This window comes from Leucopleurus acutus, assembly GCF_964270905.1.
Source record: "Leucopleurus acutus genome assembly, chromosome: 7".
Classification (NCBI taxonomy): Eukaryota; Metazoa; Chordata; class Mammalia; order Artiodactyla; family Delphinidae; genus Leucopleurus; species Leucopleurus acutus.
Window position 1 is genome coordinate 40,952,030 of NC_139150.1, and position 144,179 is coordinate 41,096,208.

Sequence of the window (144,179 nt, forward strand, 5' to 3'; positions counted from 1 at the left end):
ATCCCTCTGGCTTCTCCAGGATACCCCTTACTTTCCAGTGATTATGGTTGCCCAGATCTCTATCCTCTGGTTTTTTAGGCAGAAAAAACTGCAAGTTTTATACTGGAGTTTTGGCTTCCCCACATGTTGATAACTGTACCCTTCTCCAAAGCTAAGAGCTGAAAAAATGGGAAACTCACCCTGTGCAGTTCCTTTCTTTCAAGTGTTGACTTTCTCTAGAAGCTGTATTCTTGTTCACTCTTCAGTGCATTTAGATAGTTGAATTTTATAGTTTGACCAGAGTTTATAGTTTTTATCTGGGAGAGGGGGCAGTTCGGTGTCAATCTGGGAAGAATTTAGTTGTGCTCAAAGCAGAACTTGCCACTCTTATTACTCACTGACATATTTACTATACTGAGGGCTTCATGGGTCAACATTCTGTGTACTGATTTTACCTGATATTGACCTAAATTGTCAAAATGTGTTTACATAGTCATTTTCTTTTGGTTGCTTTCAAATGGCTCCTTTTATTCTGGCTCCTCAGTGTTTTATTTGAACAACGTAAGAGAAATGACTGAAAATATAACTAATACTGTATAAACTGTTTCACAGAGGTCTTTCTCACAAACTGTAATTTTCCCCACATAAAATATAACTTTAGAGATTAGGTGAGAAAACAAGTTGAAAACATCTACCTTCTCTTGTAGCAAATTCTCTGTGGTTGTTGATTCAACAATCATTCTACAAATTGAAAAGAGTGTGTTTAGTGGTCCCTTAAAAGAACAGATTAAGGACATATTTTTCAATTTAAAAAGTTTTCTTAGCTTTATACAGAGTTTTAGAAGGCACAGCACCTTCAGGATTTGCTTTTTATTTGTACTTTTGCACAAATAAATGTTAGAAACATTTACGGTTATAATTAAGTTGGGGCAGACATTACTTTGTGAACCGCAAAGAATAATACTCATTTGTAAACCACTTTACTGAGTCAGCTAATGTTGCAGCTGGAGCAAGAGGCTCAGAATTTACAAAACAAATAAATAAATAAATAATGAGTCAAACACGATTGTGTTCTTTTATACCTGTCTTATCAGGCATCAGTGGAATCATCCTTCCTGGGCTGCTTGCCCGACATGGAGACTGAATTATTTTAACAAAAGTAGATTGCAAACATTGCATATAGAGTGGTCAAGAAGGTACATTCCCTAATCCTTAAAATGCCTACCTTCCGGCTGCTTTCCCAAATTAGGTAGAAAATACATATATCAGAATCGGCTTGATCTCTGTACCAGTGATCTGGTTGGGAAAAAGGTACGCATTCCTTTTGGCCTTGGGATGCCTTTAGTTTTCTTGTCCCTTCCCTTCAAACTTTCTAGTTATTCCTTAAAATGTCTATTCACTTCACTTCACTGCACACTTGCTCCTCAATCCACTGCAAGCTATCTTCTTCCCTTTACATGCTCTAAGAACTGATAAATTCACCATGGCTTCTTAAATTATTTCTAACTACCATTTTGATATTCATTACTGGCAGATCCCATACTTGCAAATTTGCCTACTTGCTAAAATTGATCTGTAACCCCAGATCATACTGGTGGCATTTTCACGGTCATAAGGAGAGTGGTGAAAAATTTGAGGCACTCAACATGTATGTTCCTAGCTGAGGTCTTACAAGACAATGCTCTGCTTTCTTGTTTCAGTTTTCATACTGTAAACAAGTATCCTTTCCACAGTCAATTTAGTGTCATATTTTTTGCATTTCTGTGCTTCTTGCTGGTGATTTCAAGGTTCAAAATGACCCCAAAGCATAGTGTTGAAGTGCTATCTAATGTTCGAAGAGCAAGAAGACTCTGATGTGCCTTTTGCAGAAAATGTGTTCTTTCAGGCATGCGATATAGTGCTGTTGATCATGAATTCAATGCTAATGCATCAACAATATACATATTAAATAAGGTATCTTCAAATAGAAACACACATAAAACAAAGTTATGTATTTATCGGCTGATGAAAATGTTGTGACCAGAGCAATGGTTCAGGATTCTCTAACTCAATGTTAGTGGTGACTTACTAGACTATAACTACAGTGAATAACCAGAACCAACTGTACTTCATTTTTTATCTCCTTTGCAGGTATCTCTTCCTTAATCTACCCTTCAAACTTTCATGCCTCTTGGTTGGTTTTACACTTATAGTTTTAAGAACAGCCCTCATCCCCAAATCGCTCAATTCTTCATTTTCAGCTTCCCAAACTTCAAGTGCCTACAGCCAAGGATCTACTAGATTCTTCTATTCAGGTGTCCCATAGACAACTCAAACTCAAGTTATCCCACAAATTCATCATTGTTCTCCATCACCAACTTTTTCTTCTTCTATGTTCTCTATTGTTATTTATGCCACTCAGGTGTCTAAACTAAAAATGGGAACTTTTTCACGTTTCCTGTCTCTCTTTCACCCTAACATTGAACCAAGTCTTAACACTACTACATTCTAAGTTTTTCTCAAATTTATCATATTTTTTTTCATTTCTACAACCACTGCTGACCATTATCATTACTTATTAGGTCAAAACTGGTAAAATATTTAAAATTATACTTTAAAAAGTCATTTTAATAGAACCATAAAATTCATATTAATTATAAATATGAAATTCATATTAATCAGTCTTTTAGCATTAGACTATAGGGTCCAGGCTTTTCTTATTGTTGTTATCATTTTTAATTTAAAGCTGAGGAATGGAATCCCTTGTCATCTTTCTTGTATAAACTATATCCATAATGCATTTCGATGATTTCAATTTTCTTCAAAAATAAGTCATTATTTAACTATATTTACAAAGCATGGCCCCTGCAGGCATTTTGTTTAGATCCTTGATTTAGTTTAGTTCTGAGGATATGTTAATATTCCCTTTCCTGATCTGGATGCTGGTTACACAAGGTGTGTTCTCCTTAAATTAACTTAGCTGCAAAACTTCAACGTGTACATTTTCGTGTATATATGTTTTACTTTAAGATTAAAGAAAAATACAGTTCAAAGTAATTACAGTAAGCTTAGAGGATAGAACACTGTGGGTCAAAGCAGAAATCTGATAATATTGGATTTGAGGTATGAACTGAAGAAGGGGAAGGATTTGGAAAGGCAGAGAAGGAGGAAGAGGAGGCACATGGTGTGAGAAAGGAGACAGAGGTGGGAGTGTATGCAAGGTACAAGGGGGAGAAAATAAGGAGGCCAGTGGGTGTGGCAAAAAGAATGCATGAGGAGGATCACTAGGAAATAAGCTTACAGAGGAAGGAAGAGCTCATATTAATGAATAACACTGAAGGATAGTTTAAACTAAGAAATAAAATCCCAAGAAAACAGAAAAAACTTGCTCTCCAGGGAATGTTTCTTATTTCCTGGACCTCACAAAACACATGTAATGGAAAAGCATTATAACGAATGAGACTATATCAAATTTGTTGCAAATTTTACTTTCCAAGTACAATTTTAATTGTCCAAGGAACTGGGCATTGATGAAATCTGATGTTTAAGCTTGTGCATTTATTATTTGCTCAAGTTTTAAACATTCTCTTGAAATAATTTTTATAACTGACATGTGTCAAGATAATTTTAAATCATACAACTGGGAAGCGAAAAATAAAAACGAAACAAAGGCAACAAACACCACTTATTAGCTGACAATTCATCTGGGAAGTTTTGAGTTTGTGAAAATGGGGGAGGGTTACACTGGAAGTGTTTTGGCCAGCTGACTACAGCAGCACTTACTTCCATAAATATCATATAATATAATCTGTACAGTCTCTAAAGAATTTCGAGCACTCAGAAATGGCTTGCACATTCCAAGCTTTTGTCACATGAGACAGGTGTTGTGCTATGAATGCAGCACCATTTTGGTATGAAAACTGTCACTTACTGGGAGTATATTTGTAATAAAAAGGGCTTTTCCCACATGAAAGCACATCTTTAAAGTTCCATTTCTCCCCAAATGTAGATGCACTGGGGTTCTCGTACGTGCTCTTTACAGTTGAATTACTCCATATTGTATTTACTCAAGAAAATCCCAGTTGCCCTCCTTCCCCTTCTTTATCCAATTCCTGATGTAATACTGCCCTTTGGCAATCGGTTCTGAAACTCTGAACTGCTGCCGTCTGACTTACATGCCATAATTATCAAAATAGATGTATCTGCAGAGGGAAAATTCAAGGACTGATCCTAAGACTAAGATTAATGGAGACTATTAAGGTGGCTAATTTTCCCTTGGTAAATACTTTTTTAAATTAAAAGATATTTTCGGAGTCTGAATTATCTGGATAATTTCATACTTCAAATGACTTCCAAATAGCCGTATTTGACTTCATAACTCCTTCCCCACTTCTAGGTCTGCGTCTCCAATTGCTTGCTGAACATCTCTACAAATGTTGGTTGAACACCTACCATCTGCAGAGTGCTATGCTAGAATTTCCAGAAAAGAACACATAATAAATTATGATTCATGTCTGAAAGCATCTTACAACCTATTTTGTAGCGCTAAAACAAATGCACAGCGGAATGTAAGTGCAATATTGGAGCAGCAACCGATTACTGTTGGAGTCCAGATGGTGAAACAATAAATAAATATATGATATTCCATGTGCTGAACATGCAATGGAGAAAAATGTAAGCAGAGTAGGTGAGGGAGGAAAAGTGGCGAGATTGGTGAGATTTCGATAAGGTAGTCAAGGAAGTTTCCTCTGATAAGATTGTATCTGAGCAAGATTTGTGAGAAGTGGGAGTACACAATGTGGGAAGAGCATTTCAGGCAGAGAGAGCAGCTAGGTCAGAAACCCTGGATGAGGAGTATATATTATATATATGCTGTATACACATATAATGTGTATATATATATTTTTTTAAATTAATTTTTATTGGAGTATAGTTGATTTACAATGTTGTGTTAGTTTCAGGTGTACAGCAAAGTGAATCAGTTATACAAGTATATATTTTAAAAATTAACTGATACTTATATAGTACTTACTATATATGTTGTCCTAAATGATTTACAAATATTGAATCATTTAATCATTACAAAATAACCCAAGTTTTCTCAACCACAGAACTATTGATATTTTGAGCAAGACAATTCTTTTTTTGTGGGGGCTATTCTATGCATTACAGGATGTTCAGTAGTGCCCCTGGACTCTACCCACCAGATGCTAGGAGCACCTCCCAAGTTGTGGCAATCAAAAATGTCTCTGGACATTGCCAGATGTCTTCTAGGGGCAAAATCGTCCCCCACTGAGAACGACTGATGTAACTCTATGGATAGGTTCTGTTACTTCTGATCATAGATAAAAAAACACATAGAGAAAGCAACCTGGCCAAGAGCATGCATCTAGGAAGTGGAGCTGGAATTCAAACCCAAGATGATAGTCCTGGCAATCATACCGTTAACTGCCATAGGTGGTTATTAGTTATTAGGTTATTTTCTGGGAACAAAAATAAATTTTGAAGTAGTTGGAGAAGGATTAGCAATGGGGGTGGGTGTGGTAGTGCGAAGATGAGGCCAGAGAGGAGCAAGGGGTGAGCTTATGTTTTAAGGACTTTGCTTTTGAAAGTTTGAGCACAGGACTGATAAGATCTGATTTATGTCTTAAAATGACCTCTTTGCAGTCTTATGGAGAGTAGGCTATGGGTGAGCAACAACAGGAGACTAGTGGGAGATTCCTGCACCAGCCCAGAGGAGAGATGGCAGTGGTATGGAGTATGTGGTAGAGATGGAGGTGGTTGGAAATATCATTCTAGTCTGATTCTAGAAATATTTTGAAGGTAGATCTGACAGGATTTGCTGATGGAGTTATGTTCTATGACTGAAAGAGAGGAGTGAAGAAAGCTACCAAGGATTTTAGCCTGAGCTACAGAAAGAATGGACTTGCCAATTATTGAGCAGGGAAGACAGGTGGAGGCTCAGTTTCAGGTCAAGGGGGCATTGGAATCATAAGTTCTTTTCAGTACATAGTAAGTTTAAGATGGTTATCAGACATTCAGATGGAAAGGCTGAGCAGATAGCTGTATATATGGGGCTGCTGTTAGAAGATAAAACCCTTAGAGTTATCAGCATATAGATGACCTTTAGATCCATAATACAGGATGATGTCATCAAGGGAATTAGCAAAGATTTATATGAGAAGTTCAAGGACTGAGCCCGGAGACATTTCAGTGTTCACAGATCAGGAAGATGAGGAAAGGAGGAGATAAAGAAGACTATAATGGATTTCCCAATGCACGAGGAGGAGAAACAGGGAAAAGTGAAACAAAACAAGCCAAGCGAAGAAAGCATTTCAAGGAAAAGAGGGTGATCAATTGCTTCAAATGCTGTTGCTACATCTTATTAAGATGAGGTCAAAAGAGTGTTCATTAGATCTGACAATGTAAAGATCAATGGTGAACTTGACAAAAGCTATCTGTACAGTGGTAGGGATGAAAGACTAATCAGTGGTGTTTCAAGAAAATGGGGAAAAAGAAAGTAGGAAAGCTATATAGCTGTATACACACACACACACACACACACACACACACACACACACACACACACACACACACACACCTCTTTCAAAGAGTTTGGCTATAAAGAGGAGCAGAGAAATGGAGTGGTAGTTGAAAGGAAATGTTGGAGCAAATTTTTTTCTTTTGGATGATTTATAGAATGTTTCATGCTGATGAGAATGAGTCAATAGAGAGAGAAACATGATGTACAGAAGAGAGAGGATAAAATTGCTGGAGGGGTGATTTGAATAGGAGAGAGGAAATGGGATCAGTGCAGAATGGGGGAAGTTATATATAAAAAGGAGCAGAGACAACTTATCTACAGGAATAGGACAGTAGATGGCAGAGAAAGTGGGGGCAGATGGAGGAGGATTGGTAGACATAATCGTGGGAATATGTAGAAGTTCTGTTTTTATATTTCAGAGAAATAGGAAGTAAAAAAATTAACTGATTGAAGAAGGAGAAGGGGGTGACAGAAGTTTGAAGAAAGAAGGGAAACTATAAACTAATGGTCTAAAAGCTTGGGAGAGAGGATAAAATAAAGAAACTAGTAGTGTTGCTGGGCAGCAATAAAGATCCTTTTAAGGTGTATGTCATGAATTTAAAGAGAAAGCCTTCAGCATAGATGTAGGTTTATCTCCAGCCCATATTCATCCATCTGGGCATAGGTCCACAGTAGACAAAGGGAGGGGAACAAACAAGATTTTAGTTTAGCTAGAAAAGTATTGAGCAAAGGAGAGATTTAATGACAGATTTATAACCTAAGTTGGGAGTCAGAGGACATGTAGGGACATGCAGTCAGAGCAGGGGTACAATCTGAATTGTAGGTCTCTTTGTGACTGAGGAATTGTTGGATTTGAGGTATAAGATGGAGCGAGCTGGGAAATTAGGAGGTAGAAGCCAGAGGTCATGGACAAGTGCAGGGTAGGGAGTAATCACTGAAGAGAACCCATGATTGGAATGATTGTCTATATGCATACTGAAGTAACAAGGAGCTATGACAAGAACACTGGAGATAGTGGTAGCCAGCCATGTCCTAGAATGTCCAGAGGCATAAATCAAGAGGATGAAAATGTGTTGGAAATCTGTAAGATTTGAACCTTACAGTGCTATTGGTGGGTGTATGTAGGTACAGATTAACTATTAAAACATACAGAAAGTGACAGAAAACAAGCAAAGCAGAAAATATCAAAATGATTTGCTTAAGAACAAAATCACGCGCAGTGACTGAGAGTCCGCCTGCCGATGCAGGGGACACGGGTTCGTGTCCCCGTCTGGGAGGATCCCACATGCCGCAGAGCGGCTGGGCCCGTGAGCCATGGCCGCTGAGCCTGCGCGTCCGGAGCCTGTGCTCCACAACGGGAGAGGCCACAACAGTGAGGGGCCCGCGTACCGCAAAAAAAAAAAAAAAAAGAAGGAAAGTGATCTTGGAAAAAAGGTCTGAGATTCAAGGAAGAAAGGACAGTAAAAGAACTGGTAAAAATATAGGTAATTATTAACTAAGTAAAACAATAATTATATTATCTAATTTGAGTATTATAAATCTGAAATGTAATTAAATATTGGACAACAGTAATAGCGAAGAAAGAATGTGGGAGACTGGCATTCAGGTATTCTAAAAGTCCTGTTTTACTCAGGAAGAGAGGTATTGATGAATAACTTTAGACATTAGGAGAATAGAAATAGGTTCAATAATATCCAGAACAACAGAGGGAAGACAGTGGAATAGAAATAATATTAATCCCAAAGAAAGAAGAAACAAAAGGAGCTTAGAAAAAAATAGGACAAATAGAAAGCAAAGATACAATAGTAGAGTAGATTTCAAATATTTTATTAATCACATTAAGTATCAATATAATAAATTACCACTTATAAATTCTTAGCTTGGATTGAAACTAGCAAAATCCAACTTTATGTTATTTATAAGAGGTACCTAAAATACAAGGACCATAAAAATTAAAAGTAGAAGGATGGAAAAAGATATACCAGACAAGTACCCCCCCCCCAAAAAAAACATTATTATAATTAAAGAGCGGTAAGTCAACTGAAATAAGGGTTGAGAGTGGAGGGCAGTTGTAACATATTCAGCCATAATTTCCCCCCAAATCCTATGAATCCATCTTTCTTTTTAAACCCCAACATGATTTATTATGTTTCTCCACTGCCGTCATTATTATTGTTATTAATGCTTATTTATATTTGCCAAAATACTTATCAATTCCTTTGCTTGTCAGGGCTTACGTATCCTGCTTTTTTCTTCTATGATTATTATCACTACTATATTACTAATATTTTTACTTTACAGAAGTACATTCTCTAATAATTTTTTGGTGAGGGTCTGCGTGTAGTAAACTGTAAATCTTTGTCTTTATCACCATTATCAAATGATGGTTTAGATGGTATAAAAGTTCAAGTTGAGTTTTATTTTTTCTCAGTATTTTGCAGACATTTCACTGCTTTCTTCTGACTTGACAACTCTAATCTCTATTAACTTAGATATAACTCAAGCTTGAGTTTTGTTTTTTTTTGAGTTTGTCCTAATCCACTGCCCTTAAAGGATGAAAGTTTCACTGCCATTTGCCTGGGACAATGGGCACACATTTTCTTGATTCCTTTTTATGGAAAGCTCGGCTCTTTGAGTTTCCAGGTTTTAAGCATAGTTATTAGTATCAGTTCCTTGCCTTGCAGGCTGGGAGCCATGATGTCTGCTTCCCATGAGTATTTATAATCCCAGCCCTCAGCCTCTTGGGCTTGTATCCAAGTCCATTTCCCATATGGGTCAGGCTGGCATCAATTTCTGCTTACTTTTTTGGCTTTGGTTTTCTATTTCTGATATCTAGAGATTTAATTTATTCCTTTTGAACATATAAATTTACAACAATAGTTTTTTATGTGTGCTCCATTTTATCTCTTTCCCTCACCCCCAGCCAGTGATTACATGAGGTAGTCACTGCTTTCCATGTTCCCTGATACTTGGTATTTTCTTCTTTGTGGGGTACAATTATTCGTAATAGAATTACGTTAATTATCTCCCCTGTATACTTTGAGTTGTGATACGGTGCCATGTTCATCCCTATTCTCTAGCACCTTGTTTAACCCACAGCAAGCACTCAACAGATGTCTGTTGATCGAATAAATGAAACTCTTGCCATTTTTTATTTAAACAGGAGGATGTATTTGGGCTACTGTGAGCATACACTCAGACTAAAGAAAATCTGGATCCATCCTGTCTTTATATTCTCAAAGAGCAACAATGGGTTCATTCATGGTACAGAATTTAGAGAAAGGCCTTTTCTCATATTGGTTTAATCTGCTTTCCTTTTATTCTTTACTATATAGTGAGTTGTGTCATTTCTATCAGTCTACAGGTTGTAGGTTCTCTCAAAAATCTTGGCTATTTTAATTCTGTGGAGCATAACACTGAAGAGTTAAAAAAATTCCACTTGCCAAATGTAGATATAATTTCATAAATTAATGAATTTCACTGGAAAATTTGGCTCATCTCTGATTTAGGTGCTATAAAACATACATGAATCTGAAAATACATGCCATTTTCAGAATAATAAAAACTGAGCATTAAAATCAAAGCATTTTTGTCACCTCTAAGTTCTCCCATTTAACAGACAGTGAAAGAGTTTTGGGTACCTCGTATCTATCACAGGTGAACACTAAAATCTAAGCCCGGATTTGAACCCTGTCACTTGGTTTACGTTTATCTATTGCATTGTAGTGCCAAGTTATCAGGCCTCAGAGGTGAATCACAGCACTGATGGTCAACTTGACAACCTTGAAGTTGAGTAGCATTATTTTACTCTTTTCTTCCCAGCAACATGTGTCAGAGTTTTTGAGCTGCTACATGTTTCAGAATTTCCCGTCCCTTGAGTAAGTGATAAAGTCCAGCATTTGGTATCTTGCAGATCCCCAAATGGCCCTTAAGATTCTCCATTAGCTTTACAGAGAGCTTGTGATTAGCCAAAATATGGATTTTGTTCCCATCACAACCACTGCTTCAAGCTATAAGAAAAAGAAATAAATATGTTGCATGATACTATATAATGATACACAGAATTTTTCTAGAAGATGTTTTATTGCATGTAGTAAAAGAAACAGCACTTGGACTAGGAAGTAGGACACCCAGTTCATAGCCCTTAGCTAGATGTGTGATTGAACTTGGACAAGTCATCCACACACTTTGGGCCTGAATGTTCTCATGTCTAAAATTTAAAATTTGGACTAAATAATTTTTATGATCCATTGATATCAAACATTCAGTTTTAAATCAATGCAATAAATTCAACACCTATTACAATAAATTAGATCATATAAAATACTACCTGAGAATCTCTCTGTTTTGAGATGGTTAAATTGTAGCATTTTTGTCTTCATATTACTCTAGACATGGTCTTACTATAACTCTTGGGGCCTTGGGTAAATCTGTGTCTTCCTATGTTTTTAGTCATCCTGTCCATAGTGACATGTGGCTCAAGGAATGTAAACATCCTATTAGTTCTCTATTTGTAACAGTGGTAGCTACCCAGAATTATAGTTTTAGTGATTAAGCTGATCTCTTGAGAAACTGTTGTGAAGAAAAAAGGGGGAAGGGAAATCTAACAAGGTCACACAGGAAGTATCTGGACCCTGGGCTATTTATGTTACACAGGAAGCATCCCTGAACTGTGCAATTTGGAATTCACCTTCCATTGGGACTTTACAGAGGAACTAAGCTTACTCACTATGGTGTTTAAAAACTACTTCCAAGTGAAACCCGTGAATTTATGTTAGATAATCTGAGGTATACTACTTATTCCCAGGTTTAACAAGAAGAGAACAAAAATTCTGAGATTAGTATCTTGACTGGTCCCAGAACTTCATTGTAAATCCATAGCCAAGCTCAAAAGGAAGAAAACCCCACGTATCAGAAATAGAGAGCCAAAAGGCAGAGGTGTAAGCAGAAAGTGGTATCAGTACCATCCATCTGAGACATAAACTTCACTATGCGTTCAAAAGCTTGGGGACTGAGATTTAAATACTCACAATAAACAATGTTTTAATTAAATGCAGTGAATACTGCAGAAAACAATGTCAGGGATTTAGAGCACAATCCGGATATTCTCCAAAGAATACAGAGGGAAAGAAAAATGAGATTTAAAAGATGAGGCAAAAGTGTCAATTAGAGCTAGGATACTCTGTTTAGTGGGAATCCCAGAATGAGAGGAAATATTGAAGAGAAGAAATATCTTCAGATAGAACAGAAGAAAACTTTCTTAAGCTAAAGAACACATGAGTTTAAAATAAAAGGCTACACTGAGTGATAGGCAAAATTAATAACTAAGACACAGAACAAGGTGAATCTTCATGAATTTTTTTGACTGCCAATATTAAAGAAAAAGTCCTATGAGTATCCAAGCAAAAGAAAGAGGTTATCAACAAGGAAAAAATATGAGATTGGCAATAGACTTCTGTGCAACCCATAATGTCAGAAAACAACATAGAAATATCTATGGAGTTTCACCATAAAAATATCTTTATAGGAGAATTCTATACCCAGTATATTTATCACTCATGTGTAAGGGCAACACAAAAGTTCTCAGATTCTGCAAAAACAAGAAAATAAGAATAAAACACAAGTAACATTCCTGAAAAAAGTTGAGAAGTTATAAGCAACTAAAAAATGAAAGACTTATGAAAACCTAAATAATGAAGAAAACATGGTCCCCTTGGGAGAGGACATCTGAGGCAGACATACAGCAGCCCTTTTGAACTAAGGGGGAAGACGTGATGTTCCTTTCCACCTCAAGGCTAATATCGTCTTATTCTGCTATGAAGGACTATAATAGTGAGCATTAATAAGCAAGTACTCAAATATCACACCCACTGAAAGTTAGTGAGTTCTAGCTCTTTGTGGTACCATAATCATGATTAATCTGAACTCATTAATCTGAATATTAATTGGATAAATTGGATAGTACAGTGTCACTGGAGTTTTGTTTTGCTAGTGATTTGGGGTTATTTGTGACCCTATGGCCCACATTATCTTTATTAATCTTGAGTTAGTTATATATCATTCATAAGGGCTCAAAATAAAGTGTTTTAGTTTCCCAGGTTTTTGTACTATAGCCATACAAGCTAGATGACTTAAACAACAGAAATTTTTTTTTTTTATTTTTTGTGGTACCCGGGCCTCTCACTGCTGTGGCCTCTCCCGTTGCGGAGCACAGGCTCCGGACGCGCAGGCTCAGCGGCCATGGCTCATGGGCCCAGCCACTCCACGGCAAGTGGGATCTTCCCAGACCGGGGCACGAACCTGTGTCCCCTGCATTGGCAGGCGGACTCTCAACCACTGCGCCACCAGGGAAGCCCAACAACAGAAATTTATTGTCTCACAGTTCTGGAGGCTAGAAGTTCAAAATCAAGGTGTGAGCATGGTTGGTTCCTTCTTAGGGTGTGAGAAAGAATGTTCCATGTCTCTTGCCTAGCTTCTGATGGTTTGCTGGAAATCTTTGATATTCCTTGGCTTGCAGCAACCTCACCTTAATCTCTGCCTTCATCTCCAGATGGCATTTTTCTGTGTGCCAGTCTAAGTTCAAATTCCCCTTTTCATAAGGATACTAGTCATAATCGATAAGGGAGCCATCCTGCTCCATTATCACCTCATCTTAACTGTCTACATCTGCAACAATCCTATTTCTAAATAAGGTCACATTCTGAGATACTGGAAAATATAACCTCAGATAGACAGGTAGTTAAAAATTAGAATACCATGTAATATTTATGCTAATTAAGTAGAAAATATTTTATAAGTAGATTACATCTTCAGGATACTAACACCAGATAGTATTAAGAAAAATATTTCCAGATTTTGCAAACAAATATATATAACAAAATAAAACAAAGTTCTTATTTGTTAAAAATACTCTGAACATAATTTATAAGTGAAAGATAAACTAGAAAACTGTTGGCAAGTCTTACATAAATTTCTCTCATTAAGAAGGAAAAGATTTATGAAATATGACAGGCTACCAACAAAAATATGAATAAACACGAAAAATCCAATTTTATTCTAAATAAAGAAATCAAACTGGACAAGAACTTTTTTTTAAGTTATAATACCCTATGTTGGAGACCACTAAAAATGTATATACACCTATTGTTGTGTTGGAAGAGTAAATTGGCAAAATTTTCTGGAGAACTATTTGGCTAATTTTAAATATGCTGTGAACGAAACATTTTTTTTCAAGTGACATATCCCAACAAAAATGTTTACGGACAGGTACAAATATAAAATCAAGAGACTTGCAATACAGTTTATAATACTAGAGAACTGGAGACAGACTAACTTTCCCCAGATTGGAAATTGGCTAAATAAATTGTAAGAGAATCACAGAAAGAAGGATCCACAGAAGACAGTAAAAATAACGAGTTCAAGAATCTGTCATTAATGCACAAAGCAGCTTCCAAAAGAACACATACATTATTATCCATGTATTTCTGGAAGAATACAATGTAAAATAGTAAAGTAGTATAGATGTGCACATATCTTTCAATTTTGTATGGGATAAATGTATTATTTTTAGAATAAAAATTAAAGAAGTCATGGGTTACACGAAAATAATAACCGAGAGAAAATTGTGTCAATCAGAGACATGTACTGGCCTAAAATGTTCGGGCACTGTTGAAGGAGTGTAGGATCTCACTTCAGAAGGCTCCATGTTCAAGTTTCAGCTCCATGCCTTTGGCAGTAGGTGACCTAGGGCAAATCATTTAAGATCTCTTTGCTTCATTTTCCTACTGTGAATTGGAGACTGACAGAATATTTACCTCGCACGGTGACTGAAAATTAAAGGGGATGAACACAAAGCACTGCTCGAATAATATTCTTAACATGAGATGATTTCAGAAGGCACCAGGTAAGGAGAAAAAAAGGGTCCAAGAAAAGAGAACTTTAGAAATATTGGAATGTGGGACATTTTTCTTACTTATTTTTAATTCCAGAAGAAAATGAAAAAAACATGAATGATGTCTAAAAGGCTATAGCTAAAAATGTAAATTGAAAATTTTAGAGGGAAAATCTGCCTGTGAGTAAGAAGATGTAGCACAGTTCTGGGAAAAGGAGATTCCTTTCCCATTAAGACTCACTGCTCAGGTGGATGGAGTGTTTACTCCCTGTGTAAGTTAATCTTTGGCAGAGATATGCAGTGAGATATGGGCAAAAATGGAAACAACAAAGTCCACGATACAGAGATCATTGCCTGTTGTTTAAAGAAGACAAGAGGAAGGTATCAGGGAATGAAAGGACCTGATGCTATGGAATCCAGATACTATATCAGGAATCTTATTTCTCAGTTGCATGGATAACATCAGAAAGATACAAATGAATGGGACAGAGGACTTAGGCACTCTTCCCTAGAACTTGGAAAATCATGCTAAAAAAGGCATGGGGCAGCTGCTTAGTGAAGTAGTCCATTAGTGAGGATTAACTTTGCATCCACTATACCATCTACAATTTTAGCAGAAATTGAAATCTAGGAGGCTTCATATCCAGCATTGGCATTGGGAAAAAAAAAATTCCAGGAAAAGAATTTACTTTAAAAAAGGTTTAGAGGCAAGAGGAAAAATGAATATCAAAGTTGAAAAAGCATATGTGTATGTACCTGTGTTTTTGGTGACATTTCTGTTATCTGTGCAGTCTAACAGAATCTGATTTTCTGATTTGGCACTGTCGTTGATTATTTTGAAAACTGGTTGGCAATACAAGATCCAAAGTCTGAAAATCTTCCAAGACACAAAAGGTACCACTATTCATTATGAAATATTGTACATTGTTGAGTAACAGCCACTTAAATGATCTCATATAGACATTTTCTTAAAGGCTTGACCAAATGTTATGGCCTTTTCATAACATATTATCTGTCAACTCATAGCCCATATCAGATATCAGACTAGTTATGTCAAAAGACAACAATAATCAACACTCAAAAGGTCATTTTACTGGTTAATCAGGCAATGCTTAGAATAAATCTGGTAACTTTTCCATCCGTTTGATTGATGGCCTGTTTCAGCAGCTGAAAGTTCTTGTTTGACTATACACTGGTCAACTTAATCTCATAGTTTTATCTTTTTAGCAGATTTTACACTAATGTGTCTGTCTAAATGCCTTCATTATTACTCTTGTCATCTTCTACACCACTGGGTCTAGAGTAGGCAGCCTCTCATTTTTAAGATAATTCCGTGTGTGTGTTCTTTTTTGCATACAGGGTTTGTACTAACAATTATTTACTTCCCCAGGTATCCACTTTTGATTACCAACACTAAGAGCCACACCTCAAATTTCTCATTCATTCAATAAATCTTTATAGAGTGCTTTCTCATTCACTCATTCAACAAATACTTATCGAGTACAACAAATATATTACTGAACAATAGTAGGTCCTGTCCTAGGCTCTGGACATTTAGCTGTGAATAGAATATCCAAGACAGTTACATTTTTTTTTTTTTTCCTTTTCCTTGAGTACACTTCCTTAACAGGGACATTGACCTTTTCTAGATCCTCCCCATCTTTCTCCCTCACTTAACTCAGTCTCTGTTCAAAAGTCACCACTTCAAATACACCTTCCCTATCTATACACTCCCTTCACACCCTCCATCTTTGTCTATCCTCTTACACTGCTTTAATTTTTATTCACCTTTCTTATTATTGAAATTTTACGACATATTTATTTTCTGTCCTCTTCTAGTATAACTTAAGCTCAAGAGTACATGTTTTGTCTGGTTCAACATTAGATCTAGAAAAATGCTTCAAGAATATAGGCAATTGAAACACTTGTGTAATGAATAAATGAATGAATAAGTTACTTTTACTTCTGGAACTCACGTTTTAGAGAACAGAGAAAGGCAAGTAAACAATTATTAATGGAGGATATGCTAGGGAGTAATCCAAAAGATTATTGGGGATAGTAGTTAAGGACAGATTCTCTGGAGGGACGGAGTTTGAGTTTATTATTGATGAGAAGTAGCTAGTGTGTGAGCCTTCCAGAGAGAGAGAGAACATTAAATGCAAAAATCCCTTAGGATGTGGAAGGAGACCACTAACTGATGGAGAGAACAAGAGAAGAGGATGGGTATGGGTTGCAACTGAAATGGTAGGAAGGGGCCAGATTGTGTGGAATCCTATGGGCAAAGTTTAGGAGTTTAAATTATATATATACACACACAAACACACACACGCACACTCTTTGGAGGTATGAATTACAAGAGTTAAGAACTCTGTTTAGATAATGAATTGTGGAGGAGGGGAGTCAGGAAGACCGGTAATTGCCATAGATGAGGTGAGAAATGATGGTGGCCTGCATTAGAGTGATTGCTATGGAAACGGAGAGAAGTAGACCAAGGAGGAATGTGATTTTGAAGTGGAGTCATCAAGAGCTGCTGGTAGACTGGTGATGAAGATTTGACAATTGAGGGCAATAGAGGCCACCAAAATGATGGGTTTGGGGCTTGAATCTCTTTTAGAAGACAATGTCATTTACTGATATGTAACTCATTTGGGGTCTACATTGGGTGGTAATTATATTGGCTTATAATGCTTTCCATTTCACTCCGGGATTATTTTGCCTTTTGACAATTTAGAACTCAGATCAGTGTCAATTGTCATAGCTAATCCTCAGAACTTGAGTCAGTTGTTGATTCAAGAATGCTGCTTTTTACATTTGGTAGTATATATACGTCCATGCCACTTTCTCACTTCGTCCCAGCTTACCCTTTCCCCTCCCCCTGTCCTCAAGTCCATTTTCTACGTCTGCGTCTTTATTCCTGTCCTGTCTCTGCGTTCTTCAGAACCTTATTTTTTTAATTAATTTATTTTTTAGATTCATATATATGTGTTAGCATATGGGGATATATGTATACATATAGCTGATTCACTTTGTTATGAAGCAGAAACTAACACACCATCGTAAAGCAATGATGCTCCAATAAAAATGTTTAAAAAAAAAAAGAATGCTGCTTTTCTTCCTCCTGAGGCTTAATTTTAGATCAAGGTACATGCAATGTATGGAAGTGAAAATGGAAAGTATATTTGTTAATTTTTCTTGTCTTTGGCATGTCATAACAATAGAGAATGTTGAAGCTACTGACCAAACCAATATTGGAGTGAAAGATTTGCTTTAATTTCTCACTTCCTCCCAGCCAAACATAACTATTAGTGATCTAGTTTTAGTTTACATTGTCTTCCAAAAATTGGCCAGTTATAGAGGGAATTGTATGATTATAATCAATAACAGAGATACACATTTTAATTAAAATAATTATTTAAACAGGGCCTTGAAATCCTATGGATACTAGTTTTGTAGTTGTTAAAATGAAGAAACAGTTTTTCACAAACGGTTGAGTTTTAAGGCTCTCTTTTGTTTTAGAATAAACAGGATTGTCTGGAACTGTTTGTGGCTTTTCAACAGTTTGTCTAGTAGCTGTTATAGTAGAAGAGTGTGCTTTTCGTTGCCCTCTTCATCTAAAAATAATATTATAATAAACTTCTCTTGAGACTGTGTCTTGAGATTTACAAAGGATAATTCTATTTCTCCATGTGATTGGCAATATTTATTTTCTTCATAAAAGCGTTGCTCAATAGCAAGAGGCTGTTCTAATGACAATTTAATGATAGACCCTCCAATGACAGTTTATATTGTCAGATTATTCATTTTAACACTACCCACATCCCTTAGCTCATTTGCCATGAGTACTTAGTTATTCTTTTGGGTGGTATGTGTAAATTTTTCATCCCTTCCCTAATCTCTCTGTAAGGAAATCTTGGAGGCTAATTAGTTCATCGATCATAATTTCATTTTGGGGAGCAGTAATTCAATTCTACTCTTTCTGGTAAAGGAAGTATTTAATCATTTCTTTCTTTTGAAGTGAATTCACATATGATGCCGCCATGGCTAGATCAAATGTCATGGTATTTCCTACTTAAAAGGGCATTGTTACTAAGGCTATTGTGTTGAAGCTAAAGATAAACTGATTGTTTCAGAAACCAACTTTGATAAGTTATCTTCCTGGTACATCACCTGAATGATTCTGTCATTTTTGAAAATGTGCATGACATTTACAAGCCAAGTATAAATAGGTGATCTTAGGCTATGTCTGTAAACCTGGTTATAGAACTGCTAGAACTAAAATGACTATACCTGAAACTTCTAGTTGAACCGGCCAGTGGTGGGTAGACATGAAGTGAGCAACTGACTCTGCTGCAACAGACTGCAGCTGAATTTTTAAAATCAGAAGTTAACAGTCAGAATCGGTCCTCCATTTTGAATATGTGTCTTCTGAATATTTTGATTAGGCTTATAAATTTCATAACTCATAGTTTTAAAGTATAAAAATAGCAACAAGTTTATATAGTATATCCATATTTTTATTGAAATTAATAAAAAGCCTAAGGAAAACTAAATTCAATCGGTGTCCTTGCATTTGCAGAAAGCATTGCCAGTATAGCTACCAGCTCAGATGACCATACTGACGACATAATGGGTAAGTTGTTTAAGATGAAGATAGACAAAATGTCCTGACAAGATACAGGAAAAGAAGAAATAGAACAGTAATGAAGATATTAATGAAGATAAGAAATGGAAAAAATGGTACTGTTTAATTGCCTCACTTCCTTCTCCTTCCTCCATCTCAACTTTGGGGTTAAAAGATTTGTGCAAATTAGAATCCACTTTTCATAAAGGAAAGCTGAGTAGCCCTGGTTCAAACGAACCCACTGGCAGTGCAGGAAAGAAAGCAAGAAGAACTGAAGGTGTCTTCCTCTTGAAAGCTTAAGTCACTCCCAGATACTTCAGGCTGAGTTGGTGCTAAGGTTGAAAATTGGAGCCAGTGTCCCCTTATGTAAGCTCTCAAGTATCCTACCCCAGTAAATGCATTCATATTAAATCCTCTCAAGGAATACTGGAGAAAAGTTTTTAAACCGATTAATGGATGTAAGAAGTGGTGTAGTAAAATACAAGTGTATAGGCGAAATGGACATACTTTTTGTCTCCATAGGGAATGCATCCTTAAGCTTTAGTTTTATAATTTTGCACCACTGGGCACTAAGATTTTTTGAGGGACAGAAAAATTTTTTTTCTCTCAAAGGCCGGTTCTTGCTAGAGTTGGCTGACGGGTAGAGTGAGAATTAATTTTACTGTCTCCATTCAGAGTTAATTTAGTGTGCTGCCATCAAACTGAAACAGCTGAATTAAAACCACCGGTAGCAGCAGCAGCATCATTTAAAGCTGTCTCTTAAAGGGTGTGGGACATATCTGAATGTAAGGGAAGAAATTAAGATGAGGGTTCAGGGCTGTTTAATCCAGGTTGAATACCTGATAGACTAATGTCCTCAAAGGATAATATGATGTTCTCTTTATAAAATGTCCTTCAAACACAATATCACAAAGCCAGAGAAAGGACGATTTCTATTTAGGAGAGGAGATTGGATTTGGATAAAATTGGAAACACATCTTTGTGCAAATTAGAGAATTTAATTCATTTTTTGAATTTTGTTAAGGAAGTTACATTTGTTACAGGCAACACTTGTGCGTAACATTTACCAGTATTAATGCTAACCAACTATTCTTATTGTTTAAGGACAAAAATAATTCTTAATTAAGATTTTCAAGACTTAAGCAAGATTTACAAGTCCAATTGAGGACTTTTCATTAAATTTGCAAAGGTACCATTATTTTGAGTCAGTAGCTTAATAGAGTCAATAATGTGTAAATTGAATCTATGAAGATGATTTCAGATTGTAGATACTCCCTGTTTACACCAAGACACAACATTTGAGTATGCTACACAAATGATAATAATTCTCAATTTGTATGATGTTAGAGCAAATTTTTTAAAACAAATAAGAAAAATTTATTTTGAAATATGTACTCTACTCAGTCCTTTCAATCAGTTTACAATTTCTTGTGAATTCAAGTTAGTCATGATGTATATATCAATTGTTTTCTCCTGGCAGAATTCTTGCAACTTTTACATATTGGTTGTATTTACTAATAGTAATCAATTTTTTTCAGTAAAAGTTTCATTTAGTTAGATCAGAGCTGTTGTCTCTGGTCCAAATCCAACATTTTAGTACTTCTCATAAGTCAAACTGCCATAAATGTTTCCCTACATCCTCTGGATTCCCTACATCCAGTCTGCCACTGGATTTTAATTTTGATAATTTTCTTTTTTTTTTTTTTGTAGTCTCATTGCCCCAGGAATCCCAACTGATCTCAACTTTTAGTTAGTGACAATATTTATAATACTGAAAGAATATCTGATATAAAACAATCTTCTGAAATGATGGTAGCTATATATAACACCAATGCTAGAAGAATATAGACTATTTGAAAAGCACATACTAGAAACAATATTACAAAAAAACCTGGTTTATATGACTGGCATCAAATGTTTCTTGGAAATGCTCAGTGTAATTGACTTCATTTTATCATACACATTTTTGAAAATAAAATATTCTATCTTTTTTAACATCTTTATTGGAGTATAATTGCTTCACAATGGTGTGTTAGTTTCTGCTGTATCAAAAAGTGAATCAGCTATACACATACATAGGTAGGGTAGGAGGGAGATGAAAATAAAATATTCTATTTTTCAAATATAAATGTCACTGCATTTATCAATTTAGACTTGGTCTTTCATTGCAGGAACAACCTTTATTCACTCACATTATAAGGTATATATTTTTAAATGAAATTAGCCATAGGATGAACTGCGTCATTGATTTTAAATTCAAATTAGCTATTGTTTGAAACTTTTGGATTTCAAAAAAGAAACTTAATTGAGAACAGCTTAGACCAAAATGGGACTATACTGGCTCACATAGTAAATTTGCAAGAAGGGCAAGGTTGTTTAAGCCTGGGTATAGGGACTTAAATTCTCTCAAAAGTATTTCTCTCTTTTCTCATCTCTGTTTCTGCACATGCCCAAACTTTATTTTGCCAGTCTAGACTTTTTCACATCAGTGGAAACACAGCTGCCAATAAATTTGAGGCTTACATCTTCCAGCCTACCTATAACCATAGAAGGACTGAAACTCATTATCTTCAACATGAGGTTCCCAGTTCCAATCTCTGTGGCCAGTGAAGTTGAGGTTGTTAAAATAGTGTCAGCCCAGAATGTCTGCAATAGGGGAATTAGTGTGTCCCAGAAGACAAGGTACATTTCTGAAAGGAATTTTGACACAGATAAAGCAACTGATGTCCACTACCATGATCATTATAAAGCTGGAGATATAAATTCATGGGGGGAAAAAACCCTCAAAAGATTCTATTTTAAAAATTATAGGGGAATGAATTAAGAAAGTGACTATTCCTATTCAAGAGGTGAATTATGAGTTGAACAGAAATAATTTACCTCCTAGTTATTGTCGTTCTAGCTGTTCACAGGTCTTTGTTTTTTTTTGCATTATCTCTATTTCCCACCCCGCTTCAGCAATTCTTATTTCTTTCAAGACCTCATTCTATTATTGATTTAAATCACGTTTAACTTTACCCATTTACATTTCCACCAACAGTATTGAGTTGCTACTGCTCCACAACCTCACCTCACCAAAATCTGATACCATAAGTCTTTTAAATCTTTGCCAAACTGCAGTGCCTATAAAGTGACATCTTGTCAATTTTCATTTCCATGACTACTTCTGAGGCTGTACATCTTTCCATAGACTGATAGCCATTCCTGTTTCTTAGTCTATGAATTGTCTATTCATGTCCTTTTAGCCAATTTTTCTAATAGGGGTTCTTTTACTTATTACATTTTAGGAGTTCTCTATAGATTCTAGAAATTAATTATTTGCCAGCTGCTTGTGTGGCAAACATCTATTCCCAGGTGGTGGATTTTTAAAAAAATGGTGTCTTTTGATGAATAACAGTTTTTAAATTTAATGTAATTGAATGTATCAGTATTTTCCTACTATGATTTGTATTTTTATATGTCTTATTCAAGGACTCTTTTCCTGGCTTGATACATAAAAATTTTCATATATTGTTTTTCTAAAAGGTTTAAAGTTTTGCTATTCATATTTTTCTCTTATCCATTTCCCATTAACTTTAATATAAGGAATGAGGTATAGATTCAATTCCATGTTATGATATTAGATACCCAACTACCCCAGGACCAACCGATTATCAAGAGTCTTTCCTTTCCCACTAATCTTCCATGCCATGTGTTTTTCTACTTCAGGAATGTCTTTGTTGTTCTTCTCCATTTGTTTTTACACATAAACTTTTAAGTAGGTTTGTCAAATTCTTGTTGGAATTTTAATGCAAATTTCACTGAATTCACAAATCATCGTGGGGAATGCTGACATATCTACAGTAGTGAATCTTACTATTTACAGACAAGGTATATCACTACCGTCATTTAGGTTCTCTTTAATGTATTCATTATAATTTTATTATTTTCGCCTCAAAGTCCTTAAACATATTTATAAGATTTATTTCTCTCTTTAGTATTTTTATTGCTATTGCAGATGGTATCTCTTTAAAGATTACCTTTCCTACAAACTTATTACTTGAAAATGAAATGCTTTTGCTATTTGTATATTGATTTCCTATTCAAGAATCTTGCTAAACTCTCTTATTAACTAATAAACATAAACATAATTTGCCTTATTTTCTATTTTCAATGTAACTGAACAGGAGTAACACTTTATTTTTCTTGACTTAGTTTTCTGACTAAAATATCCATTTATTTGTCTTTTTCCTCTAAAATATTGTATCTTGAGCCGCTCTAAAATTTACCTTTTTATTTTATTTTTAAAATTTTATTAATTAATTTTTTTTTTTGGCTGCGTTGGGTCTTTGTTGCTGCACACGGGCTTTCTCTACTTGTGGCGAGTGGGGGCTACTCTTCCTTGTGGTGTGCCGGCTTCTCACTGTGGTGGCTTCTCTTGTGGAGCAGGGGCTCTAGGCGTGTGGGCTTTAGTAGCTGCAGCACGTGGGCTCAGTAGTTGCAGCATGTGGGCCCTAGAGCACGGGGGCTGCAGTCGTTGTGGCACGTGGGCTCACTGGTTGTGGCTCATGGGCTCTAGAGCACAGGCTCAGTAGTTGTGGTTCACGGGCTGAGTTGCTCTGCGGCATGTGGGATCTTCCTGGACCAGAGCTTGAACTCGTGTCCCCTGCAGTGGCAGATGGAGTGTTAACCACTGCACCACCAGGGAAGCCCTAAAATTTACCTTTTTAAAACAGCATTTTCAAAGGGTATTTTATAACTCAGCATAAGAGTATACCAGAGTATAGTGATCTATTTTCCTGTTGTGAATATCTGTTATTACCATTTTTATTTATATTTTTACTAGTATAAAAAAAGTTGGGATTTTTTGTACACAAATCATTGTCCACATTTCTCAACAATTTCTCACGATACAACTTAAGAGTAAAATTATAGTACCGAAGAATAGTGTCATTTTAAGAGTCTCAATATGTATTGCCAAATAGCTCTTCAGAAAGGTCATCACAGTTCACTGACAACCGGCAATGCATGAAAACATCTGTCTCACCACATCCTCGTCAGTATATGGGATTATCCTTTATTTTCTTTGGCTAATTTGATAGACAAAAATGGTACCTCATTTTAATTTGCGTTTATTTGATTACTAGTGAAGTTGATTATTTTCATATAGAATTTTTCAAACTTCTGGTGTTTTCTGGCTTTTGACTTTAGCAGGGTCTCATCAATATGTAAGTGTGTCTCATCAATATGGAAGTTGATAGTAGATATTAACTCTTTAAAATCTAGTATTCATATTTGCATTGTATTAGACTTTTACTTATCTCTTTTTTTATGACTCAGTGAAGGTTGTTATACTTGTGTTATTAAATACATCAGTATTTCCTTGATCAATATCTTTCATTGTCTGTACGAATTATTAGAAAGTTTGCTCATTTTTTTCTTTGGGTATTTATAAAATGTAGTGCAACCTGGTTGCATTCTAAATTGACATATCATCAACTTGTACTAATTCAATGCTATAAATTTCTCCTTCAAAAATGAAAATTCTAGATCTTGGATTATGTCATTTTTAGTTTGTATCCATAGAGCTTGGCGTGGTTCCTGGTGCATAATAGCTATTAAAGAAATACTTGTTGAATTGAATTTCAAGTTGAAGTGTTTCAACTTGAAATTTTCCTATGATCTTATTTTTATTTTTTAAAATAAATATATTTATCTATTTATTTATTAACTTTGGCTGCGTTGGGTCTTCGTTGCTGCACGCCGACTTTCTCTAGTCGCGCGAGCAGGGGCTACTCTTTGTTGCGGTGCGCGGGCTTCTCATTGCGGTGGCTTCTCTTGTTGCAGAGCACGGGCTCTAGCTGCACGGGCTTCCATAGTTGTGGCTCATGGGATGCAGAGTGAAGGCTCAGTAGTTGGGGCTCACGGGCTTAGTTGCCCCGCGGCATGTGGGATCTTCCTGGACCAGGGCTTGAACCTGTGTCCCCTGCATTGGCAGGCAGATTCTTAACCACTGTGCCACCAGGGAAGTCCCTGATCTTAGTTTTAAATAAAAATAGAATAAAGCATGTCCTGATTTATTAATTTAGTAACTTCCAAGTATTGTAGAAAGATAATACTTGTGATCTCTAGCTATTTTTTTTTTTTGATCATTCTAAACTCTTCATGGGTTTAACCTACCCTATTAACCCTCAAACAGCCCACTGATCATCAGTGCCCATTAAGTAGGGCTTGAGGCCATGGCCTGTGCTCATAGAATAGTAATTTTCTCTTTGTGTGAAGTGACATTTCTACATTAGGCACAGAAGCTCTAATTTTCACTCTGATTTTGACCTCTGATCTCCATGCTCTAACAAAGAGAGAACTACTTGATGGAGTGAGTTAACTGATATAGTCAGACTCTTAAGATCATCACTTCTGGCAGGCAAATTTTATTCACATTTTAAAACTTAGCTCAAATATTATACCTCCTTACTTCAGCTCTCCTTCTCCCACCGAATTAGATGCTTCCTCATCTGTGCTCCCATAACTCTTTTCACATTATAATAGCCAATAAAAGTGAACATTTGTTGAATGTATACCATACACTTCCTCATACTTACTGTAAAAGACAGATACCTTTATCACCTGTAGTGTTTCAGAAGAGAATACAGGCTTAACAAAGATAACCTGCTCACATTTACACTGCTGATAAGTATCTACAAGGATCTGAAACAGGTTATTTGACCCCCCAAACTAAGGCTCTTAACTACCTCTTAAATCACTGCTCCAGTAAATTCCCCTTAAGGACTAGAATAACAACCTATGGAATTTTGTATTTCTAGTACCAGATTCAGTTCCTGGAACTTAATAAGCATTCAACAACAACTTAGTAAACTGGAAAATGGAATACAATTCTTGGAAGGCCCCCTAATAGGGCCTGTTTGGCTGTGTATTTGCTCAATTTCTGTGATCCATCGCCCTGAAGTGGTTTGGATGTTTGAACCCTGTCCAAACCAACCACATGTGTACATAGAACCTGTACTTAATCAGAGACCATTTCACCCAATGTGACCAGAGGTTAATATTAATTTCTTAAAAGATATTCTCCTGACAGATGCTGCTGGCAGGAGCAGACTAATGGATTCACTCTAAGTCATTAAAGACATAGCAACAAATTGTGCGTCATGTGATCCAGATAGTGTGTGTGTCAGGGTGTCTTCAGTTTCAGTCTACCTTACGTTTCTTGCGCTCCATTTTTACTGCTGCATAAGAGTCTCTGACAGGCAAACAGAATTAATGTATCGTCTTCTCACCGATGAACAGGTACCAAAAGGCAGCATTTTCTACCCTTGCTCTTCTTTCAGGGGCAAGATTAACACACGTATAAAATCAAACTACTGAGCTATTTTAATACTTTTCCTGTCACGCAATCAGGACCCTCTGAAGTTGTCATCAGCTACTGTTTCATTTAATTCTCTGGCCTTCAGGGTAACGTAAGAAAATTGAAGAGATTGGGAGCTATCTCTTTCCTGTTCAATGCATTTGTGTTGCCGTAAATTGGCACCAACCTTCAATCTCATGGTCAGGGCTCTCCAGGGTCCTCCCACTGATGCGACAGCATGATAAATGGTGCACAGCCTCCGGCAGGACAGGCAATTCTTCCCTTCTTGACTCCTGCACTAGGAAAGAGGCCATATCTCGCCATCTTCTTGCAGTGGGTGGCCGCCCCCTTACCCTGATGTTCCTCAAGTTAATTAAAGGATCTGCTTCCCCCGATTAATTATTTTATGTCCACTGACAAAAATGACTTCAACACATAGCAAATGAGGATAAAGGAAACCTCCCATCCAGAAAACAGCATTTTAACATTATATTTTTTCTTTTTCACTTGTTCTACTAGTAGAAAATTATCTCATCTGAGGGGAGAGGCAATTCCACTGAGTCAAAATGCAAAGATCCCAACAAGTCCTTTGACTCTAGTTGAAGAATTTGCAGTTTACAACCTTTTTGTCTGTGTATATATGACAGAAAAAACAAAAACAAAAACAAAAAACACCACAGCGACACTCATACTTACATAAGCAGAGAGGGAAGAGAGAAGTAATTACACACAGAGAAATAGTCCTTTTAAAATAAAAGCATATCATTTGCACAAGATCAGTTCGTGAATTCATATTTATATACATATGTGCTTAATTACAAAGAAAACTTTCCAAATGACTGACCATGGATACAAGGAGTAAATGATTTGACCTTGCTCAGAGTCATTTATTATTTTTCTGTAAGAGCTGAAGTTCTGGGGTTTTGAAGAAACATGGCAGGCATGTCCTCAAAAAGGTTTTGATTTTTTCTTTTTAGGAACATCTATCGTAGAGACAGCAGTACTAATAAAAAGCTGAGTGCTGCAATTTCCTCTGACACCATATATTTTAACCGTTTAAATGAAAAAGGCCAGAATCTTTCAGTAAATGAACTGCTTCATTTCAGTAAATGAACAGAAAACCAGTTTTCTGTCCTTCAACCATTTCTTATCCCCATGGACTAAGCCTGGAGCATCTCTGTGATGCTCTGACCGTTCCTCACCTGCCCTTCTGCCCCAGTGCCCCCCACAGTAACCCACTGAGGAGTATGTGGACAGCACATGCCATCACGCCCACTCCCCACCCACCCAGCATGCTGTATCCCAAAGTTCTGGCTGCCAAAGAGAAGGAAGCTGTAGAAACCACTCGTCAGGATACCTTGGGTGGCAACATCCCAAGGTGACGGCCAGTACATGTGTGTATCCTATTTAAACGTGGTCTGATCATGTTATCTTTTAGCAAAAAATTCTTCCATGATTCTCTCCAATAACCAAAGAATAATAACTAATTCTCCAACAGTGAAAGAAAACGCTTTAATACAGCATTTGAAACTCTCTATAATGTCTCCTTTCCTGATCTTACAAACCTGTTCTGTGCTCTTCCCTCTCTCCTGCAACCATATGCTTTAGCTACACAGGAACCTAACTTGACCTTTTTGGTTTATCCACCCCAACGCCCCCTGCCCCGCCAAGATCTTCCCTCCATTCCCACTGATGCTTCTTTATTTACAGATCCGACATTTTGTTCATCCTGGATTTTTGGCATCAATTTTGATTTTTAAAAATATTGCACTAGGGCTTCCCTGGTGGCACAGTGGTTAAGAATCCGCTTGCCAATGCAGGGGACACGGGTTCGAGCCCTGGGCCGGGAAGATCCCACACGCCACGGAGCAGCTAAGCCCGTGCGCCACAGCTACTGAACCTGCGCTCTAGAGCCCGCGAGCCACAACTACTGAAGGCCACGTGCCACAACTACTGAAGCCTGCGGGCCTAGAGCTCCACAACAAGAGAAGCCACCGCAGTGAGAAGCCCGCGCACCGCAACGAAGAGTAGCCTTCACTCGCCACAACTAGAGAAAGCCCGTGTGCAGCAATAAAGACCCAGAACAGCCAAAAAAAAAAAAAAAAAAAAAAAGCACTAAAATATTACTTATCTTGATTGCTAAGCTTTTTGGCAGCCCCTTACATGTTGGGCCTGAGGCACGGGCCTCCCTCCCCTCACCCTAGCCTGGGCTCTCCCCCTAACATGAAGCTCCACATTACCTTTCCAGGTTTGAATTTAATTTCTCACTCTTTCATCTTTCCAGTTAACTTTAATAACGATTTCCTGGCGTTTGTAACAGGATGCAGTTTCTTTCTCAATGGGCTTGATTTTCAGGACATGTGCCAGGTACCCGATTGCCAAGTTAGTGAATCAGTAGAGCCCCTAATGATTCTAGAACAAAGACAGAGAGTCAGGAGAGAGAGGGCGGAGCCGTGAGAGGGGTACCAGCCGGGCAGCCTGCACAGCCACGTGCCTGTCTTGTGGATCAGGCCTGCAGTGCCGATGCTGTCTGGGCTGAAGCGTCTGGTTGGTATTAATTCTACCCCTCACCCCTACCCCAGAGGGCTGCCAGCTGGGCAAAGAAATACCAGCCGCAAAAGGGTGCAGGATTGGTCATTGGTGGAGTCATGAGAGACATGAGGAAGAGGTCCCTTTAAGCTGCAAACCCACTTCGGTGAGCCATGCAGTGGGCGGTCTGCATGGGCCCTTCCAAGTATGAGTAAGTGAGCCTTGGAGTTGATCCAGACATTGGACACCTGGTACAGAGTGACAAGCTCAGGAAGAGGCAAGAGTGAGAGAGCTTCCCCTCGTCTGCAGGGGCCTGGGAGACACCTGTGCAGCCTGCCCTCGATGGAGAAGGAGGGCAGGGCATGAAATCGAGTGTGAGATTTAGGTTTTAAGAAGAAGACTGAATCCTGAAGAACCAGCATAAGATTATTCTAATACCCCAAAGAGATGAAAAATCTATGGAACTGAACTGAGTTTTCATTGAGAGAATTGATGACCCAGCAGGGGAGGGGGTTTGAGGGAGCAGAGCTGGATATTAGTTATGGGGAAAAATAAGACCATTTCAGAGTAGAGGTGCTCAACGACTGAGTCACACGCATCCTCATTAGAAGGTGAAAATGGAGATTTGCTCATCTCTCTATTGGAAACTGCACTAGAGCTGTGCACTGTGATGAAAGGCAGGTACGGCGGATTAGAGCAAGCCCTGCACACAGAGCAGAAAGAGCTCGGCTGGAGCTCTTTCTCTTCCTCATGGGAGTTAAATGACCTACAACATATTTATCTTTCGCTTCCCTCACTGCTGGCCTTGATCTTCTATTTTAATTTTAATTTTCAGTAGTCCTGATGTCTAATTATTTACCCATTTCTTTTTTATTGTAAGGTCAAAAAAGGAAGAATACTGTAAAGGTATTGTAAGATGTCGAAAGATAATTTTCTCTAAATTATTGCAAATCCTTTATAAAATGGAGCAGGTCATGTACACCACAAGCCAAGAACAATAGCAACAACAAAGACAAAATTCGGTCCTTATGCCTTTGTACAAGTCTCCTAATTCTTTGCACTCCAGTTTTCTCTGCTGTTAAAGACAGGTGATAATTGTGTATGAAGTTCACAGGTTGGGAAGAGGGCTAAGTAAGATGAAGGGAAAAGTTTTAAAAAACTGTCAAATACTATTCAAACATAACATATTACTATTCTTATAATAAGTATTTGTTGAGTCATATTGCACAGGGATCAAGAGACGGAATTAATAAGAACAGAAATCATGTGATATTGCCATGGTGTAGGCACAGTGGTAAACATTAACACTGGAGAAATCATTTGCACTTAACGTTCTGGAATGCAAATCACAGCCAATACTACCAAAAACACTTGGAGTGGGCAGAGATCTTTGAGGTTATCTGGCCAAGTTTTCAAACTGCATCTTGCAGAGCCTGGTTTCAAGAAGTGTTACCTTAGGGGCTGGTAAAGTGGGAAGGCTGAGGCCAAGTGCTCTGGATCCTGACCCCAGCGGCTACTGCCTACTACAGCCTTAATTAGTGTTAATTACTGGGGAGAAGTCCTGGTAAGATTTCATTTGAAATAATGTTCAGCCACTGTTCTTTATACCAAGGTTCAGAGGGTGCTGAGATTTGCCCACGACCATGAACTTAACCACGGGAAGATCAAACCTTGAGCCAGTTCTCCTGCCCATGGACCACTCTTCACATCATACACCACTTTCCAAAGGCTCAGATCTGGAGCTCCTGGCTTCAAAGCAACCTTTGGCCAGGCAAGCTAGGTGCTGGACTGTTCCGCCATGCACTTTGGCAAAATCAGTACAGTTTAAGAGGAAGCAGATTATCTTTTTTAAGTTAAATAGGACATGGTACAAAAGACGAGTATTTGGAGCAGCACCTGGTGGGAGCACTGCCTTAGGAACGTGCGTTCGCAAGTGAAATTACATCAATTTCTCACACACAAGGGATTTTCCTGGGACTCCAGTTCTAGCTGGCTGCCACTCACAACCAAGACAAATTAGATTTGCCAAAATTAATAGAATGTAACATGAATTATTTGATTCAGTCACATTAGCAGCCAAATATTTCTTTAGGGTCTTGGGTTAACATAGAAGTAGAGAGGCTTGTAGAGAGAGGGCCATGCATAATTAAAAAATGACCAAGAAGTGTCCCTTGTTCATGAGAGGAGTAAAAGGGCTTCAAGAGTTATGTCCAGGAAGTACTCTCACTTATTGTTAAAGATAAACCCACTCAACGTGCCATATGAGTCAGATCCCTTTTCTGATCTGCATTCATAATGATCTTCCAGTTAAGGCAAGTCTGATACTGTGATTATCAAACCTAAAACTTCAATGGGTTCTTCCCCTTCCCTTTCAGAGATAACATCAAAATATAGCAGTCAGGTTACAAAGCTCCAAGATTGCGCACCAGGTTACCTTCATGGGATCATCTGGTGCTCAACCTTTGCTCTGACCTTTTGGTACCAAATGAACTCCATTTTTAGAGCTCAAAGAATGCCATGCTCTCACGCATTAAACTTCCTCACACACTGATTCTTTGGCCTGGAAATTTTCGCTCTTGATTGTGCAATTCCTACTCTTTTTTCACATCTCAGACAACCATCACTTCCTTGAAGAAGGCTTCTCTGACCTCTAGTTCAGGTTGTGACTTTTGAATTGTCCCCATCACTCTTTGCACATCTGCTCTCATGACAGGAATATTGTATTGTGGAAACTTATGTGACTGGGAAATGAATTGATATTTACAACCATGGACACACTTCTAAGTGGCTGCGTCTTATTCAAATGTGGAGTGTCTTGATGGGTTTGGATAATCAAAATTGGGGCTGGAGCTGAGCTAGATTTAGGGCCTAGGATGATTTGATCTGTTCTGCATTTATTAAAAAAAAAAAGAGAGAGGTTTTTTTTTGCTCTTTTCCTCTGACAAATACTGAGCACTTACTATGTGCCAGCCTGGTCTAAGTGTCTTGCACGTATTCACTCACTATTTTCACAGTAGCACTCATGAAGATATCATTTTTATCCCTATTTTATAATGTGGAAAAAATATCTTTCCTAAGGTTTCACATGTAATACGTGATGTAGCTGGAATATGTTCTTGAGAGAGAAGGGGCACAGGAGAGACAGAAGTAGCCACGGAGACAGGCAGAGAGAAAGTGATACTTGAAAACCACACAACATGGGGGAGGGCGGAGACAAGAAGAAGATGCTGAGATGCCAAGGGACTATATTTTAAGCAGTATGATTTCTAACTTTTTAACTTTAAGTGTATTTATCCTTCAACAATTTTTATTTAGCTTCTGCTACGTGCTAGGCGCTGTTCTCGAATCTGTTTTCAAAAGTAAGGGCAGGGAGCCTTGCTTATACACTGATAATTAGACAGAAACCTGGAGAAAGCAAGGGAACAAGTCACACATATATCTGGGGAAGAGTGAGCCAGTCAGAGTGAAAGGAAGATGCAAAGATCCTGAGGGGGAAGTGTGCTCGTTGTTTCTGGGGAACCTTCTAGAAGCCATTGTGTCTGGAGCGGAGTGGCAAGTGTAAGAATGCTGGAGATGAGGTCAGAAGGAAGTGAGAGTTGTGAACAGGTTAAGTCTCTGTAGGCTTTTATGCTGAGTGAGAGGAGAAAGTGTTTGGAGGGTTTTGAGAGGACTGGGACTTGATCTAATTCCTATTCTAAAAGAATCACTCTGGGTGCTGTGTGAAGAATACTCTGGAGGTGAGCGGGAGATCAGTTAGAGAGGCTGTGGCAATAATCCAAACGAGAGACACAGAGGTGGTGAGAAGTGGTCAGATTCCAAATATATTTTGAAAATGCACTTGTTAAGTTTACTGTGATGTATTTCTCTATCTCTCAAAACTTCCATTAAGTCTCGCTCACTCACTAAAGCAGTGCTATAAATGGTGTGTGTGTGTGTATGTGTGTGTGTGTAAACTAAAGAAGAGGTATGAGTCTCTGGTCTAGTGAAAATGTGATACCAACAGTGAAAACTTTCCTAAACTCAACTACTTCAGCAGAAGGAGATGCTCAGAGCCAGACACAGAATAAAAACATCAATTCCTTGGGAATTCTCACACTCCTGGGGGGGATATTGGAGTTTCCAAAATATAGGAATGGGATTCAATAAATTCTTAAGTGACCTCAGCCAAAATCTACTTTTGTTTCCACCTAGCCCACTGGACTGAGATTCATGAGGGCTGGGATTGGGTTGTACTTCTATTGTCATCGTGTAGACAGGAGTGGCTCGCCCATAGTAGATGCTCAATAAATATTCCCTGAAGAAAGAAAATGAATAGCTTCCATTTCCAAGGGAGACTAATGTTCCACAGCCCCTGTTCATGCTAGAAGTCCAGAGTTTTAGCTGGAACTAAAACACCTTGCTTCTTCCTTAAGAAGTATTCAGGTGAGTATTTTTTCAATCAACATCATCAGCAGCAAATACTTCCTTTGTCTACATTTTGTGACAGGCATCTATGGGGAAAAGGGATGCCAACAGAGGGACAGAAAGTTAATGGTAGTGAAGAGAACCATAGACCATGTCGCAGCAAGACGTGGTGGGGGGAGTTCCTAGTTCTTCCACAGATACACGGGGTGTATTTGAGCAAGTATTTTATTCTCCAAGTCGAAGCACTAAAGGGTAGTTGGTTATAAAAATTAGGGCTGTGCGAACATGAAGACCCTATGAATTAAGTGAGATCATGTTTATGAATACGCCTTTTAAAAACTTTAAAGCACAGTGCATATGTGTATTATAATTGAGCTTACAACACCTTTGGTGAAGATCTAGCGACTAATAGAATGCATTTGATGGCGCTAGATGCTAGCATAAAGAATAAATGCCTTGAGAGAGGCATAAAAGCGCTCTTTTTTTCTGTCCTGGGCAGCCTGATTGTACTGGTCCTTGTCATCATGTTCCTTTGTTCTTCAGCATGTGACAGCTACAGGTAGGTGCCCGGCAGAACAAGAGAATCCACTGTTCACTCTGAGCTTTCCATTTGCTCCCTTCTGGACTTAAGGCATACTATGGAATTACCGTAAGCCCATGAGTCACCATCTGCAAATGAGGGATAAAATTTGCCAACTGTCTCCTAACCTCCCTGGGAGTAAGTGGGGTTTAATAAGATAATGAACATTATTCTCTCCATATGCACTCCACACCCTTGGCTCCCTTGGTCTTCCAAAGGCTCTACATAGGCAGAAATGCAGATTCTCTGAAATCAAATTCAGACGGTCAGAAGGCAAGCCACAGAGACTCATGCCAACGACTATTCATCACAAATTAACATTAATATCCATTAGTTAATGTTTCCTATTAGCGGTCGTACAGTTAATCAGGAACAGTATGTCACTAGGCAGTGCCAGCTGTAGGTGGATAATTGGGAGGTAGGTGGCTTGCTTTCCGTGGCCACCACATCACCTCTGCTTGTCCTTCCAAAACTCCCCATCCGTTCTGTTGCTTCTTTCTCTGGCCATCAAATCTAATAAAGGAATCCACATAAATGTATTGGGAGGGCACAGCAATATTTTCAGAGCATAAAGAGGAGATGCAGTTTGAAAGAGGACTGCAGGAAGAGAATAATGTTTAGAATAACTAAAATCGAAGAGCAGTGAATAACGATAATGAAAGGAATAACTGTACCAATATCAACTCTCGCTCATTTAGTGCCAAATGTATAAAGCGTTGTGAAGGATAAAGACTCTCAGAAACGGTCCATGATTTCAAAAGCTGACCCTTTCCTTGGCTTGATCAGGAATAAGTCTACAAAAGTAAAATGACAACACTACAAATGGCAACACAAACTTCAAACCATAGCAGGAGTTTTCACAAGGGCTAAGTACAGACTCCCAGCTTAGATTAGTTGAGTTTGAATAATGGTTCTGCTATCTATCAGCCTCAATATCTTAGCCAAGTTATCTAGCCTCTGTGTGCCACAGTTTCCTCATCTGTAAAGTGAAGGGAACGATAATTCCTGTCACATAGGGCTGCTGTGAGGACTTCATGAAACAGTACGTTATTATGAAATAATACTGCCTCTGGCACATAATAATAAATTATGATGCATTAGTAACTGCAAAGTCTACTGTGGAGTAGGAAGGCACTTCAGAAGAGGGACACAAAACCAAGGAGAAGGGGGAATCTAAGCTGGCTGTAACCCAAGAAAGACCCTTAGAAAGGTGCAGAACATTCTAGATGGGACCTTGGGGTACGATGTGAGTAGGGGGATAGAGGTGCAGATATAACACCCAGAAACCAAACCGAAAGGGACTTGAACCCTCGGTGCTTTTGGAAGATGAACTTGGCAGTGCTCTGTGGAGGACCAGAATGCGGACAGATTGCTGGCAGCAAGTGAAGTTAGGAGAGAAATTTTAGGCATCAACGAGAAAGAAATTTTAGGTCTCAAGGAACCCTTTTAAATCTGCGTATGCATAAAGAGGGTCCTTTCCGTGGGTTTCCTTCCCATTCTAAGAGCTAAATGTGAAGGGAAAGGCTAATGCCCTCTCCAGAATGCAGAGCTAATGGGGTGCAGTTATCGGGAGAATTACTTAGTGGAAGTGCTGCAAGAATTTCTAAGGGAGAAGTCGCATAGCTGGTGCACAGGCTGATGACAGTAAAAATGGGATGTGCGTGACTGAAAATCAGAAACGTCCTTCGTGAGCCACAGAGCATCTTCCTTCACGTTAAGCTGTACATTTGCAGCCTGTCAGGACTTGCCTGCTCTCTTCTGAATATTCAGCCATCAACCTTTAGGGTGGAATTAGTAGCACTTTAATTTCCTGGTAACACCTAAATTAAGGTAAGAGTTCTAAATACTTTAGTAATAATGTACATGCTAATTAATAGAAAACACTTTTCCAGCATGTATTATTAAAGGATGTGTTCCAGCATGCCTTGTTATGTTTTCCAATTTCCTTGCTCAGAAAACTGGTCACTGTTTCCACATCTTACCTGAACCTCCTCTTGGTGAACTCTGCACAACATATGGGAGGCGAACCCTCTCCACTCTGGATTGGAGAAGAAAGCCTCCCTCAGCTCTCTGTCTTGCTCTCTTTTGCAATGATTTCTCATTAAAATAAATTCTATCAGAGACATGCTTGAAGTTGGATACTTTGGGCCTAAAATTTTATTCTCTCAATGACTTGTTCTTTATACTTTTAGCTTGTGGTTCTAGTCCTCAAACACAAGGAGGAAAATTGGAACTCTCAGTCTCAGATTTGAATTTTTTTCCTTTCGTCAATAGGGTGCCTACTGCTTCTGTTTTCCCAAGTGGAAAGTCTTAGAGTTCAACCTTCCTGATGTAGCTTTTTTTAAAAAAATGTGGAATTAGCTCCAGTTCTAACTAGTGGGAAGAAAACTGAGGAAGTAGGTGACCTTGAGAGAGCCACTGGAATGGCTTAAAAGCATGGGTTATGCGGCCAGTCAGTGGAGTTTAAACTCAGATCTTGACACCTCCTCAGTGTGGGGCAGGGACCACAGTACTCAGCCTCTGTCTCTTCATTTTCTCATCCGGAAAATGGGCACGGCCGTGCCTGTTCACAGGATTATCTTGAGGATTGAAAGAGTCGCTACATCAAAGCTTAGTGCAAAGTAAATACTCCACAGATCCTATCAACAATTACTTCTTAGGCACACCTTTTCCTACCTCCATCCCCAGTTCAGAGGACTCATGTCCCGATGCTCACATTAGGAGCTCCTGACCATTTTTCCAATTAACTTTCCACTTAATACATGTCAAATGTCTGGGAGGACCTGCCAGGCTATCTGAACCTGTGGTAAAGGGCTCAGCTTTTTCAGAGAGCTGGGCAAGAACTGAGCAAAGAGAAGCCCCCCCCAGTGCTTTCTGTCCACAAGGTCGAGAGATGAGAGACCACACTGTACCACCTTCTGTCTTATTAATAGGCAACCTAGCTTTCAAAATTAATGACCCCAATATATGGAAAGCCTGTACCATCAGACTCCACAGATCTGGATTGGTCCACTAAGGTGTGACTCCCTGATGCCTTCCCCTTCCCTATCCCATATCCAGATACTCAGCAGATTCCAACCCTAGTAAACAGCCAATTCCCCTTGTCCAGTGAAGTGTGGGGTGCTTAAGAGAGATTAGATTTGCTACGTATCATTATCTTCTAATAATTAGCAGAGGCCTTCTTCTCTTTTTTTTTTTTTCCAGAAGAATGTTTTGAATTCCAAGGCCAAGGCTTGGCAGTAGCTCCCTGGTATCGTGGGACTGAAGATGGATTTCTCTCAGGGGGCCTGAGGAGGCCATCAGTGCAATTTATTTCCAGCTCGGTGCTCAGTAATGGATGTGACCTTGTGTCTCACAGGGCCATCCTAGCACCAGGGCCCTGGATGTGAAGAGTTAAAACATTCCACTCCTCTGCGGAGAGATGTAGATACCTTGACATTCAGAGGCACAGTTCCCAACCTAATCCTTTCTAAATCAGATTAGCCCATCCCATCGCTGACAGTTCACTGACGAGCACATTCCTCAAAGAGAGTCTTATCTGAGATGCAGAGCACTCGCTGCAGTTTTATAGTATCAGAGTAGTAATTCATGCCCTGAGTAATAAAGAAACTCATTAAATGTAGAAGCTTGGCTCTTGCTTTGCACTTAGACCTCCCAGCAGTTTAACTTATGCATAATGAGTCTAAATACTTTAAGGGATAATATAAAAATTATCCACTATTCTTTCATATCTAAAACTGTGCATTTGTTTCCCTTCACTACATGGCTAACATAACTAGGAAACAATATATTACCCTAATTACATGTTATTTATTAGAAAGGAAGGAAGTAAGTCATTTGGAGACAAATCCCTGTACTTATTCATGGAACTGCTTTAGATGACAAAGATAGAGTAAAGCCAGCAGTCTTTCATTATATTTATTACACACTCTTTGTACTAATGAACAATACAGGCTTCAATGAAATAATGGTCTCAGCTCCAAGTTGTACGGAATGCTATATGGGCCATATTTATCAAGAGCGAGTCAGGGCTTTGCTTGTCCTTTGTGTCTTTGCTTTCCATTGAAGGAAGAGGGTGGGAGACACACAAAAGTAGCTTGGGGAATTTTAATAAATACAATGGAAACTAGTTAGCAGATTTTTTTTTTTAAGTCTTCCTGCAACCTTCAGCAGCAGTTCACTCATGAAAGAAAACAATCACTTATTATCCCATACGAGTACTGAATAGGGTCATTCCTTACGTCTTGGAAACAGGAATATATACACACAAATACATATACCTAACATTTTGAAATTCTGATGAAAAAATTTCTAAGATTTCTCTAAGACACTTTAAACATTTATTTGCTAATCCCATAAACTGGGGCAAAACAAGCTAATACAATTCTTTGTTTTAGAGTGGAAAACAAAAATGTATTTTAGAAAATCCAACCTGAAAGACGATGGGGATGTTCTTTTATCTCAAGTTTCAAAAGCAATACAAACAAGTGAAACAGATTTTTCTCTACACGTCCTATATTTTTATCATGCCCCCTGCCACCTCCTGGGAAGAAGAAAGTCTTCAGCGTGAAGGTGAGGGGCAAACCATTTTGTACACATGTGTTTTTAAGCAAGCCGTCCAAAATTGGACGTGTGTTAGCTGCAAGAGGTGAAACATTTTTAGTTCCCTTTTTTTGGAATAATTGAGCCAATATGTTAGCATTTAGAAATGTTGCCTCATGAATAGCACCAGAACTGTATTTGAGGATTAAACCACAGATAACAAAGGAGCACAGGAAAATCTAGGAGGGAAGGAAGCCAAGAAAGTCAGCTGGGACCATGACTTCTTTTGAATTAGCAGTTATCCTTCAGTTGCTTTTTATTCAAACATTTGTCTAGTTCCTCTTCAGAGCTGTTTAGTGCACTCTCTCCTGCACAGGAATATACAGTAGGATTTCCCATCCCAGATCAGACCATTGGTGCATGTAGCTGGTATGCCACCACTGGCAACCTTCCAGTAATGAGGCATCAGCAAGGCAAACCAACAACAAAGCATGTTGCCAATTATGTTAGGCCGTGAACAAGGTTCCGCTTGAGGGTGGTGTAGGCAGAGTGGGGAGGGAAGGAGGCAAGGGGAGGGCGGGTGGAATGAACAGTTTAGGGCTGAGGCAGAAAATTCTGCTGCTGAAGAACTCATTTACCCATTCCTCCTCTAAATCCCCTCTAAGCTTTTCACAGAGACCAAATAAAGTTAGTTTGTTAAATGTATATTTTGGAAAACCTGTCTCTGAGTTGTGAGCAGTGAGAGGGAGCAAACCCAGGTTAGCTCCGTAAATCCTGTTAGAAGGGTAAATCCTGCTAAATCTTTTCCATATCTTTCCTCTCTGGTCTCTGGGTGACATGTTTTGGAGCCTTGTGAAATGAGCTATGTGTAATTCAGGTGAACATACCACCTAGCCTGCTTGGAAGTCCTGTTCACACCTGTTGTCCCGGAGCAATTTTTAATAGCAACACCCCTTTATTCTCAAAAGTGTCGTAGTTTAGACAATAAATCATATGGTTATCCTAGCTATATAATCTAGACCTCAGCTTCAGGAAACTGAGCACACAAGGGAACTTCCTAATTATGTTTCAGGCTCCTAGAAATACCCATTTCTACTCTGTAACTGTTATGAAGTGTTTTAAATAAATCTCACAAGTCTGATCTGTTCTGATGAATTGCTTTTGTGGAGGTGGTGGGGGAGGAATTCTAAGGATGCAACTTTCTAAGACATTAGGAACCTGCTACCTTTCAGAGTAACTAGGCCAGAACCAGAAGATCCCTGTGTGATGTACTTGCAGAAATAATTTGATCTTGGATGCTTTCCCTTTGTTTTATTATCTTTTTAACTTTTGAGCAATGTCAAGGATACACTCAACAATACAGGTCCAGGGACTTCCCTGGTGGCGCAGTGGTTAAGAGTCCGCCTGCCAACGCAGGGGACATGGGTTCGATTCCCTGGTCTAGGAAGATCCCACATGCCGCGGAGCAGCTAAGCTCGTGCACTACAACTACTGATCCCACACGCCACAACTACTGAAGCCTGCGCACTGCAACTACTGAGCCCATGTGCCGCAACTACTGAAACCCGTGTGCCTACAGCCTGTGCTCTGCAAGAAGAAGTCACCGCAATGAGAAGCCCCCGCACCTCAACGAAGAGTAGCCCCTGCTCGCCACAACGAGAGAAAGCCCATGCACAGCAACAGAGACCCAAGGCAGCAAAAAAAAATTAATAATAATAAAAAGTAAAAATTAAAAAAAATATATTACAGGTCCATGACAGAGCAAATGGATGCCACTTCTACTGTGTCCTTTGTGTGTCCTAGAGGTACATCCAAAGTGTGTTGGTCTTGACAGCTAGTGTAGAGCATGGGATCCATCAGGGCAGAAAATCCCAGAGTTCTAGGCTTGCTCAAGAGCTCTATTTACTTTAAGATTGGTGTGAAGGTGAGAAGTTAGAGGGAAATGCACACGGGGCTATATCTACTCTTCCTAACTCCCATATTCTAGGCAAATGCTTTCTCCTTGAACTAAAATTAGGTTACTGATTATTTCTGAGTTTCACTGCATGTTCTGCCATCAAGCCTAGTTGGGATTTCAAAGCTATAAAATTATCACATAAGAGAAACTCAAAGTTTTGGCTGATGGAGAATAATTTCTGGTAGATTTTAATTGGGATAAATTCATCAGTCAGAGTTAGGGCAGGAGTCTCATGACCAAATGCCTATGAGGGTCAAACAGATAATATAAAAAAGAGAAGAAGCCCAAGTTACATACATGGCCCTCTTGGTCTGACTTATTTTCTGCTTTCAATTCTCTATTTAACAAAAATATGAATATAGTAAGACATTTATTTATAGGTTAGGTCTAGTTTTAGAAAAGACAACTCATAGTAAGTGGAAGTTAAATGGGATCCCTCTTTCAGGATGAAGAGAGGATATGGTGGGGATCGTGAAGAAATGGAGACTCGATGACCCATCTAAAGGGGAGAGCCACGCTCAACTTCATCCACCTGTTAACCTGTGGAGAAGGGGTCCAGCCAGAGGGACTATCTTATTCATGCCTCTGTTATCCCCCTGGACACTGCTTTCAATGTCAAGAAAGACACCGGCTCATGGCCATGATACTCACGCAGCATTTTGGGAAGTCAAATATTGATGTAGATGGCCCATCCAACACCCTTGTCCTCAGTTCCTTGGACTACTACTCAAGTTACATGTTTCTTCCACTCCACCATAGTCACCTACTTCCCCAGCCATTCTCTATTACCTTGTCAGTGCCACTCCCTTCAATTTCAAACAACTCATTCTCTGGCTACCACTTTCTCTTTTCCAGTTGATTCCCTCTAATAATCAGATTCCAGGTTATCAGGGCTACCAATCCATTGACACAGGTCCTTACTAAGCTTGGATATAACGATTCATTATCATAATCACTCTGTTGCATACAACCTCATCTCCCTAACCTATTCACTACATCATACTCCCCTGATTAAAAAAAAATTAACCCTGGAAAAATCCAATTTTATATCTATTCTGCACCTGAACCAAGCAGCTGAATGTAGCTGAAGAAAAACACACAATCATGAAGAATGGACTCACTTGAAATTCATGACTTTAAACCTTAAGTGTTCTTAGTGTTTTAATTACTCTGTCAGTTCAGCCCCCACTATCCCAGAAAACCAGTTTTCATCTTCTCCCTTATCCTCACACCTTCAACTCCTCCTCCATCTCCTTCTTCAGTCTCAGATACTGATCTTCATTTTTATTTTACTGGGTAAATATAATCAATAAGAAGGAGCTTTCACATTCTCCACCAAAAATCTATCAACTCGTTTGCATCTGTACCTCTGCACTATTTGTTTTCCTCTTACAAGAGACAAGCTATAATTGCTTCAACCTAATATTCTGGATTCTGTCCCCTCTCACCCATTTGAGCCTCATACAATCTGACCCTTTCATTGTGCTATCTCATTCTTTACTGTATCACTCCTCTGAACATATAAATGTGCTGTAATATCCCTCACCTTACTTACCTCTCTCTTCTTTGTCCCAGTATACCCTTACAGTGACTGACCTATTTCTCTCTTCCTTCCACAAGACAAGCTTCTAAAAATGTTGTCCATGCTGCCTGATTCCATTTTCTTACCTCCCATTCCATTTGAACACAATTCAAACAGAGTTTTTTCAAGATATATTTATGAGACAAATCTAGTGCTATGACTGACCTACAGTTGGAGGGCATGAGATATCACACCTTTGTAGTACTTTGTAAATCCTATATTGCTAATCCTATTTGAGTTTATCATTACCCCATGAGGTGAACAGGGGAAGAGTTCATCTTTCCTTTATGCAAATGAGAAGAATGAGATTTGGGACATGGAGTCATTTCTTCAGATTAACATACATGGTAAGTGGTACCTGCAGTGCCAGGAATCAGAACTCTCTAATGCCTTCAGAAAGATGAAATAAAGAAAGCATAGATGGGTCACTGTAATTGAAATTCATAATGTCTAAATATTTTAAGCAGCAAAGGCCTGTGAAAATTATTTACTTCAGTGAAATACTAGTGAGGCTACATAGTTATTTAGCAGTAGAACCTGGGCTCAGGCTTCCTGACTGCTGGCTGATGCTCTGTCCCAGACACCATGCCTCAGACTTGAAAATTCACCTTCACGAGCAGCAAACAGTTGAGCGAGCAGCTGCTCAGTACATACGAAGAGAACAACTGTTGAGAATACCAGCGGCAGCTCCAGCAGCCATACAGCAACAATGGCAATCGGCAAAAGCTAATGTTCTCACAGTGAGGTCCAAGGAACTCTTGACCAGACTCTTACCTACCCGTGTTTAATAAAAATGCTGATTCCTGGGCCACACCCCATTTGTGCAGTATCAGGTTCTCAGGACATGAGGCCCAGGAATTCACATTTTAAACAACTACATCATATATGATTCTTATACACTGTTAACCTCGAGGACCGTTGTATGAACAAGCGTGGACAAACCCATTCTGAACAAATTTCAATATGTAATTTCATCTTTAAAAGAAAATGGTCATGTGCTTTGACTTTTCATTAATGAAACAAACAAAAAAGGTAAAAAAAATCAAGCTCTCTCTCCCCAATAAGCTCTTAGAGTCCCACTCACTTTTGTTTGTTTGTTTGTTTTGCAGTTGAACATGGCCTTGGTGTTAGGTACTGTAGGGGTACACAATTCAAAGGAAGCCTATGCAGCTAGGGGATGAGGAACACAGCTCATCGGTCAGGGAAAGGCCTCACATTATGGAAATACTAGGAATTAAGGCGATTCATTCGCCCTTGCCTTTCAGCGAAGGCGATTCATTCAGCGAAGGTCATGCCTTTAGGTCAGGGTGAGAACCTCAGTGGAGCGATCATCAGGCTTGCCTGGTGATGAATGGGCTGGAGCCGAGGCCATGCAGGGATTCATCACTGCAAGTGATTTATATTTGTGGACACATATAGAGGCTGCAGGCTCTAGAAATATTATGAGGGCTGGATGCCTTAACATGCCAGCAAACCTACTGATGCAAGGTTACTGCTGAGATGATAGTGCTGGAATATTCAACCCTCTTGTTCCTAGCTGCATCTCCTTCTGGCTAAACTTTAAACTTAGAAAGTACCCTTGCCCAGGTCCACATCATAGACTGGTTTCATAGTTTGAGCTTGGATGTAACTTTGATGTAGAAAAAATATTTAGGGCCATGAAATTTTTCTTATATACCAAAACACTGGTGAAATGAGAGCTATATCTTTTGTAAGGTAAAAGGCAAAACATTTACCAATAACTAGCAGAATATTCAAACAAATGTCATTCTCATATTTCTTGCCAGTTGGGGAAAATAAATACCTAAGGGCTGAATTATCCTAATGTTGGTTCTCTCTCCACCACTTACAATGTACATGCAAAAACACACACTCAGACACCCTCAAGAATCTGCTGCTGGGACTTCCCTGGTGTTGCAGTGGTTAAGAATCTGCCTGCCAATGCAGGGGACACGGGTTCGAACCCTGGTCCGGGAAGATCCCACATGCCGCGGAGCAACTAAGCCCGTGCACTACAACTAGTGAGCCTGCGCTCTAGAGCCTGCAAGCCACACCTACTGCAGCCAGTGCGCCTAGAGCCCGTGCTCTGCAACAAGAGAAGCCACCACAATGAGAAGCCTGTGCACCGCAACAAAGAGTAGCCCCTGTTCGACGCAACTAGAGAAAGCCTGCGCACAGCGGTGAAGACCCAACTCAGCCATAACTAACTAACTAAATAAATAAATTTTATAAATAAAATTTATTTATTTATTTATTAAAAAAAAAAAAAGAACCTGCTGCTTCCCAAGACATCCTGCTGCCTCCAGTCATCTCAGTTTGTCAGCCCTAAATATAAGAAACAGTGCTATTCTATGTTAATAAAGTTACTTTATATTCAGAGCACACAACTGTCCCCTCTACAGGAGAACTGCCATATAGAAATGGGTGGGATCTGGGTATTATTGCCTGTCCACTCAACAGGGTTTTTTTTACCCAGGTACAGAGACAGGTCTGCTGGGCTGGAGAACCTACTGAAGAGAAACCTCTTATGCACTGCGGAAGCCTCGGAAATTCCCAGCTGAGCGAGCTTGGAGGCCTTTGGAGCTGCTAAAGTGGCAGATGAGATTCTGAATAAGTATCTCTCAGGTAATTGAGGCTGGAGAAAAGACAGCATTCAGAAACTCTCGGCACACCCCCATTTCCCTTTTAAATTCTTCTTTCTCTTCTCTTTCTTTTAAGGTGATATTGTCATTTTGAAAAATAAGTACAAGAGGGGCTTTTGTTATGTAACAAATAACTTTAACATTTAGTGGCTTAAAATAACAAACACTTATTTGGTTTGGCTTAATAAACACTTATTTGGGGGTTGGCAACGTGGGCTGGGCTTACTTCTTATCTCAGCGAGGCTCACTTATGCGTGTGCAGTTAGCTTCTGTGTTCGCTGAGACCTGGCCAGTCTAGGAAAGCCTCAGCTGGGATGCTTTGCCTCTGTGCCACATGGTCTTCCATCACCCAAGAGGCCAGCTTGGGCTTGTTAACATGACAGCTGGGCAGGGCTAAGAGGGAGAGAAAGCCGAAGTATTCTTGAGGCCAAGAGTTCGGAAATATCACACTGTCGTGTCTGTAGAAAACTACTTACTGGCCAAAGCAAGTGTAAAGCAAGTCCAGAAACAAGGGCAGGGGAGAGAGATGCTGCCTTTTCATGGGATGAACCAGAGAGTCATGGTGTGCAGTGATGGGATATAGGGAGAGACGAAGAGTTATAGCCATTTTCACAGTCTACCACACCCTGGGAGTTCCAAATCGCAAGCTGCTTGGGGGCCACTGGAATACTTAATATGAGAGGCGAGATTCAGCCTAAGAAGCAAATGCATCAGGCAACTGAGGCGGAATAAAGGCATTTTAAAACATTTCTTCCTCTCTTTCCTTTATGGTGACTTTGTCATTATGGAAAACATCAGAAAGTCGTCTGCACGAGAGGCACTTTGAGGGAGGAACGCTTCCTGGATTGGCGTGATTGGAGGGAGGGTGGCCTGATCGCCTTATTCCTTCCAGCCACCTTAGCCATCTTTGCTGACCATGACAGAATTCCTGCAGCCACAGCAATCAGAATCGATCATGGAGAAGGGTGGCTCGAGTGGCTTGGCCGGGGTGCAGCACAGCTGGCCTCAATCACGCTTCCTAAATGTTTCCTCTCAAGCTTTTAAGGGGCTCATAGAGCTGAGTGCACAGGAATCCAAACAAGCCGTTCAAAACTGGCTCGGGATCACCAAGAGAGGAGACATAAGGCAGGGTGAGGATAATGACCTGCTCGAAACTGCATTTAGGAAACTTTTTCTCTGACACGGCCCAGATGGCTCAGACCTCAAAATGCTTCTTTCTTTGGATATGGTGACCCTTGTCGGTGGGGAGCTTGGGACTCCGCCTGCTCCGTGGCTTTCTGAGTTGGAAGGCACAGACTGTGAACAGGGACCACTGCTATCCTTGGAGGAGATTTTATGTATCAATTTTTTATCTGTGATCCGTCAAAAAGAGAAGAGGCTTTGAATTTTATTCGCAGGACCCAAGGAAAGGAAAAGAACACCAGCCTCTTTTCTTAAAGGTTTTCTATTTTCCCTTTTTGACGCAGACCAAGACAGTAGTGGGGCTAAAACAAATGTGGCATTTCCCATCCTTCAGCACCTTGCTTCTTCCATAGCTCCCCTTCCAACATAGAGTTAGATTTTTCAATCTGGGGGTATTTAAGAGGGAATAAGCGCCAACAGCTGGATCCCATGCTTAGGTGCTAAATGAGTCTAACCGAACTCCCTTGGACATTTATTTTGTTCCAACTGACAGCAGCCAGAGAGGCACGGGGACAAATTGCGAGATCGCACTGCCCTCTGCCTTCTGGGTCCAAGGTGGAGGACTATTACAGCAGGGCCTGGGTGATGCTAGAGGGCTTAGAGAAATGCCATTGAACTACTCTCAGGCGATCGATTGGGATATTAGGGTTTTCAGATTTCCAGTACTTGGCTCTTTACAATCCAGTTCTATAAAGATTTATGTAGCACTGGGGGATGGTCGAAGATGCAACACATCTGTTTTTGAAGCTGTCAGTCAAAAAATGAGGCCAACTGATGCCTCTGAAGTGTTGGTACCTGTCTGCTGAAGTTCTCCCAGGCAGATAAAAGCCCACCTGATGTCTTGGCTCTAAGACTGGCAGACAAGACTGGACTTGAGTTCACAGGTGCTTGTATAACACTTACTACGTATCAGGCGCTAAACCCTTTACAAATGTGGACTCATTTAATCTTCATACCATAGGTCTTATTCTTCTTATTACACAGACGAGGAAAGAGAGCACAGACAGGGTTAGTAGCTTGCCCAAGACAGCACAGCTTATAATAATGGTCAGAGGTAGGGTTTGTGCCCTGGCAAACTTGTGCAGAGTTCATGCCCTTAGCCATATGCTTGGCTGCCTGTCATATTAATGGGAGTTTTTTTGGCCTAATCAGACTCTTTATTTTTTGCCCTGGGTTATTAATTTTGAGCGAGTGGCAAAGAAGAGAAGGGAGGAAGAGAGGGCTAACCCCTCTATGCTAGATGCTGTGCTCAACCCTTTATAGCCACCTCATTTAATTCCCAGAACAATGCTGTGAGATATTCTTATCCACAATTTAGATATGACACTCACAGAGACTCAGAGAGGTTAAGTGACTTGATGTATGACACACAGTTAGTAAGACATAGGGCTGGGTGGTGACCTAAATGAGAAGGAAATCCAAAAAAGAGGGGATATATGTACACATACAGCTGATTCACTTTGCTGTACAGTATAAACTAACACAGTATTGTAAAGCAACTATACTCCAATAAGAATAAAAATTTAAAAAGACATGGGGATGGGATGTGTCCTCAGCTTTTGTGGATCCCACAGCCCATGAGAGCTCCCACTACATTGGGCTTGTTATCTGCCTTCGTTAGCTAAACCTTGTATCAGCTTCCAAGAGCTAAGAATTCACTTCCTGGTTTCGGATCTCTCATCCTGGATTGTCTTTCTAGCTCATTCTATTTTGTACCCAGGGGAAACAAAAAGATTTGAGGTTTTGAAGCTCTGTGAAATCTAGCCAAAAAAACCAAAAAAAAAAAAAAAAAACCAATAACACTTGCAAATCCTGTCAGTTTTGCATCAAAATACCATCTCAGAGATGTCTAACTAAGTCTAATGTGCTACTTCCTTTGACTCTTGTACTGTCATAGGAACTTACTGATGGATTCACCTGTTAGATGGGAATAATGTCATCTCCAAGTTCTTTCCTTTTTAATGATGGTAGGAACACTAGAAAATAGAGATTTCAATAGGCATCCCCGGTCTAAGTTATTCCTGCATATGTCAGAGAGGCTAAGACCAGTCCACCACTCTTGGTTCTGTGGAATTTCACTTTGCACTTAACGCTGGATGGACATCCTGCAGGTTCCCCAAAGAGGACTTGCTATGCTGGTGGGAGACTCCATCGCTGCTCCCAGAAAGCACGCCCCCAGAGGGCAGCGGTGGCATCATCACATGCAAAGGAGAATGTAGAAAGCTTTGGCAGTCCTCCAGGGACCAGCAAGTCCTTCAATGTGATTTCCTTAACAGAGCAGACCTCTTTAAGGGTTGAAATTAATGTCTTAAACTGCATGTTTTAAAAACCTCATAAAATAAAGCACAATACCAGAAGAAAAACAACAAATTCTTCTCCCCTTATTGCATTTTGCAAGTCATGAGTGCTTTCAGGGATCCGATTCTAATTTTGACCCACACCTATAAGGTAGAGAGTCCAGGCATCATTATCCCATTTTACAGGCAATGGAGCTACCGAGTTCAGAGAGGTAACGTGATTTGCTCAAGATCAAACAGCCAGCAAGAGATAGAGCAGAGGCCTGGGTTCAGGTCGTCTCACTCCAAATTCAGCAATCTCTGCAAGATAGCTTAATTTGCTTTTATGTGACCTATAAAGTAACGATAGCAATAACGAATTAGGGTGAAATTCGTTTGACTATTGAATAGCTTCGTGTTATTATAAAACACAAAACAATAAGAATTGCTGACTTTTTTGTGCTGTTACTATGTGCTAAATGCTTCATGCATATACTTTATGTGTATCTGTTTGACCAACACAAGTGCTTACTATGATCCAGATGTTGTGTAGAAAGGCAGGGGTTATTTGTTGCATTTTATAGTTGCTTCATCTGAGACTGAACAGGAAATAAAATGACATCCCCAACACACTGTCAGTATGCGAAAGAATCAGGCCCCAAACTCTGGTCTCATGACTCCAAAATCCATAATCTAAACCATTTCACAAATATATCAATCAACTAGAATTACCAACTTTTTAAGAATGAGGAGACAATAGCTGGCTTTGAGCCATCATTTTTGTGCCTGTAACACAATTCTGGTGAAAACCAAGAGAGAAATATACATTTTCCCCCTATGTGACCTGATGCTGGTTGGCTATTGCACGTTCCTCCTGTTACTTGTAGTAATTTCTAGTACTCTTGGATCTGTTTCAAGAAATAAATTCTAGTAATTGCATTTTTACAGCGTTAATTATTTTACAAAACATTTTCTATGTGAGCCCTGTCAGTGCTCAATAAATAATCATACTAGTAATTATCATGACATATTTGACACCTATGGAAATGAGGGGCTGTCAACCCAGCCCACATCCAGGCAGGGCTGTCATGTGGAGACACAGTGAGGGGGGAGGCTGACTCCCCAGGGACCCTGTCACTGTCCTTGGGTCTAACTCACAGTCTGCTCACACCTCGGGCATGTGTAAATTTCCATAGAAATCTGGAGATGCTGGGAGATCTGGTTGTCGAAGTCTGGTTCATAGAAGGGACTCCATGCTGCTGCCCACATGCACTTGGCCAACCTTGGAGGTCCGCTGCAGCTTTTGTGCACAGTGCCCTAGTGGCTTCCTACCTCCAGCTCTGGAATTCACTGCTGGAGACCTCCCTCTGGCATGGGAAAAGCCAGACAGTGAACCAATTAGAGGCCGGAGTTGGCAGAGAAACAACCCAGTTTCCTAAGTGTCATCTATCCAGACAATTGCCCATAGCAGTGGCTTGATTATTAATATACCATTCCTTGTCTTTATTCTCATCACTACTTCCTCATCATACTTCAGGGCTCACCTCCCCAAAATACCACTTGCAAGCAAATCTTTGCCTCAAGTTGTGTCCCTCCTTAGAGGGGAGAGGTCTCGGAATAAGACTGCCTCCTTAATCTGGATGATTCTGCCTTATTCCCATTATAGCCATTGCTAGTTCAGGGCTCTTGCAGCTTTTCTCCACCCTCGATGGGAGCGGTCCTTCTCTATCGCAAGTCTATTTTTGGCATTCCCAGACTTAGAACCATTCATTGGTTCTTACCTGTGCCTAGGCAAGAGTTCCAGCGCCTTGGACTCAGCTGGGCGTCAAAGGCGCTCCGCGATCTGCCGACCGTGTATCCCCCCAACCTCCTCACTCAATCCTCCCCTCTTTCTGTCTTTGGCTCCAGCTGTATCGAGCCACCAGCCCTACTCTTCTCCCTCCAGGCCTTTGTACAGGATGTTGCCTGTGCTTTTCTGGCTTCCTCTGCCTCTCTCTGACCACTCATCCCCATCTTTGTGATCTAACCCTCCCTTGTCCTCCACGCTTCCAGCTGGGTGTCACTCCACTGGTGAATGAAGTTCTTCCAGACCTTCCAAATCTGGGTGGGGTGTCCTATGACATCTTGTAGCAATTTGTGCCAACCAATCTCTTTGTGCCTTATGGCTCTGTTCTGTCGTAGTCTTTATTTGTCTCCCTCACCACCAGAGTGTAAGATCCTTGAGGGCTAGACCTGCCTTTTTTGTATTTATTTAGAAACTCAAATCTTTAATCAGAGAACCAACACACAGACATGAAGGGCATTTCTACACTGGCCTGCAGAACACAGGTCACTAGTTACATAGATCCTCCCCTCTGCCCCCTACCCCTATCCCCCCCGCCCCAAACACAGTGACTGCCAACTTTCCACAGGGCCTCTGACCTCCATCTCTGGTGTCAAAACTCTTCGTTGAACACACTTATCAATTTGAGTTCCCGCCCCTGCCCTGCCCCTTAGGTATATAACAGGCCTACTGCCCAGATACACAGAGATCTTGAGGGCGGGGGGAGTTGGAAGTTTCAGCCGTTTGAAAACGAGTACGCTCCCCACTGTGGTGTGAATGGTCAGCCAATAAGTTCCCAGTTTCGATGACAGAACCAAGCAGCACAACTCAAGGTGCAAGGTTTGAAAATCCCAAGGGCCCAAAGCACAGCCTCCTGAACTTTTTTTAGCACCAAAAATATGAAAGATATTAAAAGTTCAACCTGCCTTTTAATCTTTGAGTTCTTAGGACTGAATACCTGGCATGTGGTAGGTGGTTATGAAATGTGGTCTGAAAGAATTGCTATTGGAATTTATGTTTTCTTCATTACTGGTGTGGTTGAATCCTTTCCCCTGCTTATGTCCCACATGTATACATATTTTTAAATTTTTTTCTGTGAATGGTCTGCCAGGCCATTTTATTACTTGTTTTCCCTTTTCCTGTGGTAACAAGGCACCACGCATCATTAGGAATGCCTCCCAACGGATCCCATGTGTTTCAGTCCTCACCAGTGAATACCTGTCTGCAGCCCGTGGGTTAAAAAGCTGCTCACTCAAGTCCTTCTCTGTGGACCAGGAAGAGTGCAGTACCATTCCTGGGAAGTCCCACCTCGGCCACCAACCAAGGCAAAACCAGGAGAGACTTTTCATGCATGATACCCCTGACAGGAAGATTCCAGGTAAAGGTGTTTCACGTTTATTAAATCTCTGATCTACACTGCCAGCTGTCTGTACTTGTGTTCCAGCTCCCTGGCTTCGGGTTATTGTTCTAAAGTTCAAGACCGGCTCTGGAATGAAGCACCAATGTAACGTGCAAGTTTGGCCAAAATGGCAGACTTTGGAGAAGGACTGAATAGCCTTTATCCTCATCAGGCGAGATTCCCCTGTTCTCAGAGCTTGAAAATGGGAGTGACTCAGAGGCTCAGGACAAATGGTCCTGAAGAAGAGCTGCTCATTGCACGTCCTCCATGCGCTGTCCCTCCCTTCCTGTCACACAAGGGCTCTCTGAAGGGCTCTTACTGGTCTTGGCTGCAGAGAGCTGAGCCTTCCCAGGCAGCCTCTACAGAGCGGTAACTCCCCACTTCCCAAGATTTCCGGTTTAAGGTTTCAGACACATTCTTTGGGTTTCTTTCACTTTTCAGGGGATCAGCTGAGGGAGGACTCCAGGGCACGTTCTGGTCCCTGGCTCTAGCTCTCGCAAGTATTAAATGCCGAAAACATATGTAAAGTCTGACACTCAGTAGGTTCTCTGTGAATGTTACCTTCTCCCACGGCTCTTGCTGTTGACCGATTCGGTGATGAAATCCCTATGTCAAGGGACAATCACTGCCTACTAGATAGCTACCAGATTTATACCCAGAGAATTCAAAGAGGAGGACCTTCTAGAAACTTCTACTTCCCCAGAGTTTCAGTGCCACTCAGGAAAGGATAAGCAGGTGAAGGGAATGAAAGTTAAGCTCTGGATTATCAGCACACAATTTCAACAATAATGCTAGTCATGACAGTGATAGCGATTATAATAGCTACCTCACTAGATGCATGGAACACGCTGGAAACTTTCACCTGTGTCACTTTATTCTTTACAACATCTTTTCAAAGTTGGTGATTTCGCCCTCATTTTACTGGAGAGGAGGAAACTGAATTTTGGAAAAGTTAACGTCAACTGAATAGTTTGCGGAAGGGGGTACAGTCAATAAACGGTGCTGTTTCTCTCCTTCCCACCACTGCTGTTCAAACCCCCTCTGTCAAACTCCACTTTCTCACCTCCTGAGATATCTCGGCCGATCCCTTAGCTTTCCAAGTCCTTTTCAGCTGTTCAAAAAGCCTCCTTTCCAGATTTTTTAAAAGCCCAATTAAATCTAAATCAAACATCAATTTCTCATCCAAATAAAAGCTTTTCTTTACCCAAACTCAGTCTGAAACCAGGCTCTAGAAAGTACAGCAGAGAATGAATGCTGTGTGGCTTGAATTTTAGTACTTGTGCTCCCCCTTTCTCTAGGTCAAGGCAGGAGAAGGAACGAGGGGCAGATTGTGAGCGCATCTTCCAGGGTTGTGTTTGGGATTCTCTCCTGGATGCTGAATGTCCTCTCTTAAGGCTTATGCCCAAATTCTAACTATATATGAAAGGCTTTATGATTTCCGCCCGACACCCCTTTAACTCTTTTATTTCCTCCCACTTCACTTATCTTAACCTTCTCCCAGACTTGCTCCATCCCTCCCCTTGGCTCCAGGACCTTCTGACCTTGTGCACTTTGACTTCAGAGATGGATCCTCCCACTGTCCACTTATAACTCTCGCTCTCAGTTTATTTCTTTGGGGGCTGACACACTGACAGGCAGCCCTTGTGGACAGAGCCACTCCTGACATTTGTGGGCTCCAGGCAGAAGTACAAATAGAAGCCCATAACTTTAAATGTGTAGGTGTTTCTAAACATTTTAAATCAAGCTAAAACTTATTTAATAAAATGTGTTCTGTCCTAACCTGGACAGCCAGGCAGGCTTGCATCTAGAATTCTCACACTCCTTGGAATTTCATGTTAGAAGCTGGCTCCAAGCATAAGCCCCCAGCCCGCTGTTAACCTCTCTGCTATCCTTGGCTATTGCAAGCGGTCTTACATATAGGCATGTGGGCACCCTCGCCCTCCCAGCCACCAGCAAAAAGCTAGCCCTGGAACACCCAGTGGGCCTAGGCATGTGCACATGGTGATGGGTCTACCCGTGAAGTAGGCTTGACTTGGGGCCATTTTGGAATGGAATTCTGCAGTCTCAGTGACCCCAGTCACGATTTACAAGAGAGCATCTTCTCCAGGGGGGCGTGTCTCTAAAGTGCACGTGTCTCCTTGGCCTCATGAACTGTTTCTCTAAAGAAGAGAAGCATGGCTGGAGGAAAGCCAGAGGAGTCCATTAATGCTCAGGGGCCAGGGCAGGAATCCCTCTTGAACACAGGCCTTGCAAGACAACTCACACCCACCTGACTTCCACAGAATTCACTCAGCTGATGGAAAAACTCAAACATTATGGCCCTGCAGGTTGCTCCTAAGAATTCTGGTTCCGTATTCTCATAGTTACACAGGTGAACCTACAGCTGAGATCTCTGTCTTCCTTCTCACTGACAACCAAATTTCTCTAAGGGCATCACAGGGATCCCCCCTCACTTGCCGTGAATGTAAGCAATTTCTCTTCACCGCTATAGCCCTGGAACTATGCCTGGAACCTAACAGGGGCTCAACTCAGATTTGTTAAATGGTTGCAGGGGTGGAAAGCACCCCTTTCCCTCACCCTCCTGGGGAATCTCCTCCTAGGACACAATGTTCTTCAAAGGTTCTTTCACACAGATCAGTCTCCTCGATGCAGCCCCAGACTTATCTTATTTGGGGATGACGGGCTATGAGTCACAGGGCAATTTAAGCCATCTCTTGGCCTTGCAAGAACGAGCAGTGTGGGGGTTGGGTCTCTTCTTTGGACTTTAGCTGGAATTCTAAGACAATAGGAAAGTTGCGTTCAGCAAGTTCCACATAACTTGCCTAGTTCATACAGCTATAGCGGCAGAGAGTCATTTGAACCCAGCACTGACCAGTTCCAAAAGACATCCTCTTCCTTTATGCCGGGCTGCATCCAGGACCCCATTTTAACAAGACAGGTTGGGGCCTGGGCGCCTGCACGAGCACACTGCCAATCACACGTGGCTGCGAGCGGCCTGACTTCTGCCTGCTCAGCACTGGACCTCTGACACTTATGACACAGCTGTTCCCACATCTCATTTGGCGGCTGCTTTACGTCCATCGTCAGACGCTGGCCTCACGGGAGTAGGGCCAGTGCCCCCAGCTAGTTTGAAAGATCAATCAAATGGTTGCACAGATTACTTGGGACTGTCCTGTGATCCAGCAGCGCTGAGATTTGTACAATTAGAACAGCTTTCTCGCCTGAGGCCTTCGAAGAACAACTACAAAAACAAATGGCGGCAGCAGCAGTAGCAGCAGTCGTAGCTGCAGGGAAAAAAAGAAAAAAGAAAAGGAAAGAAAATGCACGAAATGAGGCAAAGGCCTCTTCCGCCCCCCCCCCCCCCCATCCTTCAGTGGAAGGCAGATGCGTTTTTTCATCCGAGGCCTCGGAGAGTCAGTTTCATCAAGAAAAATAGCAGTTAGCTTCCCACGTAATTACGACAACAGAGACTAACCCCTTATTTAATAATTCTTCAGACATGAATACGCCCGTAAGGTTTTCTCCCCTGGAAATTTCCCCTATTAATGGTTGGATGACCTATCCAAGCCAGCAGTTCTGGGCTGGTGAAAGTCAGGCTCTTGGTGTGGCCGATTGGAATTTGGCGCCTGTGCTGCTCCTTTGTGTCCTGCCTCAGCTCCTTGACCGTCACCTTCAGGCACTCACGTTCCCCCGCTAGAAGCACTGCTGATGTATCCTTCCTAACATTGATGGCTTCCATACCTTTTAGTTTTCAGAGTATGGTACTTCATTGTCCCATTGCCCAAATGAAGACCATTCCCAGAGAGTTGAATAATAATATCTCAAACCAGTGTGTATAATTTATAGTGGGAAATCCTGTCATCCTCATTTTGTAGAGAAAAGAAAGGAAGGGTCAAGAGGCCAAGAATAAAGCTAACCCAAGTCGGGTCCTCTTGTTCATACGACTGCTGTATCAGTTGCAGGGTGGGGAGAAGATTTCCCAGTTTCTCATGCTACATCATATGTTACCAAACTCTGAAATGTTGTTCAAGGGAAACATAAACACACACACAAATAGAGAGGGAGAGGTTGAGAGAGAGGGGGGAGGATAGAGGGGAAGAGAGAAAGAGAGAGACTGGGAGAGAAGAGGAGAGAAAGTCTGTTTATGATAGAAAAAACAGAAATACAGAAAGAGAAAAAGAACAAAAATCACCCCAGAGTCCCAGCAGGCAGCGATAGCCCGTTAGTATTTTGATTTATATGGCTTGACACCCTTTGTGTCTACATATACATAATTTCAAAATTGATGTCATACCAGAAATGCTGTTTTTAACTTGCTTTTCATTTAATGGTATTTTATGCACATCTTCCTCATGTCCATAAATACAGAAATTTCTTTGTGATAAACATCTGATTTACAAAGTTCAAAGAATGAAAGACAGCTAAGCATTGGAGCTAAAGCACGTCAACTCTGCCTGCCACAGTTAGGAGGTACTAGGAGTCGCTTTTATGGTGTCCATCTGGATTTGTGAACAAGTAAGTTTCCTAACAGGTTTTAGAAACCAATGAGCTCATTACTTGAAGGACTGTTTCTAGAATGTTCCCCCATCTCTTTATAGGCTGTGTTTTAGTCCATTTTATGGGTATGTTGTAGTTTGAACAGTTCCTTCTTGTTGGATGTTTTGTGATCATAAACCTTTCTAGGATGGTACACTTTTTAATTTTTATTTTGTAACAGATCTTTCTTGGAGTATAATTGCTTCACAATTCTGTGTTAGTTTCTGTTGCACAACAAAGCGAATCAGCCATATGCATACACAAGTCCCCATATCCCCTGCCTCTTGAGCCTCCCTCCCACACTCCCTATCCCACCCCTCTCGGTCACTGCAAAGCGCCGAGCCGATCTCCCTGTGCTATGCTGCTGCTTCCCACCAGTCAACTGTTTTACATTCGGTAGTGTATATATGTCGATGCTACTCTCACTTCACCCCAGATTCGGCCTCCCACCCCATGTCATCAAGTCCATTCTCTATGTCTACCTCTTTATTCCTGCCCTGCAACTAGGTTCATCACTACCATTGTTTTTTTTTTTTTAGATTCCATATATATATACGTTAGCATATGGCATTTCTTTTTCTCTTTCTGACTTACTTCACTCTGTATCACAGACTCTAGGTCCATCCACCTCACTGCAAATAACTCAGTTTCTTTTCTTTATGGCTAATATTCCATTGTATACATGTGCCACATCTTCTTTATCCATTCATCTGTCGATGGACATTTAGGTTGGTTCCATGTCCTGGCTATTATAAATAGTGCTGCAGTGAACATTGTGGTACATGTCTCTTTTTGAATTATGGTTTTCTCAGGGTAGACGCCCAGTAGTGGGATTGCTGGGTCATATGGTAGTTCTACTTTTAGTTTTTTAAGGAACCTCCATACTGCTTTCCATAGTGGTTGTAGGATGGTACACTTTTTTAAAAAATTTATTGAAGTATAGTTGATTTACAATGTGTTAATTTCTGCTCTACAGCAAAGTGATTCAGTTGTACATATTCTTTTTCATATTCTTTTCCATTATGGTTTGTCACAGGATATTGAATATAGTTCCCTGCGTTATACAGTAGGACCTTGTTTATTCTAGGATGGATACACTTTTTCACATACCTTTGTCATTGTCTGATAATGCTGATTACTCAGCATTGTTGGACTGTAGTTTCAGGGTAGGGATCAGAAGCTTTTTATTCCAAAGGCGAGTGGCCAGGGGGAGTCAGTAACCCACCCTTGCGCTCTAGCTGCTAAGGGTCCTCCAGTCCCTCCATAGCTCTATCATTTTTGCCAGTCCTGGTGGTTCTACCATTAGATGCACATTCCTTTGGATTAAGTCTTTGTCCTCTATGAAATGCAATTGCCTCAGGAAGAAAGCATCTCCTGAGAGTACACTCTGATGCAAGGATACCCCTTTACGTTGACTCATATTGTTCATGAGTCATAAAGAGAAGTAATGGAGAAAAGTTGTTACCAATGTGGGCTCTGGAGCCAGGCCATCAGGATGACTACTAATATTACCACTTACTAGCTGGGGCAAACGTGATCAAGTTATTTAATGCCTCTGTGCCTCAGTTTTCTTATCCATATAATAGATATAATGATACCACTTAATGTCATAGACTTGTGAAATCAAATGGAAAATGCCTACCTAATACAGCGCCATGAACATAGACATTTGCTCGATAAATGTTACTTATTATCATCCCAATGAGACTATGATCTCTGAAGTCAGTGATTATATAAATATTATAGTGGAGGCCATGGTGCCCTGCAAAACCCCCTCAGTACCACTCTTCCTTGCATGATGGCAGCTTCTTAGGGCAAACATTAGCCACTCTCTGCCCAAGGGCTTTCTCTGGTCTCTAGAGTGTGCCCAGACCACACGCAGGGCAGGCTAGGGAGTCGAGGTCCCGGGAGCAGCCCTCACCAAACCAAAATGGGGAGTGATGGAAATATAGACATATACATCTTCCTTGCCCCTCAGGTAGGACAAATATGGGGCATGTTCAACGCCACGTCCCAGAGGGCTTCAGCAGGATTGAGCCCTCCTTGTCCTGGTAACTTGCTCATTATACCCTCTGCACTGGCATTTACTGTCATCCATTTACCATCTAGTCTCACCTCTCCCACATGAATGGAAGAACCAGGGGAACGTCTCCCAAGGAAGCCTGAGGAATCCAACATAAGGCACGTATCAGGATTCTTTGAAGATGCCACAGGAGCAGGGGGCTCAGTACTTATCACGTCAGGGTTTACCAATCAATATTTGCTTAATAAATTAAGTGCCTCTAAGAGAGTGCAACTTGGACGTGTGGCTTTCTTCTCATTTATGGGACTTCATTACTGACTACTGTGCTCTGTCATCTCTGTCACCTGGAAAGCACGAGGGCCATCATGGGGAGAAAGATAATTCTCTCAGTAACTATCCTTTCTCATTTTTTGACCCTAATGTGAGTCTGAGGAGACAGTCTAATTCAGGAATTGCAAATCCAACCACCTATGGGGGCCAGACAGGCCAGCCGGGCGAGGGAAGCGAGCCAGTTCAAAACCGCAGTGAACTGACACATGGATGTAGTAAAAGGAGCAACCTCTCAGCTCCAGCTACTCGCTGCCATGCAGGAGGAAGGCCCTTTGTGCCTACATCTTCTGTCTCTTATTATTTCTCACTGTGTACTTTTGCGTCAAAGAACCTTATTCTGAGTTGACAGCTAATACCATTTTTCCACAAGCATCCTATCCATGGGCACAAACACTCCTCATCAATGGCCTTCCAATATATTATCTCTGCTCTAAGCAATGACCCAAGTTCACCTTAGTCACCACAAAGACTCATTTAAATGCTAAGGGAGGCCACAATACCTGTCCTGGTTTCCATAAGGCTCAGAGAAACTGCATTCTAACTGGGGATCATCCTTCGTTTCAAACCTCATCTCTCTTCACATTATGTGTGGCCGAGTTCATTTGCTTCCCCATGCAGACAGACACTGATCTAGAATTATGCGAGGAGGTTTCATTTCCAGATCTCATGTAAAATTAATTTTCATAACTCTCTCAGTTTCTGCCTGTCTATACATATCTTTCTTCATTAACCACTGAACTGCCTCTGTCCCATGTCTAGGAGGCAAAGATGGCAGGCGACTTTTAAGTATGAATTAGCAAAATCCATCCTGGAGACCTCAGCTATTGGTCTCAGAGTCTACCTTGCTGTGTCCTTTAAAATATTAGCGTAGCACTGAAACAACACAACAAAAAAAGCATTAAGTTCCATTATGAATAATTAAATCAAATGCAATCTTAGAGAATATTGCTCTAGTGAGAGATGCTTATGTGTTTCTGAACCCACAATGTTCTTTGCCCAAGTTTAATACGTTTTTTGATGGTATAAAAGAGGCTTTAAACTTGCAGGAAGGCCTTCTCACAGGTACCTTCCTCCGAAGAGCTACTGTTCTGTGGGAACAGTTCTATTCTGCTGTGATTTTGAAACATTCCCTAATTAAGTTGGGCCCCCTCCACCTACAGCTTACATTTGCCAGTTGCTTCCTCCTGAAATCGGCCCTAGGTACCAGCCTACTGAACATCTGTTTTTGTTCCTGCTTACATGGGTCAAGTGGAAGGTTCTACAAATGAAACTCATCATTTAGTTGGGGTCTCCAGGGCCATTCCCTATGGGGGCTTTTCTTTTGCTGTTCTATGTGTTGGAGAGAGGTTTGTTTTTCCCTTTCTTTTTAAATTAAACTACAGATTTGGCATTGCTGCCGTAGGGTTCATGCTATGTCAGAAAGCAGGTGATGAGATACTAGATTCTCAGGCAGAAGCAATGCCCTCAGCCAACCTAAAGGGAACCTCAGTGTAAGGGCAGAAGAGTTTGCAAGGAGATATTGTGCTTCTGCAGAATTATTTGTTTTCATACTGGTGGGCATTTTTTAATACCATGGTCTTCATCTTTTTTTAAAGCAGTGTAATGCATTTTCTTTTTTTTTTTAACATCTTTATTGGAGTATAATTGCTTTACAATGGTGTGTCAGTCTCTGCTGTATAACAGTGAATCAGTTATACGTATACATATATCCCCGTATCCCCTCCCTCTTGTGTCTCCCTCCCACCCTCCCTATCCCACCCCTCTAGGTGGTCACAAAGCACCGAGCTGATCTCCCTGTGCTATGCGGCTGCTTCCCACTAGCTAGCTATTTTACGTTTGGTAGTGTATATATGTCCATGCTACTCTCTCACTTCGTCCCAGCTTCCCCTTCCCCCTCCCCGTGTCCTCAAGTCCATTCTCCACGTCTTTATGGAATGCACTTTCAAACAAACTCTTATAGTATAGGAGAAAAAGGTGGAGGAGGAAGAGGCAGAGCTCTCCCCTGATCCCCCCCTGAGCCTCACAGGAAACCTCCCAGAAGCTCTGGGCCTTACTACTCAGAGTGTGGTCTCTGGGCCACCTGGGGTCGCCCCGGAGCTCATAAGAGATGCAGAATCTTGGGCCCCACCTTTGCCCACTAGTATCACAGTGTGCAATTTACCAAGATCCCCAGGTGATTCCAGTGCACATCTGAGGAACAGCAGGTTAAAGCTTTGCAAAGCACTGTTAGAAAACTGGTCCAGGGCTTACATCAATTGTCTAATAAAGACAGTCCCAATCACTAGATTCAAAAGTTGTTTAGTTTCTCCAAAACCCGTTCCAAAGTGTGATATTGTAGATGTCTACTGTGAAAATTGAAGTTAATTAAACTTCATTTTTCTCTGTTATATTTTGATATAATGGGAAATAATATTATAGTCAACCTTGTGCATTGGTAGCCATGACTGGCAATATGAGAGACGTTATTCATGGCTCTTTCAGAGAAGAGTCTGTCTCTAACAGGCCGTGAAACCTCTGGGTGCACACGGTTTTGCTTCCTGGATCACTCTCAAGTGATGGAATTACATAACTTTTTGGATAGTTTTTGGTTCTAGATTAACTTTCAGCAAATGGGGCCATTACACCTGACAGTGCCATGACTCGCTCGAGGGAATATACATTAAATGTCCCAGTGGAAACTCAGAGATAACTCTACCATTAATTGATAAGGCTGAGAAATCATTCAGCCCCTCAATACCTCAGGTCATGCGTCTATAACAGGGTGACCGACATGTCCTGCTTTGCCCTGGCCTTTTCCAGTTTTAGCACTGAAATTCTCTCATCGGATGAAGCCCTGCAGTCCAGGGAACTCTGGGACCATTAGTCAGACGAGCCTACAAGTGGGGACAGGCATGTTTAATTAATCCAGAACTCTGAGTGTTATGTTGGTGAAAATGGCAAAGCAAGCTCTGACTTTCTCCTATGCTCAAGTACATGAATTTTAAAAAGTGGCTTAATGATATTGTTTCAACACTTATTTCTTAGATAGCAGTTGCAAACGATTCCAAGATAGGAAACAGGTGTTTCTGCATGGTCTGCTGGCTAGAATGAAGAAAAATGTCCCCCCAGATTACCCTACAGATGATGGACCCAGTGGCTTCTACTTTCAAATGAAAAGTACTCTCAATCACATAGTCGACAGGATTCCATCTGGCCTAGCTATAATATCCAGAGCTGAAATGGAAATCTCTGTGTCATTTCTAGATTCAGGCAAAAACCTCACAATGCTTCATGAAGCAATGAAGACAGGTGTGTGTCATCCACACCTGCTGCTTCTGCAGTCAGCACCCTATCTTCACGGTCCGGAAAATTACTTTTCCTGTGGGCCTCTTTGAAAGCAAACAAATGATTGGACAAGGTATACTTTCGTGGCCACCAGCATCTTAATAGGGGATTCAGGGTTCCCTTTACAGAACTGTCACATTTTGTATTTTCCACTAAGGAGGAATTTTCCACCCAACGATCCTCTAGTTTACCGTCTCTGGGTCTGGTTCTCTTATAGCTTTAATATAGTCCTGGGTTCTAGTAACATCATGATATTTGAACATTCTTGTCTTACACAGACCAGGGTGACTGCCAGAATGTGAGAGGCCAGGCTTTCAAAAACTCCAAAAGATTTTTAAAAAATGAAGTGTCATTCATAGAGAACAGACTTGTGGTTGCCAAGGGGGAGGAGGGGTGAGAGAGTGATGGATTGGGAGTTTAGTATTAGCAGATGCAAACTATTATATGTATGTGTGTGTGTGTGTGTGTGTGTGAATATATATATATATAGTCAATGTATATATATGTATTATATGTGGATAAAAAGCAAGGTCCTACTGTATAGCATAGGGAACTATATTCAATATCCTGTGATAAAACATAATGGAAAAGAATATGAAAAAGTATATATATAGGTAACTGAATCACTTTGCTGTACAGCAGAAATTAACACAACATTATAAATCAATTATCCTTGAAAAAAACAAATTTAAAAAAATGACGTGTCACTTGCAATTTTAACTATAAAAATGCTCTTAAGGGAAGCTTAAGATCCTTTAGGCAAATGGATATCAAACTTGGTGAGTACCTGAGAAACACCTGAGAAGTTTGAAAAAATACTGATGCCTGGATCCTACTCCACAGACTCTGATTTAATTAATCCAGAGTGAGGCCTTGGCATGAAATTTTTAAAAGCTTTCCAGTTGATTCTAACGTGCTCTAGGCTCTTAGATAATAAAATTAGTCTTTTATATTCCCTGACTAATTCAGTCTTATTTATTTGTTCCTTCTTTCTTTTGTTCATTCATATCTGCTTACTGCCTTTCTATAAATTAATTGATTCACTGATCCATTCATTTATTCCTCTTACTTATTTCAACACTGTACGGTACCATACAACCTACAATGAAAGGATAGAAAACCATGAAGCAAGGTGTTTGTTTTTTTTTTTAAAACCTGGGATTCCTTTAAAATGATCAGATCCAATGATATGATTCCAGGATAAATCATCGTCAGAAATTTTCCCTCAGTCTGAGTTTAAATACTGATAAAATATTTCAATTATTCATTTCCTACCTCAGATGTACCTGAGGGGGGAATATAATTTTTTTTAATGCATAAATTGTTTTTCAACAATTTAAAAACCAATTGGTTGGGGTCAACTTTGACTTCCGATTATAGGCTTATGTTAATTCTCTACTTGTATTCATTAAATGTGCAGTTCAATTACTAACACTTAAAAATGTCATCAAACACAGGGTAATTTCTGCTATTTGTAATCATAAAGATGATTCTGAATGCTGTGTGAGAAAATTTATTCCTCATTAACAACTCTGTCATTTTGAAATCGCAGAATATTCTTGGATATAAAATACTGTACTTAGAGGTCTGTGCATAATTTGGGGGGTTGCAATGGAACGAGCACTGGACTGGGGGTCTGGTGATTCCTACCTGAGTCATCTTCCAACAAAATAAATCTGATTATGTTGTTGTCCTAGTTTGGTGGGGCTCAAATTTCAGTGCAAATTTTCAGCATCACCTGGAGGGCTTGTGCAGTCACAGAGTGCTGGGCAGCCTCTAGCGTTTCTCATTCAGTAGGTCAGTGCGGGAAGTTGAAAAATGTGGGGAACATGCTCTGAGAATCACCGCCTGGCATCTAAACACCTTTGCAGGCTTCCAGTTTCCCTGTACCTTTACCCTTAGGGTGAAGGCTGAGGCTTTGAAGTGTTGCCATCACCTGGGAGCTTGTTGGAGATTCAGAACCTTCGTGCCATCCCGGACCTACTGAGTCAGAATCCGCATTTTAACAAGACCCCTGGTGATTTCTATGCTCAGCAAAGTTTGAGGAACACTGGTCTAAGTCTAAATCTTTACCACAATAGATGGGGCTCTTCAGTATCTGGGCCCACACCCCCATCTCTTGAACCATTTTCTACCAGTTTCCTTGTGTCTCTAACACACTAGCGCTAATCCAAAGTTTTATAAATGCTGTTTCCTCTGCCTGGACTGAACTTCCCCTTCTTTGAATGATAAGCTCAATTCACCCTTCAAGTCATGGCTCAGATTTCCTCCTCTGTGAAGCTTATTCTACCTTCTCCAAGCAGACAACTTCTTGCATCTCTGCCTTACCACTTACATCATTGTCTTGCAATTATCTGTTTAACGGCACATTCCTCCCTTTACACGAAGAGCTCCCTGACAGTAGTGATATGTCATAAGAGTCTCTATATATCCACAATCCCCCTCATCAAGCATAGAGTCTGTGCTGAATAAACATGTCTTGAATGAATGGGTCAAGTAATTGTGACACTTTGGTTAAGTCACAGCCTCTGTTTACTCATCTGTAAAAAGAAGGGGGTGGATTACAGAATCTCTAGCTGCCTCCCCTCCACCATTATCGCTCTCTTTATAATTCGAAATTATTTAAAATTTTCTACAAATATTTTTTGAGCAAATACTGAGTAGTGGGCATATGGCCATAGACAGGACAATGGTCACTGACCCCGCACTTGCGGCCTCTTCAATCTGGTGAGAGAGACAGACCAGAAAAACCTTCTTAAACAAGAACAACTTATTTTCAATTGGTTAAGTGCTTATTAAAGGGCAGAAAGGTGTTATGACTTATATAAGAGGGGATGTTAACTCAGTGGAAGAACCCAACCCAAGCTCTCCTTACATTATTTGCATTAATATTTTATTAACCCAAAACAAAGAAGAAAAGTCATTAACTTTCTAAATATTGTTCTTAGAATATATCTTGCTAGGCCCAGGAAAATTACAAGTTAAGAAAATCAGCGAAACTGATAGGCTGTAGAGATGGAATAGACTAGAATCTTCTTTGTGATTCTTAACCTTAATATGACTTTCTAAGTGAAAAGAGCTCTGAATGCAGCAAACAATCTAGAAACTATACTGAATAAGTCTGGCAATGATAGAGCTACTGTACACAATTCTATGGGATAGGGATGTGCCCTGTCTCCAAGATACAGTGTGGCTTAGTGGAGGGGGTTCTAGGATGGTAGGAGCCCCAGGCGCTAGTCTTGAATCTACCGTGAAAAACTACGAGGTCTGGGCTCAGTTTTCTGAACTGTGGAATAATAAGGATGAATTGATGCTTTGTAAACTCAAATATCTTCACAGGGACTCAGAAATCTGCCAGCACCTATGTCAGACAGTAGTGATTTTCAGAGAACGCAACTGGGTGTTTCCTTGGCGGTACAACTATTCTTTCTTGAATCACTTGAGTAAATTACATTGTCTCTTCCCATTCCCTCATAATTGTCCCTTCCAGCTGATGGGATTAGAAGGGTCTGAATATATAAGACGGGGTTGAGCCTTGGAGACAGCTGCCCAGGGACAGACCATAGCAAAACAGAACATGAAGAAGCCCTCCTTCCTCCGATATGTTCTTCATTTTCAGTACAAGCTCAGCTAAGCTGCCATTCATTAGTTGCAGGAAGAGATGTATCATCTGAAGAGGCCCAGCCAAATATTTGATTTGGGTGATTATGCTGCAGGTGTCTCATCAGAACTGCAGTGCCTGGATTACTAATTATTTTTTCTCCACCTAGTGCCTCTTGCAGGGAACACAGAGCATGGCAGGAATCATGAGGGATGGCTCTAATAAATGAGGTCCAGACAGCTCATGCCAGGGGCTGGCTGGAGAAGCAGAAACAGCAAAGACAATGCAATCAGTGGGCAGAGAAGAGGGTGGGCCCCATCAAACAGTTAGACTGGGAGACGTGGTAATAGGAGCTACCTATGGCCACCTTGTTTGGCTTAAAGGAAAATAAGCATCATTTACAAAGTTGAGCCAGAAACGGCTACTCAGGACCACAGACTCCTCAGGCAGGCACTCATATGCCCTTCAGAATACTTCTGTTTTCACACACCTTTCAGGGTGGCATGAAAGGGCTAACATAATTTTCCAAGCTGCCAAGATCTGCTATGGCAATAATAAAATTTCACACCTGTAGTCATTTTGCAACATATAAAGCTATTGGTTCACTATTTGGTTTCAGCCTCCCAACAAAGTGGGAGATATTTAATTATCTTGATTTTGACAAAGGAAAATTATAAGGGCTTAGTGAGAGGAAGTGATTTCTGCAAGGTCACAAAGCTAGGAAATGTTAGGGTCTCTGCTGGATCTTACTGAACTCAAGACCAGGCCCTTTCCCATGTGCTATCTGGCCTCGTAGGTCCACAGATGACATCAGTTCTTCTAGACCTCTGTGAAATGGCCGTGTGTACATGGACAAGCACAAACCTGTCACAGCTTCTTGAATTAATGGTTAAATATAATCTATACCACCATATATCACGCACCAATGATGCACAATTTTATACATTTAGCTCAGATTTCTTTTGAGATTCAAATGCACATATCTAGCTACCTACATACTGGACCTGTCTCCTATACAGTTAACGAATCCTAGCATCCTTTCCTCCCAGAGCCCCAAACCTGACCCTCTTCTCTATGTTAATGGGACTACCATCCACCAACCTTCTCAAGTTAGAAAACTGGTGTTATTCTTTCTTGTCCCTCCCTTTATATCTTAAATGAAGTGTCAGCTTCATGGGCACATGACCATTGCAGTCACACAGAACTCTGCACTCGGAAAGGTCTCCTGCTTGGGGTTTAATGCTCTACAACTGCTGTCCTGAAATTCTTAGTAATTTTTTATTTGAAGTTGTGTTTTGTAAGAGGAGTCTCATAGGATAACAGAGAAGGATGCATGGGTTCATGGGTGTGGGCATATGGACCCATCCACTGAGTGGTGGGGTCAGGCCCAGGGCTCCTGTGACAATCTCCACAAGCTTTGTGAATATTCCTGTGTCTGACGGAAACTGCAGAAAAGGAAAAAGCTTTTCCCCACTTTTTGAAAAAGGGACCCACCATTTTCATTTGCATGGGTCCCACAGATTATGCAGCTTGCTCTGCTAGCCAGTTATAAGTCTTAATGACTCTACCTCCTCCCCTAAGCCAGGGGCAAGGGGAGGAATTCAATCTATTGAATATCTTGAATCTATTTCCTTCCAGTCTCATGGACGTTTCTCCAGTTCAGAAAGCTATTTCCTTTCACCAAAATTATCACAACAGTTATAATGATTACAGTAGTAGCAAGACCTCTCTAGTCTTCTGGTCTCCAGTCTTGGCCCCCACTTCTCCAGTGTTCTCTTCTGTTTGATGTGGCCAGAGTCATCTTCCTAAGCACCAGCTCTTATTCTATCACCACTATAAGCTGACTTCAACCTCATCCCAAATAGCCTTCTCTGTTGACCTTGGGATAAATGTTAAACTGCTCACGAGGTTTAACAAAGTTCTTTATAGGTTGTTTACTATTTGTGATGATTACTTTTAAATGTCAACTTGACTAGGCCATGGTACCTAGACATTTGGTCAAGTGTGAGTCTAGATGTCACTGTAAAGGCATTTATTAGAAGAGATTGACATAGGAGTCAGTAGACTTCAAGTAAAGCAGATTGCCCTCCAAAGGGTGGGTGGGCCTCATCTAATCAGTTGAAGGTCTTAAAAGAAAAGACTAAAGTCCTCCGAGGACAAAGGAATCCTGACTCCAGACTGCCTTTGGACTCGAGTTGCAACATCAGCTCTTCCCTGGATCTCCAGCCTGCAGGCCAACCTGCAAGTTTGGACTTGCCAGCTGCCACAATCATGTAAGCCAATTCCTTAAAATCTCTCTGCCTTTCTCTCTCAAATTCTTTGAACATATCATGTTTCTCTCACCTCTGTACACTTTCCATTTTGTTTTTTTTATAAACAGAATATTCTTCCCCATTATTCTCCAACTTATTAATACTTAACTCCAATTCTGGGCTATAGGCCCCTCTTAAAATTCTCCCAGTCATTGAATATCACCCTATTCTTAAACACCACATTGTATTTGACCACTTTATTTACTGTCTCCTTCACTGGGTTCTAAGGGATAGGGACCATGTCTATTTTGTTAAGAATTTTATCCCCAACAGAACAGTAAGTATCTGGCTCATAGGACGAACTCTTGGATGACTGCACAAATGGAATACTTGAATCAATGAAAAGGGACATATCTCTGTGCTGTTAGAAAGAATGAGAAATTAATACAACATATGACATCAATATGGTCCCCAGACACCAACCTCTCATAGACCCTCCTAACTGGGTTTTGTTTCAAGGAGATATTGGAGGCTTGATGATGCTAGTTTAAATATCAACCTGATAAAGAAAAACTAAATGGATCCTACACTAATTGCCTAATCTCTTGTAAGGCCCGAGAGTAGATGTGAGGCAACGTTAAAGGATTAGGTTATATTTGATGGTCTGCTAGGATTATCATTAATGATTAAGAATCAAATCTCCCATGTTTTCTTTGTGCCTGGAGTACTCCATTATGGATCAAAGAAATTTCACAAAACACAAACAAATAATCGTATTTTCTGGGAAGATAAAGAGGCCCATAAACATAGTAGGAAAAGGAGAATCTGAAGCATTAGGTTTAGTTCTGTCGTTCATCTTTGACAAGTCTGGAACTCAGCTATTCCCTTATAAAAGAATCATCAATGCTGACAGGGGACCAGCGGTACATATCAGTCACCAACATGCCAACCACAGCTATTTCACAATCACTCCCAGAAGGCAAAGTGGAGGACGGTGCCACAAATTCTCCTGGATCCAAAGAAGGGGCTGGCAACTAGGTATTTCTTTTTGTCCTGGAGCCAGTTTTCTGAGAATTACTGACACATGGAACCAGGGCATCGATGAACTTTCATAGTCCCTTTGGAAACAGGGCTTCCCTCTAAAATCTCTTCTGTCAGCCGGAGGAGGTAGATTCTAGGCCTCTCAGAGTTTGCCCTTGGACTTGCCTCCTGGTTGAGATGCAGTGTGAAGTGGTGTGGCCAGTGGCTTGTGGGATGCAAGGTTACTTTCAGTTCAACAGCGACACCTTTCCGCCTCCTGTCTGCTGCTGTTGTGTGACTGCCCGACTCTCGCCCTTAAATAAATAGGTTTGTACAATAGCCGCAAAGCAATTGCCCCCTCTCTGAGACCTAAGCCTCCCTCTCCACCCATACTTCACCCCACAGGCTGCCTGGCAGAGGCAGGGGGCAGGATGCACAGTGTAATAAATTCCATCCACTGCTGAGCTGAGGGATAACAGATGGATAGGTTTCCTCGTGCAATTTCCACTTCACTTGGTTGGGTATAAAATAGCAGAAGGGTGGTTTCTTCTTGTGCAATTTTCAAACAGATGAAACCAGAGGGAGGGTTTGCGAGGCTGGGAGGAAAGTGAAGGACTCGACTGTCCTTTAGAGAAAGCCAAATGAACACGATGCCCCGAAAACCCCGTGAAGGATTCAGACTTGTTTTTGCTGCTAGATGGGAGTCAGATCCTTCATCCAGAACTGCCTGCTCATCCCTACCAGGCATGGCAAAGGCAACGATCAGGGGAGGCCAGGCAGTCTGTTGCTCATGTTGTTATAGTGTTATGGCGATTGCAGTACAAATTCTCAGGGTGATAAAAAAGGTATAATGACAGATTGTGTGATTATACCCACACTTATAATTAAGCTGTTACAATACAGACAAGCGCCTGTTCGCTAATGTCACCAACAGAAACCTCTTTGCTTGGAAAGGAGAGTGACTCACTCTGGCAATTAGAAGCAGTTCCCTGCAGGACTTCATTTTTGAACCTTATGAACACTCCAACAGGAAGATGTGTTGCTTGCTTGAATTACAGGGGAAAGTACAGAGATCCAGGAGCAGCCACTCCATCTCCAGGTACAGGCTGTGGTATTGCTAGAGAAGGAGTTATTACCATCACAAATACCCTCCTTGCAACGGACAGAGAACTTGGCTCCTGCTGCGAAGCACTTTATCATGGTGCTTATATCCAACTCTGTGGGGCAAGTTAGATCTGTGGTTTCCACTTTAGGGTTGAGAGAGGAGAGAGGAGAAGAAGAGAGAGAGAGAGATAGAGAGAAACCCAGCAAGCAACAGGGGAAGTTGGTGTCCAGCTGGGACTCCTGGCCACCTGCCAACATGGCTACTTCCACTGGCTGTCACTTGCCTGGTGGTAAAGTGGATGGTTTCTGCCTGAATAGTCCCCAAAACCCCAGATGGGGCTGTGTTGAGATTTTCCAGGAACTTTGAAGCTTTTTCACTTCCAAGGGGGTCAAAGGAGCTCATTTATTTTCCTTCTTTATCTACTCCTCTTTGATTACAAGGTCTCATTTTCTTTCCTGTAGCAGCCATCTTTCCCACTAGACCCTACTATAAGGAAGTCGAGCACCTCTTACCTACAAATATGTGTGTGGGATTTTGTTCAGGTAATCCATAATGCAATTGATGTAGACACGTCAATGATGGATGCATTCCTCTGTGTAGCAGGTCTGCACACAGAGCCCCTCCTTCCCTGGTATGGTGGGAACCTGAGGCTTCTGCTGGAAAGGACTTTGAGGGAGGAATCGTAATGAGGCAATTATTTTGAGTTCATTGGCAGTTTTCTTGGAAGTTGTGTAACGTCTCTGTGTACTGTTTCCTTATCTACAACTCCGGGTAATACCTATTCACCTCCAGAGAGGCATCTTGAAGACTAATTAGTTAATGATGTTTGTGAAGTGTCTTGAAGATGCAAGGCACAACACAAGTGGGAAGAATTAATAGTATCGTATTCACGTCAAAATCATTCTTAGGTGCTCAAGGAACTCACCTTGAATTATTTCCATAAACACATAGAACATATGATTAATACCAAGTATTCATGAATTAAAAAAATAAACAACCACTTGGTTGAAATGTTGAGGGGGAAATTGTGGGGAAATGATGAGAAAAATATCGAAGTGAGAGAGAACAAACAGAGGTCTTCACGTTGGCCATTTCCACAAGGTCCTGGAGAGGACATTTAAAGCTTTTCCTGCCCAGAATCCCTTTCCTCTTCTTCTTTTTTTTTTTTGTGGTACGCGGGCCGCCCACTGCCGTGTCCTCCCCAGTCGCGGAGCACAGGCTCCGGACATGCGGGCTCAGCGGCCATGGCTCACGGGCCCAGCCGCTCCGCAGCATGTGCGATCCTCCCGGACCAGGGCACAAACCCGCGTCCCCTGCATCGGCAGGCGGACTCTCAACCACTGCGCCACCAGGGAAGCCCCCCTTTCCTCTTCTGATGGTACTTGATCTCCTTCTGGGAATCCACCTTTCCCACTCTCAGTCTGGTTTGAATAGGGATGGTCTTTGACCCACAGCAGTCAGGAAATTCTGTCTCCTGGGTCAAAGTGATTTGTCCAGGGGCTGCTGTGTGACAAAGTAGCTCCCATCAGAGGAAACACCAGCACATCTGTGGAAACTGTTGGTAACAGAACATCATGTAAGGTGGGAGGCACAGGCGGGAACTGTGACACCAGCAGGGGAGGAATTACGTAAGAGTGAGGCCAACCCATGATAAAGGACAGAATAAATCACCAAGTCCCGATATAAACTCTTTTGAGCCCTGCATTCAGTCATGCCTGGACAATCTCATGAGTCAATAGTTTTCTTTCTTACTAACAAGATTTAAGCTAGTGTTGAGTTTGGCATTTGGTTACTGACACTTGAAAGAGTCTTAACTATCAATAATATAATTATATCAACCTTTTACACGGAAGTTCACTACCAAACTAAAAATAGCTGAAGATGTTTGATCCATTGAGTTGCCTTTCTCCCACTACTTTTCTTCCCTGTGAAAGCCTCATCTCACGAATCACCCATTCAGGGAGAAGTCTTCACTGCTCGTCCACTGTGTACAAGGTTCTGGGAAAGGTACAAAGATAAAGAAGATGGGGGTCGCCATTTTTAAAAAGTTACGGTACAATTTGGGGCCTATGACATTTATTGAAGGTATACTCATGTATATGAAAAGGGGACTCAGTCATTTATTTTAGGACTTTCAGAGGCGGGAATAATTACAAATGTTTGGGAGGAGGACTATGAAAGCAATGGAATCTGAGCAGACTTAAATACTTTGGGAGGACAGTAGAGCGAGATCAGGGAAGAAGGGTTCCAGGGGGGAGGGACAGTGTGGGCAAGGGAGGGGTGGGGGAACCCTGGACAGGGATGATGGGATAGTGTATGGACAAGAAGTCTCCTGAAAGCCAATAAAGGGAAATGTGGTTGGAAAAATTAATTTAGCTCAGATTGTAGAGGGTCTTTGTGCCAGGCCTGGGAGTTCGATTTTATCCTTGAATAACAGGAATCTATGGAATCTTATTGCCAGAGAAGAAAGGTTATTATAGCTGTGCATGGATTGAAAGGGGGAAGAGACGACAGCAACTGAGCTCTCTTTGGAGATTATTGCATTAGTCCAGGTAAGAGATAATGAGCCTCATCTGAGTACAAGGATGGTAACCAGAGATCGAACAAGAGGCTGAGATGAATGGAAAAGACATTGTGAGAGGAGAATGAACTGGTCTTAACAGCTGATTGGATGTGGAAACAAGGGAACTTCGTGGGAACTTCCCATTAATCTGGATAATGGGAAGATTTCATGCCATGAACAGAAGTAGGTAACATAGGAGGAGCAGTCTGTGGGTGAGGGAGCTTTGTCTTCTTAATTCTTCCAGAATTCCCCTATGGTTTTGGCTGAGTGTTGACCACAGACACATGTCCCATGAGTTCTGGGCATGGAAGTGAAGCAGAACCATCCGTTTTATATTCTGAACTGTGGTGTGGGACTCCAGGAACTGTGGCAGCTCACGGGTGTCATCACTGATCTGCCAGCTCATCTTGTTGGTGTGGGGCCACACCTGGATATGTTCCTTCTGCTGCTGCTGCCAGTTCTCCTCCCGTAGCTTCTTCAAGGCCTAGGCCAAGTGCAAATGTAGCTCTGTGGAGAAGGGCACCAACTTCTGGTGCAAATGACCCATGGCAGCAGTTGGAGGCGGTGAGAGACTGATGTAGGTTTTAGCTCATCCTCCCAATTATCCTTGTCCTTGACCATGTCAGCTTTCTTTTCCAACTTCCAATCTGGCTGACCCTTGGGGCTTCAGGTTCAACACCAGGCACAGAAACAACAGCACTGTAGACACTCCGCTACAAGCTCCCATGATTGTGGAAGGTCTAATTCCCATCCTACATCCTTTATTGTACATACATTCATGGCGGTGCTGCTTCTCTGGTTGAACGCTGATTCAATGGGTCAAGAGATATGAATCCATTCTCTTTACATCTGTAGAAGTTGAGATTGGTGGCATAGTCAGGTGGAGACGTATTTCTCAGACAGTAGGTATGATGGCTATGGATTTTGAGAATGGGGCCAGGACTAGAGAGAGAAACCAGACAGTCTTCCACATAGAGATGATCATCAAGGCTGAACAATGGATGAAGCCATGGAGACAGACAGTACAGAAAGAGAAGAGATGGTGGCCAAGGAAAGAACTTTGGACACTGCCAGAGGCAGGGACAAGAGACATGGAGGAAACCTGAAGTTAACAAAGAGGCCAAATGAGACCAAAAAGACCACAATTATAGAACCCAGAAGAAAAGGTCTCTGGAGGAAGTGGTTATGCAAAATTATAACACAAAGGACAGGCATCCTCTTTTTCCTATGGTTGAACTTAGCATTATAGAGAAACACTGGACTTGACTTAGTTCAACTCTCTCATTTAATAGGAAAAGAACAGAGGCCCATGAGAGCTTTCTTGAGGGCATGAGCTACTTTGGGGCGGAACTAGAAAGAAAATCCAGTTCTCCTGCTTGTGTTCTAATGATCTCGCTACTACACTATTCTTCCTCCTCTTGTTTATGATGCTGCTAGAATCAATGAGACAACATTGAAAATACTGAGTCCCTGGGAGAACAGATTTAATGATAATGCTGACACGTAAGTTTCAATAATTTTGTTCATTGTCTCTAAGGTACACGCAGCACTTTACATAGATTATTCTTTCTCAAAAGAGTTGTCTACCACAGGATGTTGGTAAATATTTTTATTCTTCTTTTACAAACAAGGAAACTGAGTCATGGTGAAGTACTTTCTCTGTGCAATAATTACAATGGCCTTTGGAGACGGGTGTACCTTAAATGCTCTTGACAATGAGTTTATGTGAGCATCGCTAATGTTTCCATGCTTGACAGTTATTTTTTGAAAGAACGGTTCCCAACCCCACCTCTCTACAATTACAGCAACAACTGGGTGGCTGGTGAAACCTGTTTCCTTGCCTTATACTTACAGTTTGTGAGCAGTGTTCACATTTTTATATAATGACACATACTGGGAACCTAGTAGGTACGCAAGAAATGTCCTTGACTTCAGTGTTCTCAAGAGTGTTCTTTCACTTTTATGATCTACAGAAATGGGGACTAGGAATAAATCCTCAAGATAGTTTCTCTACATCTTTTTCATCAGTAGCTCCAATGTGTTCCCACACAAATGCACTGGAATGTTGGCAAAGCAGCAACTGATCAGACTGAGTTTCATCTCCTGGACAACTGTTCGGATATTTGGTTAAAATGTGCTCACTCATCAGTGGTGGTGAATCCAATGGAGTGAAATGAACAAAGAATGAGAGAGAACTGGAGACATGAAGGGGGAGGCTGGAAATGAAAACGGATGCTGAGGGTTACCATATGCCCAAGAGGTGCATCCGTTGCTCCTGACTGGCTTTTATACTTATGCTGTATACAGGTTTGGGAGAAATAACATGTTTAAAGTTCCTACTATGTGCCAGGTACTTTGTTATACTCACCAGGTGCGATACACAAGATACTTAGGGTTTCCTTCCCTAGTTTCTCTCTGTAGGCCTATTATCTAATTATCCGTCCATCTCTCTATCTACTTAGCTAACTTACGAAGACAGAAGGCAGTTTACAAAAATGCAACATTTAGTAAGAAACATATACTAAAGCTCCGTCTGAAGGTGGTGGCCTGGATAGCAAGGCGTTACTGTCTTGAGAAGGGCTCCCTCTCAGCTCACAGCAGCTGGAAGTCTCCACAAAGGCAGGCCACCCCTTCACTGCTGTATCAATTTCCCTTCTCGCTCGCAGGAGGTTTACTGCTGTTCCCTGTACACGCAGTACAGTCACCCCCGCAGTGTGTTGCTGGGAGGGGAAGACCGTATCACTCCTGACTGATCTTGTCCCTTCCTCTCTCTCCCATCCTTTGTGTCTGCAGCTCAGACTGCCTTTTGTCATTCTTGCCAGCGCAGTTTTCAAAAGCAAGGATCTCGCTTCCTTTGGCCACTCAGAGAGCGTACTGTATATTTGATGTCTGGAACATCAAACAAATTCTTGTGCTCACAGTGCAGAAATCATCCCAGACAAAAGAAGACTACGGTCATGCAGAGAATACGAAAGAGATGGGGTTGGGAAATTACCCATCGAGTCGAAGAAGAGGCTGTTTCACCAACCCTGTTCACCCGTGAGAAACAGGAAGTGGGGCGCTGTTAAGAATCTGCTCGGAGCCCTCTGCCCCCAGCCAGCCTGGATGGTGACCATGCCAAGGGAGGTCGCTTCTTCTCCTGACTTTCTCCTGAGTCATCGGATGCACTGCTTACCTTCTTCACAAGCAGACACTTGAGCAGTCTCCTAAATGTTCCTAAACTTGGGCACAGCTGTTTAGTAATATGTATGGGCACAGTTTGTACCCATATGCGTAGCCCCCCAGGGAAGAAACTGATCCTGGTCTAGATTTCTCCTATAGAAGTCGGGCTGCTCAGCATCTGGGGAACAGAGTTCAGTGTTCTTAGTTCCCTCCTTTTCCCCATACTGCTGGCCTCTCAGAAAAAGTCCAGGAATTCTGGGATTTCCTTCTGGCCACTCTCCCCCACCCCCATCTGCTCCTCCTTTCCCCAGCACAGCAGCTGGTTCACTGACACAGCCACAAGAGTTAAGGGGTGAATTAATTGGAAAAGCCAGGGCAGGGAAAACCAGACAAATCAAAGAGGTTGATCTCCCCGGAGGGCGGCTTGTGGGACCGAGGCTTACTCACAATAGCAGTTCAAGTTCACCTTGTGTGAAGGCAAAGAGGTGCTTTAATGCTCTGTAGGAAGAGGGGAAGAGAGAGAAAGAGGGACAGAAAATCAAAAGAGAGAAAGAGAGAGAGAGAAAGAGAGGCAGAGAGAGAGGTGCAAATCCAAATGTCGATGTGTAGACAGAGTGAGGAGAGCCTGCTGGCTGACAGGGTGATTTATTGGATTCTTCCAGTTAATCACTGCCGGCCTGTGGCCAAACGGATCTCCAGCAAAGCTGAAAGGCAGCCGAGGGAAACAGGCTTATAAGCATAAAGCCGCATAATGGTGTTCAATGAAGTGTGAGACTTTTAGTTCAGTCTCGCTGAGCCGGCCGCACCGCCGGAATGTCAAAGAGGGATTGTGGGTGGAAAAATTATGGATTTAAACTGCTAGCTGTAAATGAGGTCAATATGTCTGGTTCATAAACAGTCCGAGCCTATTCCAAGAATGCAGTGAGGGGGAAAATTAGCGTGAAGCCAACACTGTAGACAAACCTCATTGAGATATAATTGCAGCTATAAATACAAGCGAAAAGCTTACCGAGTGCAATAAAATACAGACACGCTTTTTTATTCCCCCTTCTTCTTCCTCCTTTGAATCTCTGCATTTGTTAAGGGCTGTGCATCCCTAATGCCCCCCTTCATCTCTCCCTCCCTCTCCTAGTGACACCCAGTGTTGCAATTAATTGAGTGTTCTTGATCTCCCATTCCATTTTATTTCGGCAAGATTGGAAAAAAATCACAAGAGCACATCTAAAGCATTTTCTTCCCTTTTGCTTTTCTATTTGAATCAGGTTGAAATGTGTGGGGAAAAAAAGCAGTGCTTATTTTTTATGAAGGGGGAGAAAATCCAAGTAAAAAGCCCTTTTAAACTAATACATCTGTTAGATCATTTGAATCTCCATTTAATGAAAGGACATCAAAGGTGCCCACAGGATCCTAGGGTGGGGGTTTTTTCAAGGGCTACCTCGCCTTGTCTCATGAAACATTGACTCAAAATTAATATTTTTTTCTTCTCCTTCTTCTTCCCTTTTCTTAAACTCCAGATTCTCATTACAGCATTTTGTACTCGAGCTCAAAGGACAGAGGACAGACATTAGCAAACTTGCTTCGCCCAGTTTAAAAGCTGATACAGTAATAAATTGAAGTCTAATAGCTCTGGTCAGGCTGTCTTTGCCCCTAAAACCAATTGATTTAAATGGCAGTAATTTGGCCAGTGAGGCTAGTCCTGTTTAAATTAAACCCATTAATATAATAGCACAAGTCCTGAATGAAATCCATCTGCAGAAAAGGCTCCACTGGTCAGTAGTTTCATAACAGCCAGGGGATGTCCTGAAACACCCACAATCATACAAACAGGAATTACAGATTACAGCCAGGACCCTGGAAGGCTCCTGACGCAAGAGGTGACAGAGAGAAAAAGACAGAGAGAGAGAAAGAGGGAGAGGGGAGAGAGAGCAGGATATGAACAAAATAGTGTGAGTACATACATTCAAAGCAAGTGAGAAACCGACCTGAAGTTTTTAAGGGAAATGACCTTGGTTATTCGTAACACTGAAAGGTTAATTATATTAATAACAATAAGCAGTGCTCCTGTGGGAAATGCCCTCAGTATCCTTCTTCTCTTTCTCCCTACCATATCACTAAGGAGGGATTTTTCTTCTTTAAATGTTCTGCCTAGACCTCCTGGCCCAAAAAGACAAAAATAATTTTGAAGGTGTATATGTGCGTGTACTTCAGCATTGGCTCTCGAGACCTGCCACGTCCACGTTTGGTTCAGAGTCAGTTTACATCAAGGTGGTACAGTGAGTGGGATCTGGATTGGGGAATCAGGAATGCAGCTGCCATTTTCATCCCTGAGTCTGAATCAGTGTTTAAACCTGAGCACATTGCTGCCATCTGTTCAAAGGGAAGAGATGCTTCCTAAACAGACCAGAGAGAGCTTGAACCAAGGAGCCATGGAATTGTGGGGACTTCAGCATTTACGCATATTTGAAGGATGGCAGTAAAAGAATGCCACGCGTGTTCACAGATGGCCGATGGAAGAAGTTTAATTACTTTATGGGCACACTCTGAGTCCAACCTCTCAGAAGCCAGTAGGAAGGGGAAAGGATCTGAAGGGGAAAGGGGAAAGCAGGACTAGGGGTTAGGGCTCAGGAGCTCCAGGTTCTGATCCATCTCTGTCATTTATCAGTTGCGCGGTCACAAGCAAGGACCTTAATCTGAATTTGTGTCCTCATTAAAAAGGGGGGTGGGAACTTGTTCTGCCTTCCTTACAGAGAGTTGCTGGAATCAAATGAGAGCGTGTACAGAAAAGTACTTGGTAATCTACAAAACATTAAATATATGTAAGATTTATTAGTAGTAGTCACAGTACCATTATTAGGTTTACTAACAAGGCAGCAACTTATAACTACACTAAATCATAAGGGAAGGTTGCATAGACTCATGCACTCTTCATTGGGTGCTCGGCGTGTTTGGGACACGGTGATAGGGTCTCTCGAATATACAATCTCATTTACTCCTCATGCAACCATGTGAAGCAAATATTACTACCCTTCATTTTATACGTGAAGATATGTAAGTTCAGAAAATTTGGGTCACTGCTCTCTGCTATTAATAATCAATAGCGGAAACAGAATTTGAATTTAATTCTTCTACATCAGAATTGCAACCCTATTTCTTTACCCAAATGTTTGTGCTCCGTGTACAACACTGAATGCACACTAAGGTCACAAATACATTTACTTGTTTGTTTATTTGCTTTTAATAATGCTGTTCAGGGCCCACCCCAGAGTTTTGTTTTGTTTTTTTTTTTTGCGGTATGCAGGCCTCTCACTGTTGTGGCCTCTCCCGTCGTGGAGCACAGGCTCCGGACGCGCAGGCTCAGCGGCCATGGCTCACGGGCCCAGCCGCTCCGGGGCATGTGGGATCTTCCCAGACCAGGGCACGAACCCGTGTCCCCTGCATCGGCAGGCGGACTCTCAACCACTGCGCCACCAGGGAAGCCCCACCCCAGAGTTTTTGATTTGAGAGTTGTACATTAGGCCCAGGGTGAGACATACTGGGTTAGCCTATCAAGAGAGAAAGAATTAGAATGAGTGTCCCACTGCTCCTTCCAAACTTTGTGTGTTGTTCTGCATGATTAAGACACACAGGCAGGGCTTCTTCTGGTGGCACAGTGGTTGAGGGTCCGCCTGCCGATGCAGGGGACACGGGTTCATGCCCCGGTCTGGGAAGATCCCACATGCCACGGAGCGGCTGGGCCCGTGAGCCATGGCCGCTGAGCCTGCGCGTCCGGAGCCTGTGCTCCGCAACGGGAGAGGCCACAACAGTGAGAGGCCCACGTACCGCAAAAAACAAAACAAAACAAAACAAAACAAAAAGACACATAGAGCTTACAAGCAAAGGAAGTGAAGATTTCTGTGACTGCTTGCATAACTGAGTCCTTAAACAGCAAAACAGCAGGATGACTATAGTCTTCCCTACAAATGCCTGCCCTCCTTAGGTACTGCTCAGTGCAGAAGACAATCTTGCTTGACCTCTTAACCTGGATAACATGAGACTATAGCACAAAGCATCAGGGTCTACCCTCTGAGTGACAGGCCCTCACATCTACCACATGTAGGTGGTGCTGTACACGTGGTGATGGGCAGGGCACCCAGCACGGGAGAGGCTGGGAGCAAAAGTGGGGAGCACCCCGATTTCCATGTCAAGCTGCCACCTGGGGAAATTTCTTTGCTGCCTCTTCTTTCACAGCGTGATAAACACAGTTCTTACCTGGTCAGCACAACACACCCCCCAGTGTTATTATGCAGAATTGATCCTGCCCTGAGAAATAGCAGTAGAAGAACATCAGATGTCTGAGGGCTGATATCTCAGAGTACAGTACACATCATACAGATTCTAGGAGGTGGGCAGAATACATATTTTAAATTCATATTTCAGTATTAATGAAATAGAAGAGATGTGATACCCAATCACAGAGCTAAAACACATCATGGATTATAGATGGGACACGTTTGTTACCGAACATTTACTGAGTGCTTACTATATGCCAAGCAATGTTCCCAATCCCGGGAAATCCACTCTCCTGGAACTCCCTTTTATAGGAGAAAAGACAGATAATAAGGCAATAACTAACAAATGCATAATATGTGAAGGGTGAAAAGTACTCTGAAGACAACTAAGGAGGGTCTGGAGACAGAAGATGATGAAAGAGGCTACTTCATACGGGATGGTTAGGATGTCCTTTCTGACGGGGTGGCATCTGAACAGACTTGATTGGAGTGAAGGAGGTAGCTGAGACAATAGCCTTTTAGGCAGAAGGATCAGTAAGTGCAAAATCCCTGAGGCATGATGGTGCTTGTCTGCTTGGGGGGTTTCACATTAAGTTTCTTAATCCAAGTCCTATATTCTTTCAGTTATTCGGTACAGTCACTATGGATATGCTGTATATCCTGGCACATGGTTTCTCCTTATCGTCTTAATCTGTGCCCATAATGCAAGCATATAAGCAGATCTCCTAACAGGAAAGACAGAGAAATGCACGCCCCCTCCCCCTACTCATGAAGGTTTCCTGGGAAGGAAAAAGGATGGTGGAAGATAACTCACATGTCCTGGAATGGCCATGGCTCAGTAGGGAAAGGAGCCATTTTGCTCCCGCCTGCCTTTCTTCTCTGCCCCTAGTAACATGCAGCTCACTATAAAACCAGAAGATTTTGCTTCCTTTTATGAGCTTTTCTCATGGGGAGATTGGTTTGCTACAGAGCCAATACAGGGGTTCAAAAGCCACAGAGAGTCTTACTTCACAGCCAAGACTTGGTCACTGCCAAGATCTGGGCTCTGCCATTTGAAGAGTCATGGAAATGTCATCTAAATAGCACTGGAAATACAGAAAGTTTCACAACGCTTTTGGGCCAGTTCCCACTGCCCACAAACTGCCGTCTCCATTAGGGAAGCCTCCTTGTTTCAGGAGTGATTGCCCTACTCTATTTTTTAACTCCCCAACCTCAGCCACAATTTAAGCCAAAATGCTAAACCAAAAAGTTAGGAAATGCAGAGCTTGTGGGATAACTGCAAAGTTGCAAAGATGTAGTTGGATTATGGGTTAACTTTCTCTTTTCAATTAACAGAACTATAGAGATACCCTTATGGTTTTCTTTAAAGGTTATGCTCCACCTTAAACATCTAACATTAAAGTTAGAATCAATATTTGTAAATATTTGCTTGGAAAATCACGCTTGACAATAGCAATGAGCCCATATATGTCCACCAAGAAATGATAGTTTCAGATGCTGTGCTCCATTTACTATTATTGTACGGGAGCCTTGAAATATAATCTGTAGGTTTTCATCTTGGAGGACACACAGATATGTTGTTGTCCTATCACCCAGGGACTTTTTTTGGCTTGCAGAAGCTTGCAAAATTGTTGGCTTTACAGTATCTAATTTTAAAGAGCTCGTTTGTTTAAAAAAATTATCCTAAGAAAACCGACTGTAACTTGCTTCACAGATGCTTGCTGTTTAAAGCTTTGCATCTCCTCGATCTCAGCCTTCCTGAGATATTGATCAGGAAGAAATTGATCAGGAGAGCACATTCCTAGATTTGCAAACCTCTGCCTTCACCTATTCTTACACTCTACAACTTCAGCCACCGTTTAAGCCAACAGTCCCCAAGGCACACAGTTAGCCTTCACCTTTTCCCTTCCCTGCAATTCCTCAGCAGCACGTTTGTTTTATTTCACCGCAGGTGCAGAAGGCTGGCTTCATCCCATTCCCCAGTTCAGAGTGTACTCTCATGACTTGTGCCTATAGTCTCCTTGTTGTCTTTCTTTCTTCCTTTCCTCTTACCCACAGCCCATACCCCTTCTCTTCCCCCTCCTCATTAGGCAACCATTTTCATCAGATTAATGCAAATTTTGTTTGTTTTTGTAAGAGATGTATTATTTTCTGCACACCTTTTTAATTTATGTAATGTCTGGTGTATCACAACCAGTTTTACTTTTTAACTCGGCACCATGTTCTTTAATGAATATTTTTAATAATTATTTTTTCTAGCAATTTCAGGTCACAGAAAAATTGAGTGGGAAGTAGAGAGAGTTCTGGTATTCTCCTGCTCCATCCCCTTCCCCCTGTGCTTACATACTTCCCTATTATTAACTCACATCAGTGTGGTACACTTTTTATAATTGGTAAGTCAATATCAATACATTATTATTAACTAAAGCCAATAGTTTACATTAGGGTTCACTCTTGGAATTGTACATTCTATGGGTTTTGACAAATGTATAATGACATGTATTCATCATTATACATAGTTATCATATAGTGCCCTAAAAATCCCCTGTGCTCGTCCCGTCATCCCTCCCCTCCATGTACTCCTCAGCCCCTGGCAGCCACGGATCTTTTAACTGTCTTCATAGTTTTACCCTTCCAGAATGTCATATACTTGGAATCATGCAGCCTTTTCAGACTGGCTTCTTTCACTTAGTCATATGCACTGAAGTCTCCTCCATGACTTTTCCTCGCTTGAGAGCTCATTTCTTTTGAGCACTGAAGAGTATTTCATTGTGTGCGTGTGCCACCATTTGTTTAACTATTCTCCTATTAGAGGATGTCAGTTGCTTCAAAGTTTTGGCAATTATGAATAAAGTTCATGGTTTACGTGGAGGTTTTTGTGTGGACCTTGTATTTTTAAGGTCTATCTATGTTGTTATTGTACAGGCATAAATGTGGCTATCTGATGCTCCATTGTGCTCTCCTGGGTGTGCCCACCATATTTCATTATTCTCTTTTTCCACTGATGGGCATCCATCTTGCTTCCAAGTCTCTGTCACCATGAATGAGTTGCCATGATCATCCACATGCCTCCTTATGGCCCTGGGTAAGAATTTATTTGTCTCATATATATATATATTTGGGAGCAGAATGTATACCTGGATACATGCTTAAGTTAGCTAGGTAATATCAGCTTACTCTCCAGAATAGAGAACTTTCAAACTCAGCTTTCAAGACCCATACAGCTTCACCAGTACTTGCACTGGCCAGCTGTGATGCATAATTCTGATGGGTATAAAAAGATATCTCATTGCTTTCTTAATTTACATTTCTCTGATTACTAAGTTAAACTTGTTAAACTTTTGAGATCCCTCTTCCCTAAATTGCACAGTTATGGCCCTTTAAGGTCTTTCTTCTCTACGGACAAGGTGTCCTTGTGACCATTAGGTGAATCCATTCCCTCTGGAATGCCTCACACTCTGGGATGGGGTAACAAGCTCTCAGCAATTCCTCTTCTCTCACCACACAGCTCATCCTTTCACATTTTTCCAATTCCTATTTGTTCCATGGCAAGAAGATAAATGCTAACTGTTCTCTAAGAAGGCAGACCCAAGTTACTCAAAATGTCGGGTGGTAAAAATGCCCAGGAATGGTATACAGAGTTTTATACATTTTAGCATCAATTTTATAGAAAAAGGCTTTATCATGGTAACAGGAAAGTATGTACTGAATTCTCATTAATTAGAAACAACAGGGACTTCCCTGGTGGTGCAGTGGTTAAGAATCCGCCTGCCAATGCAGGGGATGTGGGTTTGAGCCCTGGTCCGGGAAGATCCCACATGACACAGAGCAACTAAGCCTGTGCGCCACAACTACTGAGCCTGTGCTCTAGAGTCTGCGAGCCACAACTACTGAAGCCTGTGTGCCTAGAGCCCATGCGCCATGACAAGAGAAGCCACCGCAATGAGAAGCGCGTGCACCGCAAGGAAGAGTAGCCCCCGCTCACCACAACTAGAGAGAGCCCGTGTGCAGCAACGAAGACCCAACGCAGCCAAAAATAAATAAGTAAATAAATAAATTTATATTAAAAAAAGAAGAAATGACAGGCTCAGCACGAGTTTCAAGAAGAATCCAAGTTGCCAATGGATTATGTACAAGTGCCTTTGTTGAATGAAAAACTGAAGTCTATTACATTGCACATCATCACGTGTAATATTCATGCCTTGTTCAAGGGGCTTGTTTGCAGAGTAAATACACTTTAAGTTTTACCTAGCTGCTTAGTTATTAATATGGCTGAAGAAAAAAAAGAATTTTGCCAGCTGGTTTTTACTACCCACGATTCTGTTAAAAACTATATTAATTTAGTGAGATTATACATGCCATTCATTGACACTGTGATAGTTTGTTGTGTGTACTTTTTACTCTAAGGATTTTTTTTCCCCTGAAGACTTTCTATTTTGAAAATGGGAATTCAAGTATTCTAAATTTAGTGCTCTAGTCTCACATTTAACAGTCAATAGCTGCTTCCTTCTTCTTTTCTCCCTAATGGTTAATTTCTGAGGTGTTTCTGGCATAAACTAATGGAAGGATCACTTTATATTTTTAGAGTGAGGCAAAGGGGATTTTTTTTTTTTTAACATAGAATCATAGGTGTTTACCTGGGGGGCAGAGATGTGATACTGTGGTATAAAGCAGTCTTTTTGTGTAAAATAATTGTTTTTTTTTTTAAATAATTTCAGAGAATAAAAGTCTACTCTGTGTAATTGGGGTCTCTATTTTAATGTCTCCTTTGAGTTTCCTCCTCCTAGTTTCTGGTAACTTCCAAGCCCCTTACAACCTGTATTATGCTCTGAAGGTGCTGTTCCCATCCTGCAGAAGTTTGCTCCTGGCCAAAACTTTGACCAAGGGGTGGGGTCCCTTAGCAGGGGATCTAAAATGTATGTTAAGCAAATAAATGAGTGAATGTGGTGAAAAGTTAAGGGTTGATTGCTTCACCCTATGAAGATCTGAATTTTAATAGAAGTATCTTGAAAAAATGAAACAAACCAACCTGGAAAACCCAAAGCCATTAACCTCTAAAAGAGGGTCTGTGAGTGACTAGAGGTTAATGGGGATATTTTGAGTAAGAGGAATTAGCGACACTTCACAGACAACTATCAAAGTTACTCACTCATAATTCAATTTTATTCTACTCAGAAAAGTCATGAAGGGGCCACTATGTCTGTGCTTGGCCTGAGATGGTTACGTGAAAATCCATCCTCACATTTTAGTATGGGAAACAGACAAAATTGACATAATATGATATAATTTGACAGGTTTTGTTCATGAGTTGTGTACAGTGAAGCCAGAGGTAGGAATAACTCTTCCTGGGAAAATCCAGAAGGCTTCCTGGAGGAAGTGGCATTTGAATTGTATTCTCTAGATCTTAGAGAATGAGAAGGCATTCAGCAAGTGACTAGTAATAAAGAGGATGGGAGGCTAAAAATACCATGGACCATTGTCAATATTATATATGACCAATAGAGACAGAAATGACCTGTCAAATCCCCCAAGGCCACATACTTTGGAACAGTTTGCTAAAATAGGTGAAGATATGGGAACATACATTCAAACCACACCTACTCCACTTATATTCATGCCACCTTTGTCAAAGGCAGAGTCTTTTCTCTTTTCATTCTTAGGTTACCTTGGTACATGTCTGTGTTGTGACAATCAAGGTTGATTGTCTTGGATTAGTTATACTGTTGAGCTTAATTTTCCTTTTGAGCTGTTAACCATTCCAAATGTGATTGAGTCTGTGATTACTTTTGCTGAGGAGATTTTTCTGGTTGGGAGCGTGGGTAGCTTTTCAACTCTGCTTTGCTGGCAGCATTATGCAGATTTAATAACTCTGGTTATAGAAAATTTGGGGAGACAAAGAGATGTTAAACCTACATTATGTTAGTATTTATTACCACTGAGCATACTCTGAGCAATGAAGGAGAAATTGCTTCTACCTAAGAGGTCAGAGTTAACAAAGAAATGACCAGATATGTTTAATTATAAAGCCTGACTTTCCTCTTTCTGCGCCCTGCCCCCCTTAATCTTCTCTAAGGCAACAAGGCAGCTGATAGGGAAAAGCCAATCTCTGCCTTCTGTGTCTTATCTGAGATGGCGATACCATTTCATCATTCTCTTGAATAAATGAATACTGCATGTAAAATACTTGTTGACATTTCTATAGCAAAGGTGAGAGTTCCAATTATTGGGTTCTAAAAAAGGGATTTGGGCAGGGGCACAATGGATTTCTGTGTATTTATTGCATGAATAGTGACGTGCATTTGAAAAGAACTGTAAGAAAATACTAAGCCAGACGGGAAGTGTTTAAGCATGATAGCCAGGAAAGCTGGTTCCTAGTCTTGGGTAGAAAACCGGCTTTTGAGAACGAACCTCCCAAGACCTCAGCTTTCTTATCTATACAATGAAAGTGGACTAGATGACTTCTCAGACCGTTTCCCATTTTTTTGAGCCTCAAATGACAGTTTGAGTTGACTGTGTTGTGCAATTCAGTTGTTTGAGAATGTAGGTGGCAATCTCACCTGTGATATCATCATTTGCCCAATATGTTTCCTCCTGCATTCTAGCTAACAAAAAGCTAATGCTTAGTTTTTGGAAGGGGGTGTGTGGTACAGCATTGCATCCAGCATTAAGAGAGATCATTACTTTCCCAACATCCTTTGCAAGTAGGATACACTTCTGGCCAAAGGATCCTAAGAAGTTGGGAGCTCTGAGAAGACTTTTGCTTTTCCTGATAAAATAAATGACCATTCTCCTTTCTGATATGAATAAGGATGGGAACTTTGGTACCCATCTTGTAACTGTGAGGTCAAATCATATTGTACTGGACATCACTGAGCAGCCCCATATCTCCAGGATTATTATGTAAATAAACCTCTCCCTATTTGTTTAAGCAGCTCTCGGGTTCGTTTTTGTTACTCACAACACTGTCCTTTCCTTTTGGGCTTTACAGGCCAATTTAGGCAACCCTAGTAAGTTGAAATTAGCCTCTTCAGAATGAAGGTGTTCATTTAAAACGTTAAATGTTTAGATTCTCATCCTGCTTGCTCTATAAGCTTTAAAGTATCTATTCTTTTAAATATGTATGGAGAAAGTCAGAATATTTCAAGGCATCTACACTGGACCCCTGTTGATTGTACAGCCAAGATCGATTTAAAGCACAGGCTGGTATAAAGATGTAGGGGCAAAACATGAATAGAAAAGTTGTCTTGACAGAGTTTCAGTTCTCTTTTTCCTACCATTACCCTTTGGAGTTCTTATTTTCCCATAGGAAGAAAATACTCTAACATCATAACCGGATGCTAGATATTCAATAATTATCCCCCAGGAATGCTTAAACCACAGGAGCGTATAGATAATAGTGGATTCACAAGCATCTGCAAAAGAAGGGCTTTCTGTTTGTTTTTTTAATGGCTAAGGGATAATTTTCTTTAAGATCTCTTTAAATAATATCCTGTGGGAGACAATTTATCCTACACCTATAAAAGGCCAGCCTGGCATCTATAGTATAAGTTGATAGCAACCTGTTTATAGGTTTTATTCTCACTGATAGAGAAAAAATTGAGAACGCAGAACTATAGATAATCCCAAATCACTTGTACCTGTTTTTTGGAAGCAGTTAAGAATATGCATTTTGATACACACCTACACACATGCTGTATATGCGCACACATATTCTACACTCACTTGCCCGTAAATATCTTTTCAGTTTATTTTTATCACAGAGACACCACTGTATGGAAGGTGGCACCAGAGAGGACCCAATAACTACTTCTTCACTGTAATCAAAATTTGGCAGGAAATAGTTTCATGTCAATGAAGTAAGTATACAAGACTTCACCTACATAGGAAGCCATGGTTCACGGCCTTATGTTTCATTCCCTGCTAGGCTGACAGAAAGCCACACCCGGGGTCTATAGTAGTACAGCGTGAGGAGAACACTACACCCCTGCTTTGAAGCACTCCATGTCTTAGATGTGCATGCTGGCTCTCCCAAGCACACAGCCCCTCACATGGAAACCCTTGATGTATGGGCTATCAATACTCAACGTGTTTACAGAGGAGTCCCCAACTGGATCTCCTGCAGGAGGAAATACTGGATATGACACAGCATCCAATACATTTCAATTAAAGCAGAAAGGAGTTGCTCCTTCATAGAGGGCAAGAAGAAGCAGAAGATGTGTTTGAATGTAAAATGTGGAGACAAAAGTCCTGCTAATATTATCAGATGGTAGCTTTCTAAGCATACAATCACTTGGAACAGATCACACTGCATTCCTCCTCAACATTTTATTCCAAATCTGGGTGAAATCGGGTTAAAATAATTGGCTGCTTTGTCAGAACAAAAGAAAGAAGGACTCAACCTGAAGAGGTAATGTGTACACACTGGAGGGGCAAGGTGGAGAGAGAATAGCTCACCTGTTTTGCCGTGGTGATATCCCAAGCAGAGTGGTGGTGGTGGTGAATGAACGCTATGGGCATATTAAGTGCGTGGCTTCTCTTGACAAACATCATTCAAAACTGTCTCTAGATTTGAACTCAGTAAGGAGACTCTCCAAGTAGGGAATGGGGACTTGATTAGACGCCGGTCGTCCCCGTCCTCCCCTGCTGCCCCTGGGTTGCAACTGTCCCTTTGGGAGTTTATAAGCCTGTGTGATTCCTACTGTCATCATCATGTTCAGCTGCCAGGGGTCCATGGCTCCTTTTTGTTTTCCCTCACCATGGTTGACATTTTCAAGGGAAACTTCACTAAGGGAGACAAAAGTAATAATGTAATCAAAGACTATATCAACAGAAAAATCCATGAAGAAAATTTAGAAAATACAAGTTTTGGGGCTTTTTTGTCTTAAAAATACTACATTGTGCCCTTCTAATAGCTGGAACTACTATATTGGCCTTGATTTCTTGATCTGTTGATTCCTGACCTCCACTGGATATGTAAATCTTTATTTTTTATTACTGGAACTATTTCCTAGACCATTCCCCTTGTAGAAGAGGAAAATAATTCTTTTCCTTTTATGAATCTGGGGTTATCTGGCTGGGACACTGTAAATTAGACTGGCAAAAGGCAGATTAACAAGAGAAAATCAAACACAAGTTTATTAATATGTGCATCGTGCATACACAGGGGAGCACCTAGCAATGAGTAACCAAAAGGGGTGGTTGGAACTTGGGCTTATATACTGTCTTAGGCTAAACAAAGGAAAAAAAGGGGTTTGGGGCTTCTGGGGAGAAGGTTATGGGAGGGCTCTTTCATTGGTAATGAATGAAATGTTTACTTGGTTACCCTAACGCAATAATGCCTACCTCATGGAAAATAAATGACAATATCTTGATCATATCATACGCATGCAATGTTGTTAGACTCTAATCCACAGTCTTGAAACATGTTTCATCCAAGAAAATCAGACCATCAAAGAAAAACTTAAAATTAATTCAGGTATTTTCCTTGTATTTCTTGAAAACAGTGAAGGACATTCATAGCTCACAACATAACATTTCTACCCTTTTTTCTCTTTTAGCAATTTCCTTCATACCATTGAGGGTGCTCTTGACTGATTTACTTGGAAACTCCTTAAAAAAATCTTGCCCTCTTCCCCTCATAAAAGCTTTCCCCTAACTCAAGCCAATGCATCCCTTCTTTTTCTGCCTCTCTCTTTTCTTTTATTCCTCTTCTCTCCCTTCTTTTATTCTACTCATCTCCCATCTTTTATTCTGCATTACAAAAGCCTGAATTACTACCATGGCAACGCCAGCAATGAAGTAATGGAAGCTTCCTCAGCAAGTTGGGGAAGGAGGGGACAAAATTGAGAAAGTGAAGACAGGATCCTTTTTATTGGGCAGAGGAAAGGGGAAAGTTTGCAAACCCTCATGTTAAAATTTTTTGTTCTTCTACACCCAGAATAGGATTATATACTGCTGGACTGGGAAGGTCATTGTGTCTAGTCTTCTTTAGAGAGGAAAACTGACAGGTCCCCTCCTTCAGCTCTTTTCTACTCACTATCTTTGTTTCTATGTATAGTCTCTCATCTAGAACATTGGGACCAGGTCCATCTCTGATCATGGGATGACCTATTTTTAATTCTTTGAGTTGTTTTTATAGCGAAACTATGGCCCTGACATTTGGAGTCATATCAATCAAAAGGCTTGAAAATATCAAGAGCAGTCCTGATTTTTCAAGTTCATCAAATCTTTTTCTCCATTACAAACGAGAAAAATTCTTGTTGCCCATGTTTTTGAGATGGTATACTTATCCTCCTAGGTATATTTAACGTTGACCTCAGATATGTGAATTTTACTTTAATGTGTCTTTTAAGAAAAGAATAAAGAGATCAAAATAGTCAAAGCACATTTGAAATAGTTGCGGGAATTGAGAAGATATAATATTGGGAAGGTTGAAGTAAATTCTTTTTTTGAAATTTTCAATATACTTTTTGGATCAGCAGTCCCCCTTCCCACCTTGACAAGAAACTCTATGGTTTGCAGGAACTCACTGGTTTAATAAAATTGGCCTTCTTCCTTCTACTAAAAGTTTACCTGCGAGAGCCCCGAACATAATAAAATCAGATTATGAAGGCAATCATATTTACTTGTAATAAATCAAATCTTGCAGACATCAGTTAAGTCTCCCTATTGCACTGGGACAATATCATGCGTGCATACATCAATACCTGAGGTGTCAGAAATATATTTCATAAGTTCAGAAAAATTGCACATACGCTCCCAGCACCATTATGAGCAGTGAATTTGTAATGTGAACATTATGATGTATAAAGTGGCTTTGTTCCTACATTTAATAAGCACCACACGTCAAGCCCACAAACATAACGGAATGTGCTGGTGATTTCTTACCATTAAATGTAGGTTATTGTTTTCCAGGAAAAAAATAAAAAGAGAACTTTTCCATGCTTTGCCAACTTTATCCATTTCTAAGCACACACAGCCTCCTTCAACATAGTAGCAGCCTCTTTAAATTAGTAAATAAATAAATAAAGCCAGACCCACCACTGTGACATTAAATTAGTTGGGACTAAAATAACCATTGGCTTCACTCTTTGTCTAGAATTAGCTGCTATGAAAATCTATGCCTTTCCTTTTCAAAAACATCTTTGAAAATACAGCAGTCCAAAAAGGCACTGACTTCTGTAGAAAGGCCCCCCAGTACAATATGGCATTTCCAGGATGGATTCACTGAAACGTTATGGCCCTTGCCTCCAACCCAGTACTTCAAATTATTAGCTTATTTATAAAGGGCTATAAAATGGAGTTTGAGTATGACGGGTTAGTACATCTTACAGTGGTGATTTGAGACAGTTGGCACCTGTGTGTATTTGTTTGAAGTATTTAAAAAATTTTTTGTAGCTTATTATGAGTATATGCCCTTCCTTCAAGAATCTCTAAGAATCCAGTTATTAAGTGAAAAAAATAAATTAAATGTAGAATATCCTTTCTTTCCTTTGTTTCTTAAAAAATATTTCTCAGCAATTGATGTTTGTGAGGTCTTACTGCTTTAGTAGATTAGCTTGTGTTCTCTTAGTGGAGAGGGAATGGTTAGGGAAGTTTGAAGGACTAGAAAGGGCACAGTAAAATTGATAAATCTACGGGGAACTGACATCTGATGTAGGAGACGAGTGCATTTCACAGGTACCTGATGATGCTGGAAAGGTGAGTCCTACTGGGCCATAGTCACAACCATCAGACAAGTTCATTGTATTATATGTCTCAAGCACTAACATCTGGAAAGATTTCACAGATTCCCCATGAGCTACTTTTTCATTCTTTTCCACTCTGTTCCATATCTTCCCATCTGTTCTGTCCTTTTCCAGTTCTTTCTTCTCCATTCCATTTCATTATTATTAGAGTAGGTCCTATGTGCCTTAATTGCTTTAAGCATTTGCTAAGTTGAAATGCTGGATGAAGTCTCTACTTTCATGGGGCTTATGAGACGAGGAGATGAGACAGGGACAGCACACAAGGGGTCCTTGATGATGGAAGGTCCTGGTTCACGCTCACATGAGTGTTGACTGTGACTGATGAAAGGAGGGAGACAGCACTGAACTGAGTGGTGGGTTTGAGTGGGGACTGGGAAGAGGGTTTGGTTTTGCGTTTGTGGAGACTACAGACGGAGGGAAGAACGGCCTGGAAACATACTTTCCACTTTCTGGGAGGAAGGAAGTTTATTACTGCTTCATTTTGCTCTTTAAATTCTGCCCAAAGAAACTTCAAGAAGCTCTCTAGAGAAAGTTCAGCATATTTACTTATCACAGAGGATTTTCAAATGGAACTTTTTCCCCCTTTCGATGCCTTAGAAATAAGCATTTCCATTCACAACTGCTCTCAAAGATGCTGCTGGAAAAACCGCCCCCTCTGGGTCTAGATAGATTACTACTTAAAGAGTCCCATGGCTTATGGTTCATAACGCTCAGGTTGGGCACGCATAGTAGAAAAGCAGAGTTCAGTGCTGCAGGGAACTGAAAACACCCATTTTGTTGCTCTCAAAGTTAAGGGAAAAGAACAGAACGGGAGGAAGAGGAGAAGCGGACAGAAGAGGAGGAGGAAAGGAGACAGGTCAACATTGCTTTAGCGCATACTACATGCCCAGCTCTGTGCCAAGTTCCTCTCATACATTTCTTCATTTCAACCACACTGTGACCCTTCGAGGCAACTATTAAGGTTATCCCTATAGTTATGGACCAGGAATCCAACAGAGAGAGAGATTAAGACGTGCTAAGAGGCAGGATTGTGTTTGAAACTTGAGTCCATGTGTTCCAAAGCCTGTGGGATTATCCACTGCATTTACTCCCTTGCTAATAAGACTATCAAGAAGAGCAATTGATTTTCAGTTGTTTGTTTCCAAATTCACCTAATATCACTGAACACAACCTTAAGAACATCAGCCCTAAGGCCTGAGGGGCTTCAGATCTTTTCCTTATTGCCATACGGTTAATGGCACAAAAGCAAATTAAGTGGCTATCCAGCTGAAACTTTTTGGGTGCTTGATACACATGTATTTTCGTTAGTAGTAACGATCAAAACATCATGAGGAGGTAAAATGTCTTTCCCATGTCTGATTTGGGGATGGGTGGGTATGGCATATAAGCTTGAGAATAACTTGGTTTCTTAATTTCTTCAGTCAGATTATCAAATATCCAATAGTGAGCATGTAAAGTCTTTAGTGTGGCGGCTTTGTTATGTGTCAACTTGGCTAGAATGAACGACAACTTCCCGAATTCCCTATCCTGTAGGTTTCTGGCTAGGGTGGGCCACCAGAGAGATGCTTGTATGAGATTTCGTGGGCAGAAGCAAAGCAGCCGTTTTGGAGCTTTACACGTTCTTGTTTAGTTGAATAAACTCACTTTATTGGTGTGGGGCAGCAGACAGGCTATACCAGGTGACGGTTTAGCTCCATGATAAAGTATAACGTCTTTTCCTGCAGGATTCCCACACCATGAAAGTCAGAGGCAGTGAGAAATGGCATGGCTTTAGACCATCCCTGTGGGTTCCAGCTCATGCTTGTGGGTCCCAGTTTGTTCTTGCTCTTCCCATTGTTATGGGTTGAATTGTGTGCCCCCCAAGAAAGACATGTTAAAGTCCTTATCCTCAATACCTCAGATCGTGACCTTATTTGGAAGAGGGGTCTTTGCAGAGATAAGTTAAAAGGAAGTCATTATGGTAAACCCTAACCTAACATGACTGGTGTCCTTATACAAAGGGGCATTTTTGGACACAGATATGCTCAGAGGGAAGACTGTAAAGACACTCGGGGAGAACACCATGCGAAGGTGGAGGATTGAAGTGATGCATCTACAAGTCAAGGGATGCCAAAGATCGCTATGCTAACTCCCAGAAACTCCTGGCACCGACTGTGGCACCAACCGTGCCAACAGCTTGATTTCAGGCTTCTAGCCTCTAGAACTGTGGGACAATAAATTTTATTTTTAAGTCACCCAGTTTGTGATATTTCGTTAAGGCAGCCCTGTGGACCTCAAGCTCTCTTATCAGAAGCAAGGACAACTGCCTGAGAGAGATGGCTTAATCAGCTCCCACAATTGTATAAGATCTAATCCCGGCAACAAATCCCTAGTGGTTCTGCTTCTCTGATTGAACCCTAGCTGATAGGCAGAAAAGAAATTAGTTTAAAAAGGACCACAAAGCTCCAAGCACAGTTGCACAGTAGGTAATTTAGAGATAACAAGAGGAATGCCCCTGTGATGTTAATGAACAGAATAAACCTGAATCTTAATCAGTGAAAAGTTTACAGCCTTTAACAAAAGTTCTTCTTTTCCTCTAACACAGGCTGTGCTATTAAATTTGTTAGTTTATTGACATCACTAAACACATTAGTGACAACTGCATGTATTTTCACTGTTTAAGGCAATGATTTTTATTTTTGCCAAGTCACTGAACAAGCCCTGAACAACTTATTCTATTAAAAGAAGTTGAATACAAATTCAGGGAAAACTGTCCCATATATTGCCATATACTACATAATTATCACTTATTAATATTGCAACTTTCTTTGAAAAAAACTCAATACTTGGAAGATACTACTTTATTAAAACCCTGCCCATGTCCTTCTGAGTTAAAACACAATTAACTATCACTGCTTTTAGCACAATCTGGGTACAGCAGCCATTCAGCCGGAAAACTAGGACTAGCGCCCTGGTGGTTCTTCAGATCTCCAGACTAATGTGTTATTTCCTCACGGAAATAGTAGATTTCTCTTGAAGTTGTGACTTCTTGGGATTTTTTTTATTACAATTATTAAAATAATTATTTTTCTTTAAGATTCCAAATTGTTTTGGCTCTAAGTGGAGAAAAACTTATTTGTTCCAAAACCATACAAGCTAACAAAAAGGAAATGTGTTCAAGTTAATATTTTTCTGTGAAGAAAAGCATTTTAATATTTCAAACTTTGCCTTTGAATTATTAGGATGATATTTTTATATAAGGTATCATCCTGTAAGTTATTTACTTCTGCTTAATGTTCTGTTTTAAAGACTTTAATCATCTATTTGGAAAGCTACCTGATACTCAGCCATGTGAAATGCATTTTGTAAATAGGCCTGCCAAAACTAAGATTTAGTGGTCATCCTTTCAACTGCTTTAATCAGGTCATCAGTTCAGCTATAAACTATCAGAAGTATACCAGCCCATCTCCAAGTAGATTTGTGATTTAATATCTTTTCCAAGATAGAACACGAGAACAAATCTAATCAGCGCAAGCTCAAGGTACCTAATGGCTTTAAGCTTGGTTCTGATGTTGCTTCTTCACTTGATACCATATACCTTGTTTATATTAGTATGAAGAACTTTCATATAGAATATTCATCATTTTGTCAAATTCTTTACCCTGTTCTGCATGCTACAATCAATATAATTACTTAGTACATCCATTTAAGCACATGACAACTCTCTTGTCAAGAGGACCCTATGTAAAAGGTGGCTTTTTAAAGTGGCCTGCTGTTTCAGCTGTCTTTTTAAAATATTAAAAATGGTGGGGGGGGGGAGTAATAGAAGCAATTTCTACCAAAGATCTTTGACGGAATATTAGTTATTGGATTATTTTAACTCCATTATACAAATTAACTTATTTGCTTAGATAGTCAAAATAGAGAGCTTAAAGTTAGCTGCAGGGAGGTGACATAACTATGGTTGTTAAGAATAAAACACTTCTGGTTTAAAGAATCACAGACAGTTTTGCAGAGAAAGTGAGCAGGAAATGATCTCTACATCCTTTTGTCCTGTTGCTCTGTCCATGAAAGGAAGAACGGAATACATCAATCAGAGAGCTGCTGGGAGCAAAGTCATTTTGTTCATTCTAAAGGGGAGGAGGGAGGAGAGAAGAAGAGAGAAGGAATAGAAGCAGCCTGAGAAGGAATTCCCTGGTGGTCCAGTGGTTAGGACTCCATGGTTCCACTTCAGGGGGCACGGGTTCTATCCCTGGTAGGGGAACTAAGATCCTGCCCTTTGTGGCGTGGCCAAAAAAAAGCAAGCAGCCTGAGAAGGATTCAAATACCAGTAAACCAACAAGTATGAAAGAGACAGTGCTTTACTTGTATGAATCATCAAGCTATAGTATTTGCAACCAAGTAATTAATTACTTTATTCAACAAAGCAGCTCACAGAGTAGATGGAACAGGCAGAACTGGCAATATTGTATAAAACGGAATAAGACCTACCAATAAAACAAAAGTTAAAAACAAAATTAGATGTTGCAGAGTGTTTGAATAGAGTTCAATTTGGGGTGCTCATCTGTAGGTGTTCATATTTTTTTCAATTATGTTCTTTTTAAAAAAATTTTTTTTAATGTATTTTGTTTATTTATTTATTTTTGGCTGTGTTGGGTGTTCATTGCTGCTTGCGGGCTTTCTCTAGTTGTGGCGAGCGGGGGCTACTCTGTTGAGGTACGCAGCTTTCTCACTGCGGTGGCTTCTCTTGTTGCGGAGCGTGGGCTCTAGGCGTGCCAGCTTCAGTAGTTGTGGCACATGGGCTCAGTAGTTGTGGCTCACGGGCTCTAGAGCGCAGGCTCAGTAGTTATGGCGCACAGGCTCAGTAGTTGTGGTGCACAGGCTTAGTTGCTCCGCAGCATGTGGGGTCTTCCCAGACCAAGGCTTGAACCCATGTCCCCTGCATTGGCAGGCGGATTCTTAACCACTGCGCCACCAGGGAAGCCCTTAATTATGTTCTGCATTATATATTTTCTTAAGACTTGTTAAACAAAGTAGTAATTAACATATCATTTAATAAAATATGCTTACTTTAACAGGAAGGCAACTTTGCTAGGATCACTGGTGTGAGAGAAAGCACATTAATTAGCTTTCAGGAAGCCTGGCTCCTGGTTCTAATTTTTCCATCAGAATTTTTTTCACCTTGGGTAAGTGATTACTTACAAGTTCCTTATTTCTATATCTGTAAAATAAAGAATTTGGGTAGATGAGTGTTTTTCAAACTTGGTTTTCAGCCATGAAACAATTTGTTCAAGCAGAACACTTATCTGGAAACCCAGTGTGCAAATCTAGAGGTGCTCTGCTTGAAGCTGAGGTGGGGATGAGAGCCTTCCCTGCCCTGGCTATACCTGATCTCAGACAGAGTGGGCAGCCAGTGCAAGTGCAATGGAAAGTTAACACCCCTCCAGAGGCTGTTTTTTTGTTTGTTTTTTTACCCTAAGGACATTGGATATTTCTTTTTTTTTTATATCCTTATTGGAGTATAATTGCTTTACAATGTTGTGTTAGTTTCTGCTTTATAACAAAGTGAATCAGCTATACATATACATATACCTCCATATCCCCTCCCTCTTGCGTCTCCCTCCCTCCCACCCTCCCTATCCCACCCCTCTGGGTGGTCACAAAGCACCGAGCTGATCTCCCTGTGCTATGCGGCTGCTTCCCACTAGCTAGCTATTTTACATTTGGTAGTGTATATATGTTCATGCTACTCTCTCACTTCGTCCCAGCTTACCATTCCCCCTCCTCATGTCCTCAAGTCCATTCTCTACGTCTGCGTCTTTATTCCTTTCCTGACCCTTTGTTCATCAGAACCATTTTTTTTTTTTTAGATTCCATATATATGTGTTAGCATACAATATTTGTTTTTCTCTTTCTGACTTACTTCACTCTGTATGACAGACTCTAGGTCCATCCACCTCACTACAAATAACTCAATTTCATTTCTTTCTATGGCTGAGTAATATTCCATTGTATATGTGCCACATTTTCTTTATCCATTCATCTGTTGATGGACACTTAGGTTGCTTCCATGTCCTGTTTATTGTAAATAGTGCTGCACTTTCCTAGAGTCCTTGGTGTGCTTATTTCCCTTCCAAATCAGACTGAAATTATTAGTTTAAGGTGATCTGATTAGGGGACCTGCCATTTATAATTATCGTGGTTTCCTTCCCCTTTTGTTTCTCTTGTCATTGCCTGTCCCCAATCACTATTAAAACTGTTTTTTATGCCCCATTAACACATCTGCTCCCCTTGTGCTTACCTCCTCTCTCAGGGAATCTTGAGATTAGGATTACAGTTCCACAGCCAGGAGGAAACCTTCCCTCCCCAATTTAGATCCACCTGTCACTTCAATATCCTAAAATGTTCAGGCTCCACCATTCTGAGCATATGCTTATGTTTTAAAATGTCAAATGCTTTATATGTACTTATGCTAAAGGTTTGTTTATGCATGAAATAATTCATGATGAATTCATTTAGTCATAGTATTTTTGCTTATGCTGCCAACTAGAACAATCTATTTGTTTCTCTTGAGGTTGCCATTATTTCAGTCATCACTACCAGTTAGGGATAAACAGAATTATAATTGCATTTTGCAAGTATAAATGAATCACAGATTTATGTTTTTCATTTATTATTTTTGAATCAGAGAATAAACAAGAATAATTTGAAATGTCTTTGGCTTAACAAGGCTGATAACAAAAAACAGCACTTCTAACTCCACTTCTTTCTATTCTTGATTCCTGTTTCTGGCAGGTGACCATTCATCCCTTAGCATTTTCTTCTAGTATTTGCATAAGATTTTTATTTGTTTTATTTTGTTTTAGATGTTACCTATTGACCATTGATAATCCCTCCACACCCACCACCTTGAAAAGAACACATCCATTCTTACCAAACTCCTAATGCAGTTTCTTTACATAAATCAATAGTCCATGCTTACATGGTTATGGTTCTATGAATGTTACTTATAGTTGAACCGTGTAAAGCACAATGATTATATTTCTAGGCGCACTACTTTTTGTTTTTCCTGGAGTTAGTAATTGCCTTGCTCTTTCATTTTCTCTGTTATTAAAACTTTTTATTCACAAACTCTCTTTAGAAGCGTAATTCTTCACTTAATATCACCCCAAACAGCAGGTAATCTATTTTTTAATACATTTTATTATTTTTCCTTGGGACATATTCATACTTTTGCTCCAATTTGATCATTTTGCTCTCTTGTCTTTATATCCTTAAATTTGGTTGATAGTTTGGCTCCATGAGGATTCTAGGCTGAAAACCATTTTCCCTCAGAATTTCAAAGGCATTTAGTCATTGTATTCTATCTTTCAATTTTGTTTTTGAGAAATCCAGTGTCCTGTTGATTCCTAATCTTCTGTGACATGTTTCATTTTTCTCCTCTTTGGACAGATTAAGCATCTTCTCTTTAGCCACGGTATTCTGAAAATTTACAATGATATACTGAATGAATGGCCATTTTCAAGCTGAGAATTTATGGCTTTCGATTCTGGAATTTTTTAGTATGAGTATTTTTTTTTTTTTTTTTTTTTTTTGCGGTACGCGGGCCTCTCACTGTCGTGGCCTCTCCCGTTGCGGAGCACAGGCTCCGGACACGCAGGCTCAGCGGCCATGGCTCACGGGCCCAGCCGCTCCGCAGCATGTGGGATCTTCCCGGACCGGGGCACGAACCTGTGTCCCCTGCATCGGCAGGCGGACTCCCAACCACTAGCGCCACCAGGGAAGCCCCTAGTATGAGTAGTTTTTATTTAATTATTTCTTTCCTTCTGCTTTTGTTGTTTCATTTTCTTTTCCTGGAAATGCTATTATTTAGATTTTGAACCTTCTGCACAGATCCTTTCATTTATTTATATTTTATCCTTCCTTTCCCATCTCTTTTGTTTGTTTGTTTTGTTTTGCAGTCTGTTTGAAGAAATAATCCAGAAATACCTTATCTTCCATAAGTCTTGATAAATTTTTTATTTACCTTATATGTATTTAATTTCAGTAGTTCTTTTTTTATTTTCTGAGTGTTCCTTAAAAAAAAAACCTAGTACTCTTTTTTATTATTGTAATCTCTTATATCTCTAAAGAGAGTAACAACATTTTATAACATAATTTCCTCTTCTACTATTAGTGTTGTGATTCCTCAGAATTCTCTCTTACTCTTTGTTACTTTTATTTTTTTATTTTAAAAAAATATTTATTTATTTATTTTATTTTTCGCTGTGTTGGGTCTTCGTTTCTGTGTGAGGGCTTTCTCTAGTTGCGGCAAGTGGGAGCCACTCTTCATCGCGGAGTGTGGGCCTCTCACTGTTGTGGCCTCTCTTGTCACGGAGCACAAGCTCCAGATGCGCAGCCTCAGGAGTTGTGGCTCACGGGCTTAGCTGCTCTGTGGCATGTGGGATCTTCCCAGACCAGGGCCCAAACCTGTGCCCCTGCACTGGCAGGCAGATTCTCAACCACTGTGCCACCAGGGAAGCCCTCTTTGTTACTTGTAGTCCTTGTGTTTCTGATAGAGGCTTTCCTCAAATCTCTGGTGATCCTTAGCTCTCTTATTTATTTATTTATTTATTTATCTGTTTTATCTTTTGGCCACACCAATGTGGCCTGCAGGATTTCAGTTCCTCAACCAGGGATTGAACCTGGGTCACAGCAATCCTAACCACTATGCCACCAGGGAACCTCCTATTAGCTCTCCCATTTATATTTAAGGCACTAAAGGGTTGATTAGAAGCTCTATGTCCATAATCAGGACTTATCAGGTGAGCCAACAAGAACTGTTTATTTAATTGAGAGATTCTAAACTGTTCCTTCAGTTTCCTCTGAGAAGAATCTGGCAATCTGCTGCTCGGGGGCATAACCTTGGCTGCCAATATTCTCTGTGCCTGGTGGAGGAAATGGGCTGGTAATGTCACTGTTATCTTTTTTTTAAAATAAAATTTATTTATTTAATTTTTTTGGCTGCATTGGGTCTTCGTTGCTGCACATGGGCTTTCTCTAGCTGTGGCAAGCAGGGGCTACTCTTTGTTACAGTGCGCATGCTTCTCATTGCAGTGGCTTCTCTTGTTGTGGAGCATGGGATCTAGGCCTGTGAGCTTCAGTAGTTGTGGCATGCGGGCTCAGTAGCTGTGGCACACAGTCTGAGTTGCTCCGCGGCATGTGGAATCTTCCCAGAACAGGGATTGAACCCATGTTCCCTGCATTGGCAGGCGGATTCTTAACTGCTGCACCACCAGGGAAGTTCCAATGTTACTGTTTTCTATGTAACACTCACTTAGTCTTCTGTTTTCAGCTGTGTCTGATGTCCCCAAATAGTACCTCTGGTTCAACATTCAGTCTTCTGCTGGGGTGAAGGAGGGAGAGATGCCCAGATGTGTGGGGTTAGGAAAGGGTATTTAGGCTGAACTGCTACATAATTTGCAGGGCCGAGTGCAAGATGAAAATGTTGGGCCACTTGTTCAAAAATTATTAAGAATTTCAAGATGGCAACAGAAGAGCATTAAACTGCGTGGGAGCTTCCTGAGTGTGGAGCCCTGTGCAAGGGCACAGGTTGCAGGCCATGAAGTTATCCCTGGATTTATGTGTCTACTTGTTACATACATTTCAAACTAATTTTTCTATTTACCGTCCTACTTGCACCCCCATTCTTCCAAGGCACTCATTTCTTCTGATGCCTGAGTTCTCATTCTTCTGTGGCACAAATGAGCTTGTTGGTTTTCCTCTCCTCCCCAAAGACTCCCTCTCCACAGCACTTGATCTTCATGTTGCTTCAGTCATCCTTCTGACTTTGAGTTTGCAAAACTGTGTTGACATCTTTCATATGTTCTCTCTTATTCTATTTGTCCTTATGGGCTTCTGTCTTCTTTTTGCAAATCTATTTTCTCTTGTTGACTATTGTTTTGGGAGAAAGTTGAGATAAGCACTTGTCTTACATCTATAATATTTAATAGGAACTCTGAATTTTAGTTTTATATTTCTTACAAAATCATTTCCCCTTTATTCCATTGATTTTTTTAAAATAGATTTATACTTTCTGTAAGGATCAAAGTCTTCACTAAGTTAATAAATTATTATTAAAAATATTTAAACAAAAACCTTAATCTTAACAAGCAGTGATAAAGGCACTTAATAATAACTGCTCACTTGTTTTGATCATTAATCCAAGTTAGTTTTTAGGAAGTAATTTCTGTATTAGAGTACCTATATTATTTAATCATTCAACATTCAACAAATATTTATTACCTCTTATGGAACAGGTTCTGCTCTGAATGCTTGATTATATAACGTAGTTATAAAACGTAACTGTATGTGGTAGTCTTTGAATCGGAAAAGATCTTGGAGAAACTGAGTTCAATTTCCTTATTTTAAATAGAAAGAAAATAAAGCCCAAAGAGATTACTAGATTTTGAAGGTTTTAAAGAAGTTATTAGTTGCCTTGTATCAGTAAATTGATGATATATAGGATTTGTTTCTTGAGTGTTTAAAAAGAAGCAGAATTGAACACATTAAACTGTAGATGAGATACATCTTATTTGTTATAAATATTCAAATATGGTGAAATATATGAAAATGTACAGGGTTCTCAGACATTTTGAATGTTAAAAAAACAAATAATTTTAAAAGACTAAAATTTAGGGTAAAAATTATAATTTATTCTATACAAATGAACTAAATAAAGGCTGTTCACAGAATATCCAAGAATCCTTACTTTACAGAAGAGTGGCAGCATCTCCTAATGTGACTCACTTGGGGCAGCAGTGATACCCTAAAGATGACCTTGGTCAGGAGGTCCAGGAAAGACTTAAGAAGAAAAAGACCAGGAAGAAACTAAAGCAAAATCCTACTAATGAAGGTTAGGAGCTTTCAAAGCAACACCACCAGTTTCACAGGATATGTGGTGACCACAGTAGCCAAGATTCAGCTGCAGCACCTTTCAATGGGGTGGCCTTAGGAGGAAAGCTGGAAATAAACTTTCGGTTTGTCTTTTGTAGATGCCTGTTATTGCTAACAGATAAAATGGTTCTTCAAGGCAAAAATTAGGATGCCTAGAGTCTCTTGAAAGCAAAAAGCAATGAATAATTTTCGGAATTATTTGCCATACTTTTGTACTTGTTGCCCCACTAACCAATAACAATTAAATGGCTGGAATTTATTGAATATCTGTGTTGCACCAGGAACTGTACTAAATGCTTTTCCTACATTGTTCTACTTGAATCTTACAGTAAAATAGAGGTATTTATAGATGGAGAAATTAAGGCTCAAATAAATTTAAAAATTGTCCAAAATAAGTGTAAGCAAGAGAGTCAGCTTTTGAACTCAGTTTTTTCTTACTCCAAAGTCCATATTCCAACCAAACATACAGAGTCTGAGCTTAAGACACAACGAATTAGACTATTTTGCTGTGTATTTGTTCATGATTTTTTTTTTTTTGCTGGTTATGTTAATAACTAATTCATTACCTGATTATGGAAAAGAGTGGGATGAGGAAATTAATATTATCAATAAGTGTTTTCATCAAACAGAGCTGTATGAACACAACTGAGAACTCGATGTTAAGACATTCACAGAGCCCTCTGATTCCAGTGTCTTATATCTGACTTCTGACAGCAGCTCATCAAATATGATATGATGAAGCCTCATGTTTGATACAACATGTAATGAGAACAGTATCACAGACCATTCTTAATTTTCTCTACTTGTATGTTGTCCACCCAAAAACTAAATTAAACTAAAATAAACTCTGGATTCTTACTCCAGGAAGTAGCATAATCCCCAGAAAAGCATCATATATTCAATAAAACAATTACTGAAAGAAAACACTGAATATGCATTTTAAGACTGCTCTGTTTACTCAACTAGGGGTAAGGCAGGAATAAAGACGCAGACCTCCTAGAGAACGGACTTGAGGTTATGGGGAGGGGGAAGGGTGAGCTGTGACGGGGCGAGAGAGAGTCATGGACATATACACACTAACAAACGTAGTAAGGTAGATAGCTAGTGGGAAGCAGCAGCATGGCACAGGGATATTGGCTCGGTGCTTTGTGACAGCCTGGAGGGGTGGGGTAGGGAGACGCAAGAGGGAAGAGATATGGGAACATATGTATATGTATAACTGATTCACTTTGTTATAAAGCAGAAACTAACACACCATTGTAAAGTAATTATACCCCAATAAAGATGTTAAAAAAAAAAAAAAGACTGCTCTGTTTACTCAAATGCATATGAAGTTTTTAGAAGATTAAAAACATCTTGCTTCTTAGTAGAAACCTCTGACAAGAAAACTGTGTCCTCCATACCAGCACAAGTTGCAAAATTTGTCAAGGAAACTGCTAGACTATACAATGGTCACTGATAGAAAGTAAGAGAAAATTGAGCATAAATTATTTTTTTCTTTTCTTTTTTAAAATTCCCTCAAAGAATATTCTTTTGTTTAGAAAAATTTTAAAGTTAAGTCATGAGAGAACTTAGTTTGTTAGATCTCTGTGTGTTATGTGTATAGTATATGTGTGCACTTCTGACTCATTTATTTTTCTCCACTAACAATAAGAAGTAATAATATACAGATTTCAAGCAAAGAAAAAGTACATGGAATACAGATAAAATATTAAAATATTCTGAACTTGGATCAGTAATGAATTCCTAGGGAGAGCCAAGATTAGAAATTTGGCAACTTGTCAGCTGGGCCTGCTCAACAGTTCTTTCACGTGTAAACGATGGGCAAGATGATGACCACAGTAGGAAAGACTCCCCCCTGCCCTGCCTCCAAATGTCTGCCTCATATGACTTAATAATTAGTAATCCAATTAGTAACAGGGTCATTTCTCCAAAGAAGACATACAGGTGGCCAACAGGCACATGAAAAAATGCTCAACATCGCCAATTATTAGAGAAATGCAAATCAAAACTACAATGAGGTATCACCTCACTCTGGTCAGAATGGCCATCTACAGAAAGTCTACAAATAATAAGTGCTGGAGAGGTTGTGGAGAATGTTGGTGGGAATGTAAATTGGTACAGCCATTATGGAGACCAGTATGGAGTTTCCTTAAAAAACTAAAAACAGCTACCATATCATACTGCAATCCCACTCCTGGGCATATATCCAGAGAAACTATAACTCCCCAATGTTCGTAACAGTACTATTTACAATAGCCAAGATACAGAAGCAACCTAAATGTCCATCGACAGAGGAATGGATAAAGAAGATCTGGTATATATAATGGAATATTACTTAGGTATAAAAAAGAATAATACCATCTGCAGCAACATGTATGGACCTAGAGAGTATCATACAAAGTGAAGAATGCCAGACAGAGAAACACAAATATTATATGATTTGCTTATATGTGGAACCTAAAGAAAAAAACAGGATACAAATGAACTTATTTACAAAACAGAAAGAGATTCACAAATATAGAAAACAAACTTATGTTTACCAAAGGGGAAAGGTGTGGGGAAGGGATAAATTAGGAGGTTGGGATTAACATAGACACACTACAATATATAAAATAGATAAACAACAAGTACCTACTGTATAGTACAGGGAACTATACTCAATATTTTGTAATAACCTATGAGGGAAAAGACTCTGAAAAAGTATGTGTGTGTGTGTGTGTGTGTGTGTGTGTGTGTGTGTGTGTGTGTGTGTGTGTGTGTGTGTGTGTGTGTGTGTGTGTGCGCGCGCGCGCTATACACCTGAAACTAACATGGCATTGTAAATCAACTATACTTCAATAAAAAATATATATATATATAAAGAATAAAAAAAACAAATTAGATAAATTACTTTGACGGGAATTCAATCTTTTTCTTTTTTAAAATTTTATTTATTTATTTTTGGCTGCGTTGGGTCTCTGTTGCTGTGCACGGGCTTTCTCTAGTTGCAGTGATCGGGGGCTACTCTACGTTGCGGTGCGTGGGCTTCTCATTGCGGTGGCTTCTCTTGTTGCAAAGCACAGGCTCTAAGCGTGCAGGCTTCAGTAGTTGTGGTACATGGGCTCAGTAGTTGTGGCTCCCGGGCTCTAGAGTGCAGGCTCAGTAGTTGTGGTGCATGGGCCTAGTTGCTCTACGGCATGTGGGATCTTCCTGGACCAGGGATCAAACCTGTGTCCCCTGCACTGGCAGGTGGATTCTTAACCACTGTGCCACCAGGGAAGTCCCTGCACTTCAATCTTCCTCGAGACTTACTGCAGCTCATTTCCCTATATTTCAGATATCATACACATAATGAGGGATTTGATGGGAAGATCCTGAAGATTCTTTCTGGTTGTTAATGCTATATATATAGTGTATGTATCCGGTTATCCAAAGATTACAAAGCCAGATGTCTACAAGGGTGGTGGGCAGGTAACCTACATGTGAAGTAGACCAAGTATGGACTACGGCAGTGTTTCTCAAGCTCGGTACCCTTGACATTTGGAGCTGGTAATTCCATGTTGTTGCAGGCTATCCTGTACATTGCAGGATGTTTAATGGTATCCTTGTGCTCTATTCACTAGTGCCAGTAGCACACCCCACCCCCAGCTGTGACAGCCAAAAAAGGCTCCAGACATTGCCAGATACCCCCAAGAACAAAGTCCCCTTAGGCTGAGAACCACTGACTATCAAAAACCCCGGTGAGCTCAGTTTAAAAAGTGCAGGCTCCACTCCCCTCCTGGTGATTGCTGCAAGAGGAAAATACCAGCCCATTATGGACAAATCTGAATTTTTTTCAAAAGAAGCCAGAAATATGGATATTTTAAAATCTCAAAGCAGTTTTAAAATACTGTATATATATATATATACACACACACATATGTATATGTATATACATATACATATATATACATATGTATATATACACACACACACACATATACATGCATACATATGTATATACATATATATACATACATGTATGTATGTATATATGTGTATATATATATATATACAGTATATAAATGCCTTTCTTACATTATGTCAAGAATATGACTGTGAGGGTCAGATATCTGAAAGTTTTCAGGAACTTCTAAAAGTTGGACCATCTCCAACATGGGGACACAAATTTTCATCTAACTGTGTATCTGGGATAGGTCATTTGTGAGTACTGGCCGATAGGAAAGAGTGGTGTAGGGCACTGGAAGGATGCAAGGCAACTTGAAATCATGGGGAAAAGCTGTTGCTCAGAGAAGGAATGAGATGAAAAACGTATTGCTTTTTAGATTGATATGTGTATCCGTCATGAGGTCTTTCTAGTATTCCTTTTCCTTATCTTGGCTGCTCAAAAGCTGTATCTGTAGCAAGTTGTTGGCATTAGTACAATGGCATTGCCAGGGACTGTCCCCACCACGTCCTGGCTCTCCAGGAGAAAATCAGACTCATAGGAGGAAGATGTGTCATCATTCCTCATCCATCAACCACATGCACCATTTTCTGGTTTATCTACCTGAGAGATTATGTGCACAATCTACTGGAAATAAACATCTTTATAAAACCAGCAATTTTCAAAACATTTAATTCATTTGTACTAAGACTTCCACTCTCTCTCATATACTTGGAAACAAATGTCTCTGAGTCAATTCTCCAAGAATAATGTTTTCCATAAAAAACCTTTAATAGTAATATTACATTTATGAAAAACAGAGCGATATAAAAGCAATTCTTAAGCTGATATTCCCGTTTTAGTTGAAAAACATTCTGAATGTGTCAGATCTACTAGGAGTATAGTAATTAAGAATTACAGTTATCTTTATCATGTATTAATAGTACATTAATTATACTATATAATAATTAAGAATAACAGTATTTTTTCACTGTAAGAAAAAGGATTCAGAGTGATTCAAAGGAAACAATACCATGTTTCAATAAAAAGAACCCGTCAGAGGAAAGTGAACACTTTGGATTTCAGAGACTGACTAAAATCAAACTTTCACCGAGCATTCACATCTGGCCATTTATTCCAGAAATCATTTCACTGACTTGAAATCCCTGAAGTCCAGTTTTGACAAAATTAACTCTCTAAAGTGTGAGAAGATAGTGATAGCAGAGTCTAGCAGTTTAAAAGTTAGATGCTCGGGAAATATTTCAAAGGGTGTTAGACTGAATAAAGAAGTCTACCGTCTTTTTGATGCCAAAGAATCTAAACTTCACAACATGATATCTTTGGTTGCCAAAGTATGTACTTCGTAATTCAGTGACCAAAAATGATAAAAGCTTCTGCAAGCTTCACCCTCACAATTCTCCTCAGACACAGATGAAGTTCAAAGCAAAAGTGAGAGATAGAGGAAGTTTTGCTCTGCTTCCCCAGGCCAATATTTCTCTCTCTGTCACCTACTGCACTCCCTTCTGCACCTTTGATTATCTCACATTTACTTCCAGATCCATTCTCAGGAAATGTCCTGAAATTTACAATTTAGGGTGTCTTTGTGTCAACATGGTGGTGTATCAAGTAAGCCTTATCTCTAACTATGGAAGAAATGACTTTTCCTCGTTATAGAAATGTCAAGCTTCAGCTTGAGATAAAGAGATAATCTGTCATGTAAGAAATCCTGTCTTTTGGCCCCCGTAGTCACATTATATGGATGGCAAGGAAAAGTTCTTAATGCTGAAGAAATAGTAGTACCAGTATGTCAAACTCTTACGTAGTTTGGCTCAGTTTAGGAAGCATTCTGGATTTATCAGTAACATGGTTTAACCCGAAACCTTGGCTCTGAATGAAAGGAGGGATACGCATGAAGCCAAGACAGTGATGGAGCACCCCAGAAAGTGTTTAGGCATGTGGCCAATGACTCATGGAAACTCTGATTCTTATTGGCTAGCTACTACACTTCATTCATTCAGCTTCCTCACCCTTATCTAAAGTTCTTAAATACTTCATGGAAAATTTCACCAGCATGAAAGTCTTTCCAAAACTGTGCAGAAAAAGGGATGGGGTACAGTCTCCGTTAGATTTGGAAAAACTGGGCACATTCTTTTCCTTCCAAAGCTGATGCAGACCTTGTCACTGTGGATAGTAAATGAATTTAAACACTGCCTGTCACCTTGACTTTGAATAAGGTGCAACCATGTGATATAATCCTCAAACAACTTTTATTTTTACTTCCACTGTCCTCCTAATTGCTCTGTTGGGTTAGTTATTTTTGTTCCTGAATAAAAATTCAGACACTCCCTAACTGGTCACTCTTGGGTAAAACAGAGTGTTCTCCAGACACTTTCTGTCATAAAACACAGTCTCAGTTGAGTAATTGTCTTGGTTGGTTTGAGCTGCTCTAACAAAGATACCATAGACTGGGTGGCTTAAACAACACACACTTAGTTCTCACAATTCTGGAAGCTGGAAAGTCCAGGATCAAGATGCTGGCAGATCCAGTGTCTAGTGAGGTCACTCTTCCTGGTTTGCAGAAGGCCATCTCCTTGTATCCTGACGTGGCAGACAGCAGAGGGAGGAAGTAAGCTGTCTCCAGTCTCTTCTTATAAGGGCACCAATCCCAACATGAAGCCTCCACCTTTATAACCTAATTACCTTCCAAAGGCCCACCTCCAAATATTATCACATTGGGAATTAGGGTGTCAACATATGAATTTGGGGAGGGCTAAAACATTCAGTCCATGGCAGTAATCACAAAGTCCATCTTGATTTAAAGTTAACACTTCAATCATGATTTGAAATTAAAAACTTTTCTCCCCTCCACTCCTGTCTGCTTCATACTAGAAGCCTCTTGTTCACAAACAACGTGGTCAGCTTCCCTCCTTTCAACCTAATGTATTGACTTTTCCTTTTCTATGTTGCTAACCAGGGATGGCTCATCAGATGGGAAAAGATGTAAGAAGTTAGATCTGTAACTTAACGGGTACTGTCACTCTAATCTAGGGTAAGTACTTTCTGGGCTCAACAGATATTAAAATGTGACTCTTGAAAGACAAATACCATATGATATCACTTATACTGTGGAATCTATAATATGACAGAAATGAACTTATCTATGAAACAGAAACACACTCACAGACATAGAGAACGGACTGGTGGTTGCCAAGGGGAGGTGGGGGAGGGAAGGACTGGGTGTTTGGGATTAGCAGATGCAAACTATTATATAAAGAATGGATAAACAACAAGGTCCTACTGTATAGCACAGGGAACTATATTCAATATCGTGTGATAAACCATATGGAAAAGAATATGAAAAAGAATGTATATACATATAACTGAATCACGTTGCTGTACAGCAAAAATTAACACAACATTGTAAATCAACTATACTTCAATAAAATAAACTAAAAAAATAAATAAAATGTGACTCTTTCTCTAATGGGAGATTCTGTGAGTTCTTCAGAGATCACCCCTGTCCTCCCCCTCACTCATTCCCCTCATTGCTGAGGATTTCTTTATAAAATTCACTTGTTGAGGACCAGTCCATCTCTACTGTGGCTTACTCCTTCCTCAGCTGCTAAGAATAGAGTGATCCCCCAGCACCCTCTCTGAGGTGCAGTAACCCTTCTGGACATGCTCTAAGGTGCCCCAACGCCAGTCCTCTCTCATGTATGGTCCACATCTGGTACAAGGGAAACGATCCCTCAGTTACTGCCCTGAGGTACTCTGGGAGTGTGCACCATCCATAGCAGTCTTGCTCCTTTGCTCAACTTCAGGTACTGAGATCACGGTTAAAACCCCTGACATGTCACATTTCAGTACTTCAGCCATTTTTATCCTTCTTAATCCACCAGAGAGACAACTCTTGGAGCTATGTGGCTGGGAACAACACTGTAGCCCTCAAATGGTGACCACAAGCTGTGGTCCACATGGCCCTTCTCCCCATGTCCTGTAAATGGGGGAGTTCGCAGAAGTAAGCTACACAGTCACTTGAGATTTTGTAAGGGTGAACACAAAAGATTTTAATGCTTTGTTTAATAGTCATCTACTCCCTAATATGAGAAGAGCTGCTGTGTGATTCTTCTATCCAAGCATCAACCCCTGGGAGCACTCCTCAGTGATCTAATATCATAAGAATTTTCTCAGTCTAGGGCTAGGTCATATTCCCAAGAGGCTATCTGTAAGATCTAAGACAATTCCCTTTGAGTACAAGGGCAACTTTTTATGTAGCTTAGGACATTAACAAAATAATTTTCAATCTTCATTTTCATTACTTATTCCCTGAAGAGCATGAATCCTGACAGAAGCTATCATTAAGGCCAGAAGTTAGCTAGAAAGAAGAGTCTTCCTTTTATATATATTTATGGACACCAAATTGGACAACTCTGAGGCCACAATTCACATCATATAGTCAATGTGCATGGTCTTATGTGGCATCCCTGTACATGTTTTTTTTTTTTTTTGGCAAGAGCAAGAGAAACATTTCTTTACAATAGTCACAAAGAATATGGTATTGTGTGTGTGTGTGTGTGTGTGTGTGTGTGTGTGTGTGTGTGTGTGTGTGTGTTGTGTTGACCAGAGACGGGCTTTGAAGAAGACTAAAAAAGACAACATCTGGCTGTTCACTAGGTACAAGCTTCATGATGGAAAGGGTGTTTGTCTTTTGTATTTACTGATGAACCCTTAGCACTTAGACTAATTCTTGGCACATAATAAACCCTCAATAAATATTTGTTGAATGAACAAATGATTTATGTTTCATTCTTCTCCATAACAGAGAACCAAAATGGATACCCCTCAGTTCCCACGTGAGTCTTGAAAGCAATCTAATTTATTGTATCTCAACAATAAAAAAACATTTTGGAAAAATAAATGTAATGTTTATAATAATTTACGAGGCTCCTAATGTGCTAGCTACAGTCCTAGGTGCTTTCACATTATTTAATATTCTCAATAATTCTGCAAAGGAAGTACGGTTGAGCATGATTTTACAGATGTTTTTAAAGATTTCCTTTAAACGGATAAGGAAACAACACTAAACAGACTTAGTTACTTGCTTAACATAACATATAATGAATAGCAAAATACGGATCTAAATATTGGTCTCTTGACTTCAAGTCCAATGGTTTATTCACTCTTCTGAAACATGTGTTTTAATTTTTATGTAGGAATTAACTTATTTTATTGTGACATGATTCATTACATTTTACATTTTCTGTGTTGTAGTAAGAGGGACTCTTTATACCAGAGGAAAGAAGACACTTAGAATACCTTTACTCTTGGCTCTAAAATTTTCTACCTAATCCTTCTTCTATTCAATTGAAATGTATCTGGAGTCTGGACCGATTCTGGTCCAGATCTGCAGTTCCTATGAGTATCTGGGAGATGTGGGGCCTGAGGTGGGTGGTAGAGTGGGATGGGGTTAAAGCGTATTGATAGGGGCATTGTGTTAACTAGTAAGAGTGCCGGGTCGTCAAAACACCTCTCAGATCTAGGACTACATTGAAACAAACCTGTTTTAATTACAACAGGTGGATGCTAAAAATTCTCTCATGATCAAAAAACCCTGAAGCTCAGTTTCTACACTACAACAAATATCTACTTGGCTTGGCTCCTGGCTGTATTAAAAAAACAACATGACCAACAATGGGGAGTAGACCAATTCTGAGATGGGAGGTAGAAAAGCAACACTGATTTTGAAATGATTATCTGTGGGCTTCCAATTCAAGATTTCAAAGTTTTTTGAGTCATTTAACAAAGTCCAATGGTTGATAAAGAAGCATAGTTAGAATGGGAAATGCTATGTTTTACTTCCAATTACCTGTGATAGTTCTTAAGATAAAACAGACAAGGAATACTTTGAATTTTCTGATTCTGGCAAAGTTACAAAGTAAATACGAGCAGTGGGCCTCAATGCAAATTCTCCTTCCTTGTGAAGGATTTCTTGAATAAACAGAGGCAAACTTCGATGGTTTATTACACGCTCCCACTGTATTTCCTTTCATCACTTATTGCCCTGTAATTATTGTTTTATTTCTCTGTCCTCCATTATTAAATGTGTATTAAATGAATCAATGAATAAGCACAAGGAAATAATGTAGCTGGAATATGTTACCTTCTTAGAGAATTTTGATTTAATATTTGCCTAAGCCATGCTGTATCAAATTTTCTGTATTCTACATATGTCTCATGGTTGAACAACGAATATTGTTCTCTATGTTTCTTTCTATTTGTGAATGTTAACAGTGGTGATATTCTTTCCCCAGACCAAACCAAAGGGTGAAGATTAGATTTTGTAACAGTAATAAGTAAAGGATGAGCAACAGCTCTTTTCTTCTAGACTAGTGATACTCAAACTTCCATGTGTATCAGCATTATCTCGAGCGATAAGGAAGAACACAGAGGAGCAGGCTGGTTGAAGGAGGTGGGTCTGAACTTTTTTTTTTTTTTTTTGTGGTACGCGGGCCTCTCACTGTTGTGGCCTCTCCCGTTGTGGAGCACAGGCTGCGGAGGTGCAGGCTCAGCGGCCATGGCTCACGGGCCTAGCAGCTCCATGGCATGTGGGATCTTCCTGGACTGGGGCACGAACCTGTGTCCCCTGCATCGGCAGGCGGACTCTCAACCACTGCGCCACCAGGGAAGCCCTGAACTTTTAAGTTTTGCCAAATCCCCAGGTGATTCTAGTAATCAGTCAAAGTTGGAGAACAATTTTTCTGGTGAAAAATGACTGGATTATCACACAGCTCCTCTCCCACTCTTGATACCCTGAACTACACAGGAATGAAATGGATACACATAAAGGAATAAACAGTGCTATTAAACAACAGTGCTCCCTAACACGTGTATCTTGGGTATTTTACAGGTCCTGTGTCAATAGCCAATCAAAACCCTTTTGAGTTTGAAGGGAAATACAAATTGTTTAGAAGGCTTTCATATTTAGTGTGTGTGTGTGTGTGTGTGTGTTTCCACACAATCTTTTCTTCAGATGAAACCTTATGTGGATTCTGAATAGGTAAAACATAATAAAACTCCAGTGTTTCTTTTTGAAATGAATGTGGTCAAGGGTAAGTTGCAGCCTGGCTCCTTGCCCACTAAGCTGCTCCTTTGCCTTTCAGAGTGACTTTCAAGGACTTTCCACGGAATTCTGTGGGTTTGTAGGAGCACAGTTTGAAAACCACCAATATAGTTTAACACCTTTACTCATCATATCCTTCTGGATTCTTTTTGGTGTATGCAGTCAATGCTGATGTGATAAATCATGAAAAGCCAACTTACACCTGATTCTCACATTTAGGAAGGCACCTAAAAACCAGGAAACATGCCAGATCTACTGAAAGAAAAGGCAAGATGAAGTTCTTGGCTTATGTTTGCCTCTGGACAGAGAGAAAAGCATGAAAAACAACACTGAACATGCCAAGCAGATGAGTTTTCATCCTGTACTTGCCAGTTTGGCTTCCCATTCTCTCTCTCTCTCTCTTTTTCTTTTTTTTTTTAAGGGGAAAAGGATGGAGAAAAGGTTCCTTCTCCTCTTCCACGTCGGGTCATTTGCTCCCTGATGCTCAGAAAATGATAAGCTGACTTTCTAACTGATTGATGACATTGGCTCATTATTCCCTTGTTTACTGCAATCATTTTGACCAGAACTTCATTTTTTCTGTATATATGAATCTTGAAAAAACTTTGTTAATTTTAATTGAATAGTTTAAATTCCTTAGCAAACTGACTTGTGAATTTAGAGGGGCAAGAGAATAACTGATATTAATTATTAATCAAACTATGTCATCTCTGAAGACAGGCAACAAAGGCACATTTCATAGAGCTCCATCTACTTTATTTCAAAAGGAACCTGTCTGACATGAAAAATGGAGAGATGATGAAATTTTTTAAATTTTTAATGTAAAAACCTATATTCACCCATGTTGCAAAGGAATCGGGACAAGAAGTACAAGCATAAAAACAAGATAGAGTTCTTCTTCAGTAAACCTACCAATACTCCTTTCATATCTGACATGACAATCTCCCTTTTACAATTATCTCATAGGATTAAGTCACTAGAGGATAAGCTCCTTAAATCTGCTTTCCAGAAAACAATTGTTAGAAGGTTCTAAAACTGATCCTTAATTCTTTTACTAGGGAGGCAGGAAGAAACTTTACTTGTCCTGTATTAAAAGAATCTCAGAATACTTCCGGGGGAAAGACATTTGGATGATGTATTAGGATTTTTACTCCATGCGCTATACTGCTTTACTGTCATTCTTAAAGAAAAATTTGTTTGACTGAATTTAGAGATATTTACGGGAGAAAAATTCTCTCTCTTTCCGAGAAGAACAGAGAAAGAGAAAGAGGCAAATGTCTTATTTGTATTAAAATATGCATCTGCAATAGCTGAGTAAAATCCAGTATTTGTGGGTTTAGAAATTGGTGGGGACAGGTAACGAGATGTACAGTTAGCTCTTCTCTGCCTCTCATCTCTGTATTTATGTACGTGGACCACGAGCCTGCATGTTTGTGCTCGTTGCAAAGGGCGGTTTATTGTCTGTGTGCAGGCACAGATTTTATGCTGGCAAGTGTATGTATGAGCCAATGTCAAGTTTTCACTTTCAGAGCCGTACTACCGAAAATTTAGGCTTTCAATTCATGAGTGTCATATACTTTCTGAAATTTCATCTTCTCTGGTTGCTATACCTAGACTCACACGTTTAAAAGGAGCTTAGAACTGAAGTTGATTTTTCCATCATGCCACATGGTTTGCCTCATTCTGATTTTTGCCTTTAAAAAGGCAGGCACAATATAAATACAGAAAGTAGTGGGAAAGATATGCAAAATAAATGTAATTCAGTTCCATGTTAGACCATACCATCTTGTACGTAAAAAGTATGAAAATAAAAAATGAACTCAACTAAGTCAAAATTTTACTTCCAGCTTGAGGATATGGATGAGAAAAAAAAAATTTTACTTTCAGCATAGGGAAATAAAAATGACCAAATGGTCCCTATCTTTGATAAAACTCTACGTTTTTAATGATCTGGACATACCTGATGCAAGAGATCTTCATGGTTCATTTTAGGTTGAATTTTGACCAATCCAGAATGTTAAATATAACTGAGTGTCTTAGCAGTGATGGGAAAAGAGGATCAACCCCTGCCTCAAATTCTTGGGGATATGGCCTAAAAAATCAGTTAAGGAAACTAAAAACCTCATCTGTAGTTGTGTTTACCACCTTCTAATGTGGAAGAAAATGAAGTCAGTTCTATTAGAGACTCAGTGTTAGTACTAATTTCTTTTCAAGGTGGGAAAGTTAAACTATTATTTATCGCCCTGCTACAGGATCTTAGGAATCTGAAAATATTTCCGCTTTCACTGGGTGAATAGGCTTCTTCTGAATGCCAATTTCTCTGTCTGAAGCATCATTAGAAGAGAATGTTATGTTCGGATGAAAATCACCAATCCCTATGGGAACAGAGAAAAACTTCTTTGGACAGAGCTGACTGGAATCTCCTCAGTTGGAATATTAGGTACCCTGGTCCTGGGTAGGTCCTTCTTGTAGCTGAGTCACTCCTGTGGTGGCAGCTCAGCTCAAATCCCAAATAATGACTATGATGATTATAGTACTAGTTTCTCTCTCTCTCTCTCTCTCTCTCTCTCTCTCCCCCCGCCCCTCTCTCTCTCCCTCTCCCTCTCTCTTTTATTTGTTTCCTCCTAGCAAAGATAACTTTAGAAATATGTGATAGCTAATTTTATGTGTCAACTTGACTGGCCCATGGTGTGCCCAGGTATTTGGTCAAACATTCTGGACGTTTCTGTGAGGGTGCTTTTGGATGAGATTAACATTTAAATTGGTGGACTCTGAGTAAAGAAGATTGCTCTCTGTGATGTAGGTGGGCCTCATCCAATCTTTAGAAGACCTGAGTAGAACAAAAAGACCAGCCTCCTAAAAGCACGAGAGGATTCTCCAGTAGACGACCTAGACTTCATCTGTAATATGTGCTCTCCTAGGTCTCCAGCCTACCGGCCCACCCTGCAGATTTTGGACTTTCCAGCCTTCATAATCACATGAGCCAATTCCTTATAATTTCTAAGGGGCACAGACCATGAAATAGGCAGTTATTCCATGGTACGATAAACGCTGTAACAAATTAAGGGTGGAATTCCAAGGCTAGACACAAGGGCACTCAACGCAATCTTGCCATGGTTGAGGATGCATGAGCCACAAGCCCTCTCTTCAGTCAGATTCCATTTGGTCACAGGCTCATCAGGAGTCTACAGTCTCCCAAAGGGGTTTCCTTTACTATGCAAATTGTGTCAGAATTATCCTCCAACAGCATTGTCTACAAATTGCTTAGAAAGCCCTCACGATAACTTCACTTCCTCCTTCTCTGACTGCGGTCCACATCTTAACAATTCTTAAATTATTTCTATTACCTAATCTGAGTCAGATTTCTTGCAAAGTGTTTAGATTTCTTGAATTTTAGAGTAAAACAAATAAACAAAGGAATACAAAGACATTTTAAATCATGAGTTATCTTCATTAAGGAGAGGGCTGGGAACCTCCCCCAGACTACGCACAAATACAGTCCAAGAAGAACAAGAATAGTTCCATGGGACAGTGCCCCATTCTGAACTACAGCACTCTGTTGATGGAAAAATAATTTCTCTCTTTCATCTGTCTTGAAAGAACCAAGTTCTTGCTAAAGCTTCTTCAGTCAGTGAACACTCAGCACCCTCTTAATATACAGCTTATGCGAGACACTATTATATCAAATGACATAACATTCTAGAAGGTATAAAGAACCATATGAATGGTGTTGTGATTACTTAAGATCATTGACCTTCAGGTTGGAAGATGTTGCTGAAAAGAGTACTTCTTCTGTGTTCAAGTGTAACAAAAAAGACCACTAGGGACTACAGGCATGTTAGACCTTTTCTTTCATTCCAGCTGTATCTCTGTCTCAAACTTGTCACTAGTTTTTCTCTTTTCACTTCTTGGGCTCTTTAAGGCCTGCTCTCTCAGCCAGCCCCAGAGTCTCCGGCTGTAAGCACTGTGTCTTTTTCGTCAAGACGGCCTGGGGGGCAATCAAGGACTTGTGGGTCAGATGAATCATTCCTTGCCATTTAAGACTCATAGATGAAAGAAAAAAAGCACAGGAGGGATCCTATCTATCCAGAAGAGAACGCAAAATCACAATGACAAAAAAAAAAAAAAAAAAAAAAAAAAATTGGGGTTGCTTAGAAATTACTTTTTCATCCTTAAAATAAGCATATTTCTCCATTCTTCTCTTCACATAGAAGTGATGGAAAAAGACAATACTTTTCTTACAGTGATTATTTTAGCTCATTAAGAATCAGGTAGTTTCTGATGGTCTGAGGCACTCCTTAGAAGGGATCTGACAGCTGATTGTGAAAATGCATCCTCATCATAGAGTTGAAATGCCTCCAACCCTAGGAGAAGCTGAGGAACTTTTTATTTTTATTTTTGGCTGCACTGGGTCTTTGTTGCTGCATGCGGGCTTTCTCTAGTTGTGGGGAGCCGGGTTACTCTTCTTTGTGGTGCACAGGCTTCTCATTGCGGGGGCTTCTCTTTGTTGCGGAGCACCGTCTCTAGGACAGGTGGGCTTCAGTAGTTGTGGCTCACGGGCTCTAGAGCGCAGGCTCGCTAGTTGTGGCGCACGGGCTTCGTTGCTCTGCGGCATGTGGGATCTTCCCAGACCAGGGCTCGAACCTGTGTCCCCTGCATTGGCAGGCGGATTCTTAACCACTGCACCACCAGGGAAGTCCAAAGCTGAGGAACTTTCGAAAGATTATATCTGCTCATACTGCAGGGGAAACATTTTCCAGAAATGAAGAGGTATCTCTTTCTGCAAGTCCTATGGACTTCTGCATTTCTTGCAAGCCTGCTAACCGGCAGCTTGCTCTCTCTTACCCTCCTCGACCACATTAACTAGAGAGATATTATGTTACTATTCAATTTTTTTAAAAGGAAAGTGGGAAAAACAACTTGATTTGTTATTGTCCATCTTCCTTGGTAGGACAATGAGCTAGAAAATATGCATAAAATGTTTCACTGTAAAGTAACACCCCAGCTGAAATCTCCTTTAGGAAAAGCTACATTCATTGATGGCATAAAACAGCTTTATATCACATTGCTTTGTTTTCTTTCTTTTTTTCCTTTGAGGGAAGAAAAGGCTAATTTCTTCTGAATGAGACAAAGAAAGTTGTCTTGTGTCTCCTGCTTGATGCTTTCCCATATTTTAATGAAAAGCTCATAAGTGAATGCCGAGTCAACCAATGATTTGAGGCCAGGCTTTACATTAAAATATAGATAAAATATAAAGTGTTAGTTACACAAAAGGGAATTTGCCAGATTTCTCAATAAAAAAGCCCCCATGTCATAAAAATATCCTTTCTCTAATCAAAATATCACCTCAATGAAGTCATCATGCTTAGCCTGATTGCATTTCCCTCATATATGTGCAGCTGCATTTGCCTCTCCATAAATGTCATTTGATTATGAGAAAATAAACAGGAAGGGACTCAAAGGGAGTCAGTACAGGGCCTGCTTGTTTACCTGCGGCAGCTTTCTTAGCTGAAGAACAAATGTCATGCAAATGGTGCACCAGCAATGAGCTGCCAATCACCCTGGCTTGGCATTCATGATGATTTGCTAAATCATTTAAAGAGACATGCTTTACTAAATGAAAAAATATCAGCGGCAAGGGCCTGTGTTTAAACACGGGGCTGAGTTATTATCCCGGTAGGCTGGAATGAAATGAAGACATCTTCCAATTAAAGCTTGCAGATGAACCCAGACAAACCCCCCTTTTTTCATAAAGACAGGCAGATTATGATTGGGAAGGAACAGCGACAGAGGCTTTCATTACACGCTGATTATGGTGATAAAATTCCCAGCGCTGTGTGTCTGCAGGCCCAACTTCACATTTGAAGGTTTTTAATATAATTTCCTTAGGGTGAAATGCTGAAGATTTATTAAACTTTATGAAGGGCTTACAGATCCAATTTAAGAGGACATATCATAGGGCAAAACTGACAGACGATAAAATACATTCCAACTATAAGAGAAAAAAAAAGGAGAAAGTCGAGCCGTGAAACTGTTTTTAAACATTTTTTATTGGTGGTGGTGTTCAAGTGAAATCAGTCATTTCCCCCAGTGTTACAGCCTTGTTGATCCACTGAAGTTTTCTTCATGCTTTTTACAGAAGGTGGGTCTTGAGGCCACAGAAGGGATGCTTGGAGAGCTTACCTCATTTTATTAAAAAAAATTAAATAGCCAAAATAATTTTGAGGTCACTGATTCATAAAAATCCTCAACATTTCCATTTTTTTTCTGCAATGAAATTTGTGTGATGCTCTTTTTCCCAGCATACCACATGTTTCAGTGCTGATAGGGAAGCAGACGTGTTTCCTTGAACCGTTTTTGTACAAAGAGACGCTGGTCAGAAAGACAAGTTTGGCAACTTCTGTTAGCTCTGTTTTGCTTCAAAAGTTTCAAAACGTGTGGAGACCAGTTCTCTTTAATGTTTATCATGGTTTCATGAGCCTGTACTCACAAATTCAGGTAGGATATTTTTACAGAGGGAAAGAAATAGTACAGGATCTCTCTTCCACTTGCCAAAGAAGAAACGTTTTCTAGGTACCACACAGGTTAGATAACTCGCAAGCTTTGCTCATCACTCAAAACAGGCCACAGGTAAGCAGCAGACACAGAAAACTGATGTTATCTATTGCCTTTATCTGGAAGGTCTGACTCCCTGATATTTGCCTAAATTGTTCTATGGCTAAGATTTCTCTGTGCAGGTTTTTTTTTTTTTTCAGAGTCCTTCCTTCGCCTCCCTCCCTCCCTCCCTCCCTCCCTCCCTTCCTTCATTCCTTCCAATAGATTTTTAGAGGTATAAATTACATACCATAAAACTTACCTATTTTAATCATACAATCCAAAGATTTTTAGTAAGTGTACAGAGTTGCACAACCCTCTTTATAATCCAATTCTTAAACCTTTTTATCCTCCAAAAGATCCCCCATGCCTGTTTCCAAACAGTACCAGTTCCCACATCACAGCCTCAGGCAACTTCTAATCTGCTTTACTTCCTATAAATGGAATCATACAATATGTAGTTCTGCCCAGATCTTTTAACCATTTCAGGATGAGAACCACAACTCATACTGGCACTTAGAAGGGACTTGATTTATATTCAGATTACCCTGGAAAACAGGTCAAATCAAAGCAGGATCAGCCTTGTGGCTTTTTCATGGTAAAAGACTTTACTGGGTAACCTTGGTGAAAGTAAGCACAGAGGTAAGAATAAAGCCCTTCTGATTTTTTTTTGGAGGGGGATTTTTGGTAGAATCAATAATATTACTTATAAAAAGCTATTATATTTTATAAAGATATTTTGTTTCTCATTAGAAAGAAAAGTTTTGTCTTCACTGATTTTTGCACTTCTCTCTTAAGAAGCTCCTAGAACAAGGAGGTAAACCCTAGTTAGGAGGTAAATGAGATAGGAAACTAAATGTGACACATAAGCCTAGCTTGGATACTGAATCAGGGAATATAAATACTATAGTGATATATTTAGGGATAAGTGGTAAATTTTAATATAGACAGTCTATAGGAAACAGTATTATGCTGGTTCTGCATTTGATGATTATACTGAGAATGTCTTTGTTCTTAAGAAAAATATGCCAAAGCATATATATATATATATATATATAGAGAGAGAGAGAGAGAGAGAGAGAGAGACAGAGAGAGAGGGAGGGAGAGGGAGGGAGAGAGAGGGAGAGGGAGAGAGAGAGGTGAAATGATAGCAACTGATGAATCTGGATGAAGGGTAAATTGAAATATTCTTTGTATTACTCTTGCGACTCTTCTGTAAATTTTAAATTATTTCAAGAAAAAGGGGTTAAAAACATGGTAATAGTGTATTTGTGGTAATAGCAGCTATAATTGAAAAAATCAAGTCTATCTGTTTCTGTGTCTGCTCCTTCTTTAGGATTGGGCGTTTAGAGCTCAGGCCATCAAATGAGATGATGATGATATTTATTGAGAGCTTATTACATGCCAGGCACTGCATGTTTTGATTTCTTCCATTGAAACAAAAGATAAGAAAATGGCCTGATTGCTAAATGCTTTGTATTTTAAAATAACGGCAAGAACAAGGATGCCCTATATCTTTTGTTATGACAGCTTGGCCACAACACACAAAAACACATCTAGAATTCGTGAAAGGCTGAAGTAGATCATGGTCCAGTTTTCCGAGCCAGGCTAGAGGGTGCTGGAGCCTAGTAGTTAACTCCAGGCATCTAGAAGGGTGTATTGGACAGTACGGTTACATTATTGAAAAACTAAGAACAATTAAGTGCTTCATGATAATAAAAATACTAACCACACTTAATGAATGCTTACAATGTGTGAGCTGTTACACAAATCATACATGTGCAGTGGATGTTTGTGTCTGTGTGTATGCATGCTTATATATATTCTCATATATATGATATCTATTCTTCACAAAAATCTTTTCAGATAGACACTAAGTATATTTTCATGTCCAGAATGAAAAAAGTCAAGCTTGCTCAAGGTCTCATGGCTAGTCTGACACAATGGAAGCCTCAAAGCCAGGTCCTTTTGACATCACAAATGGCTCTCCACCTCTAACCTGCAGTGCCTCCGTCAGCCTATCTACCCAGGTAGGAGAAACAAATGTGTCCCCTATTTGCTTTGTAAGGACTGTAAGAGGATTTATGAAACATATGTAACGATATGTCCCAGGGAAGAAAGAAACTAAAGTTCCTTTGGCAGAGCAACTGAAGCATGGGGGACATGACTGTATATCAAAGGAAACCCAGTTTCCAGTCTCCTGGCTGTGTCATTCTCCTATACACTAATTGCATATCCCACAGATTAGTTGGGAGAGAGGCATGAAGAAAAGAGAGATTGCTTGTCACCTACATTACTGCTACGCGACTTACTTACCAGTGTTACTATTCAGGACTCATAAGGGATTCCTGAGAGCAGGTTAATTTGATTAATAATAATGCTATAATATAACTATGTATTTTATATAAAATAAATATTTATAAGACATAATGACTGACAGCAATGGAGACATCTCCTATTCTTTCTTCAACTATCTATTTTTATCACCTGGTAAATATTCTACTTGCATGTTCTATTTTTATTTTGTTGTTTTTATTTTCGTTTTGTTATCCTAGTTTCTGCCATGTATTTTCTCTGGATGAATGGGGCTCAAATCACTGTTGCTCCTCTCATTTCCTTACTCATTTCAAAAGATTTCCTTGGGAATCAGCATTAACTTTTTTGCCCCTGCCACACACTTTGCTTATTCTTCTGTCATCTTCCAGAACTGAAGACTAGGCAAAAGTTAAATTTTGCAATACACAGTTTTTCAAAATTAAGTTTCATTTAATCATATTCCTGGGACATTACATTGATATACAATCCCCCAAGGTGTCTTGGGAACTGGCAACATTGCTATTGCAAAATTGATAAAAATATGAAACATGCCCCGAAGGCATGCTGGAAACAAGGAGACAGGGTAGCATGCCTTCCCTTGAACATCCAGACAATGGAGTTTCCCAGTCTGCAATTCTGCTGTCAGCTAGAAACACATCCTGATCTCCACTCTTGGCTTGGATCCCTTCCAGGTTGGAGGCTTCACTGACTAGTGAATCCTGAATTCTCCCTTCCCAGGGTTACAAAGACCTCTAGACCCCTTTAGTACAATGGAGTTAAAAATAAGAAAGACTAATGGGAACACAAGTGTTAAGTTTGTAATAACTTGGATTCTCAACTTATGTAACTTGTTAAATCATTGACTAATGGAAATGAAAGAAATCTTTGAGATCACCTGAACCAATGCCCAAAGTTCTAGAGTGATACACTGGTTTGCTCAGAGCTGTGGGGAAAACTGAAGGAAAGAGTAGAAGAGAAGGGCAAGAAAATTTTTAAATGGCTGCAAAAGAAGGTGATGATATAGAGCAAAGGAACAAAAGCAGAAGAAGTTCATTTTCTTTGGGGAATTGCAAAATGACATTTAAATACTGAGAGTGAGAAACGAAGTGGAATTGAAAGATGATGTTGAGAATTAGAGAAGTCCCAAATAGAGTCTTTTGCCCTTTATGGATAAGTGTGAATGACTTTTAAGAGACTCAATTCAAATATGTATTGAAACCTATTATGTGCAAGGCATTCTGCCAGGTACTGTAGGTTATACCATAATGAATCAAACATAATTCCTGATTAGAAAACAATTCAAATCATGTCAAGACAGAGAAAATCCCAACAAAGAAGAGTTCATCTCATTTAGGGATACAGAGAAAAATAAGGAAAGATTTAATGGAAGCTTATATCTTTGAGCTAAGGCTAAAAAGACAAGTGAAATTACAATAGCTGCAGATGGCAGTCTAGAGGTGTGGTCAGTCTAGGTAGACTGAACAGCACGAGTAAAAGGACATGGATATAAGGGATTAGGAAACTTCCACAACCAGCAAAAAGTTCAGTTAGGCTAGTGTATAGGTTTTATGTTAGCCAATACTGGGAAATAAGGCTGCCATTTGTCAGAGGACTTTGTAATACAGTGGGTGATGATGGACACTGGATATTGACTTTGAGTGTACTTGCTTGTTTGTTTTTTATTTTACACAGAAGACTGTACGTGAAGAAGAGCTGAAGCAGTGAGTAGAAAGGAAGGGGTAGAGGGAAGGGTGAGGGGTAGAAGGAGAGGTGGAAAGCTACCCCGGGTGAACCAAACTGACGTGGTCAATGGCAGAGAATGGATGATAGATTCAAGAAGTATTAGAAAAGAAGACTGAAAATTGACAACTGATTGGATAAGGGAAGGGAAGATTAGGAAAGGTTCGGTTTGCAGATTCTCCTACAGGGAAACATAAACTTGGGAATCAAAATTTCCTTTGATTCACTTAACACAGAGATATTTAGTTTCTGTTATGGACCAGACCCTACGCTAAGCGCTCTGAATTATTTAAGTTTGCCCCCCAGGAACTTACAGCCTGTAGTAAAGATAAAACAAAACACAAATAAGCATTACACAAAATAGAATACGATAGGTTTTGTTACAAAGGTAAAAGTCAAGTTCTATGGGACTTTATGGAGAGAAGGGATCATTTCTTAAGTGGGAGGGCAGTACTGAGAACAAACTTGGGAAGGAAGGGGTCTTTGGACAAAGCCAGGAAAGAAGAAAACAATTTTGACAGACTAAGTATTATAATAAGTAGCAAAAGGAAAGGAAAATAAGGAGATAGAGACCGGGAAAAATTTCAGTAAGGATTTAGACTGGTAGGAAACTCCCTCCCCTCCCCTCCCCTCTCTTCCCTTTCTCTCTCTCTGTCTCTCTCTCTCTCCCTCTCTCTCTCTCTCATGCCTTCCTCCTGGTTTTGCCTATGGTTATGTGGTTACAAGCAGAGAGGCCGCTTCCCCATCATCTTAACCTTTATCCACATATCTCATATGGATAGTGTTAGGATTAGCTAAAATATGTAAAGGCCTTCCATAAATTCAGAACAAAAGCACCAGAGAAATATGTATAAAGTATAAACATAAATGAATACGACTGGCTTTCATTATCAGATGACAAATACTTTGAATACAGGCACACAGCTGATCGCTCAAGACTGTTGCTATCAGAAGACTTCTCTTACGCTCCCCAAAGAGAGAAGAGATATTTTATTCCAATTTTTAAAAAACAAAACTTCTCTGAACTCATTCGGCTGTAGAGATTGTTTTATTATTTGGGATCTCTAGAAAAATTTGAAAGTCTGGTAGGTAAAAGCTGATGCTTAGCCTTTGAAACAAAACAAAATAATACCTTGCTGTGGGCTTTTGTAAATGATGTCTGTTCCCAAGGTTATGAATCGAAAAGCCACAATTCTAAGTTCAAAGCACAACCAGCTCAGGTTTAAGGCCAAGCTGGTGTTATAATGAATCTGAGTCATCTGGAAGACTAAATTATCAAGAAGGTACTTTCAGCCCTGGGCAAAGATTTCAGAACTAAATAAAACAATATCACGTACATCTTATAACAAAGAGTATTATGAGGTTTGTGTGCTGTTTCTGACCTGATTTCTCAGTGAACAAATTCAAAGGGAGGAAAAATCACCACTGAGGAAAAGGGGATAGAACTAAGCAATGTTTCCTTATGCATCTTCAAAGAAATTTGAATGGCCCTTCATGAAGCATGGGGGAAGCCTCAGAAGAAAATCAGGCATTGATGTATCTGTTGTTGATAAAAACTCAAGGCCACAATCTTGGGGGATGGCCTGCAGAAGGCCAAGTGCTTGGGGTTAAACTGCGTTCTGTGATCTGGGAAATGTTCTCTGTTCTTTTCTGCAGCCGTGAAAAATACTAGCTACTTACTTTTCCCTCTTTCGAGGATTGCTACTGGATTCTTTACTGAGTAGTATCTTCATTTACAATGCAGGTAAAGAAACAGAATATATAGCAATGTTGTCCCTAGTGCAGAGGTTTGTTAAGAGAATAATGTCTAGGAGTAGAGACTGTCAGAGCTTACTATCCAAGTCTGCTGTTAACCCACTAACTCCTAGCTGCCCACTGCTCTCTACACATCAAGCCAGAGAACTCAGTCACCTGCCTGGGTACCAGGATGTCCCCCTGAATTGTGCCACTTAACAGAGAGAGGAAAAATCTTTTACCTGTATCCACAGGGACAGATGGCACTCAGATAGTATGAACAATTGATATCTTTATTTTTATCCTATTTCAAATGGTTGGAGAGGCTCCTTATCATTGCATTCAAATATCTGTGTAGTACCCAATCACAGAAGGAGAAAGAATAAATTACTAGGGCAATCAGGATAATCATTCTTTTCTAAGATATTGTCCAGTACCAGCTCGGCATGTATGCAATACATAACGGCATCGACAGTAGACAGTATCATTCCTGAGTCACACAAAGGTGGTTTCCCTATTAGCAAATTCACTAGGCCTTCCCTAGCACATAATTCCTATTAACAGTCCTCATAGCTGCTGCAGGGGGATGCAGGAGACACCAGAACCAAACAGACCACATAACTATGTTCACACTCCACAGTTCAGAATTCCTGGCTGTGGCTGGGCTGTGTGATGGGCCAAACCTGTCTTACTTAGATAGTGGGTATCAGAAGCATACTCAGGGCCTAGGGAACAATATGCCAATGTCTAGTTAACAGCTAGCGGTAACAGACAAACCTGTCATCTTCCAAACAATAAAAACTAAAAGATGCCATGATTTATAAATTATTCCACCAGCAGCTATTCCTAAAGGGAGCCTAATCTTGATACCGACGCCTAGCCCCCCCCTCCACATTCCTCGTTTTTCTTTTCGTCTTTGGCCTTGGCCAACAAGTCTGGCACGCATTAGCCCTTGATGGACCGCCCTCTGCACATTTCATCTCCTGTCCTATGTTAGTGGTATTGATTCTCTCCCTCCACGTCCCATACTGGGCACTATTAAGTCTGGAATATACTCTTTCTGCAGTGCAACACTTTCAGTTGGTTGAGTGTAAGGAGAAGCAGAGTCACAGAATCTCAGAGATAAAAGGAACCTTACACTTCATGCAGTTCAACTCCATCATTTTACAAATGATAAAACTGAAGCCTAGAGAGGTTAAGAGCCTGGCGTAAGATCAAGATTACTCAAGCACTAAAAGTGAAGGATCAAGGACCCAAACCTCTGGGTTCTGTTTGCAAGTCCAGCATGTACTTCACTACCTCACGCAGTGTTTATCTTCCAGAACCCCGAGGCTTCCTAATGAAGTGAACCTGTCACCCTATGGGCTTGGCTGTGACAAAGCATACTAAAGAGGCAATCGAGAAGAGAATGTTATATATTAGAGGAAAATAAGTTATTTAAAGTGTCTAAATGCTAGTGAAATCTTAAAAGATTTAAAATATTATTTCTATCACCCAAGAGACATTCTTGTGGCACCCTTGGGAGAAGGTAGGGAATTAATGTTGTTTCCAACATTTCAGGCAAGTTGGTTTCTGATGGTTGGCTAATTATTCTCCTGTACTTGTCTGGTGGCTTAGCAAATTCAGATGCTTATTAATTTGTTCTCTTTTACTTGGAAAGCATAGAAGCCTGCAGAAGAGAGTTAGAGAGAGGTATGTGGTTGGTTGGGTATAGGAGACAGGGAGGATATGGACAACAGATTCATACTGTGGCTCATCTGCTGGTCATTTTCCAGAAGCCCACCCTGGTCCACCCGTTTACCTGCATTGCATCTCCCCAGGCTGGGGAGAGAGGGAAGACTTCTATGACCTGTACTAATGGCATTGGCCAGACTCCCTTGACCTCTGGCTTCTGGTTGGAATCAGCCAATGGGAAGCTCTGGCAGGAGATCAAAGGGCAGGAGAAGAGAGAGGAGAGGGCATTTCCCCCACTGCTTTTCTCTCTGCTTTATTCTGTGGTTCTGACAATGCCTCCATCCCTCCACGACAGCTTCTGTGAGGTGGCTCTTCTCTATGGCTCCAGCGCTTACTAGAATCCTCTAGGACTATTCCCTCCCCTCCGTCCTCAGGTCTTGAGATGATAATAGCTTCTGCTTGTTGCTAGTCTCTGGGTGCCTCAATGTCCCCTGGAGGTTCCCTTACTGCTGCTCTGTAGAGTGCCTTCACACTCTATAAATCGTCTCCTCACACTTTCATCTGGGCAGGCTTTCTTTGCTTGCCCAGGCACTGACTGAAACAGGTCATCCGAGGTTAATCATAGTCTGAAGTCACAATTTATCTTATTTGCTGCAGCAGCAAAGCCATCACCATAAAGGATAGGATCAATTCTTGTTCCTTTTATATCTCACGGATCCGCTAATCCATGAGAAATGCACCTGAGCTGAGCAGAGGACTGACTCTCATCTCCACTGGCATTTTTGCCTTTGGGGTTTGGTTGACACTAAATGTGAAAAAGATCCTTAGCAGACAGGAGGATACTAGAGCAAAGGTTATATCTGGTTTATGTCAATGTATCCTAACACTTTCTCCTGAATCATGGAGACTGATGTAAGAACTTTGCCTTTTTTCTTTTTTTTTTTTGGATAGGCCAGAAGTAAAAGAGGTTGCAGGAAAATGGGACACGAGAGGATGGTCATGTCCCAGGTCTCGGGCGAGTTCCTGGTACAGGCCACCAAGTGAGGGTCCTTGGTTTCCTGCAGGAAAGAATTCAAGAGCAAGCCAGAGTAAAGTAAAAGCAGAGATACACATGCCATAGGCAGAATGAGGCATGTCTCCAGAACTCTGTCCTTTTATATAGACCTGGTAACATTCAGTGGACAAAAACAAGCCTGGTTTTGTTCAACTATTGCAGGGTGAGCAACTACACCTGGTAATAAAAAACCTCACCAACTTTATTTATAAAAGGGCATGATTACTTGGTAGGTTTGAAACCAGCCCCAACTTTCCTCCAGAACAGAGTTATTGATTGGCTTGGTTTAAACTTTTTTTTCTCTTTTCTCAGTCTCTGTGGAATTATCCAATGTTGACTAATGAGAATTCATTTACTAATGCTTCTAAATATCATCAACCGCTTTTAGGCTGTGTGTCTCATTTCTGCCAGTAGAAAAAATTACATACCTGCTTTGTTTTGTATTTTTAGGGCGAGGATGCTGTGTGCTTACTCTTTTCCATTAATCTCTGTGAGTTCAAGGAGCTCTGCAAAGGACAAAGATGCCATTTCAATAGACAGGAAATGGGACAAGAGGCACACAGTATGGGACTTCTATGTCTGTCCTAGATGCTGGTTGGACTTAAGTCATTCATTCTTTCAGTCCATTAACATTTATTAAATTAATAGGAACTAAGCCCTATTAAGTGCCAGGGGCTGGGGGTGGAAAGATAGATAAGGCATGCTTATGTCACAAGGGCTCACAATCTAATAGGGAAGGAGATACCTGGGGAAGTAACTATCCTTCACTTTTAGGGAGATGACACCAAATGCCATGCGTTCTCACACATCTGTTAATTTTGGTTAAAGAGAGAGACAGATAAGTTCTGACTTCCTGGTTTCACTGTTTTGAAAATGAGCTCTAGGGCAAGATTCTGGCTCCACTGCTTTTTTTTTGCGGTCCGCGGGCCTCTCACTGCTGTGGCCTCTCCCACTGCGGAGCACAGGCTCCGGACACGCGGGCTCAGCGGCCATGGCTCACGGGCCCAGCCGCTCCGCGGCATGTAGGATCTTCCCAGACCGGGGCACGAACCCGTGTCCCCTGCATCGGCAGGCGGACTCTCAACCACTGCACCACCAGGGAAGCCCTCCACTGCTTTTTGAAGGAAATGTTCATTGTTAAAAGAAAGAAGGAAGGAAGAAAGAAGGGAGGGAGGCAGGGAAGAAGAGAGGGAGGAAGGAAGGAAGGAAGGAAAGAAACTCAGTGAGTCCGCAAACATTTTCTGGAAAGGGCCAGATAAAGACATATGGCTTGGGACTTCCCTGGTGGCGCAGTGGCTAAGAATACACCTACCAACGCAGGGGACACGGGTTCGAGCCCTGGTCTGGGAAGATCCCACATGCCGTGGAGCAACAAAGCCCGTGTGCCACAACTACTGAGCCTGAGCTCTAGAGCCCACGAGCCACAACTACTGAGCCCACGTGCCACAACTACTGAAGCCCGCGCACCTAGAGCCCGTGATCTGCAACAATAGAAGCCACCGCAAGGAGAAGCCCGCGCACCGCAACGAAGAGTAGCCTCCGCTGGCCGCAACTAGAGAAAGCCCACGCGCAGCAATGAAGACCCAACACAGCCAATAAATAAATAAACAAATTTAAAAAAAAAAAAAAAAAAAAAAAGTATGGCTTTATGGGCCATATGGTATCTATGACAACTACCCTGATCTGCTCTGTAGCACAAAAGCAGCCAGACACAAAAGTAAATGAATGGCCACTTCTGCGTTCCAATAAAACTTTACCTATGGAACACTAAAATGTGAATTGCATATGGTTTTCATATGTCATGAATATTACTCTCGTTTTGAACTTTTCCAACCACATGCAAATGTAAAAATCATTTTTAACTTGTGGGCCATACATAAAAAGGCCACAGCCCAGATTTGGCCCTTGGGTCATAGGTTGCTAATTCCTGGCCAGTTAGAAGCCTTAATGAAGCATGAAGAGCATACCTAATGACAGGGTCTCTAGCCCCCTCTGAGGCCATTCAGTGTGTCCACTGATGAAGATGAGTGGTTAACTCCATACAGCATGTTCCCTGCGACCATGGGCCGATCAGTTGGCCTTTGTGAACCTCTCTTTCTTGCATGTGAAATAGGCAACTTTTAGCTGGCCTTTTTAAACTCACAGGTTTTCATGAGGATATATGAAATAAAATCCATGAAAAGTACTTGGTGCTTTTAGGAAGAAAAGTATTACACAAATCCGATGTATTATTAAAGAAAAAGCAAATCTATCAAGGAGGACTTGGAAAGCCCAAGTACGGTGCAACAGGACTGAAAAATGTTTCCCAAGACGGAGTTCTTCCCGCTGAGATAAATGATGTGGCTTTCCCTCTGCAACATGGCCTCCCGTATTTCATCATCTGCAAATGGAATGACCTGACTGCCTGTTCTTTTTCTTCCTTTTCTTTTTTTTCTCCCTACCTCATTAAAATATTGAGAGAACCAAATTGTTCCTCAAATGGATTGCTCTGTGCCACTCTGCTAGCTGCCTTATCTGATGCAGCTTATAGGGCTGTACTTATCTGGCCAAGGCCCGTGCATGCCTCCCAAGTTTAATAACTATTTGACAGATTACCCCTGTGTATAGCACAGTATCAAAAGCTTTCTTATAAAGTCCAGGTAAAATACGCCCATGGTGTTTCTAGAGTCAACTCATTTAGATATTTAATCAAATTGTTTTTTTCAAGGGTGGTAGAACGTGATTATTTTTGTGAATTAGACCTTCCTTATTCGTGGTAATAAGTGAAGCATTTCTTAGTATTTTATGTATATTTTTTTTCAGGATGAATTCTTCCAGCATCTTTCCCCATAAAAGCAATTCTAAAAGTCTGTGTTTCTCTGATTGTTCTCATTCTCACCCCCACTCCCCCAGTTAGACTGGACTATTTATATTAGGCTACGTTTTGTCCACCAAAGTGTTTGGCCCACGCTTCTGCCTGAAAGTTTTGAATTTTTTGTCTTCAAATGGTGTGGTTTCCAGATTTTGCTCTAACAAGTACAGTTGTAATTTCTTAGAATTACTAAAACAAGATTCCATAATATCTTCTTTGTCATGAGGGAATTTTTTCTTTCCAACGGAAGATGCCTTGGACTCCAATTTTTGGTATATTTGTCTCAGAAATTATTTAATTTTCTGTACATCATTTTTTTTTTTTAATGTTCCAAAGCTTATTTGTCAGAGTAGAATTAGGCATAGAAACACTCAAATGGGAGATGGTGAAGAGAGTTTTGCAAAGGAAAAAGAGGAGCTAACCGTGACTTTGGTTAAGGTTAAATTTTAGTCACTTAGCTTTTATAGGTAGTATGAGTAAGCCTGATCTTCTCTGTAATATCATCATTCATCTACATACCTTTTTTTCCTAACCTTTAGGGTTCTCTTCCTTGTCCTGGTTTATTTCTCTGTGATCTTGTTCTAACTGCACCAACAATATTTCTCTATGTATAAGTGACATGAATTAGCCCCATATTATTCTGTAGTTCTGTTCTTCCATTTTATTTCTTCCAAACTTTCCTTTGTAAGATGTGACTCTAATATTCTATAACAACCATCCTCACTGTACGTTGTTTGATGCAAACTTATAATGTCAGTGCCGGCAGTGTAAAAGATATCTTTCTAGAGCCTTGTTTCATGAAACTTGAACTATAATTTATATCAGATGGAAAAAGATTGCTCCTAGTAGAGGGGCAGAGAGAACAAAAGGCACTTCTTTCCTTTTAAAGGAAGTTTGGGTAGTTTTAATAACAAACCATTCTTGGCCATTGCTATTGTGTCTAAGAGGTACCAATGTCCCTCCCACTTCTGCCGTTTGTGTTTAAAACAGTGTCACTTGAATTCAATCAAGTATAGTCCTCAGATTACTTTTATTTCGGGGACAGACTTTCAAGAGCAACTTCTAATTTGAGGTATTGTAGCTGAGATCCTTCTCATTCTCTGCACTCCACTGATGTTCTCTGTGTATCAGCGTCACACTGAATGCGACAATCACAGGCACTTCGTAGACGAAGCAGAAAGCTTGTGTGGGTGGAGGTGAATGAGGGCAGAGAGCAAGGTAGGTATCTTTTTGTATGTTTGTGTCTGAGTGTTTAATTTCACATGGCCATTTTTACACATAAGCAACTTTTCAAAATGTAATTATTATAATCTTAGCGACTGGAATACAGTCTGAAGCTCTTCTAATGATTTAGAATAAGGTGTAACATCTCTTTGTTTTCTTTTGTGTATGAATCTCAGTTTGCATTCTTACCATCCTCGTGATACCTATAACACAAACTGCATCCTCCCGGCTATGTTAAATGTGCACATGACTCTCAACAAATTTTCCTCTCTGCTATTAATGCAAAAACAGGGCAGATGAACTGAAGAGCAGTCAGCCTGGGTGCAAAAATTAGGAAGCTTTGAAGTTTAATTCTGAAGTATGCATACCTCTGAGGTTGTGATGCTCACCCAGATAAAGGCAACTATCCTGAAAGGAAGTCTTCTTAAGCTAATTTCCTTATTGTTCTGAATTGTCTTAGAGCTCTAGGTTCTTATGCATCCAGTTATAAAGACCTGAATGTGGACAGGGATTAGGTTCAAGACAGGAACACAAGAGACACTGGTTAGAAAGAATATGAGTGTCGTAAGGGCTGAAGAATGATGCAAGCGCAGAAAGATTAACGAATCCATCATCTTCTTGTTTTAGGAAAGTGGAGACATCATTTACGTGTCCTACTTCAGAGCCAGACTATTCGCCATGTAACTCAGTGTGGTTCCCATTATGTCCTTAATCAATCTCCCTGAAGTTGGACGTGGGTACTTGCAACACCGCATGCGAGTCAGGATCCCAGGCAAAACTAGATGGCATTTTCCTGAGCATTAATCAAGTGACTGCTTACAAAGGTGTGAGCATGAGTTGAGGGGAAAATATGAGGGATGATGCCCTCCCTCTGGGCTAGCACAGGTGGGATGCCGTGACAAAGCACATTCTGGAGGGTAAGAACAGTGGGAGCCGGTGACAGCTCTGGCTGTCAGTGGGGATGGAGAGAGTACTGAGACCAGGTAGGCAGGAGTCCGGGAAGAAACAAACCTCTCCTTCTGCTGGTCCTCTGATTTCCTCAAAGTGGCTCCCATCAGATGAAACCAACTGGCTGCAGAGGGCACAGGAGCGCCGTGCAGTGCAGTCCTCAGAATCCAGCCTCCTGGCCAAGATCAGGGCAGAGGAGCCTGGAGCCGGGCTGGGGGTGCATGGAGGATGCCCACGCATTCTCCTCACATAACCCTGCTTCTTCATTCTGCTCAAGTTCTTGGCTTTCCTTCTGGATTTTCTCCTCCCGTCCTTATGCTCTCAGTTTCCCTGCTTAGCAGTATTTCCTCACTCTCTGCTCACTGTCTGTGCCATCCTCTCGTGTGATTGGCACCGAAGGCCTCCTCCATCTGCCCACTCTGGCGTCTCCCACCTGCTTGCACAGCTTCACTTCCACATCCAGTGGGTTCTGAGCTCTTCTCTCCCACCGTCACCCTCACCTGTGGAGGCCCCGCGTGCTGCGTCTCTATCGCCTTCCGGAACTGGAAATCTTTCCGGCACCAATATTTTGAAGTCACGCTTTGAGGTTGCAAATCTGTCTCTTCCATCTCCTTTAACATAGCACCATTTGTATTTTGAGTGTTGCGTAGTAAATCGTAATTGCCACCAACTAAAATAGATGTAGGAAATAGGAAGTGTGGGCATTTCTTATAATTTACCATTCACATTGAATCTTCTCCTCCATGTGATTGCAATAACAGCTCTGGCATAAAATACCAAGTAACACGTTGGCCTGAACTGAACAAAACTGCTTATTCTCTTCGAATTGCATTAAGCTTAGAGTTTCAGGCCCAGCAGGTTTTCTTTCTGTAGGAATTTTGAAGATGCCTGTTGCCGATCATATGTCTACTTGCCAAAGCCCAGTTGTGTCATTTAAACGATTGTTCCTGTGGTCACTGGAAGTGTATGGATGTAAGAAGGAATGATATTTACACCAGGGTCACCCTTGTTATGAGAACCCAGAGGAAAAACTTTGCATCTCTCAGTACTAAGAACTGTCACAGCTTCTCCTGACACAGCTGTTATATTGTATCCTCTGGATATTGTGAATCTTGTGTATGTGAATCATGCTTTTCTCTTAGTTTCAGCAGTTAAATATCTCAGTGAAATTTGAGATTCACCCCAGCATGTGTTTTGTGTATTACATCACTCCCATCATTATTTTATTTTTTTCACTTTCATTTTCTCACATTCAATCTAGGAAAAAGCTGTTGGTTCTACTTCCCAAATGTATTTAAATCCATCTATTCCACCTCCAACTTTACCCTTAATGCCCACTGCAATAACCAAGGTAAAACACCAGCATTTCTCTCCCGGACGACTGACATAACCCTCTGACTCTTTTTTGCATTCCCGCTCACCCCCTCCTCAAGTTCTTCTCCACAGAGCACTTTGAATAATTCTTTAAAAACAGGAATCTAATTATTCCCCAGCTTTTAATTTTGAAACACAAAGAAAGTTTGTGAGAAAAATACAACAAACATCCATATACCTGTCACCTAGGTTCACATTTTATCCCTGAACTCTTCCTCGTATATTTCCTAATGTAAGGGCAGCCTATGTATCCATAATACCTTTATCACACTCAGGAAATTTAACACTGATACAATACTGTTATCTAATATATAAGCGTAGTCACACTTCCACAACTGTCTCAATAAAGTCCTTCATAGCTGTTGTTTTCTTCTGCTGTTGGCATCCGTGTGTATGTCTCATCCATGATTTCATCTAAGATCATGCATTGCGTTTATCTGTCTTAACTCTTTACTCTCAATTTGAAGAGTCCGGGTCTACGGTGTTGCTGAATATCTTGCAAATTGGAGCTAGCTGATTGTTTTCTCATGATTAGTTTCAGGTTAAAACTTTTCATGTTTATTTTTGTAAGAACACTATGGAGCTGATAGTGTGCCTTCAGAACCTCATGGCACGGACACAGACTGCTAATTTATTCCACTGAAGGTGATGTGAAGTTTGATCATTTGGTCGACATATTGCCCAAATACCTTGTAATATTTCCATTTCAATCTGCAAGGTGATAAATCTAATTATTTTAAAGACATAAATCTAATCTTTAGAAAAAAGCATACAAGCCCTTCAAACTCTTCTCCACCTAAAGGCCTTTGCATGTATTGTTTTTCCTGCTGTGCTAATTGTAGAGTTAGCTCCTTCCCATTCTTTGTGTCTAGGATCAAATGTCTACTGTCAGAGAGTATTTCTCTGATTATCCAATCGAAGCAGGCCTCTCACCAGCCACCTGTATCATAGTGACCTGTTTGTTTCCTTAAGATGTGATTATCTGCCTGGCTACTTATTTATTATCTATAAGTATAACAAGACAGTTAGCTCTTGAGGGTAGAAATACCAGAATTGTCTTTTTCATGATTGTAGCCCCAGTGTTAGAATACATAGGGCCATACACATGATAGACTATCAAACAAACATTATTGAATGAGAAAATCAGTGCATGTAGGAATAAATGCTATATCTTGGTAAATTTCTCATATATTTATTTATATTATATATTTTAAAATAACTTTTTCAACAAGAAGGCCAAGGAAATGGAGCAGAGATGTGGGGTTCTATACTAAAACTTATGATCCCCCTTCCATAGTGGGGAGTTATCACTGGGAAGCAGCTGCCCAAGCAGGAACTACATTTCCCAGCACTCCCCACATCCACATGGCCATGTGACTAATTCCTGCCAATCAGTGTGGGGAGTGTTGTGTGTTTCACTCTTGCTCCTCCTTTTATGAAGTGGGTGGGACCTCTCCATCAGCCCTTTCCCCCTGCCAGCTGGAAGTCAAGAACTTCAAGCTATTAAGGCTCAGCATAGCCACAGATAGAGATCCTAGAGCCCTGAGTCAGAATGAGGAAGAAAGCTACTTGTCAGACTGTGAGGAGAACAGGAACAAAACAAAACAAAAAAATGTGTGTTGTGTGTCCATATAAAATTTATGATTATTTATAATAGCATCTACCACTACTCTGAATAATATAGAAATGAAAGCTGGAAGAGCAGTAGGAGAAAACTAAGGAAAAAAACTGAAAAGTAAGTTGTGATTACTTAAAATTCACTGCATATTACTTTTCTGGCAGTGTATATTTTCCAGAATCATCAAGTCATACAGAGCAGCATTAGGTCTAGAAACATTCAAGTAGGAGACTTTGAAGAGAATTTTACTTAGAGTAAAAACAAGGGCCACTTTTGTTTTTGGAAAAGGTGAAAATGCAGTCGCTTAGCTTTAAGAGATGGCATGATTAAACTTCATCGTTTCTGAGGTCCTACACCCACTGCCAAACTAATCTGGGGAAATTCCAGTATGATTTAAGAGACAATCCGTCAAATCCTTTTTTTGTTGCCTCCAATGAATTTTGTTTGCTGTGGGTACCATTACTAACGGAACAGTCAACTATCTAGTAATTACTACCAAACCAGTGAGTAAAAGGATTCACTGAATTTTAGAGATGGAAGAGACCTTAAGCTTATTTTATAGTGGGCCCAGCTAATGTAAGTGCTTGCCTTTCAGAGTATAATACCGCTGGCTCCAGAAGCTAGAGCTCCTGACCATAGTAGTTAGGCACCGATTGGATCCAATGCTCTATGACACTCAGACCATGGCTCAACAGATGTGATTTTAAAGCCATCACCTATGCCTCCTATTTGTTTCAGTTGTAACAGGGAAAAGTCAGTAGTGCATTTACAAATATGTATTATATATTTGTACAATCTGCCTTAAATCAATATGACTATTTCTAAACAAAAATAACCCAAACGCATTCAAATGCTTATGCACCCCTAAAGGTTATACATTTATTCTAGTGATGGTGTCATTACTCATAGCATTTTTAAAATTTGCATTTAGAATTATCTTTAAGAGCTCAAATTAGTATTTTTCCTCTTTGATTACAAAAGTAATTGTATATACTCTGGAAATTAGAGAAAGAAGAAGAAAATTAAAACCACCCATAATTTGATCACTCAGAGGTAACCATCCTAAACATTGTAAAATAATTCCTTTTATATAAATGTATGTAGGTATGTTTTTGTGTGTGTCATGTAATGCTGTATGAATGATTTTGCATTTAAAGTTTTATTATGTATATTTTCCTATAAACTTAATTTCGTAATTTTAGCTATCATATTGCGTTGGGCAGCATACCTAGATTTCTGTTCAATATTCCAGCTATTACAAATCACTGGATAAAAGATTAAAGACTTTTGATCTTTAAGTGGATGCATTCTTTTGATCGTCTTTTGTGCTGGTAAACATTCATCCTTGGAGGTGTCAGTTGAAAATAAGTAAAAGGTATTGGACTTAAGTCTGGCACATAAGGTAGATAATTAATCCAAGGAATGCATTTTGAGACAAATAGAGGGTGGTTAAAATGTAGTAAGACACTCTGAAACTGTCACAGAAGGCAGGTTCAAAAGCGCAGTTTCAAAATATTTTGAGTAATGGAAGCACTCACTAAATAAACACTTACTGTTGTATGTGGCTACTTTGAAGAAAAATAATCACTTTACTGCTTGAGTTCTGGTGTGGCTGCCCCTTCACTTCACAGATGTTTTTAGACTTTCATGCACACCAGCACTTAAAGGTGGAGCACAAGGAATCAGAATCTACCATCATATGTGTGTATAGGAGAAAGCTAGATGTTATCATTTCCTATATCCTGTCCTATTACAAAGAAAGAAAAGAAAGAAAAAGAAGGGAGAGAAGAAGAAAGGGGAAGAAAAGAGAGAAGTGAAGAAAGAAAACAAAGAGAGGGGGAGGAGGAAAGGAAGGAGAGAAGTTGAAAGAAGTAAAGAAATGGGAGGAAGGAAGAAAAGTAGGAAGGCAGAGTGCTATCCCAATATACCTGTAAAGTAGTTTATCAAGAGTAATGTTAACACCACTTAAAAATAATTTATGAAGCTAGAGTTAAACTTAGTGCAGGCTGATGGTTTTCAAACTTTTAAGGATAATGGTACGCTTCTGTAATCTTTTCAATAAGCTGGAACTCCAATTACAGTAGAGTGAGATTTAATTGGAAATGATGAGATACACACAGATACCCATTAGACACTCCCTTCACATAGGTTCCAGAGAGCAACTTTTGAAAACCAGTTTAGGTTGATAAAATCCATTAGTGTAGTTAACCTATATACCCAAGGCTACAAAAAAAGGGAAGCTCATGCATTCCAGATAAAGTTAGCTGAACAACGTTTCTAGAATCCAAGGTCCTTAGAGATGATGCATCCTGACCAGAAATGGAATGTCAGTGTCTTTATTAACTCAGTATCCTGCTTGTCCTCAAAAAATGTACCATGGTGCAGAATGTACCCGTTAAAAAGCACTGCCCTCAAGGATAAAATTCCCTCCAGAATTACAGCCTATCTTTAATCATATTTTAATATAAGGCTCAACTGAAAATATCAACAAGGCAATTAAAGGACATAGAAATAATGAATGAAAAATGCATTTCAGGGCTTCCCTGGTGGCGCAGTGGTTGAGAGTCTGCCTGCCGATGCAGGGGACACGGGTTCGTGCCCCGGTCTGGGAAGATCTCCCATGCCGCGGAGCGGCTGGGCCCGCGAGCCATGGCCGCTGAGCCTGTGCGTCCGGAACCTGTGCTCCACAACGGGAGAGACCACAACAGTGAGGCCCGCATACCGCCAAAAAAAAAAAAAAAAAAAAAAAAAAAAATTGGATTTCCATTCAAAGAGGAAAACTTCAAAATCAAACTATTAGCTGGGGTAGGGAGAATAATGGCCTCCCAAAGATGTCCATGTCCTAATCCCCAGAACCTGTATATGCTACTTTACGTGGCAAAGGGGACTTTGCTGTAATAAAGTTTAAGGATCTAGACATGGGGAAACTATACTGTGTTATCTCCATGGGTGCAGCATAATAACAAGAGTCCTTACAAGGAAAAAAAGGGAGGCAGGAGAGTCTGAGAAGGAGATGTGACAACTGGAACAGAGGTGGGAGTGACAATGCCACGAGCTGAGGACTGTGGGCAGCCTCTGGAAACTGGAAAAGACAAGGAAGCAGATCCCCCCCCTCCGCCCCCAGAGCCTCCAGGAGAAATGCAGCCCCACCAGCACATTTTGGGCTTCTGACCTCCAGAATTATAAGGTAATAAATCTGTGTTGTTTTAAGCCCTAAATATGTGACACTTTGCTACAGAAGCAATAGGAAACTGATATGTTGGATCTGGGTGTGGAGGGCGTTACTTTTTAAAGTAACTGAATCAGACTCGATTCTCCAAATAGATGATTTCTCAGTTTGGGAAGGGTTATGCCACATGAATCAGTAATTTTATTAATTTTTTCTAATAGTTTTTTGGCCCAGTGCCACCTTCATACTAAGAAAAAGAGGAAAAGAACTATCCTTTCTTGTACCACACCAGTCAGAGTGATGATATTTTTCTTATTATTTCAATTAATCCTCACAAAAACTCTAAAATGGAAGTACAGAGTCCTATTTACAAATGAAGTAACTGATTCTCAGAGAAAATAAACAACTAGACACATTTCAAGTTGGTGACAGAAAAATTCACTAATGGGACAGAGATCAGAATGCTGGTAATTTGTATTCCCTTTAGAGAGGAAATATACAAGGGACAGATTAGATAAATAGAGAGGAAGATAGATAGGCTGATAAAAGAGTAGTGGATCAAATCACACAGAATTTTACAAGTAAGAGTTTAGTGTGGCCAAAAGTTTGCAAAGCAAAGTTTGGCCTAGATAGTTATTAGGAAAAGAAAAAAAAAACCTTTTGGACACTCCACCTAACCTCCTGGTTTTCTCCTCTATAAAGGAAAGATAACAATAGACATCTCTCTCATAAAGAATCCCAAGGAATAGAACTGAATACTGTGACACTGAAGAGCTCTTTAAACGTTGATTCAACACTCTGTGGTCTACTTACGATCCCCAAACCAATTTGTGACTCATTCAACACTAAGAGGTCATCTGTTCTGAAGGAGAAAGAGAGACATTGTAAATCAGGTGGCAATCAGTGATTCCAAAGGGAATAGAACATATTCTTTGTCCAAATGAACAGAAGATGTTGGTATGAGATGTGAACTCTCCCTGAGAAGTAGATACAGCTGAAGCTGGTTACCAGAGGGTGAGCACAATGCAACAGCAGCTCCCAAGACATCTTGGATGAGTGTCTCAAGTTAGGTCATCAAGCTGAATGAGGTCACCTAGATAGAGTTTAGACAACTGCAAAGCAGAACAATATGACCCAAGACTGGCTGAAGACCTCAACGCAATTACAGAGCCAATGGCAGCTGGAAACCCTTAAGGGCTAAATGCAACGGGGAGAGTAATTTTGACATCAAAGGCATCAGCTTGACAAATGAAAATCAAATTGGATGAACTTTAATGCAAACAGCTGGGTGTGATGCAACTTAAAGAGGCAGATTTCCTGGAGTCAGCCAAACAGATTTATTAAAGTCCTCCATACCTCCCAAGGAGAATGTAAATACAGAGTTTTCAATTTTCAAGTTTTTCCATTCCAAACACTGGAGGGGAGAGCATGGTAAGATAAATAATCTGCACCACTGCATTCCCTGGAATGATTTAGTGGCTATGCTGGCTCTATCTGTGCCAAGACCTTTTCTCTGTTCTGTCCACATTTTCCTCCCTTCCTTTCTCCCATCTTTCCTTCTAATAGTAGTAAATTTTATGGTAAATTTTGTAGTAAACTTTAGCTTCAGGTAATACATCTGAATGTGGGGTGATTGATTCAAAGAGTGTTTTTCTGCTAAAGGATGTCTGTTACTTGGAAGCTCCTCTGAATGAATGGGCCAGGACTCCGTGACACCTTGCAAGTGAGCATGATAGATAAATCTGCTTCTTAACATGTGTTTGGCAACCGGCCTTCCTATGAAATGCACGAAGTGCAGCTTATATACATCAGCTGTGGTTTGGGCCAAAGTGTAGGTAGCTGATGATGAAATCAGACTCAAGGTAAGCAGGAGAAAGAGAAAAAGTTTACCATCGGCCAGTGAGGTGCTCTACAGAGTGGTTTCTGGGACCTCTGTCTGTTCTGTTTTGTAATCGGGAGCCACCCTTCTTCTGTTATCAGCGGTTACCCATTTGAGTCAGAATGCAAATATCCAGTACAAAGGATTAAAGTTGCTGGAAAAGACACTACTACTGCAAGTCTTATTGCTCTAATTTCTCTGCTATAATATAATGGGAGCTCTTAGCGACGGAAACACTTACCCAAGCAGCATAGAAGCTGCTTGATATTGCTCATTATTGTGTCCCCAGAAATTGAGCACACTGTAGGACACCTAGTAGGCACACAATACACATTTAATATGTTAATGAGTAACATAAGCTAGAAATCTGTAAATGGGGCTTGGCATGATTAAGCTTTACAGGAGGGAAGAGACATCTATTTCATTAAGTCATCATTATCCATTTAACTTATGTCACAGGATGTGCAGAGCAAATTCAAAGCCATAAAATCTAAATTCAGGATTAATACTGGGGTACAAACAAGACAGAGCAGGAAAAAAACCTCTAGTGTCTGGTACCATTTAATAAGGGTCTGTTTGCTTCTTTTCAGAACCTATGCAACGATGTCTAAGCAGCATGTAAGAGATTTTAAGCTAATATACCACTTATCGAGCTTTGCTGGTGGATCAGTGAATGACCTGAAGCTTTGTTCTTATTCTTGTGTCCTCTTAGATTATTCCATTGATATGCTGAAGAAAGACGCGCAGATGAGAGCTGATGGTCTCAGCAGATATTAAGCCTGTTTTCTTTCTGTTTACTACCTGCAACTCCTGCTGGTTTCAAGTGTTTGGTTTTTCATTTGAAGGTATGTTTTGTTGACATAATAAGCTATTAAGGGCCAGACCTGAATTGAGGTGAAGGTTTCCCTGAAAATTCATGCTTGCAAATCAGCAAAATAGAAAGTGGAATAAATGAACAGGTATTTGTGCCCAGAAAGTCCTGTGTGCAATGAGCTGATGAACCTGTAACAAAGCCTCAGGAACTTAAATCAAGGTGCATTTTTACTAAGCACATTTGGTGTAGTGACCTTCAGATTTTTCTAGATTTGGTAATCTTCTAAAGAGTGTAAGAAAAAAATTTGAATGAAGTGAGACGCTGGAGATATAACTTTTCAAACACGATTTTGCCACCCAGATGATGTATTTTTTTTTAGAATAGTTCAGAAAAGAGCTTTATGTGTATGTGGGTGTGCAAGTTGTGCATGTACACACCAGCTATAAAATCTAAACCCTGAGTTACGATTACATTAGCTTACACAAGCCAGCAGGGCTGGTGAAGAATTTGGAAACTGGAAACAAAAATGTAAAAATATATTTTGGATACTGGATAAGTTCAACATAAGTGAAGAGCGTGAGATCAGCTTTATCTGGCTAAACAGTCATGGATTTTTCAAACACACTGGACATCAGTTCATAGTAGCCGTTGATTTTAGCATTAGCTGAGTGAAAGCAACATTCTTCAAATAATAAATGAGCTCACCATGTAATGTTGAGCAAGACTAGATTGGTCTAGATTTAGTTTAAAAATAGTTTTGAGGATGCTTAGATCCATTAAAAATATTTTCAGTTCACAAAAGTTGCCTTTCTTCCATTTTATTAAAACCTTCTGCCTCTCTCCTCACCTTTTATTGCTAAGAAAATAGACTAGGCAGAAATTCAACAGATTTAACTACTGTGAACTCACCACATGTCTAAGACTGAATCAATTTAGGGAAATCCCATGTGTTTGGGGTGAACTAGCCCTGCGTCATTTTCAGTCCCCATGGATACTTCTACTTTTGTCTCTCAACCAGTAGACAATGGGCCTATTCATGTACAGGATGGATGAGGCTGTTGGGGGAGGGTTCATTCCAGAACAAAATAGTTTTGAGAATAACACTAGACTTTAGACTCTGTGGTTAAAAAAAAAACAAAAAAACCCAGAAGATTAAATAAAAAAGTGACTACAACAGCCGGAAAAAAACGTACAGGAGAAGGAGCTCAAAACCAGTGTCAGTCATTTGTGGGTCGTCCTGACTTTGCGGAAGGGGTTATCTCAGCAGTTAGGAGTTTGCTACGTAGTTCGCAATGGGAGCCAGAGAGGTTAAAACAGCTCATCACTTTATCAGGATTACTGAGGGTATGAGGGAGCCCTTAATGGGCTGGCAGTCCTTTTTGTCACAATTTAATGGCATATCGATCCTGCAGAGTGAACAATCATGACCTTCAACTGTTTACAGATGCTTTGGAGGGAAAAGGCTTAAGGAGCTTATTGTGGGGAAGCCAAGAAGGTTCAGACCTGACCAGTCAAATTGGGGAAGTCAAACAGCAATAAAAACATCCCAGTTTGGGGCAACTTTCCACTGGGGGTGGCACTTACAACTGGGAAGATCACAAGTGCTTCAAGAAAAGCCAGCAGTGTTACAGGCAATCAATAAATCAGCCAGGAGTGTTATTAACAGAGAGAAGTGTGTGTGTGTGTGTGTGTGTGTGTGTGTGTGTGTGTGTGTGGGTGTGTGTGTGGGTGTGTGTGTGTGGGTGTGTGTGTGTGTGTGAGAGAGAGAGAGAGAGAGAGAGAGAGAGAGAGAGAGAGAGAGAGAGAAACAGAGGCCCTTGCATCAAGTTGTACATTTCTACTGGAACCAGTTTTCAAGAAAAGGTTTCTTTTAGGTGCCTGCAATGTTTGAAACCTTCACATCAGCAGGGTAGTGGCCTAGGATGAGGTAATCACATTTCACAAGACAAATGTGAGCAAAGAACAATATGAAACAGGGTGTTTTTCTACATAACATAATTAATCTGAGGGTTGTGGAAGTCATTTTCTTGAATTCACATAAAACTGC